Source organism: Haliotis cracherodii, unplaced genomic scaffold (genome assembly GCF_022045235.1).
Source record: "Haliotis cracherodii isolate W230 unplaced genomic scaffold, xgHalCrac1.p SCAF_1, whole genome shotgun sequence".
Classification (NCBI taxonomy): domain Eukaryota; kingdom Metazoa; phylum Mollusca; class Gastropoda; order Lepetellida; family Haliotidae; genus Haliotis; species Haliotis cracherodii.
Window position 1 is genome coordinate 14,789,627 of NW_027266264.1, and position 144,179 is coordinate 14,933,805.

A 144,179-nucleotide genomic window follows, 5' to 3' on the forward strand; every position below is an offset into this window, starting at 1 on the left:
TTGAACATCTTTTCCAAAGGTGTACCTGTAACAGTCAACAACATTTGTGTAGGACTCTCATTCCCTTCGAAACGCGCTGTCCCCGGTGCAATGAATATAGCATTTCATCTTATTATACGGGGTGCTTTTGCAACATTGTAGCTTTTATTTACACTTGACACTACTGCATGCATGACACTATGAATGCTTCATACACAGCATATACGTCAGCCAACTATCACACACCTTACTGAAACATTTATGTACAATAGTGAAACCTCCATGTGCCCTTGTTGAAACATCAATGTAGCTTGCTGAAACGTCCACGCACCTTTCTGCAACTTTACCATACTTTGCTGAAACTTCCACCTGCGTAGCTGGTATAACGATCACACACTTTGCTGAAACAATCGCGTACCATCACGTACTTTGCTGAAACAATCGCGTACCCTTGCAGAAACCATCACGGATTTTGTTGAAACCTTCACGTTAATATTTGAAACATAAACGTAGCTAACTGAAACCATCGCGCATCTTTCGGCAACTTTCATGTACCTTGCTGAACTTTCTCCTACCCTGATTAAACCTTGACCTATCTTGTTGAAACATGACGCATCTTGTTGAAACCGTCAAGTACCTTGCTCAAACAAGCACGTACTTTGTTGAATATTTCACGTACTTTATTGCAGCCTTGATGTATTGTGCTGGCACTATCAAGGTCCTTGTTGAAATCTTTACGTATCCTGCTGCAACTTCTACATACCTAGCTTTACCGATCACGTACTTTGTTGAAACTTACATGTATCCGGCTGAAACCTTCACGTACCTAGCTTTAACGATCACGTACTTTGTTGAAACCTACATGTATCCCGCTGAAACCTTCACGTACCTAGCTTTAACGATCACGTACATTGTTGAAACCTACATGTATCCCGCTGAAACCTTCACTTACCTAGCTTTAACGATCACGTACTTTGTTGAAACCTACATGTATCCCGCTGAAACCTTCACTTAACTAGCTTCAACGATCACGTACTTTGTTGAAACCTTAATGTGCACTACTGAAACCTTCACGTACCTTGCTGAAACCTTAACATCCACCGAAGAATCAGTCAAGAGGGCATATCTGGCTTGGCTTTCGAACTGAACGTTTACTTCAAATTTAGGTAGATCTGACAGTAAGAAAAATATGTAAGGGTCAAATTGGCATGTATAAAATCATATTTCCACAAGAATATCATAAACTATTATATTTATAAATGATTTGTATCTTTGTGCATAAATAATGCTGGTTACTCATCATTGTATTCTACTCACAAAAGTCCATCACTTTTATGTTGGCAGTTGCTACTTTTATCTGCAAATATGAACGCACCATTTTAAACACATCCTTACACCTGTTGACAGAACTACAAAAGCACGATAAACTTCAACATCAAATAAACCTATAAACATAAAGTAGTTTAGTTTTGAATTCAGGTAGAAAAAAACCTTCGTAAATATATTTCTTTGAATCTATTACCCCGTCAGATGAAGTAATGGACCATATTCCGAAAGATGGCTGATCGACAAGTTCAAAGGCCTTCGTGAACACTCCTTCAATTGGGGTTGCTTTGATCCATTCGTTGACCTTCTGTCCTTTAGGATCCTACGAAATGGAACAGCGAAGATATTTTGTCAACTTTAGTGAAACCTCTGGAAGTCTGTAAACCATCATCCCGACAACTCTATTACGTATAATGTATTATTACTAAAAAGAGACAGTTACGGGTCACTGCAACAGTCTACAGCCATGTATGGCTACCCTGTATTTTTGCTTAAATTGGATATGGACATAAGGTATCAAGTCATTTCCAACGGTGCTGACAGACAATTTACAATTGAAGAGGCCTCTAGAACAGTATGTGTAGTTCTAATCTATAGAGAAAAGTCTTGTCGCGGTTATGCAGTAGTGGACCTGTCGCAGTTCTAATCCATTGGAAGATGTTTTTTTGGGTAGGGTCGCGGTGCCACTAGCTATGCAGTAGTGGACTTGTCGCAGTTCTAATCCATTGGAAGGTGTTTTGTCGGGGTAGGGTCGCGGGTCGAAATAGTGGTTTAATAGCGGTTCAGCAGCGTTGAAAAGCAAAATGTAGAAATCCTGTCGCCCTACAAACTGTGGAGATCATGTCTCCGTACAAACTGTGGAGTTCCTGTCTACGTACAAATGGTAGGTGTCCAGTCACAGTACAAATTGTAGGTGTCCAGTCACGGTACAAATGGTAGAGGTCCTGTCATGGTACAAATGGTAGATGCTAAGTCACGGTACTAATGGTGGGTGTCCAGTCACGGTACAAATGGTAGGTGTCAAGTCACGGTACAAATGGTAGGTGTCCAGTAACGGTACAAATGGTGGGTGTCCTGTCACGGTACAAATGGTGGGTGTCCAGTCACGGTACAAATAGTAGGTTTCCAGTCACGTTACAAATTGTAGGTGTCAAGTCACGGTACAAATGGTAGGTGTCCAGACACGGTACAAATGGTAAGTGTCCAGTCACGGTACTAATGGTGGAGGTCCAGTCACGGTACAAATGGTAGGTGTCCAGTCACGGTACAAATGGTAGAGGTCCTGTCACGGTACAAATGGTAGAGGCCAAGTCACGGTACAAACTGTAGGTGTCCAGTCATGGTACAAATTGTAGGTGTCCAGTCACGGTACAAATGGTAGAGGTCCTGTCACGGTACAAATGGTAGAGGCCAAGTCACGGTACTAATAGTAGGTGTCCTGTCACGCTACAAATGGTAGGGGTCCAGTCACGGTACAAATGGTAGAGGTCCTGTCACGGTACAAATGGTAGAGGCCAAGTCACGGTACAAATAGTAGGTGTCCAGTCACGGTACAAATGGTAGAGGTCCTGTCACGGTACAAATGGTAGGCCAAGTCACGGTACAAATAGTAGGTGTCCTGTCACGGTACAAATGGTAGAGGTACAGTCACGGTCAAATGGTTCAGTCCAGTCATGGTACAAATGGTCGAGGTCCAGTCACGGTACAAACGGTAGAGGTCCAGTCACGGTACAAATGGTAGGTGTCCAGGCACGGTACAAATGGTAGAGGTCAAGTCACGGTGCGACTGCGCGTGATGCTGAGTCACCACCTGATACAGTGACTGTTAAGGTGATTTCCATGAGACGTACCTGTATTGTAATGTTAAGACGCGATGTAGATGGGAGCAGGTATTCATTCAGCGAGATTACCCGAAATCGTACTGAAATATGAAGTTGTTACACACAATGTAGATGAATTGAATAATAACGAAAGAGACTTTCAAATAGATATATGAAACAAAAGTTTATTATAGTACATATACACACAAGTTGATGAAAATAGTGTTGTCTTTGAAAACAAATGACTTTGAAGAGCAAACGGGCATGTGCAGACGTAAAACTGGTGCTGACCTTTCGTAACTGACATATCATAAATTCATTGCAGAGTAGGTATATGGATCTTCGATTATCAAGGGTATTATCTTATCATATTATGATAAATACCCTGAACCCATATTCGCTACCATATATGACTAGCTTCAGTTTAAGTGAGTGAGTGAGTATGGTTTTACGCCGCTTTTAGCAATATTCCAGCAATATCACGGCGAGGGACACCAGAAATGGGCTTCACACATTGTACCCATGTCGGGAATCGAACCCGGGTCTTCGGCGTGACGAGCGAACGCTTTAACCACAAGGCTACCCGACAGCCCCTTCAGTTTAAGCTCAAGTCGAAAGGCACGATTAAAAATAGCCGGCCAAACAAATTACTCTCATGAGCTGGAGACATGCTGTGCTATGTAAGCTACAAGAGAGCAAACGACACTCTGTCGATGTATGGGTCCAGGGTATTTAGCAATAAAATATCATTATATATTAATTATACCCTGGATAATCGGGGATGAGCATTTTACCATTTTTACTCGGTGTACACTGCGGAGTGGTCAAAACCGATCTTCCAACATACTTCGAATTCATACCAATATTGTATGACATTCACCCACATGGTATGACATTTACCCACTTGGTTGGACATTTACCTACGTTGTATGACATTTATGCACGTTGTATGACATTTACCTATATGTATGGCATTGTAAACTGTCCAAAGTTCACTAGTAGTATATGGTAAAATCATTTCCCTTTTGTACTTTCAGACGCTTTCTCAAAAACGGTTTTACACTTTATGACAAGGCAATCAAGATGACGTCATCATGATGACGATATATATACAACCATTGTTGTATTATCAAACACAAATACACATTTAGTCCAGTACTTGCATTGATAGCACAACGGACTTTAGTTATGCCTTGACAACACTGAGTTATTTTGGAGTTAAATTTGGACCAGTTACCTGTCTGTCCCCCTTTGTAGATGAATTTGTCTGTCTGGATGAAGAAATACTCATCCTTTCTGAATCTCAGATGTTGTTCAACAAGCGCCATCTTGAACTCCTGTGTTGACGGTCGGCAGGAAAAGGTGTAGTCGGTTGTTTGGGATATGCCTTGTGGTATCTGTTGACATAAATATATAAACAAATATATAATTGCCTTACGATTGAGACGTACATGGAACACTCTTGCCGTTTTCAGTCGCCTGGGTGGCTTCGATATCGTGTTGTTTAAACATTACTGTATAAGTAGCGATATTATATAACAGATAGGCACTTACCTTTATCCGTATATGGGCCACCCCATCTATAAAATTAATATTAATCATAAAAACATATTCATTTTAATTTAACTTAAATATAGGCATTAATTGGCATTAATTGACAAAAGCTGGTAAAACGGGACTGGCACTGCCTTGTAGTAATAGTTAACACTAACAACATGCATATATACATGCACATAGATATTATGAGTGAATGAGTCTGGCTTTGATCATCACTATTTCAGCTTGTTAGCTTGATGTGGAAGGACATCGATTAAATCACAATGATCTGCAAAGCATTGTGCTACAATTTCTTTGCAGCGATTTATCATTGGAGATATAGCTTGATCCCAACTAAGCGATGAGTTCTGTCGAAACCAGTTTGGGTGATATATTGCTGAACATACCCAAATTGCCCCAGAACTTGCCCTAGGAGAAGAAAAAAGCTCACCCGGTGTAACAGTTGTATTTGCAGCTTCAACGGCTCTGCCGTTGCCATCCAGTATTGCTCCGAAAAGAGGTATCTCCCATCTCAAGCCCTTGCTGTGGACCTCCACACTGAAGTTGGACCCTGGCTGGATGAAGGTGGGAACCATGAAGATCAGGTTCCTGAAGGTGGATGTACATTGAATTGTTACAAATATGTAAACGAGATGTGCGCTGTCTACCATCAATACAGTTCTTCCAGTGTCACCTTGCCGTTTCCTTTTGAAACTAACTGAACTACCAAATAAGCCTGGCAAAGATAAATGATGCATGTTGAAGCACAACTACATTGGATCAGGTGGTCAGGTTCGGCGACTTCGTGTCCCGACTGCATGGGTCGTTGTTCATAATATCAATCATCGGTTTGTTCTGGTCCAGACTGGATTTCTTCCAGGCCGCTGTCATGTAACTGACAAATTGCTAAATGTGACGTTAAATAACAAACAGATATGTAAACTGTAACTGAAAATAAATGAATGGTACCACGTTAATAACGAACATCCTTATAACGAACTGACAGATATGACGAACTGCTTTTTTGTCCCGACCATTTGCTGTATCAATGTTGTATATATGCTTTTAACGAACTACGGTTATAACGAACTAAAATTTGAGGTAATTTCGAATTCGTTATAACCGTAGTTTGAAAATAAGTGTAATGATTCATATGCAAGAGCAGTTAGTTTTGTACCACAAGCAAGATTGTGAAAGCTATGAATCAGCTCTGCCATAGTAACACGTGGTTTTCGAAAGCTTCGAATGAATAATCGTGAGTATTTATGCTGTTGGACCAACGGATCTTAGGCTCTTTGAAGCATGGTGCATATTTACTATCCGTCGAAATAGAATTCATTGGGTGTAAAAAGCAACATAGAGGTGAAAATAAAATGAATAGATAACTGAAAATGGGTGAAGACACCAGGTGTTCGCGAAAAGGATGAGCATGTCCAAAAGGCAGACGCTCCAGACTAGATTATTCATTGGCCCCCTCCCCACCCCCCCACCCCCACCCCACCCCCAAAGTGATATACATGTTGGTGAAAAATAACATTTTTAAAACGCAGGCTGTCTCGTAAAACAATATTCACTCACTATCAAACATATAGTAACTAAAGATGAAACAAGCATGTACACTCACTGTTCGGAGGCCACTGTTGTCCCACATATGGTGAGCCATATGAGCAGCAGCATTATGAATATTTAACTTATTTTCCTGAAACTGAAATAACAATGTTGTCCACATTACTTTTGAAAAGATTGTAAACAAAATATTGACAATGTGCAACAATTGATGGAAACAATACCTTGGATTGTACACACATTGAACAAAACATTGCGGTATGAATTCATTTAGAATAACATGATGAGCGTTAATTAGATACTAAACCAACACTATATAAAATGATAAAATAGTAAGACTCATTATTAATACAAATAGTTTGAATAGATATGGAATCAATATTCATTCATGAGCATTAGTATATAAACTAGTATTAAATAAACAAATACAAGAAATTAAGTTCCAGAGAGTCTTTACAGCGATCATTTAACAGCAATCGGGATGGCTGCCCAACTCACCAGAAAGCCCGCATCAGTCGAATAAAGAGTGGAGAACTTTGGTACCTTAAGTAAGGCAACGTGAACACATTTATTTAAATGACAGGATACAAATAAAAAAATATAAATAATAATAAGAAGGTTAATTTGATTTTATGAAAATGTGACATGTTTTTTTCCATAAAAGGTGCATGTGTAATATAGCTTATCTTTTGAACATCAAAGAGAGGACAACTGCATCAATAAGGAGTGTATAGAAAACAAGTACCTGCGTATCCTAGTCGTTAAGAAAGTTTATGAAAGTCATGTCACTCAAAAATAGTAGCACCAGCCGAACCTTCATTTAAAACATAAACAAGAAATTAATCATGGTTAGTTTAATTTTTTTGTCAGTTTCTGGCTTCATGCACCAGGACTTTATTTCACCTGAATGACAACATTTATCATATAATTATATTATGAATGATTGATGACTAATGATTAATTTCTCGTGTCTGTGGTAGCCTCTTATTTAATTCAGTCCAACGCATGTATACAGTTGCTATCATGTCAGTAATTGGTTGAAAGTATAACGTTTGATCAGTTCTTATCATTTGATGTCTTACAGGCTCATTATAATATTTTCAATACAATATTCTGTTTGCCTCACATTTTATCTGAGCGGTGGGGTAGCCTAGTGGTTCAAGCGTTTGCACGTCACACCAAAGACCCGAGTTCGATTCCCGACATGGGTACAATGTGTGAAGCCCATTTCTGGTGTCCCCCGACGATATATTGTTGGAAAATTTCTAAAAGCGGCGTAAAACCATGCTCACTCACTAACTCATTCAATTATATCAAATACGTTATGAGGTGTCATGTGTTGGCCTTGATCGCCTGAAGTATTATGAATGTGATAAGCCACACAGTATTTCCAACAATATCAAGTTGTTAGCCTTGATCGCCTGAGGCGTATTTTGGATGTGCTAGAAAACGTACTTTCCAACGATGTTCATTTGTTAGACTTGATCGCCTAAGGCGTATTTTGGATGTGCTAGGAAACATGTACTTTCCAATGATGTTCATTTGTTAGACTTGATCGCCTAAGGCGTATTTTGGATGTGCTAGGAAACATGTACTTTCCAACGATGTTTACTTGTTAGACTTGATCGCCCAAGGCGTATTTTGGATGTGCTAGGAAACATGTACTTTCCAACGATGTTTACTTGTTAGCCTTGATCGCCCAAGGCGTATTTTGGATGTGCTAGGAAACATGTACTTTCCAACGATGTTTACTTGTTAGACTTGATCGCCCAAGCCGTATTTTGAATGTGCTAGGAAACATGTACTTTCCAACGATGTTTACTTGTTAGACTTGATCGCCCGAGGCGCTTTTTGCCTGTGCTAGGAAATATGTACTTTCCAACGATGTTTACTTGTTAGACTTGATCGCCCAAGGCGTATTTTGGGTGTGATAAGCAACATGTTTTTTTTCCAAACGATGTTCATTTGTTAGACTTGATCGCCCGAGGCGTGTTTCACATGGAGTATCCAACGATGTTCACAGGTTCCCCTTGATCGCCCTGGGCGTATTTTGAAGGGGATATACATTGTTTTTCCAACGATGTTCACTTGTTAGCCCTGATAGTAACAATACGCGCACGTTATGAAATATACTAACTTGATACATGTCACTTGATGTGTGAGTGACACCGAGAGTTGAAAATTGACAGTTGACAATGCTTTTAGAAAACGTTAGGTTTGGTCCCTTTAGGCGCTCAAGAGACATGTAGTCGTGGGTTCGAATCCCAGATTCGTCCTGTCTATGTTTTTAGGTCAGCCGCATCATCGTGGGTTTCACTGCAGTAGTATTGTCTGAACCCTACACCGTGATTCACCTGGAATACTGTTCAAGATGACGTTAACAAAACCTAACTTGCTGTCATGGCACTGTTTCCAGTGAAATCATCCGGATCACAAATTTCATAATAATAAAGTCGTCCGGAAAGCGGGGTGTTCGGATTAACGGGGCTCGGACTAACGGACTACATATCTCAGTATTGTCACACAGAACAAAAACACAACACAATATACAAATACTCCATACATCCACCCGACGCGCTACCAAACATGCCTTACTTCCAATCGAGTTGTTTACGAAAACATAACCCGTTTTATGGCTAAACAACCCGACCGTACTAACAGGTGCTCTAATTCCGCTCTTTACGACCTGCCCACAAACAAACAATGTATGGATGGTGAAGGCTGTATACATTAAACGTGTCACTGAGATGGTCTGTTCAGCCTTTTGGAGGTAACTGTTGCCTAAATACTATGCTTTGGTCATAAAGTCCGAGCGTTATTGGTGATAGCTATAATTACGCTCCAGTAATGGCCTCTTTATGACTGTTGTTGACGGGAAAGACATTGTGATTGTAAACATGTGGAAACATATCACCTAGCCTTTATTGGTGATATGGTTTAATGGGAAATGTCGCAAGCCTGAGAAAAAATGTTTTAAACGAATGTAATGACGGAGCGACTTTTGAGATATGTTCATAGCTATATTTAACACAAAGCCATTCTTGTTGAGTGCATGCAAGGTACACGAACACGCGTTGCTTAAAGACATGTTCAATAGAGATTCTTTTGTGATTGTTGAAGTGGTGTTGGAGTCGGGTGATAGTGGCTGTTGCATTAGTTGTAGTCTTGGTTGTGTAGCAGTTGTGGTCGTGGCAGTGGTAATAGCGACTAAAGTGTTTACAGTTCATGGCAGAGCAAAGTCGGATACTTCTAAGGACGTTCAGTTTTTAGTGAAACCTGAGTAATCTTGACACCTGCCTCCAGATGATCACCGTCTGCACTGACGGTGAATACTCGTAATCCAGGATTCGATAATCCGGCATGACACGCCCTAAACTCTACTTTATACGTCCAATCGTGAATCCGGAAACTCGTTAATCTGGAAATTTGGCGTCCGGATTAACGGGGTTTATTGCGAATGAATGTACGTGTAGCTCCATAGGGTTAGCGATGCCTTTCCTGTGTGTATTTGTTTGTTTGTTTGTTTACGCCGCACTGTGTTTTTAGCTATATATATGACGATGGTCTGTAAATCATCCATTCTGGACAAGACAAGTCAGTAATTGATATGGTCAAAGATCCATGCTGTTTGGGATACGAGCATGCGACCAAGTCTCTTCGCTTGACAAACGTTGCCAAATCTGTAGATATGGAGGACACTGAGATGGGCTTGGGTGGCGCTTGGTGGTGACGAATAGAAATAGATGAATGAGAACTATGTGTAGTAAAACTGTAGCAATGACTGCTGTAGTAGTACTGTCGTACCTAGTACCTGTAACACCTACACGTCCAGCCAGACCACACAAACATAAAACACCTTCCGTCTCGTAAATCTATTTCTGTCAAGTTACCTGAACTATTACAATTCACGAGTATTTCAGCGCATTTCGTGTGCTCTAACCACCATTAAACACCCACTTCAACCAGCGTCCTGTCAGCTTGTTCAAAGACCACGTCACTCCCATAGCTTCAGTTATGACCAACGGAGAGCCACAAGTCACATGTTCAGCACCTGGGTACGATAACCCCTCCGCTAGGTGGCATTGCGCTGGTGAGAATATGACATTGGTGGGTTCCTATGTCCGTTAAAGTCTACTCCACATGGTCATAAACGGAGTCTCTGAGAATGAAACGGTCTGATTTATAATGGGAAGTTAAACGTTGGATTGGGCATTGAAGAATCACGTGTTCATGTCTTCGGTACATCTGATATCACGAAGCTAAACATAGCATAGTCCGAAAGAGTTTTATTGCTATTACATGTGGAACAAATTATTATTTAGTTTGACAAGTTTATTATTTGTTCAATATTATTGTCGATATGACCCATCACGTGGATTATGACACATAAACCTAAAACTACATCGTCTCTAATACAGACTTATATAATTATTTTTTATATTACAGGTTCAGATTTACTGTTTTGCGTTTCCTTAAAGCATTTATTTCATATTCTGATAGAGTGAGTGAGTGAGTGAGTGAGTGGGTTTTACGCCGCGTTTAGCAATATTCCAGCAATATCACGACGGGGGACACCAAAAATGGGCTTCACACATTGTACCCATGTCGGGAATCGAACCCGGGTCTTTGGCGTGACGAACGAACGAATGATGTTGGCGAGGAAAGAAGCGGAAGGATAATATATCTACAGATAGTCAGTCTAAAGTGCTTGACGTAAATCTGCATAATGGAACACAGTTGGGATGAAGATAAGGTGTATCTAGCTTCAGTTGCTTCATTATTTTATACAAATGAAAGAAAGTTTGTCTCACAATGCAGGGGAGTTAACTCTTGTTTATATTCGTACAGTTCAACAGGTAACGGACATAAAATGTTGCTCATTACTTGGTTGGTGCGTGGCAATGTTTATATTGCATTGGCTTGTTTGGAGTTTAACGCCGCACTCAGCATAATTTCAGTTACATGACGGCGACTGTAAATAATCAAGTCTGGACCAGACAATCTTTCATATTGGCGAAATCGTACACCCATAGGTTGGTAGGGGGTGAGAAGCACGGATTCGAGTTTACAGTAGAGAGAAGGGACACAACTCTACATAGCACCTGAGCTCACCCGGCTAATCCTTCAATGAAACAATACTTCAGTATCCAGTTTTACCGTTGACGAAAAATATAAACGAATACTCTACGAAAATAAGCATTTCAGCATTTACCTGAATTATAAGCTTCACCGCAAGATAGTTGAGTGTGATACTTGTAATGTAATCCCTTAAGGGGCGGTCGGGTAGCCTAGTGGTTAAAGCGTTTGTTCGTCACGTCACACCGAAGACCCGGGTTCGACCCCCACCCCTTTGTCGTTGCAAGCGAACACTTTCACAACTAGGCTACCCCACCGTCCATGTATATCCTGAAGTAGTGAATGATTTTACGCTAATTAAAGCAATGGACGTCAGGCATTATTATTTAAGAATCAAACCTGGTTCAATAAAGTGACAAGCGGCCAAATAATCGCCAGCGGAAAATATAAAATAGATTATTTCAGTTCTGAAATTCCAAACGTAGATCATCGTTTAGATGAGTGCATACTATAAGGGGGGAGGAGGGGGAGGAGGGGGAGGAGGGGGAGGAGGGGGGGGGGGATATAGAACGTGAATGCCGGAGAATAATGTCCTGACCTACCACATACACACACACACACACACACACACACACACACACACACACACACACACACACACACACACACACACACACACACACACACAAACACACACACACACACACACACACACACACACTATCAGACAGATACACAAAGAGACAGACGCATTCATGAACGCGCGCACAAAAACGAAAAACGCACACGCACGCAAACCCAGGATGAATCTGACAGATGCACACCTATATACACACACAGAGACAGATACACACACACACACACACACGCACGCACGCACGCACGCACGCACACACGCACGCACGCGCGCGCGACCCGTGAAGATCCGGGGTAGAATAGGTCTTCAGTAACCCATGCTTGCTGTAAAAGGCGACTATGCTTGTCGTAAGAAAAGACTAACGGGATCGGGTAGTCAGGCTCGCTGACATGATTGATGCATTTCATCGATCCCGATTGCTCATGATATCAATCACTGGATTGTCTGGTCCAGACTAGATTATTTACACAGACCGCCGTCATATAGCTGGAATATTGCTGAGTGCGGCGTTAAACAAACAAACAAACAAACAAACACACACACATAAAACGGTAGTGTTATACCCCAAGTCCCTTACCAAACCTGGCTATAATGAAGTACAGTTTCATTCCCACTATCTACAAAATCGACTTCACATTTAAACAAAATCAATGTTAAATCCCGATAAGAATCTATCAAAAATATCATAATCCACAGCCATTCATTAACAATTCATAATCTTGTGACAAAGCTCAACAACCCGTCAATATGCAAATGTCGTCATGCAAGCCTTAACGTCCATGCATTTCAATCACCTTAGCGCCACTTAACCGTTCCACAATAGAGGGACATTAGGCTACTTAGAGTCAACTAACTTGTTGCATGTCGGCTTACATAACGCCATTAATATCAGGATTAAACTCGGGCAGGTGTGCTGGACGTTATAGAGTGTGGTTACAGTGAGTTCACAGTCTTAATGTGGTTCACTCAGGGGTCCTCAGTCCGGAAATATGTATACAGGAGTGTTATGTGTGTTGGTTGTTGTTGGTGAGTAGTTGGTTTCGTGGTGTTTGGTTTGGTGACATTGTTATATTGTTATAATCGACGTAATGTTTTATTGGGTTTTTTTTGCATTGTGAAAATAACTGCAATATGTAAAATGAGGACAATGTATGGAATGTAATATCTTCATTTGTTGCTAAGCGACGAAATGTTTTATTTTCCTTGGTCTTTTCAACTGCCCTCCTTCGTCGGGCAGTTGATGGAAGACATGGGGCTTCTGCAAATGATAATGCCTCGAAAAATAGCGTTACCCTTATATTATGGCATTCCTCCTGTTCTTAACTTAACGTTGTGATATTACAGAGACACTGCCTCGGCCTCGGAGCTAACGTACACAGTTCCTCTCGCGTTCACCTTTTTCGACTAATTAGGGATGGGAATTTTGTTAGAGACAAAACATTTTTTCATTTTCGTGAACACCTGGTGTCATGACTGATTTTCAAGAATCCATTCATATAATTCTAGTATTTTGCCTTTTACGCCCTATGGAATTAGCAGATAATCGAGAGTGATTATTCTCTTACGATGACATATATTTCACACCTACAATTAAAATGGTCAGTGTCTTAAATGCAGTTAAAGAATGCACTCATTTGTGTTATCATGTATATAGCTTCCACCGATATATTGTTATATTTCATATTATAATGTATATTTCAGTTTCTCTCCCCGACGCATGTGTCAGTGTGACCCAGCTGAAAGCCACGCCCAAAGACACGTATTTCTTCTCGCCCAGCTATCCAGTGAAATATGGCGAGTAAGAACTATCCGTTCTCATCATTTGTTTTCGATTTAAGTCGATATAAATTAATTTATCTTTGTATTATTAATAATAGAAAAATAGTTCACATAATGAAACGTTTCGATACATGTGACCTTTTTCTTAAAAAACAACTAATATTATTTACAACACAAATATGATATATGACTGGTGCTGTCTATTACTCTGATTACAGTAACCTGGAAGAGTCGTGGCTTCTCGTTGCCAGCGACCCCAGTCACGTGATCCACATGGAAGTGGTTGACAGTCAGATCGAGGATAGTGCCTCTTGCCTATTTGACTTCGTGCAAGTACACGACGGTAAGAAAGATCTCAATTTATCCTGCTATTTGGCTTAATGTGGGTAGAAAGCCCCAAGTGATACAGGTCTCAGACGTTTACCACTTCGGTGAAACCCACGAGCACGGGTATGGTGCTGACAAACCTAGAAACATTATCGGGGAGAACCAGGATTCGAACCCACAATCATAGGTTTCTGGCGTTCCCAAGGGACGCAACTCTACCCAGCGAATCGCGGCGCCTTAGACGAATGGGCCACCCGTGCCCCCTCTTAACAGAAGGAAACAAATCATTTATCTGTATTATTCATATGTTCACATTTCGTCTTTCAGGCGAGAATGCATCTGCTCCAGTCATCGGTAAATTCTGTGGCATATCTACACCGTCCTACGTCACTTCCGGTGCCTCCATGTACGTGTTGTTCAAGACGGATAGCTCCGGCAGCCATATTGGATTCTACATAAAGTACTTCAGTAAGTGGTGACATGCAATCAAATATGTCATTACTAATAAAAATAATGTCATTGTTCATCCAGTTGGAAAAAGGCAAAACGAATCAACTTCACGGTTTCTCTGTTACCGTGTATGAGTGAGTGAGTGAGTGAGTGAAGAAAAGTCGCGTAAGCAGTAGATATTTAACCCTTTGGTAAACCCACGGGAATGACTATGGTGCTGAAAGATCAACAAATCTTGTCGTGGCACGTATAATTAGGAACGCAACTCTGAACAGCTTTTTGTGCCGATGACCACTCAGCCATCCGCCGACTCAGCGACGCTGTCCCTAACGTCGACGAGATGGATAACATTATATATTATAATATATGTTTTCATTTATTCATACAGGTTCACCTCCAACTATAACAACAACAACATCACCAACAACAACACAAGAGTGCATGACGACAACGACAACCACAGCTCCACCAGATTCCACAACATTAGGCGAATCACGGTTAGGCGCAAGCACGGTTGCCATGTCAACCACATCAATTATCGGCATCCTCGTCGCTGTAGCATTCTGTATAGCGGTTGTCATAATCATAATCGGGTCTGTCTACATGCACAATTCCAACAAGGCTAAGATAGAGCCAAGAAAACGCCCTAACGAAGGCGACGTGTGGAAGAAGATATGTTCCACTCCTACACCGAGACGACCCATACTGAAACACGAGTCCGACTTGAGCAGCAGATCTACGATATCTACAACCGATAGACTAAGCACCAGCATGACGTCAGGTTTCTCTTCCGGCACATCTAGTTCACCCAGGCAGAAGTCGGTCTCTTTTCGGCTCAACCAGGATGACTATGTTATCCACAATCTGGCCCCTGTTCCGGAATCTGGATTGACATGTTACGATGACGTTGATGGTAAAAATTTAAACAATCCTCAATCCCACTACGCGCATTTGGGCATGATGGAATTGTCTCCCCGGAGACTTCAACCTATTCATATTCCGGAAGCCAAACACGCAACAACCTTAACGTCGTACGCCTCCGAAAGGATGAATCAGTTACCGAAGGTTAAATTCACCGATGAAACAAGCGAGAGTGACGTCATGAGCCCCCGAGGCCGAAATCGCTCCACAGGTCTTCCGAATGCCTTGAAAAAAGCACGTGAGGCACGACGAGCACGGAATAAAAACCGCGTGAAGAGCGTTGAAGAGTCTGAGAGGGGTCGCGTGTTTGCCAAAACCAGTGTCAGCAGGATTGATCTCGTCCGGTGTGGTATGTTAGGGGGAGAAAGAACGGGGGTTCCCCGAGTACCAAAATATGACGTCAGGCGGAATGTGGACTATCCTGTGTATGACGTCATCAATGAAAGTGACGATTAAATGATATTGTGCCCTCTCCTGTGACGCGGGAGTACCCTTCATTTTAATAATCATTTTACTGACATTGTGACACTTATTTGCAAGAATTTAACAGTGGCGATTCATTAACGAAGTGTTTGTTTGTTTGTTTGTTTGTTGTTTAACGCCGCAATCAGCAATATTCCAACTATATGACGGCGGTCTGTAAATAATCGAGTCTGGATCAGGCAGTACATTGATTGACAACATGCGCATCGATACACGCAATTTGGATCGATGACATGCATAAAAAAAGTCCCGTAAGTCGCACTCTTACGACAAGCATAGTCGCCTTTTACAGCAAGCATGGGTTGCTGACGACCTATTCTACCCCGGATCTTCACGGGCCGGTTAACGAAGTGACCACGAAACCATGGAGTCAAACTTTATAAATCAATGTAAAGTTTAACAAACGAGGCCTTATAATATCAATACGATTCTGAAAGGTCTCTGCATAGTTTAACTCACACTCCGTCCAAGCTTAAGCATTTAACATTCGGGGTTGGGAATGGGGTACTGGCTTGGACTTTTATAAAGTCTTTGTTCCAGGAATTCACATTAAATAAGTCGTGTAGGAATAAACATACTTTTTAATGACTACTTTTTTCAAATAACTCATATTAATACGACACTAAAGGAATTTTACGATATGTTACCTCATTCTAATTCAGACCATTTAACATTAGGGGAGGGGGGTAGGGTATCAACTTCGACGCTTTTGAAATATGATTTGCTACAGGAGGTACCATTATCTGATATCAGATAATCAGATATTTGAAAATGAATATTCTTAATTTCAAAACTGCTATGTTGGTACACTCCGAGTGATTTGAGAAAAGAAGAAATTTCATTTTAAAATATAATTACCTCATATACATTTACTATTTAGGAGATGATTCTGTTTTCAAATCACTTAAGTATATTATGGTGCTTTTTAAAAAAGAAAGAAACTATCTTTAATTAATATAATTACCTCAATTGTTTTACTATTAAGGAGGCACATATTGTATTTAAACTCAATAACAAACAAATCCTTGTATAATGTTTCACATTTATACGTATGTTGACTTTGTTGACAGACACGCCAATGGTATGAGAATAGATTTAGCATGTGAGATAATAATGTTAAAACAACATCATCACATGGTGATTCATCATTGCATGAATACAGCCCTGGTTGTGCTGGTAATGTAGTGCTCCCAGCAGTCAGTGGTTCAATTCCTCGCATGAAGAAAATATTTCTGGTGCCTCTAGCAGACATGCTGTTAAAAGCGGCGTTAAATCTCACTCACTCATATTGACTCTATTGTATTTCATAATAACGGGAAAATCTGAAATAAATGTCACTGCCATAAAATTATGTTTTTTTAATCTTTCACAATATTTGAAACAGTTTATACACATATTTTATAGCTGTAAAATTGATTATTCAACGTCAATTCAAAGATTAATTTAGGTTTACAAAAATATCCTTTTACCACTCAATCATCACTATCAATTGTGTATGTCTATTTCACAACCACATTTTCCCATGCATGTGGGGTCACTTTGGCCATTAGCGCCTTACGTCTCATGACCCAACATGGAAATATAAGCGGCAAAACCCTTTCCATATTCCTAAGAAATTCTGCTAAATGCAGAGTCGATTGTATGATTCCAACTATATCATGAGCATGTGTTCATGAATCGTTATCAAACAGTGTCGATACCAGGTGTATCATCCTGCTCATCCTGTCCCACCAGTGACACCCGTCACAAACCCGCACCAAGGCCAATTGGTGGTCAGTCGGAATCCGACGTCGTCCTCATTATGACCCCTGCAGAGCTGCGGCCTTTAGGCGTGCCAGGAATCTATGATTGTGTGTTCGAATCCCAGATTAGCCCTGATTATGTCTCCAGGCTTGCCAGCACCAAACCCGTGCTCGTGGGTTTACCCAAACAGGTAAACGTCAAAGCTCTGCATCACTTCAGGCTTTCCTCCCATGTGAAGCTGACACGCCGAGGTATAACTGAAATGTTTTTGTTCTAAGTGATGTAAGGGAGTGAGTATGGTCTTATACTGTTTTCAGCAATATTCCAGGAATATCATGTTGGGATACACAGGGGGCTTCACACATTGTACCCATATGAATGGAACCAGGGTCGTCGGTGTGACAAGCGAACGCTTTAACTACTAGGCTAACCCGCCGCCTCTGTTCTACATGGCATTAAGACCAATTCGTTCATTTCATCCTGTAGTTAGAGTTTAGTTTGGGACATCTCAGAAATACCATGCCACTGCATGTCGTGAAGTAGTAGGATAACTAATATATAAAACGTTCATAAATAAAACATTGGATCGAATCTGGTACAGGTAAACCCCTGTCCGAGGTGGTTGACCAGGTTGCCAGGCAACAAGAGTGAGTGAGTTGGGTTTATCGCCGCTTTTACAGCATTCCAGTTAAATCGCGGCGTGTCAGCTTAATGTGGGAGGAAAGCCCGAAGTGATGCAGGTCACCCCCTCCCCCAGGCAACAAGAAGATTAAACACAAGCAGTAACGCACAATGCCTCAAGTCGTTTCTCCACACGCCACGTAACAGGATCGAACGCTGAGCTCAACTGGTCACCGAAACAAATCCAATGATTATCTGGGCCAGGTATTTGTTCTGATTCAATGAGCACACAGAAGGGGCTAACGAGCCACGCGTGGACACGTGAACACTGTTTCCTTGACCCTAGTGGTGAGACGGCTGTTTGTTATTTCAGATACAACATACGTGGTGATCGACCTTAATATTGTGAGTACCGCTCTGTTCGTTGAATAGAAACAAGATGATTCTGTAACTTATAACGTATTCACTGCAAGTGTATCACTGTTGTAGTCCTACATCTTGCACACATTCCAACTTCCATATAAATGTTTTGTATATATTGGAGGGAACATGGAAGTCGGTTCGTGAATAAGAATCACCGAACCCTGCACAAGTCTACGGATTTGTTCTTTTAACTTTAAAAACATTTCTGATGCCTATGCAGTCCTTAAAAAGACATTGCGGCGTTGACCAAAGCGCGTTAATGTCCCACCTAGGATTCCATAGATTTCCCAATTTCTAAAACTGTGCTAAAACACATCGATTCCATACTTTTAGACTTTGACAAATCTTTTGAACAATAGTATTTTAAAAAGGTCTGACCATGGTTAGGGGAAATATTGAGCTCTTAGGGAAATGTATGTTTACGATAGTGGGTTCGAATCCCGGTTCGCCCCTGTTAAGTTTCTAGGTTGTCAGCATCATACCATTGATCTTGGGTTTCACCAAAGTGATAACCGTCTGTGACCTGCATCACTTCGGCTGTGCCTCCCACCTTAAGCTGTGAAACTATTTTTCATACCCCAAAATGGAATATTGGAAATAAATATTCTAATCAAACCTTGAACATTTAATACAATTTACCATACTAAAAAATTAAACTGCCGAACAAAAGAAAGTATATCACGAAACGTTACTAGGTTGAAAACAGTCGTCGAAGCACTTCAGACAAAACAACATAACTATGATACCCGTATCAAATAAATCAGCATCGAATAACCATTATTTTTGTTTGTTACATCATTTTCCCCGGGAGTTTTGATCTCCAGTCCCCTATGCAAATGAGGATCGGGTGGTCACAATGTGTGACCTTACTAATTGTGTGTCTTCCCGACGTCGTGTATGCTCATTCTATCAGCCACTTGGTTATTTTCAAGGGACCAATTTAGAGGCGGATTCAAGATTAACAAGAGTTTGCCACTAACGTGACTATATCCCCCACCCCTGTTGCAGAATTTATGACACAATTAAATCTAAACAAACCCTAACCTTTTTTTAACTTGTCATGCGAATTGTAAAAACGAGAGAAAAGTTTGGAGCCTAAGTCCATCTTGTTGCCATGGAAAGGTAAAAATATATAATTTCTAAAATTTCTAAATAGCAAAAGGCACCAGTTCAGACCTGCAAACAGACCTGCAAAGTTTCATGAAAAAATATTGAACGGTTTCTGAGGAAACGAAACGTGACGGACGGACGGACGGAGCCCGTTTCTATATCCCCCGCCAACTTTGTTGGGGGGATAAAAAGGGGTTGGATAGGGCAGGGTTGGTTTGGCATAGTTGTGCAACCCCTTTGCAGCCCTATAGATCCACAAGTGCGTTATTTATCTGAAACTTAGCTGAATGCGGCTTAAAAGAATTCCTACTTTTTGTTCCAGATTGCCTTCAACATGAATAGGAAATTAATGCTACATTCACTTCTCTGTTGTGTATGTAAGTATATATGTACTATGTATAAGTATTCACTCAGTGGCCGAGAAGTACGTCTAAGGCCTACAGCATTTTGGTATTTCCTTCCATATAAAGCTGGCACGTCGTGATATGACGAAAATACTGTTCAAAACGTCATTAAACCCCGAACACTTCTGTTTACAACAAATAAATAGGCTTAAGATAGTCCTAGCACTGTACAAATGGGTGAAATTGTATTTTTATGTTTAGTTTGGTCACGGGCCATCGGGGAAATCGTCCTTCAAGTCACAGATCAAGAACAAGAGCTAACGTCTCCTGGTTATCCTGGCAACTACCCCAGGTACCGTTTGCACCAAGATTACATCGAAGTTTACCAAGGTGCACAGTTGTGTCCCCTAGGCGTATCAGGATCTCAGGCATTGTGTGTTAGTTTGTTGTTTAACGCCGCACTCATATCCCAGCTGGATGACAGCGGTGTCTAAATAATCGCGTCTGGACCAGACATTTCAGTGATTGACACCATGAGCATCTACGGAATTATAATGCGATGATATGCATGAACCAAGTCAGAGAGCCTGACCACCCTATTCCGTTAGTCGCCTCTTACGACAACTATTGTCCCCTCTTATTGCATGGGCTGCTGCAGACCCATTCTCTTCCCGAGAAGAATTTCAGGATCATGGATTTGAATCCAAGTGTCGCCCTGATCACGACTCCCCTATTGTCTGCACTTTGCCCATGCCTCGTGGCCACAGTAGTAAACGTAACTGAAATACTGTCCAAAGCGGCGTAAAACCCACTCACTCGCTCACCTGGGGGTACATTCTTTTGCTGGGTTGTGTTGTATTTCGTGGATTTTATCATGAACCCCGCCCCACCACATCCAGAGTCAAGTATTAGGTCTTTTGTTGTAATATCTCATTCCGAGGCAAGGCATATCGAAGATTATCTAAGGCAGAATGGCGTCTTCAGCATTCAAAATGTTTCGTAAGAGCCGGGTAATGATCATCGATTGGCCAACATTTGTTTCCTGACAGACTATAGTCGTTACTCATGCTGTCAAACACGGAAGTGCTTCGTTCAGACTATTTACAACCTATTTATAAGCCGTTTTGGAATAATGCTGACAGCGATGTAAAACAACGTTCCGTCACTCTCTCTCGCCACACTGGATAGATTCACTCAATGTGTCTAGATTAAGGATGTCCATGACATGATGCTTGCACTGCTATTGACCCGTGTTCATAATGCATATGATATTGTTGACTGATGTAAATGATGCGTGCAACATTGTTGACTGCTGTAAATTATGCTTTCACTGTTATTGACCGCCATATAATGATGTGTGCACTATTGCTGACCAGTTTTCATAATACGTGTGCTAATGTGGACCACTTTTCATGATGCGTGTGCTATTTAAGACCACTGCTCATGATGCGTGTGCTAATGTTGACCGTTGTAAATGATGCCTGTACTATTGCCGACCACTGTTCATAATGCGTGAACCATTGCAGACCACAGTTCTTGATGCGTGCACTATTGTAGACCACTGTTCACAATGCGTGAACCATTGTAGACCACAGTTCATAATGCGTGCACTATTGTAGACCACTGTTCACAATGCGAGTACTATTATAGACCACTATTCATAAAGCGAGTACTATTGTAGACCACTGTTCATAATGCGAGTTCTATTGTATACCAGTGTTCATGATGCGCGTACTATTGTAGACCACTGTTCATGATGCGAGTACTATTGTAGACCACTGTTCACATTGCGAGTACTATTGTGGACCACTGTTCACATTGCGAGTACTATTGTAGACCACTGTTCACATTGCGAGTACTATTGTAGACCACTGTTCATGATGCGAGTGCTATTGCTGACCAATCTCCCCACTGTTACAGCGACAGCACGGAGACGTGGCTGCTGACCACCTCGGGCCAGGACAGCTCCAGGGGCACCTGGGTGGTCAACATCAACGTGGAATACTTCCAGATGGAAGACCACAGCTCCTGTGCGTATGACTACCTCGACGTCATTGACGGTGAGCGTCCGCTTTTGTGTTCTGTGTTAAGAATCACAAGTTCATGTATTCACTTGTATGAAAAGGAATAACTATTCACAAGGGAAATCGTAACAAGGAGCATATAATTGATTTGATAACTGATAATCGATTATATAGTATGTGAAGGTCTTTACTATAGTATATGGCTATGTGCATGGCAAACCAATTGTCGAGATAGAAAAGGTGTCCGCTGGGTCAACGGGAAAGACATACCTGAACTATTATGTCTTTTTCAAACTGTTGTATGTCTCTCCTAGGCAATGGGGGCGGTCGGGTAGCCTAGTGGTTAAAGCGTTCGTTCGTCACGACGAAGACCCAGGTTTGATTCCCGACATGGGTACAATGTGTGAAGCGAATTCGTGGTGTTGCCCGCCGTGATATTGGTGGAATATTGCTAAAAGCGGCGTAAAACCTCACTCACTCACTCCAATGCAAAGGCTCCCGTGGATATTCCGAGCGGAGTTGGCCCCCTGTACACGGTGCTAGTCGATGCGAGTTAATGGATCTCGTGGTCATACAGACTTGTTGATTGCGTTTTATCGTACCCCGTGGCTCGTATATCGTGGCTCGTTGCTAATAACTTTTTCCGGTCCAGATTCGATTATCTGGAAGCCTAAGTCAAATCGCTGGATATCGTTAAACAACAAACAAACATTAATAAGTAAAAAACATAAAAAGGTTGCATCATTTAAACTTAATTTATTTATATTTATTCTTATTTCATTTAGCGTATTATAAAGTCTATAGGGTCTATATTCAGTCAAATTAAACATTACTTCATGTTCATCTAAGGTCAACCCAATAAGTTATCTTGGCCATATATACACGAAATGTGTTAGCATCATTATTAAGTTCTTTTAACAGCGTCCTCTCTAAGTTATCTATGCAGTTATATTACGCATAATAAACATCGTCATCTCTCTGCTCATTATACAGTTATATTACGCATCATCAACATCGTCCTCTCTATGCTAAGTACGCATCATAAACATCGTCGTCTCTATGTTAAGTATACAGTTATATTACGCAACATAAACATCGTCCTCTCTATGCTAAGTATACTGTTATATTACGCATCATAAACATCGTCATCTCTCTATGCTCAGTATACAGTTATATTACACAACATAAACATCGTCCTCTCTATGCTATTCACAGTTATATTACGCGTCATAAACATCGTCCTCTCTATGTTAAGTATACAGTTATATTACGCATCATAAACATCGTCCTCTCTATGCTAAGTATACAGTTATATTACGCATAATAAACATCGTCATCTCTATGTTAAGTATACAGTTATATTACGCATCATAAACATCGTCCTCTCTATGCTAAGTATACAGTTATATTACGCGTAATAAACATCGTCCTCTCTATGTTAAGTACATGTAAACAGTTATATTACACATCATAAACATCGTCCTCTCTATGCTAAGTATACAGTTATATTACGCAACATAAACATCGTCCTCTCTATGCTATTCACAGTTATATTACGCGTAATAAACATCGTCCTCTCTATGCTAAGTATACAGTTATATTACGCATCATAAACATCGTCCTCTCTATGCGAAGTATACAGTTATATTACGCAACATAAACATCGTCCTCTCTATGTTAAGTATACAGTTATATTACGCATCATAAACATCGTCCTCTCTATGCTAAGTATACAGTTATATTACGCATAATAAACATCGTCATCTCTATGTTAAGTATACAGTTATATTACGCATCATAAACATCGTCATCTCTATGCTAAGTATACAGTTATATTACGCAACATAAATATCGTCCTCTGTATGCTGAGTATACAGTTATATTATGCATCATAAACATCGCCCTCTCTATGTTAACTTTGTAGTGAAGTTACACAACATAAACATCGTCCTCTCTATGCTAAGTATACAGTTATATTACGCATAATAAACATCGTCATCTCTCTGCTCAGTATACAGTTATATTACACATCATAAACATCGTCCTCTCTATGCTAAGTATACAGTTATATTACACGTAATAAACATCGTCCTCTCTATGTTAAATACATGTATACAGTTATATCAGACATCATAAACATCGTCCTCTCTATGCTATTCACAGTTATATTACGCAACATAAACATCGTCCTCTCTATGCTAAGTGTGCAATTATTTTACGCATAATAAACATCGTCATCTCTCTGCTCATTATACAGTTATATTATGCATCATAAACATCGTCCTCTCTATGCTAAGTATACAGTTATATTACGCATAATAAACATCGTCCTCTCTATGCTAAGTATACAGTTATATTACGCAACATAAACATCGTCTTCTCTATGTTAAGTATACAGTTATATTACGCATCATAAACATCGTCATCTCTATGCTAAGTATACAGTTATATTACGCAACATAAATATCGTCCATTGTATGCTAAGTATACAGTTATATTATGCATCATAAACATCGCCCTCTCTATGTTAACTTTACAGTGAAGTTACGCATCATAAACATCGTCCTCTCTATGCTAAGTATACAGTTATATTACGCAACATAAACATCGTCTTCTCTATGTTAAGTATACAGTTATATTACGCATCATAAACATCGTCATCTCTATGCTAAGTATACAGTTATATTACGCAACATAAATATCGTCCATTGTATGCTTAGTATACAGTTATATTATGCATCATAAACATCGCCCTCTCTATGTTAACTTTACAGTGAAGTTACGCATCATAAACATCGTCCTCTCTATGTTAACTATACAGTGAAGTTACGCAACATCTGTAAACATTTTTGTGAGTAGCCAAATAACCCGAGAGGACCCGAGTGGATCCGAGTGACATTGTATGTTTGTTTTGCAGCTAACTCAAGTTCTCTCGTTGATCGATTATGTGGTGACTTGTCAGCTCCGGACATATCCTTCTCGTCCACAGGACCTGACCTCAAGTTATACTTCAACAGTGACTACAGTGTCACGTACAAGGGATTTGTCATTAAATACTGGGGTATGTAGAGTGCACGACACGCTGTGGAGAACCTGTATGTTCCTGTAGCGCCCAGTTGCACTGGGGGTACGGATGACCCAGTCGTTTGGGCGCTGAAATACGCATTGTGATGCTGCGAGCCAGAAACCTTTGCTTGCATGTTCTGGTAACGTTTCTGGGTTGGTCAGCAACCTACCTGTCCCGTGTTCCCACATTAAATTGTCAAGTCGTGATATGACTGTAACATTGTTCATAGCCCCTGGTTTCGAATTTATTAATTTCTTGTCTCGGTTTAATTGTTGTGATTTATATTATACCGGAAAGGGAACCCTTTCTTCAATTAGGTGCAAACTTGACATTGATATAAAATTCGGATTGGTTACAAGACAAAATGAAAATATATTTACTGCTATGATAAAGGAAATTAACATACTGTAAACTACCTTTATAACAAACACGCTTATAACGAACTGACGGATATAACGAACTGTTTTTGGTCCCGTCCATTTTATTTGATATACGCTGTAAATATGTTGTTTATATGCGCATAACGAACTTCGGTTATAACGAACTAAATTTAGTGGTCGCTCTACGTTCGTTACAACCGTAGTTTACTGTATGTTGAAATGAGACTCGCGATTATCAGAACGATTTGCTAATATAATGTTTTTCGTCCTTCAGCATCTTACAGCAGCTTTGCCGTAGTTACCCAGGCACCAAAATCTGACCGTAAAGAAACCAACAACAACGTGATTGGTTGGGTACTAGGGGCCTTAGGGGTGATGATAATCATCGGCTTGGTTGTCTATATCGTGTGTCGCCGGAAGTACCAGAAGAAGTCCACAGCGAAAAGAATCACCAAGAAAGTATTCATTACAAAGCCCGACGGATCACTGGGACCGGCCTTCAAGACCTCAATAAAAATCAGACCAAGTACTGACCTCAGAGGTAAAGCTGCATCGATGAACCTTCAGTTCCCCAGTGCCTCCTCCATATCAGGAGCTGAACCCAAACCTGGTGTCTCCAGGAAGCGCCCCCCTATCGACTCAGCGTCTGTGGGGGGAGATAATACACCGGCGGCTTTCAGATACGTCGAACCAACGTACCCACCTGGATACGGATCAACTCCGTATTGAGCACAAGTGTTAGACATGCCGACCCAACGTACCCACCTGGATGTGGATCAACTCTGTATTGAGCACCAATGTTAGACATGCCGACCCAACGTACCCACCTGGATGCAGACCACTTCACTATTGAGCACCACAGTTTTTGTCACGTGTTTTAAACTATATATCCTTGGAGACGCTCTTAGTATCGACGTCATGTGCTACTCTTGACACTGAAGTGACTAGAGTGTAACTGGTCGTGAAATATAACGGGTTCATTTTGTGTATATTTCACCCATTTGCCTGTATGTGATGGATTATGAGTACCAATGATGTATACATCACAACAGACATTTCATATTCTTAGTAGATTAAGCAAATAACTTTCAGATATAATTCCATCCATCCAGGGCATACCCCAGATCTTTATTCCAAACACATATGTCATTCAAATATTTACAAATAGTTGGGGAAATGCGTATATAGTGGTAAATGCTCAAGCACTGTGCAGTGTTATTCCCTTTGGCTGTAACTTGGTCTTGATAAACCTGTAAACCACATATAGAACGCAGATCTTCCATTGAGGTGGATCAAACAGCAGGAATGCCGACATTCAACAATCATTTTGCACTTTACCATGGCGGATCTTAAACCTGATCTTTCAAACTTCTCAGCAGTTTCCTTAACTTATGGAGGTTAACTGAAGGGTCGTTTCCGACACCATACTTGTGGCAACCCGATCCGATGTAATTCTTGTTTGTTTTACTTTGATGTTTGGATTTATGTGAAACACAAGTGACAATACAGCAAACTGTTCATGTTATTTATATGCCTTCGTGAGTTTATACTTATTATTATTCTCAAAGCAAGGCTTACTGTGATTATCCTGTTTTGGCGTTCCTTATATTTATTTATTGAATACTACATTGAACCTTTCTGCTACCTTGTATTTGGGTGCTTACATTTCAGTTTATTGTGGCATCTTTCAGGTTACAACTTCCATTGGTAAATAAGTTATCAAGAATTGATTCGTGTCGCCGAACGTTTGTACAGGACCCAAACCATGAACACAGTAAGAAGTGCATGCAATGATTTGCGTACGATTCCAGATATGAACTTACTTTGGGTGCATATTTTCTACACACCTACACATATGAAACATTGAATCATCATCCGTTCTTGTCGTTATTGTCATATATGCTTTGACCGGATGTGCTGAACTTTTCAGAGGTTAATACCTAAGTAAACATTTACTTTTCAAATTTACATTTTTTATTCTCATGGCTTCGAACATTTGGACTATTTTTTTAATGTGCAAGGGTTTGAAATATGGACATTCCCTGTGCTAGGAAACACTTCTGTTTGTATATTTTAAAGTTTTAGTGCCTGCGGTGTTTCGTATATATTTGAATAGTTTTCATATTACCGAATCTAACACAAGATGATCTTATGTTTTCCACCAGCTGACATATTCGGGCTCACATATTGTCTTAATTTTACACATGCTGATTCAGTTGGCATCAATGCTCCAACAATCTCAATAACCTGACAGCGGTAAGGGCCTGACTAAGCAAAACACTGTTATGCAAGCTGACACGTTTCCATCTGGTTAATAGCATATACACTTCCCTTTATCGGGTCGCACGTTCATCAGACACCTCGGCCAAATGATGCATATTTTTCAAGCGTTTGTCAAATGGACCTCGGATCACACCTTCATTTACAAGCGTGAATACTTGTGGGAAATACTGTCCTTTCGTGTGGTGAATAAGCGTTCCATGTCCCCAGTCAATGCGTTTCGAGAATTGTAATTGGTGTACTGACGTCCAAGAAGATTACTTGGAAGCTGCCAAGAAATAACGAATGTGAAAAGTGGTACGCTTTTCTTTTTATTATGACTGGTAGAAGGCGTTTATCGGTTTTGCAGCATTCATTATCAGACTTTTGTATTGCCCTTACATGATCCACGAGTACAGAATAAGGATCACATTAAGGTGTTTGGAATGGATGAATATTCATAAGATACATGACACTTTGCAATGCAATGATTAAATCAGTATCTCAGGACGGATTTGTTACATACTGTATTGGCCATGCATAGAACAAATATGGTTGAAACTGCTCAGTGTCACATATTGATATCTCCTTGTTAACATATACTTCATAGCCAAGCTGGACCTAGGTGCCACATGTCATTTTTACCATTGATTTTCTTGTCCAGACTCGAGTATTCACTGTCCCTTATGGTACAAGTATGCATGTAGATGGGATATTGGTCACTGCAGTGTTGAGCATCACTCACTCACCCACTCTTGTGAAAAGAATTTCTATACTACAGATAAAAGCAAACGTATTTATTTATCATTCTTAAACAAACGTAAAAATTACAATCATGTTCATAGATACAGTCGATAAAAGTAAGCAAGAATCATGTGAACAATAGGAATATATTATTGCTTGAACACATCATTTGAGATGAGATGGTACATCAGACTGGTCTTGTGGCTCAGTTTCTAGCTTTGAAGGCAATGGGTGTTTACATTCGTGACCAACTCGTGTTATTCCGGGACAAGCCGAATATCGACTCGTGCCCTTTTCGTGGCCATTTTTGTGACCGGGTTCCGTCTTAGCGCAAACGGACATACCTAAAACAATTGTCAATTCGTTGCGTAATGGTTCACATATATTTCCCCATATATTATATATATATCAGATGCAATTTAAAGCACGTCGGGACGTGTGTAATTTTACAGTATGATTGAACACATTTAACTGTGTTATGGGTATATTTTTAGGTGCAAGACATATGTAAAATCAAAACTTATTTCTGAGGGATTCTTTGACGAAGTACTTGAAATCATACGCGCATTCTGATTGGTTTGTCGTATTTTCGCACATAACATTCATCGATAGGGGGACGAGTCTTCTCCCAGGTTACCGAAAGGGGCGAGTGGTGACGAATGTGGGTGTTTAGTGAGAATTGCCTAACACATTGATGTACATGTTTATCTCTTTGTACATTTTAGTTTCATGTAAGAATGTAATTAAACCCCTGACAACATGGCTATATAATTAAATTTGTTTTGTTGTTTTAATTTTGGATTGAAAAGCCATCTGTACGTTTCAACCTTTATCTCACTAGAAAAAAAATGATATAAACGAAATTTGGGTAATTTCAAGAACTTGTGCCAAACACCCCTCTCTCCTACAGATCAAAGTTACAGTTGACTGCATGCCAAAGCATCAGTGGAACGAAAATGAAAAGCCCTCATGTGATATGCCCTACATACGTCTTCAGGAAAGATAACAAGGTAACACGCAATAGAAAACAACACACTATTAGACCTTCTGTGACTCAAATGATATCCGAAAGCTTCAAATGTCTGAAACTCCATCCTTGACACACTTGTCCTGCAGTCATGAAGATGTACAGTTTAACTGCATTCCAGTATAGCAAATGAAGACTTTATAAGTCGAAACCTCTGTCACAACCTCTTGTGTGCTCAGCATAATGTTACAGAGGAGAAACAAAACGGTAACAATATGAAAACATAGACCTACCATAACACATGCATGGTAAACTTTCGATATATCAAGTAACTGTGGAGAAGACAATACGAAGGGGAAGATCAATCCAAGCACAACAAACTGCAACCTCAACAATAAACCACAACAACACATTTAAGGAAATGAATGATGAAATGTATCTCCAGGTTTCATTGAAGTGAAATGTAAGAAAGTAGAAAATTTAAAAGGTCAGATCAATTGTGAAACATCTACACTCACATAGATCATGCTCCTACATCTAAACAACCAACTACACAATACGTACAGCACGTTCAAGATTTTGCCAAAACACCTCCAGACCTTCCCGATCATCTGTGTACTCTACGTAGGAGTCTTGACGCATCAGCTCCACAATATCAGGGGGCAGGACCTTCACAGGGATATTCTCTAGGACTACCACCAGCAGTGTGTTTCGTCCAGTGTAGATACTCTCCATTTTGGCCATCTCCACTTCGTACTTACACCAGTAGCTCCTCAAGAAGTTCCTCGACAGGACGATCACCGTCCTCCTGCTGGATTTGACAGCGTTTAGAATGTTGGCAGCAATAGCTTCCCCCACGAGAAAGTCTCGATGATGAATACAGAGCCGAAGGCCTTGCTGTCCCTCCAATATCTGCCTCATGTCCTCAACAACAAACTCACGGTCCTCGTCAGCATAGGAAATGAAGGCATCAAACTCAAACTGTGGCCCACCTTCTTCCTCCCCAGCAGCAAGGTAACCCCTGTGTTTCATCTGTATGAGATAGTAAAGATACCTCAGTTTCCATCTGAACCTGTACACGATACCTGTTATGCACAAACAGAGAACTAGCATCACAAGACAGAGAACCCCGATAGAAATACCTAGGTAGGAGGGACACTTTTTGTCAAGCTCGAAGATGATTTGATGGATGTCTTTCAAGAATAGCCGTCTGTTGCTGTCATCAAGGCAGCTGATGTCATCAAGATTATGTAATTTCGAAGTATGATCTCTCATCCATTTCAATGAAGTCAAAGTTAAGCAATTGCACTTGAGAGGGTTGTCATTAAAGTACAGCTGAAAATCCCTACTTACCATACAACTGACTTGATGGCGCAACAGAAGTGGAACTTCGTCAAAGGTGTTTCTTGATAAATTTATAACTGTCATATAAAAATTGTTTATTTCTGTATTCCATGACATCAAATAATTGGAATCAATTCTTGTGGTTTTAAGCAGACTTCTGTTCTTGAAGATAAGCTTTGGAAGTGAACTTATCTTATTATGTTTTAATGTTTAAATGTTTTAAAGATGGAAAGTATGTAAACACTCCCTCTGCTAGGTATTCACAGAAATTATTAGAGGCATCCAATTTTTCCAGGTGTGTTAGTCCTATTATAGGACCCGTCCACCTGGTAAAATAATTAAATGATATATCTACTTCACGAAGTTTGTTTTCGCCGATTTCGAAACGTACAACTTCATAGGCCATTTTGGAATGACTTACATCAACAAATGTAACATTTGGAGGCACATAAATTGTAACATTGTGACTGGAAGATTTGTTATATCCATACAGCTGCAGAAGGTGACGTGAATGAAGGCTTGCGGTATCAAAGAAGGAAACATACGATGCCCCTTGATAGGAAGCATCGAGCCACTCCAAATTTGTCAGCATGGACAGTTCCATCATGTAAAGACCAAACGAAAGATGATTATCTGTGATAGATATTCTTCTGAGAGATGTTGGAAGGTTAATCATTATACTTCTATCAATTATTTCTATTCTGTTTCCTTCAATGTACAATTCCTCTAATTTCATATTTTTCAGATATTGAGTATCTTTAGCTGTTAACATAGTACTAGGCCCCATTATTCGGCATATTCTGTTCACGTTTAGCACTCTCAGAGAGGAGTTCTGCAATCCATACATAGCTTGTCCCATTTTTGGAATTCCTAGGTATCTGTTATGTGACATTTGGAGGTTACTAAGATTCTTTAACACTTCAAAAGATGCTAGTTCAATGTCAACCAACAGACAGTAAGACACATCCAGATTCTGTAAGTGAGGCACATTCTCAAATGTGTCATTCCTCAAGTAACGCGTGTAACATGTCCTACATTTCCCCCCAAGTGACAGTGACCAGAGCTGCTTAAGACTCTTGCATTTCCTGCCAAAATATAGTTCTTTCGGCCCATCAATGTGTAGTTCTTGTAAAGATACTAAGTCTTCGAATGCACAACCCGGATAAGCATCAGATCCAAATATATTCCCAGTGTGAATGTCTTTCAGCATATAACCGGAATTTGATCTATCTTTGAATACATCTTTTAGATGTTGACGTTCTAATGTTAGGTCTAAACTAGCATCGTAAGGGCGAGATTTATAATTGTTGGTAATAAAGAGCTTTTTAAGTTTTGCCTGATTTGTTAACAGGCCGTCACGATAGATCCCTGGAAATAAATTATTATAGTTAAGGTACAAAATCTTAAGGTTTCTTAGTTGTTGAAAGGCATCAAGTTCAATAACTCTCAGACCATTGGAAGATACAACCAATCTGGTAAGATTTGGATAACTGAGAGACCCATTTTCCAAATGATTGATGTTGTTTCCTGAAAGATTGAGCACAGTTATGTTCGGTAACAGATGTAATGGGACCTTGTCTAGTTTCTGATATGAACAATCAGCTATTATTTTGTCTTCAGAAAAAGAACAGCGACACGGCTTACACAGATCTTGACTCGCATCATTACGTGCAGTATGACTTGCATCTTGACTTGAGTCTTGATTTGCCTCCGGACTTGCACCTTGACTTGCCCCAAGACATGCCTTCTTGCGCCCTGACTCTCGACTCGCATCGTAACTTGTATCTCGACTTGCATCTTGACTTGGCTCATGACTTGCACCTTGACTTGCATCGTAACTTGCATCTCGACTGTCAGCTTTGAATGATGCCATAGCAGTCCCTAAGACTGGGTGTACCAGTAGCAGGAGCAACACCAGAAGGTTCTGGAAAAAGCATGTACGTAATTGTATTGTTTGCAAACATTATTCATACACATAAACGTGAAATGTGTAATTGAGGAAACGGGATGTAAAATTATTTGACCAATTATTGGCTGGTTTGACAATGTGACGAAGTGAGTAAAACAAAAGATTACCCCTTACGTTTTTAGTTTGTATTAACTGTACCATGAAACTATTGCGAGTATGTGTCACTCGCAGTTTTTGCAGTACTTTCCTGATGGGCAAACTTTCCAGATTTAGAGCATATGTTTGGAAGCGCTACCTGAAAAAAGATTTTATCTTGTTACAGGACGCGTTCGAATCCAAAATGTGATACCCATATCTGGTGTCCCAATCCATGATACTGCTGGAATATGTCTAAAAGCGGTGTCTCACTCACTCACTCACTCACTCACTCACTCACTCACTCACTCAAAAGAGCCGTATAAAATTAAATATTACCAAGAATGCATGAGATCCATCTTCATTAACATATTTTGCATAGCGTGAAAAATGGACTCCAATCAATCCTTTTGCTATATATTTTCGAGTGTACAATACCTCTGAACGGGTCCCAGATTTGTTTCTAGCTTTTTCAGAACTATGCCCCTGCTCGAGGGTTTCGCCAAAGTGTGAAACGTCTAAGACTTGTTTCATTTTCTTCCTACTTAAAGCTGACACACCGGCCGTGAGATAACTGAAATATTGTTAAAAGTGACGTTAAGCTCACTCACTCACTCACCTGAACGGGCCACATCGCCAGATCTTGACCTGCTCTATTCAACGTTCTGCATCGTTATGAAATATAAGGAAAACTGACTATCTAACTATTGGTTAATTTGTGACAGTTCACACGACTCTTTCCAAATTATAGATTAGATTGCAGTTGACACTTTCCTGGCCCATCTCATACATAGTCATAAATCATTAAGAGGAAACTAGTTTTGTATAGGATAGTGTAAGCAACATTCTCGCAACCTCGATCTTTCGAATCAAGCTTAAAATGCCAAAAGTTCTAGATCCCTTACAGCATTCCGTAGTTTTGTACACAACACGTACGCTATAATTATATTACACATCAACATAACGATAATTAAGGCAAACTATCGACATAAGTGAGTGAGTTAACACCAATGTGAACATTATTTCAGTTGAATGATGGTGTGTCAGCTTGCTGTGGGTGGTGAGTCATGTGATGCAGTGATGCTGGTTTTAGCCGTTTACCACTTTTGGTTAAACCCAAGATCACAAGGATCTCGCTGACAAGCCAAAAACAGTAATCGGAACCGGAGAGCGGAAGGTGCGGGGTTCAACCCCGGCCGCGTCATACCTAAAGACGTTAAAAGATGGTACTTGTTGTTACCCTGTCTGGCGCTCGGCATTAAGGGGCTAAAACAAGGACTGGTCGGCTCGGAGTCAGTATGCTGTGTCTGGTTATTCGAGTTAAACTGCGGCATGGTATCTCAGTGAGCTAGCACTATAAATCTGCATCAGTCCGGACTAGTACAAGAAGCCATACAAACACACACGTACATGCACGTCGCTACATAAGTGCAATAATCTTGGACGCGACGTTAAACGCCATTTCACCTCACCTCACCTTAAGAAATGTTCAAGTGAAGAGATCATACAAAACTAATGAAGCAACTGTTCTCATGTTAAACTAATGAAGGCGTTTGATCACATGTACATGTATCTGTTGATTGTGTTGGTTCTATTTTTGGTATAGATGAAGTACTTATGAAAGAAAAGGTAACAAGTGATTTAGATTTTTGTGATAAGTTGAAATAAATGGCAAATTACTGAAGCAGCATTGGGACAAAGACATGCCAATGTATGCATATCTGACAGAGCAGAAAATTCGTGGCCAGCTCCGGCGACTAGAGTTGTACATGCGCCGTCAACCGGCCGAGGGTAAGCCAACTGCCAACACTCGTCAGACACCTTTGCATGCAGCCTCAGTTCCAACAGTAGCATACCCGAAATTGTAAATGAACGTTCGCATTATTATCCCTAAATTACCTGATGTAGCTGTCACTGATGACCATCACATGGACATACAAAATAAAATCCCTGATGTCGGCCTAGAAGATATTGAGTTCTCTCACGATTCCGACCCCTCTTCTGTCGATGAGTGAGTGACTGAGTTGGGTTTAACGCTGCTTTTAACAGTATTCCAGTTATATCGCGGCGTTTCAGCTTAATGTGGGAGGAAAGCCCGAAGTGATGCAGGTCTCAGACGTTTACCACTTCGGTGAAACCCACGAGCACGGGTATGGTGCTGACAAACCTAGAAACATAATCGGGGCGAACCAGGATTCGAACCCACAATCATAGGTTTCTGGCGTGCCAAAGAGACGCAACTCTGCACTGCGAATCGCGGCGCCTTAGAAAACTGGCCCACCCGTGCCCCCGTATTTGTAATGAGTTGTGTTATTACTGAAACAACAATCAGAGAAGTAAGGGAGTTCTTACTTTACTTAGAGATCAAGGAGAGCAGGGGTCACCAAGAACAGCACCAATCTGATGATCTGAGTAGTAGACTGGAGTCTGGAATCCGACAGCACTGGCATGATCAGTAAACAACAAGTCCAGTGTAGCAACAAGACAGTGAGTTTGAGAGTGAATGAGTTGAGTCATTTTCCGCACATTAAAGAAATCTTCATGTTTCAGTTTTTCACTCAGATCACAGTTGAAATCCCCAGTAACTAGGACATGTTCACATTCATGCTGCTTGGAAAGGTCCTGAAGTTTCTGCATGAAGTTAGCAAGTGAATGCGACAACCGTGTCCATGACACTTTTGGAGGAACATACACACAAGCAATGCAGAACTTGCCATCAAGAAAGGAAATGTATTCAATACTGCGAGATGGCATTATGTGCCAAGTTTAGTGAATAAATATTGTACGGTTTTCAAGAAACGAGGACTACCGCCATTTTCAGTCAAAGTCAAGGTCGCATTCATAGAAACTCGAAATATTTATTTTTAAATCCCAAACTATCGAAAGGCACCAGTTCACCACTAGACCTATCTATGCGCCAAGTTTGGTGATGAAATATTGTACGGTTTTAAAGATCTGCTCCGGAAACGAGGACTACCGCCATTTTCGGTCTCAGTCAAAGTTGTTGCCATGGTCTATATCCGGCAACTGTAACCTCAAGGAACCATGGGCAGAGGATTACAATGATACTGTACACAACAAAATAAGGTCACCATTGATGTGTTTCATTACACCTGATCATGATTGACTGAAAAATAATAATAATAATGTCCAAATCTAATACGGTGCCAGGGCCTGATGGTATTTGAAACCGGTATTGGAAACTGTGCCCTTGTGTTCAAACACCAATACTTCACTGTTTTCATTCTCTTGTGGATATTGGGGGTGTTCCGCCTCTGTTGTGCAAAGGTCGAAGAATACTTCTCCCAAAGAAAGGTGATTTGACGGATCCCCAAAACTATTACTTGTCTGAACACACAACACAAGATATTTACTGGATTTCTTACAGATCTTGCGCAATCGTACTGCGCTTCCAATGCTATTATTTACATGGAGCAGAAATGAGCCAGAAAGGGATGTTGGGGGTGCAAGCATCAACTGTTGGTTAATAGCTTGATCCTTGAAGAGGCTAAAACTTACCACCGTAACATCTCAATGTGGTGAATAGACTACGGAAAAGCTATATATGATTCTGTACTTCATGAATGGAATCTGAAGTCATTTGAGTGCATTGACCTCCCCGAGCGACTACTTGTTTTTGTCAAGTCTTTGATGAATTGCTGGTCAACTAAACTTGAGATGTATTCGCAGGGGCAGGTGATGACCTCAGAACCAATTTCTATTAGAAGAGGAATGTTCAGGGAGATTCTTTTCGTCCTTTGCTTTTCTGTTTGTCATTAAATCCTTTTTCAGCATTTTGCTTAGCAAAGAGGAAGGTTATCATCCTGGACCCCCACAGCACTGATGCCCAACACTCCTTACTCACCTCCTTCACAGGGATGGCATTGAACTTATTGCCAATATTTAATGGAGAATCCACACTGAAAAAACAGATTCTCCTTTTCGAGTTTCTAATGATATTGGCATGTCCTTTGGGCACGACAAATGCACCATTCTTCATCTGAAACGTGGCTGGGTAGAAGAGAGAGGATTGGTCAGTTTACTTGGGGGAGGAGCTATTGAACCTGAGTAATATATTTAACGTTTGTCACTACATGTGACCCTTTTACGGAATGTTCTAACAGAGCTGGTCTACACCGTTCTTAAAGCACACTTGTCTCTTAAACCGCCAACCAACTGCAATCGGTTACAAACTTAAGTAAAATACGGTGTATCTTATTTACAGGTAAGACAACCTCAAATTTCAAAACATCGTAGGTATATCTCCTGAGAATCTCAAATTTCTTCATAAGCCGTTTTCGTTTGGATTGATGGATCATACCACCGCTGCATGCATATTTCCCTCATGCATGCAGGTGTGTGTGTGGCCGCTTGTACTACTCCGTACTGTTGGTTTAATTGTGCTAGCCTGCTGAAATACCATCCCACAGGTTAACATGGATACCCCAATCAGACACATTACACTGACCCCTTGCCGACCAGTCCTTGTTTTATCCCAGTCATGCCCAGCGCCAGGCAGGGAAGCTTCAAATACCATCTTTAAATATATTTTGGTTTGATGTGTCCAGGGGGTGTAGAGTCATATCAGTCAAATCAAGGTTCGAAAAATAAATGTTGCATGTAGATTCTTACTACTTTGGCTACTCCCACCAACATGGATTCTATAATTATGAACAGTAATGTCAACAAGTACTGTCTCTTCATATGTATCTATTCATCAGACCATGGTCCCCAGTATGGTGATCTACCGTCAGTTGCTGGCGATCTATAGCCCATTTTATAATGTATTGTCCTGTCTAGTGATGTATTTTTATGGTTCCCTGCAAGTTTTAAATAATAATCTGTGATAAGTCTGGTTATTTTACTGTCCCTTGTTGACAGTTTTTTTTGTTTACATGTATTTATTATATATAACTTTTGAAAGTCACGTTATGGCTGAAATATTGCCGATGTGACTTAAAATCTTAACTCACTCACTCACTCACTATTCATCAGAGTTGCAATTAAATGTGTGTATGTGGTCCTGGGCATAGCAAAATGTGAGGTTCAGCAGCGGTGGCGGCAGAGAGATGGGTGACATAGAGGACCCTCAGCTTGACTCCCGAGAATTTGTATGGCGTTGGTCCTTCCGGACGCTGAAACAGGGCAGGTTACTTAATAAGCCTATATTAACCCTGTAGTGAATTGGTACCCGTTTGGATGAGGTTGGGATGTGAAGTTTAAGACCTTCTGGTCCCTAAAGACAGCTTGCCTGGGAGCTTTCTCAATCCATGCCATCGGGGCATCCATCTTTTGTAGTCCTTTTTAAAACATATAGGTTACTGGGGATCATTTCTACCTCTAATGTCCACGCACTGTAGCTTTAAAAAGAAATGATTATGACATTATTCCTTTGTTGAAACCACAGAGAGCCTATAACATCTATTTTCTTTCGTGAAATCATATTCATCAATTTATCCTTCCTCAGAACGATTAAATTTAGATTAATTTAAATAATTTCCCCATGGTCTGTTGTAAACTTCCTCATGATTTACTATCCAAATACAACAACGTAAGGGTTTTCCTTATTGTTAAGATAGGCAACACACTTTAAAGGCGGATAACCATGTGTACATTTGAGAGCAAGGGAAATACTACGCTCATGAAAATTGTGTTCACAAAAGGATGTAGGGAATAATATTTGTTATTGTTTGGAACACAAACTGTTGGGAAAAAGAAAGTATACACCCATGTTTGAGGGTGGCTAAACATGAAACAAACAAGAAATGGTTACGAGGGTGATGTATTTGACACGGGTATCCTAATTTGGGTATCGTGTTTGGGTCCTAATGTCTGCAATGTAAGCGACTGCTTTAAAAGCCCAGCTAAAGTAACGTTTCTGAAAACGTTTGTACTTGTTTTGTCAACTCATTTTGTCAATTTTCAAGTGTATACTTTCTTTTGCGGGACACTTTAGTTTGATAAAGACATCTTTAAGTAAAACAAGTTTGTGTCATAGGCGAATCCATGAGGAACGCCAGCGCGGTCTAGTAGACAGAGTCTGTCCGGAGAGCGAAAGATCGGGGATTAAAAGATGGTACTTGTGCTCATCATTGTGGGGCTAACACAAGTACTGGTCGGCTCGGAGTCAGTCTACTCTGTCTTCGTGGGGTATTCATGTTAAACTGCGGCAACGTTTCCTAGTGTGCCAGCACAATAAAGTCCGGACTAATACAAGCAACAACAACATAATACCAGGAATGATCATCTGCATCAATATTTCAATATGATATGAAATGATTCGGTTGGTTCGGTTCGAAATGGCTCGCCCTCATTCCCTGGATCTATTGCAAAGACGCATCGTTTATTTTGGAAGAGTTAAATATACGAAGTTTTTTTTGTGGAAGATTCGTTGAAATATTAAAAACCTGAAATCAGGGACTGGGTTTCCATACGGAGGAGGAGATAGTCGAGATGATGAACAAGGATATCCAGTATTTCGCGGACTTTATGGACTGAAACATATGCCTTTATCGAGAGTAGTTAAACGTGACATGCAGGACGTATTTCTACTTCGCTCAATATAAACATATTTTTAGGATGAGAATTCCATGAAAGAGGAGCAGTTGAATTTTATTTATCTTATTTTATTTATTGATTTGTTTGCAGTATTCATGATGAATGCCTTGAGTGCCATTACTATTTCCAACAATTCCCTGTAGTTTGATGACTCTCTGGAAATGCTTGAATTGCAGTTGCCCGAGGCCTGGAGACTTCCCCAAATTCCTCTCCAACCGATGTGGGAGGCATATGTGATCATCTGGGAATCGACACTTGCCATTCAACAACTATTCGAATTCAACCTTTTCGTCATCATTATTAAAGGTAGGTATTGATTCCCATAATTCTCTCAATCCCCAAAGGCGATACGCTAAACGCAGGAAAAGCTTAGCAGGCGAAACAGTCCATGACTCTGTTTGTTTGTTTGTTGTTTATCGCCGCACCCAGCAATATTCCAGTGATATGACGGCGGTCTGTAAATACTCGAATCTAGACAGACAGACAATCCAGTGATTGACATCATGAGCATCGATCCACGTAATGGGGATAAGTTGAATTGCATCAACCAAGTCAGCGAGCCTGACCATCCGATCCCGTTAGTCGCCTCTTACGGCAGGCATGGGTTGCTGAAGACCTATTTTCCCCAGCCCTTCGCGGGTCCCATGCTACTGAGATCCACTGATCACATACTCTGGCCAAGACACGTTCAGAGACGCCTCGTTTGGCATTTGACTGCACACTTGATTCAGTATTTACAAACAGCTGTAGTTTGAAAGTAACTTGAGTCTGCAGCTTGCATAGGGTAACCCGATGAATAGTTATTAGAACTCGCAGTTTTCTCGTGAAGTGTGTTCCTTAATTTCCTCTTCTGTTCTACCAACGCGTTATTACAGTAACTCAAAATGCTTATTTTTCATTTCTGTGCCCTGTCACTGACCTCACCTCGTGTACCCCCGTTGCACCGGAGTGACACAGGAGGATACAGTGGTTTGTGTACTTCGCACTCAAATTGGCCTTTATGAAGAGCACCTTCCTCATTTTGTTTGGAGCGTTTTCCCCGTCTCGACGGCCACCTTTCTTAGTGGATACTGAAAAAATACAGCGCATTCTGGGCTTAACTTGGACGTATAAAGAATAAAACTCCGAACCTGGCATCTTTCATCGTCAGGTATTTTGTACATGCGCGGGGTTTGGTTTTCTTCCTTGCCTTTCAGTCCCGTGTGGTTTTTATCCTTTTCTTTATATACAATCTCAACACCCTGTAAACCTCTATCATCTGTGCGAAGGACAAAGCTATAACTTTGAAGGCTCCTCAATCCCTCTCTGCCACGCCTCCCGAAATGAAGTGAAAATGATAACTGATGAAACCACAACTGATGTAGTAGAGACTCGGGCGTTCAGTTGGCCATACTCCGCTGTCATAAGCCTATGAATGTCTGTATCACTAATGGCGGTTAAATTTAGTGTTGTGTAACATCTGCACCCTGCTGCTTTAGTCACCGATTTCTGGGGCAAAAACGGCTTCTCATTTGGCGAAAATGACTACTATTTGTCGGGCGAAAACGGCACCTCTACTTTAAATAATTATATTGTGTTCCACGGTTATTCACATTTGAATATTGTCAATTTCAATGCTTCATCACATCCTTGTTCACAAGACTGGTCCATGAACAACAGAGCATTGTGTCAGCAACTGAGTCAGGGAGAGGTCTCCATCTTTATATCTCTGCCACACGTCGAATATCTCATCCCGACGAGATGTGGAGGACTTTCTCACATAGGCCCGGAGTCGGCCCTCCTGAATCAGCCGTGTCTGTAGTGGTAGGAGATTGGTCTCTTGGAAAAGCTCTGGGATGAGTCTGTAGACACTGGGTCTGATCACCCACCTTGTTGTTTATACGCCTGTGCCAACCTGTAACGAAAGAAAACAGAAGTTTTTTGTGTATAATCAATAAATAAGCATAATTAATACATAAACATTATATGAGTTTATTTTTATTGTGTGTATTTGTATTTGTTATATTTGATTTGATATTAAACAAACCTGTAAGAAAGTTGTTGGTCCTGACAGCAACATTGAACAGACCAGGATCGGTGAGAGAAGGTGGGATGAGCGATCCATTGGGTTTGGAAATAATTTGTTCGTTCCCGAAGTTTTCCCTGGGCGGGGTCACGGTCCGTTATCTGCAGGAACATTCTGGTGATGTTGGCTGCCGGCAGGAAGGGGAGTGCCATGATGTTTCTAACAAGTTTTGGGGATTGCATCGTTCTCCATGTAGGCTACCTATAAGTAAACAAGTATTTTTTGTTATTATAGTTATGTAAGATGTATATAAAATATCCATCAAATTGCTATTTATTTCCTACTTACTAAAATAAATATCAAATATATAGTCCACAATTTCTTGACATTTCCGCCAGACTGCCTGAGTGAGGTGGACAGAAATCCATGGATGCGGGCATATGGAAGGGTTTTACTCAGTGCCTTCCATGCTGCTTGTTCAAAAGCCAAGATAGTGGTCTTTACTTGAGGATGGTTGGGGAGAAACTCTACCTCTTGACATTATCACAAACACAACAGGAATCAACTTGAAGTTACTGCTGGCACGCACAAAAGTATGAATTGTCAGTAGTTGATGAAACGGACGTTTAACCATTTTAAACGTTTCGTCTATAAACCACAGACTACTCTCACTTAAGTGCCGGTCAGTTGCAAGCATGGAATTCGCCTTTGTGAATGATGTCATCATGGACGAAGACTTCAGACAAGAAATCCTTGGCAATCTCTCGTTCAACAACAATTCTGGTTAAAACATTTTATTATATATGTTTTCTTACAACATTGCGGTTTTACTGAGAAGTTATACAACATAACGTAGTTTATTTTGTTTGTAGTAGTAGCAGCAGCAGTACCTCGAAGTCCAATGCCCTCGGCTCTTTTGGGCGCAGCAGTTCCGTCGGGCGGTTCGCCATGCGAACAAGGGTTGAGTGGTTTTGGCGTCCGCCAGGCTGATCAGCTTCTTCATTACACTGGCGTGTGTCTTGTGGCAGTGGCGGTGTTTCCCTTCCTTAAAGGTGTCGTCCAACAGTATGACCGATGCCGGACAGGTGTTGTCGTCTTGTTCCTGACGCTGCAGGTCCATAAAGGTCGGGAATCTGAAGTTTTATACAAATGAAATATGAATACTTACTTAGATTATTCTTATAAGATATAAATATTTTTTTTATATATGTATACAATAAAAAACATTATAAATATATATACCCAACGACGAACGTGAATCTATAAGAACAACTTACCAGACACTTTCCTCTAAAATAAAATTCGCCCAATATATGACGTCATCAAGTTGCGAGCCTATATACGAATCTCAAGAAATGACGTCATGATAGGACAATGGTTTCTCGTGAAATAAACCACGCTTTGATCTTCATTATTCTTTGCGATTTGTCGCGTATCTATCATATATTTGTCAAGAAATGCAGCCTTCTTGTCAGTAAAAGGAAGATTTGTAAATTCAAAAGGTTGAGCTACACTGTCAACAGGTATTCTTATGCCATCATTTATCCAAGTTAAAGTTACAACCACTGGGGAACGCCTATCTTCGTCAATGCTTCTGGATGCAAACAAACCATTGTCAAGGGAAGTAACTCTGTGACAACTGTTCACCATGTTTATCGGTTGTGCTCTCGTCGGCACATTCTGGGTTGATCTATTGTAGAAATTGCTAAATATATTACCTTTTCACCCAGTATTGTCTGCCTCGGCAACCACTGTATCTTGTGGTGGCGGTGTTGTGTGCAGATGAAACGGCTGAGATGGCCGCATTCCGTGACTGTTCTGGAGCCAAAGGGGAATGTTGGTGTGCAAAGCGCTGATGAACCGTGACGCTTTTTGGTCAAACTGATCATGTACTACAACTGATGCATGTTCGTCTTGGATGAATTTGGAACACGGGTGGCCCAGTCGTCTAAGGCGCCGCGATTCCCTGTGCAGATTTGCTTCCCTTAAGCACGCAAAAAAACTTTGAATATGAGTTCGAATCCCAGTTCGCCAGATTATGTTTCTAGGTTTGTCACGCCGCGATATAACTGGAATACTGTTAAAAGCGTCGTAATAATTAAACTCAAGTCACTCACTATTTTTCTATCCGAAGTATCCCACACGAGGGATAGGTCGGGGACGCCATCTTGTGCATCTCCGGCACCTCGTGTTTTCATTCACATCCCTCACTCGTACCTGACGAGGAAGGTTCTATTCTGCTTAAAGTACTGGACAGATTGCTCAATTCAGTATTTTGACTACTTTCCACGTCACCCATGCCACGTCTGTTCGCGAGAATGCACAGAGAGAGAGAGAGAGAGAGAGAGAGAGAGAGAGAGAGAGAGAGAGCGAGAGAGAGACAGAGAGAGAGAGAGACTGCTCTGTGACGTCATATCTAGACATCACAGTTGCATCGTGTAATTTTGTCGTATGACTACAGATTCAGTAAGACTAAGAACCTAAGGACATTTGATAATGTGGTAACTGTGTCTCGTTAAAAATGCCTCACTTTCTTGTCTTTTTGTAGTGTAATCATGACAATCAGGTGAATATCCCTGGGCTGAACGAGGTCTGAGGACCTCATGTTTAATAGGTTGAAAAGCCAACAACTGAGGATTGGGTGTCTCCCGTGTGAGATCTGCATTATCAGCGTATCTCGATTGGAAGGTTCGCTGTTCATGGCGTCGAAAGCTATTTGTCTGGCCCAATCTCGTATAGGCCGCTGCAATACAGCTGGAATATTGCTGACTGCAGCATAGGACAACATTCATTGATTATCTGCATGCTTTGTAGTAATGGGCTATTTATATGAAATTATATTATATTAAACATCACATGTTTACCTGATCACATGACCACCTATCAAGCGTATGGAGATACATACAGACTTGCATGTAAAACTAAGCCATGTATGTGTCCACACCAAGTACAGTTTCTATTTTGATTCAAATGAACTACAAAAAATAAAATTTAAAAACTCATGTGTTGCAACCCGTGGGGAATTCTTGTCAGAATAAAAGTAGGTTCACAGAAACATGTGTTTGTCTTTGAGGCGGATAAATCAAACAGGTTGATTACTGGTTGATTATGCCTCATCGAAGCCCAACGGCGTTGATCATTGCTTACAATATATCACTGGTTTCATCCTGTCGACTCGATTATTTACAGGAATAGTGAGTTGCCCCGTGAGGGTAAAATAATCAGTAATTCATCCTCAGTTGTTTGTTATGAAACTATGGGCCACTACACAAACAGCGAAAACAATGTAGCAATTGGCGTAAACTAGCCAATCAGCATAAAGCAAATTAATAGTGCTCAGAAAGAATAACAACATGGGAGAACGGATATAGGTCATTCTCACTAAGCATTAACAGAACGTACGGTTATGCGGTAGAAATTCATTCCGATTGACGAGTTAAATGAGAAATTTACAGTTTATAACGAAACATTTACAAGAGAATAACAAACGGCATGAAGCGATATTAACTTCATAAATGACCATTTGTCATCATTTTGTCTTGTCAACGTGGAACTAACGTGAAAAGGACGTCAACAGTTTGTCTGAGGGCTAGACACATACGATAAAGGGATGCAATTTCAGGGGACGTAACTCTTGTATGGCAATAGTTCCGTCAAAGTGTTATGTTCACTGCAGTGGAATATCAAGTGTTATATTAACTGCAATGAAAATATCACTTTTCTCAACTTCAGAAAACTCAGTCTTTCATGCTGAAGTATATAATAAATTCTACCGTGAATTTGGACATTACTCGCTTCTGATTGGTCAAACAGAGGCTATTAAATCTCAATAAACCCCCTCTGATTGAAACAGCTGGTTTGACAACCGCCTTACCGTGGAAGCTAATATTCATACCATATTACTTTTTCATTCATTGTCGGTATTTCTATATACGTCTGTGACGTCATATCGTTTGCGTCACAATGAACGATATGACGCCATGATGGTGACGTGCGGCGCAGAACGAAAGCCTTGCAAAGCTTGCTTAGTTTTCTTTGGGGGCCCAACCTCATGTTAGCTTACCAAGATGCCGCGCTTACATGCTGTCAATGCCTGTCATATGTTCGAGTGAAGTATTACAGTGTAAACACACTGCTTGAGCAGAAACAAGGCCATATTTTGTTTACAGTCTGTTGTCGGTGAATCCGTAATTCAGAATTACAACCCACTCAAAACATTGGACTCAACCCATGCCGCATCACTCAATATATCAACTAACACAAAAAAAATCCAAATTCAATTTAACGTGGGTAATTCTACAGGAAACCTAGCTCTACATTGAAAACACAGCATGTTTATCTCCTAATTAATATATTTCAAGTTGTAGGTTTGTTTTTCAAGCGAATGAAAAGAACATGGAAGGTTTTTTTATGCTTAGAAATGCATAGGTCAAAAGGGCTATAATTAAGTGTCACATAATCATATCATCTTGTTGGGATAAGACTTGACTCTCCTATCCCATGGCTATCTTACCACTAAATTGCCTCGTCCAGATTCGATTTATTACAGACCATTAGGTTACAAGTATGCATGTAGTTGGCGACTGCAGCGTGAAGCATCACTCAAACACTCTTGTGAAAAAATAAGTTCTTTACTGCAAATGGAAGCAAACATGTTTATTTACAATTCTTAAATACAGTAATAATTAAACTCATGCTCATATGTACATGTAAAGTGGATACATGCAAAAATGGAAAGCCATATATGTGAGAAAATGAGCATATATTAATACTTGAACATATCAATTAAGATGAGGTGGTACACCAGACTGTTAAAGGTCCCAGCTCTAAATGCAATGTTTTGTACGAATCTAGTGGTATATACAGGATTGAACTTTGTTCATTTTAGTTCCATGTAAGACAGCAACTAAATCCCCGACAGCACGGACACATACTTTACATTCTATTGCTATTGAACAGAGTGATTGGAATGCTATCCATAAGTTCTAACCATATCTCAGGTGGAAAACTAGTACATGTATAAACGGAGTTTTAGTACTATCAGAACTTCTGCAAAACACACCTCTCTCCTACGGTGATCAAGGTTAGCTTTGACCGTTTGGTCATACTTTATTAGAACTACAACGTAAGGTCAAAACTTCTGCCACATCCTCATCTGAATGGCCGAGCATTATTCTACATAGGAAATAAAGCGGTATCACGCAATGGAAAACATACTGAAGAACCTTCTGTGACTGAAATGAAATCCTTTAGCTTCAAGTGTCCTAAACTCCATCTGCTAGACACTGATACCACCATGGACTTTAGGCGAGTATTGGAACTGAGAGACTAAAACGTTTCAACTTTTAAACGACTGAAACTCCATATGCGAGACACACCTGTCCTAGAATCATCAAGATGTACGGTTTAACTGCATTCCAGTACAGCAACCGAAAGCTATGTAAGTCAATACCTCTGTAAACACTTCTGGTTGTGTGCCCAGCATAGTGTTACAGAGGTGAAACAAAGTGGTAAAATATGGAAAAATAAACCTATCATTAGACATGCATGATATACTTCAGATATATCAGGTTATTATGAAGAAGGGATGATCAATCCAAGCACAACTAACAGCAACCTCAACAAAAATACACAACAAAACATTCAAGGAAATGAATGCTAATATATATACTCAACAACAAAAGTTCTCGTGACACCAATATTTTAGTGTATTTTTCAAACAAGTAACTTTTATGCAAGCACACTGCATTTCACTAACCAAGAATTGGTATAAAAAACATGTGCGTTAACGGGATTCAATATGCATTGTTTAGCAACGTGCTGACAACAAACGCTCAGAAAATAAAAATACGCTATTATTCAACATTGCGAAATGCCATGCTGTGGCATTATGGCAAACTACACCATTTGAAAACTTACAGGAGTCATGTATGCTGCAAACCGAAATTGTTTCAGATTTGGTAAAAAACATAACTTTGCATTAAATCTTATTCCATGTTACAGGAACTTTTGTTGTTCAGTATATATCTCTGAGTTTCACTGAAGTAAAATGTAAGAAATTAGAAATTTTATAAAGCCAGATCAATAATGAAACATCTACACTCACATAGATCATGCTCCTACATCTAAACAACCAACTACACAATACGTACAGCACGTTCAAGATTTTGCCAAAACACCTCCAGACCTTCCCGATCATCCGTGTACTCTACGTAGGAGTCTTGACGCATCAGCTCCACAATATCAGGGGGCAGGTCCTTCACAGGGATATTCTCCAGGACTACCACCAGCAGTGTGTTTCGTCCAGTGTAGATACTCTCCATTTTGGCCATCTCGACTTCGTACTTACACCAGTAGCTCCTCAAGAAGTTCCTCGACAGGACGATCACCGTCTTCCTGCTTGATTTGACAGCGTTTAGGATGTTGGCAGCAATAGCTTCCCCCACGAGGAAGTCTCGATGATGGATACATAGCCGAAGGCCTTGCTGTCCCTCCAATATCTGCCTCATGTCCTCAACAACAAACCCACGGTCCTCGTCAGCATAGGAAATGAAGGCATCAAACTCAAACTGTGGCCCACCCTCTTCTTCCTCCACAGCAGCAAGGTAACCCCTGTGTTTCATCCGTATAAGATAGTAAAGATACCTCAGTTTCCATCTGAACCTGTACACGATACCTGTTATGCACAAACAGAGAACTAGCATCACAAGACAGAGAACCCCGATAGAAATACCTAGGTAGGAGGTACACTTTTTGTCAAGCTCGAAGATGGTTTGGTGGATGTCTTTCAAGAATAGTCGTCTGTTGCTGTCATCAAGGCAGCTGATGTCATCAAGATTATGTAATTTCGAAGCATGATCTCTCATCCATTTCAATGAAGTCAAAGTTAAGCAATTGCACTTGAGAGGGTTGTCATTAAAGTACAGCTGAAAATCCCTACTTACCATACAACTGACTTGATGGCGCAGAAGAGATGGAACTTCGTCAAAGGTGTTTCTTGATAAATTTATAACTGTCATATGAAAATTGTTTATTTCTATATTCCACGACATCAAATAATTGGAACTTAGGTTTAGGATTTTAAGCAGATTTGTGTTCTTGAAGATTAGCTTTGGAAGTGAACTTATCTTATTATTTGATAAGTCGAGATATTCTAGCAAAGGTATTTCACCAAATGTGTCATTCGTCAGGGTATAGCCAAGGTAATTGGAACCAATGTCAAAATGTTTTAAAGATGGAAAGTACGTTAACACTCCCTCTGCTAGGTATTCACAGAAATTATTAGAAGCATCTAATTTTTCCAGCTGTGTTAGCCCTATGATGGGACCCGTCCAACTGGTAAAATAATTAAATGATATATCTACTTCACGAAGTTTGTTTGGGCCGATTTCGAAACGAATAACTTCAAAAGCCATTTTAGAATGACTTACATCGAGATATGTAACATTTGGAGGAACATAAAGTGTAATATTGCCAGTGAAAGGTATGTGTCTATTCAGTTGCAGAAGGTGACGTGAATGAAGGCTTGCGGTATCAAAGAAGGAAATATACGATGTACTTTGATGGGAGGCATCCAGCCACTCCAAATTTGTCAGCGTGGACAATACCATCATGTAAAGACCAAACGAAAGGTGATTACCTTTGATAGATATTCCTCTGAGAGATGTTGGAAGGTTAATCATTATATTTCTATCAATTATTTCTATTCTGTTTCCTTGAATGTACAATACCTCTAATTTCGTATTCTTTAGATACTGGATATCTTTAGCTCTCAACATAGTACTAAGCCCCATTATTCGTCCTAATCCGTTTACGGTTAGCACTCTCAGAGACGAGTTCTGCAATCCATACATAGCTTGTCCCATTTTTGGAATTCCCAGATATCTGTTATGTGACATTTCGAGGTTACTTAGATTCTTTAGCACTTCAAAAGATGATAATTCAATGTCAACCAACAGACAGTAAGACAGATCCAGATTCTGTAAGTGAGGCACATTCTCAAATGTGTCATTCCTCAAGTAACGCGTGTAACATGTCCTAAACGGCCCCCCTAGTGATAGTAACCGGAGGTGCTTCAGATTCTTGAATTCCTTGCCAAAATATAGTTCTTCCGGTCCATCAATGTATAATTCTTGTAATGATACTAAATCTTGGAAAGCACAACCTGGGTAAGCATCGTGTCCAAATATATTCCCAATGTGATGAATGTCTTTCAGTATGGAACTGGAATTTGAGCTATATTTGAATACACTTTTTTGGTGTCTACTTTCTAATGTTCGGTCTACGCTAGCATCGTAAGGGCGAGATTTAACATTTTGGTTTATATAGAGCTTCTTAAGTTTTGTCTGATGTTTAAACAGTCTGTGACGAAAGACCTCTGTTATAGATAACTCATTATTATCAAGGTGCAAGATTGCAAGGTTTCTTAGTTGTTGAAAGGCATAAAGTTCAATATGTTTCAGTCTATTGGAAGATATATTACATATGGTAAGATTTGGATAACTGAGAGATCTATTTTCCAAACGATGGATGTTGTTTCCTAAAAGATTGAGCTCAGTTATGTTGGGTAACAGATGTGACGGGACCTTGTCTAGTTTCAGATGCGAACAATCAGCTTTAACCTTCTCTCCACAAAAAGAACAGCGACACGGTTCACACTTATCTTGACTCGCATCTTGACATGTATCTCGCCTTGCATCACTACCTGCATCTCGACTGGGATCTCGACTGGGATCTCGACTGGCATCATGTCTTGCATCTTGACTTGCATCTCGACTTACATCTCGACTTGTATCTTGACTAACATTGCGACTTCCATCTCGACTTGCATCTTTGTTTGCATCTTGACTTGCATCTTGACATGCATCGTGACTTCCATCTCGACTTGCATCTCGACTTGCATCTCGACTGGCATCATCACTGGCATCTTGACTGGCATCTCGACTGGCATCTTGACTAGCATCTTGACTTGTATCTCGACTGGCATCATCACTGGCATCTTGACTGGCATCTCGACTGGCATCACGATTTGCATCACTACTTCCATCTCGACTTGCATCTCGACTGGGATCTCGACTTGCATCTCGACTTGCATCTCGACTTGCATCACTATTTGCATCTCGACTTGCATCTCGACTTGCATCTCGACTTGCATTTCGACTTGTATCTTGACTTCCATCTCGACTTGCATCATGACTTGAATCATGACTTCCATCTCGACTTGCATCTCGACTGGCATCTCGACTTGCATCTCGACTTGCATCTCGACTGGCATCACTATTTGCATCTCGACTTGCATCTCGACTTGCATCTTGACTTGCATCTTGACTTGCATCTCGACTTGCATCTTGACTTGCATCAATACTTGCATCTCGACTTGTATCATGTCTTGCGTCTCGACTTGCATTTTGACTTGCATCTCGACTGGCATCTTGACTAGCATCTTGACTTGCATCTCGACTGGCATCATCACTGGCATCTTGACTTGCATCTCGACTGGCATCTTGACTAGCACCTTGACTTGTATCTCGACTGGCATCATCACTGGCATCTTGACTGGCATTTCGACTGGCATCACGTCTTGCATCACTACTTCCATCTCGACTTGCATCATGACTTGCATCATGACTTCCATCTCGACTTGCATCTCGACTGGGATCTCGACTTGCATCTCGACTTGCATCTCGACTGGCATCATCACTGGCATCTTGACTGGCATTTCGACTTGCATCACGTCTTGCATCACTACTTCCATCTCGACTTGCATCATGACTTGCATCGTGACTTCCATCTCGACTTGCATCTCGACTGGGATCTCGACTTGCATCTCGACTTGCATCTCGACTGGCATCACTATTTGCATCTCGACTTGCTTCGTTGCTTGCATCTCGACTTGCATTTCGACTTGCATCTAGACTGGCATCTCGACTGGGATCTCGACTTGCATCTCGACTTGCATCTCGACTGGCATCACGATTTGCATCTCGACTTGCATCTCCACTTGCATCTTGACTTGTATCTCGACTTGCATCTTGACTTGCATCAATACTTGCATTTCGACTTGCATCAATACTTGCATCATGACTTCCATCTCGACTGGCATCTCGACTGGGATCTCGACTTGCATCTCGACTGGCATCACTATTTGCATCGTTGCTTGCATCGTTGCTTGCATCTCGACTTGCATCTCGACTGGCATCTCGACTTGCATCACTACTTGCATTTCGACTTGCATCGTTACTTGCATCTCGAATCGCAGCTTGGGGGGGTGCCATAGTAGTCTCTAAAACAGGGTGTACTAGCAGCAGGAACAGCACCAGATGTTTCTGGAAAAAGCACAGTAATTGTAAGGTTTGCAAACAGTTTTCATACACATACACGCCATGGGGTTAGGACTAGATTGCCTTGAATTAAAATAGACTGTTCCCGAAAAAACATGATTTGTACTCAGAATTGCTGAAAATGTTGTGGCGTTTTTTCACCATGAAAATACATAACAATAGTATCAAATGCGTTTAAAAAGTTTGCAATATCCTATTGATGAGATTACCAAAGATCAAAGCTTCTTTTGCACGTGTTATTTTGTATGAGTAGGAAGCGGCGTGATGGAAGGATAACCCAGTGTCAGTCAGTGTCCTTTAAACTCTAGATGCATGGCTGTATTGTAGTTGACAAGGGAGGATGAAGATGTGAGTTCGCAGTATGTTTATCTAACTGGCTCAATTATGTCTTGAGTAATAAGTAACTTGACGAGATGTGGCAGGTAATGGGCTTTCTTGATTGGGCACTGTATGAAATTGTGTAATGAAGGATACAGGATGCGAGGGACGCACGAACTCACGCACACACGCACGCACGCACGCACGCACGCACGTACGTACGTACTCAGTTGCAGTTAACACTTTCCTTCCCGTGTTATACACAGTCCTGAATGATTAAGAGGACAAAAAGGTATGTATGGCATCGTGTAACGGGCTATCACTCGACCTTGATCTTTTGAAACAAGCTTCACATGCGAGAAAGTCCCTTTCAGCATCCCATAGTTATGTACACAGTACGTACCCACAAATCACTCTCTCTCACTCCAGATTACATGAGCCGTATAAAATCAAATCTTACCCACAAATCATTTCATACGGTAACATATTTTGCATTGCTATTTTGCAATGAAAAATATAATATGGATTCCATCAATACTTTTGTTATACGTTTTTCGTAATGTGCAGACATGATGATTCGGGACTGTGTATTACGGGAACATTGCTGAAAATGTTGTGGCGTTTTTTCACCATGAAAATACATAACAATAGTATCAAATGCGTTTAAAAAGTTTGCAATATCCTATTGATGAGATTACCAAAGATCAAAGCTTCTTTTGCACGTGTTATTTTGTATGAGTAGGAAGCGGCGTGATGGAAGGATAACCCAGTGTCAGTCAGTGTCCTTTAAACTCTAGATGCATGGCTGTATTGTAGTTGACTAGGGAGGATGAAGATGTGAGTTCGCAGTATGTTTATCTAACTGGCTCAATTATGTCTTGAGTAATAAGTAACTTGACGAGATGTGGCAGGTAATGGGCTTTCTTGATTGGGCACTGTATGAAATTGTGTAATGAAGGATACAGGATGCGAGGGACGAACGAACTCACGCACACACGCACGCACGCACGCACGCACGCACGTACGTACGTACTCAGTTGCAGTTAACACTTTCCTTCCCGTGTTATACACAGTCCTGAATGATTAAGAGGACAAAAAGGTATGTATGGCATCGTGTAACGGGCTATCACTCGACCTTGATCTTTTGAAACAAGCTTCACATGCGAGAAAGTCCCTTTCAGCATCCCATAGTTATGTACACAGTACGTACCCACAAATCACTCTCTCTCACTCCAGATTACATGAGCCGTATAAAATCAAATCTTACCCACAAAACATTTCATACGGTAACATATTTTGCATTGCTATTTTGCAATGAAAAATATAATATGGATTCCATCAATACTTTTGCTATACGTTTTTCGTAATGTGCAGACATGATGATCCCTTAAAACGGGTCCAGATTTGCCCTGATTAACTTTCTAGCGTTTTCAAAACCATGCCCGAGCTAGATGGTTTTTAACCAAAGTGCTAAACATCGAAGATCTGCTTTACTTTCCTTCACTTTTCAAATAAAGCTGACATGCCGTGATGTGACTGAAATATTGTTCAAAGTGGCGTTCAACTAAACTCACTTACCCGAACGTGCTCCATAGCCAAATCGTGACCTGCTCTATTCAACGTTGTGCATCGTTATGAAACGCAATATCAGAAATCTGCATATCTAACCATTGGGAATATGGTAATTTCCTAATTGTAGATTAGATTGCAGTTATCACTTTCCTGTCCCGTAATACACAGTCCCGAATCATTAAGAGGATATAGTCGACAACAGATTACCCCCCGGGCAGGTTTGTCTCCCGAGAATTCCAAGGGATTAGTCCTGCCAGACACTGAACCAAACTTTATGAAAAGAATAAGTCCCCTTAGGCACGTGACTTGTTTCGAAACCCTGCAGTGAATTGGTATCAGTTGAATCAGATGGGAATGTGAATGCAAAACTGTATGGTCCCTCAGGAAAGCGTGCTGAAAACTCCCCTGGGAGCTTTGAATGCATGTTGTTTCCCCGTGTACTGCAGTATTACATAAAAAATTGATGACATGATTCCTTTGTTGAAATTACAGAGAGTCAAATAACTTCCATAATACAGTCAATCACATTCAACAGCTTATCTTTCCATGGCGGGTTGAAATGTAAATGCTGAAAATATTTTCCTCTTGGTCAGTTGTAAACTTCCTCGTGATTTACTGTCCAAATACAGCATGGCAATTTCAACAAAAGAGTTTCAGGACAAGGGAAATGTTTCGGTTCCATGCTGCTCTTAATAACCACTCCCTTCATTTACATTTGGGGGCTCATGCAATTTGATAAGGGCATTGAATACACAAAGGACAATATGTGTCATACTGTTGGCAACATAAACTGTCGGGCAAAAGAAGCTATACCCCCATGTCTGATGGTGGCTATTAACGAAAAGACAATTTGAATCCCTAGCTATGGTTTTGTTTGTTTGTTGGTTGTTTAACGCCGCACACAGCAATAATCCAGCTATATGACGGCGGTCTGTAAATAATCGAGTCTGGACCAGACAATCCAGTGATTTACATCATGAACATCGATCCACGCAATTGGGATCGATGACATGCATTTACCAAGTCAGTGAGCCTGACCACCCGATCCCGTTAGTCGCCTTTTACGACAAGCATAGTCGCCTTTTAAGGCAAGCATGGGTTGTTGAAGACCTATTCTACCCCGGATCTTCACGGGTTCCTAGCTATGGTAACGTTTTGATAACGTTTGTAATTGTTTGATGAAATCCAACTTTCAAGTGTGTACTTTCTTTTGTCAAGCAGTTTAGTTTGATAAAGACATTATCTTGAAGTAAAACAAGTTTGTGTCAGAGTTGAATCCAGGATGTTTGGAAATGGTGTGTAGATGGTGGTGAGAGGGTGTTCTGTTTGTTTGTTTAGGTCTTCAACAACCCATGCTTATCGTAAGAGGTGCCTATGCTCGTCGTAAGAGGCGACTAACGGGATCGGCTGGTCAGACTTCTGACTTGCATGTCATCGATCCCAATTGCGTGGATCGATATATATATATATATATATATATATATATATATATATATATATATATATATATATATATATATTCTAATTGTGTTGAATTTTCGGTTTGCTATACAATTTCTCGCATGTTATGATTATTTTTATATGATTATTTTGCAGTATAACAAAAATATGATCATTTCAAAGTTGAACAATTCAATTTCTTTTTGTGCGAACTATTTTGGAACATGACACATTTAATGCAGGTTGGAGCATTTGTGTCATGTTCTTTTGATGACGACAGATTACAAATGTAAACAAATTGTCAGTAGGCTATCTTAGATATAACGGTTCAAATCATCTTTCATAATCTTTCATAATGATCATGAAAGGTACACAGGTATGCTTTGATCATCACGTAAATGAAATCTTGTTTCAAAGATTTCATCAAATGAACGAAATACTTCTCGTCTGGAAAGGAATAAAATATACTCAGCAACAAAAGTTAGTGTGACACTACTGTTTTACTGCACATTGCATTAACACTACAGTAAACTACGGTTATAACGAACTCAAAGGGACCACTAACTTTTGTTCGTTATGACCGTAGTTCGTTATAAGCATATAAACAGTATAACAATAGCAAATAGCCGGGACAAAAAAATCAGTTCGTTATATCCGTCAGTTCGTTATAAGCGTGTTCGTTATAAACGTACTTTACTGTATATGAATTGGGTTCAAATCTTCTAGGTATGATGGATTAACCTTTCTGCTATACACATACACAGTAGTCGGACATGATATTATTATTAGCAGCATATGCGCGTCTTGTATGAAAATTGTGGAAGTTGGGAGTGTTAAAGCCAACATTTTATAGCAACGGCAAGCCTTGTGCATAATAATGCTATTCAAATCTATTGCATGCCAGAAAAAAACTATTCTTTTTGAGAGATTTAATAAAACATTAAGATGCCACGCATTTCGAAAAATGACCTCAGGAGAGGCTGGAACAGACGCCTTTGACGTCGTGTTATTACTGCCACGCGGCGACCCTTTCTGATATTTTAAACACCTACAGGCGTTCACATGTTCACCGATGTCGCGATGAATGTTGAAGTGCACACGTTACCCATATGAAATTATCTATGGATTTGTCATGACGTTTCAACATAACACCAGACCCAGTGTGACAAGAGGCGTACATCGCCATTGAAAATAAATAACCCGTCCGGTCACTAGACATTTTCCCTGTAGAAATTGAATGACGTCCTCATTGTATTGAACGTTTGCTCGGACCACTGCTCACGCAGGTATTTGGACTGCATTTGTAAAAGAAATCCTCTGAATGTGTTGCCATGGCCCGCCCCCTCAGCAGATCTTTCCTCAATATGGCGGAGGTGGAGTTGGATTTCATGAGGCCCTTGCCTGGCCCTGGACTGACATTCTGCACTTTGACTGCATAGAAGCACACGGTAGGCAAACACGATGCTGACTTGTGACGTGTCATTTCGGGCTTTCACATCATGCTTTGAGAGGCGAGCTAACCCCCTGAATGATGATTTGCCATGCTTTTCTCTTGTGTGCGATTAATCTATTTTTGAAAAATATTGATCGGTCATGTGATCACAATAAATTGTGTTGTTGAATATACTAAGAAGTGACTTTGTTTTGACCCAAATACAAGGTGAAATTGGGTTTAACGTCGCGTCCAATATTATTGCACTTATATAGCGTCGTGCATATGTGTGTGTGTGTGTGTGTGTGTGTGTGTGTGTGTGTTGGTAGAGAGTGTGTGTTGGTAGAGTGTGTGTGTGTGTTGGTAGAGAGTGTCTGTGTTTGTTGGTAGTTTGTGTGTGTGTGTGTTGGTAGAGAGTGTGTGTGTGTTGGTAGAGAGTGTGTGTGTGTGTATTGGTAGAGAGTGTGTGTATGTTGGTAGAGAGAGAGAGTGTCTGTGTGTTGGTAGAGTGTGTGTGTGTTGATAGAGTGTGTGTGTTGGTAGAATGTGTGTGTGTATTGGTAGAGTATGTGTGTTGGTCGAGAGTGTGTGTGTGCTGGTAGAGTGTGTGTGTGTGTGTGTGTGTGTGTGTGTGTGTGTGTGTGTGTGTGTGTGTGTGTGTGTGTGTGTGTCTGCTTGTACTAGTCCGGACTGATTTATAGTGCTAGCTCATTGAGATACCATGCCGCAATCTAACATGACACTCGGACACATGCCCTACTCAGACACAGAATACTGACTCCGAGCCGACCAGTTCTTGTTTTAGCCCCTTAATGCCGAGCGCCAGGGTCACAACAAGTACCATATTTTGACGTCTTTTGTTATGACACGGCCGGGGATCGAACCTCGAACCTTCCGCGCTCCTGGCGGACGCTCTACCACTAGACCACGGATGCGGTCTGACCCAAATACAAATTAAAACATCAAGGTACCATGGTATGTTTTGACAATAGGCCCATGTACCGAGTTAGGACATTACTCAGTCTGTCAAGCCATATGCGCAAATTTTCAATTTCCATTGTTACTTTACCCTTTGTTTTTCATAATATAGGCATTGCCTCACACTACGTATATGTTCACGTTTGTACCAAACACCTGGTAGAGTCACGCACATGTTGGAGCTAAGAAAATTCAGCTGCAAACAATTATTTCGGCTGTGTCACGTCATGTCAGCTCGATGGAGGTCAGTTACGGTGCTGAAAAAGATTCATAATCACCTTTAATGATGTCCTCATGCCCACTGCCAAGGAACTGCCAGTAGAACTGTGACAGCTGACCGAACACAGCGCAGTCAGCCTCACAGGGCTCGTCTCCCATCAGGAACTTCTTCGTCCCTGGAACAACCGCATGTGTCGACTGATGAATATGAACACATCAAACAACAAAGAGTGTACAAGATAGGACATTAGCATAAAATCCTTGCAGCATGAGTAACCAAAACAAACGAATAAGTATTTTGATGCATGCTGTAGTGTCGTCCGTCCTGAATGAAAGAATGGAAACTGGCGAAAGCAGACTCGTTTGAAAGTAGAATAGTATCATTGTTTTCATTTCAGCTTGAATGCTAATGAAGCTTAAAAGCTGAGAGTCAGAAGACATTAAACTTTAGTTTATTCCAGCAACTTGACAAAGACTGCCTCTATAATATGCTGTATCATATTTAGCATTACATGGACATATCAGAAAGTCAATAAACATGGGTCTTCCACAGTTTAAAATGACATGTCAGTTTTGCTGTTCACTGATATTAATCTCTGGGACAGGGAGAAATTTAGATTATCCAGAAATGTCCATACTGTATGTCTCACAATGTACACCAAGCTTGTGTGCATGTTAATATATATATGATTTCCTTTGTAAATGGAGACGAGACCTCATGACAAGCCTGACACTCCGTTCAGTCCACTCCAATATAGAATTTTTCAACTCAAATTTCACTTTTGCACAAGAAATAATATTTAGAGGCCGAGCTATAAAAGTAGTATTTCCGTTATATTATGTCAGCGTAAATGGAAAAAAACTCTCGTGGAAGCCATGACTATAATTCATACATTGTGGGACTTTGAGGAATCCATGTGTCAATCGCCAGTTTGGATTTTGCCTCGTAGATATTGTTCGAACGTTTAATACGGAGGTATAATTTAGAAACACAGGACCATTCCATTTAGTAATAGACGTCAAAGCGTCCTCGTGCTTTAACTATAATCGCCACACTATACTTTTTCACACTACACATGGGGGTAGAGCTTTTTTTCTAAGATGACGAACTTAAGACCAACCTTGTGTCTTAAAGAAGATGGGGTTTAAACAGGAACCTGTAATATGTGGTGACTTTAATTGAAAATCCTCGAACAGGGATAACTAACGCCCCGTTCCATCCACTGGAACACACGAATGCGCACATTTCATCTATATCTATAAATGAATACAATGTATGGGCACAGCTTCTACATACCCATGAAGTCAGACAGGGATATCGATTGTAGATCCTTCTTCCCTCAGCTATCTCCCCTTCTGTGTGTCGCCCCAAGCCATGACTCCAAGCCTTGACTCCAATGCACTTGATAAAAATGATTTGTCGGTGTCAAATCTCCATCGGAAGAGGACGAGAAACCTGAAACGAAAGTGTTAATTCAATCAAAGATTTGAGTGAACTTGGCTCCTGCCTTCCTGAACCCGTAGGCCTGAACGAAATGGTGTTTATTATTGCATGACACATTTTTATGTTTTTCCAACTTCTTGAATACATGGTGGCATGTATGACTTTATGGCATTCACTGGTCCTCGGTATCTGAAGATGTGAGGTGAAATGGAGTTTAACGCCGCTTTCAACATTATTACAGTACAAAGCAACGTGCATGTGTGTGGCTGCTTGTACTAGTCCAGACTAATGCCGATTTAATAGTGTTAGCCCACTGAGATACCATGTCGCACGCAATCTAACATGAATATCTAACTCAGACACAGTATACTGACTCCGAGCTGACCAGTCCTTGTTTTAGCACATTAATGCCGAGCGCTAGGCAGAGTAACAAGTACCATCCTTTAACGTCTTTTGGTATGACGCGGCCGGTACATTTTGTACCACATTCCTTCGCCATTGAAACCCGTTTAAGATTTGAGGTCCATAACCGAATGTATTATAAAGGTATGCAGTTTTGAGTGATGGAATCTGAACAATCGAGTAAACATAATAATGCTATTAAGAAGTATATATCTTACTTTCATTTAATGTGAAATATATACATACAGAGAAGAAGAGATCACATGAAGAGTGATAGTTTATGTTGTGGCCGCATTTAATGAATTGCAGGGAATTATTACATGTTGAATGTACCAAAATGCAACGTTTTCGCGGAAAAAAAGATCATACTTCGAAAACGTCAAAGTTTATATAGACAGCAGCAAGGACCCACAAAGCATTCCGACAAAGTTATTTGAACTGTCAGTGCTGCTAAAAATATTCACATTCGGACTTTTCTCACCAATACAGATGTTCCTCCGCCATGACCTGCATCGCCTGAGCTACACCTCTGTCAGCAGGACTCAGATCCCTGTTGAGGTCCACCCCCAGCTTCTGGTTGAGGAAGTTGATACACAGTGTCGTGTCCGCGGTGTATTTCCAGCCGGAACCTGCCATGCTGATCGTATGCCATGGCTTACTGTGTGTCGTTATAGCCGTGCACGTCGCTCACTCATTCTCTCAGAACACAGCAGTATGAGCCACAAGTACATGCTGTATGTCGATAAAGTAGCTTTGAATTCGTTATTGAAATGAATTTTGCTTGTACTAGCCCAGACTAATGCCGATTTATAGTGCCAGCTCACTGAAATACTATGCCGCAGTTTAACATGAGTACCCCACTCAGACACAGTATACTGACTCCAAGCCGACCAGACTTTGTTTTTAGCCCCTTTATGCCGAGCGCCAGACAGAGTAACAACAAGTACCATCTGTTAACGTCTATTGGTATGATACGGCCCCCGGGCGGACGCTCTACCACCAGACCACGGAGGCGGTCGCCGTCTCTGTAGGATCGGTGGTTACAATCAAGCTGTAAGTGTCATCGAGCAAAGGCGACATGGATGATTTTCATTATGGAGTCTACCCTTTGCTTTCTTGGATTCAAATATTTACAGCCACCATGACATTGCTTTAATACTGTAATAAGACCGCGGCGTGAAGCAACACACACTCATCTACTTGGTAGGGTATCCTGGCCATCCGGAGGTAGGTCTCCAGCTTCACAGTAAATGGCGTCATGCTGTGGGCATAGGGAGCTCTACCGACCTGATGAAGGATCACCGTGTCTCGGGGATAGTCCTTCCTTGTCTTTCTATTAAATAGATCAGTGCATAGCTAGGGGTTGTCTGATACATTGTCAGATCTCATTTTAAGTTGACACTTTAAAACATGCACATTGAACACATCTGTGGTTACTGTTTCAGAGGCCGGTGTGCTTAACACTGTGCTGCCCACAACTTAGCACGATTCGAACATTCATTATACTGATACCAACTGAAATGTTTACTGTATATGCCTGTGTTATGATGTTGTAATCAGACATACAGATCACAATGGTAAGAAAAGAAAAGCTGTCCGAACTATTACTTGTCAGAGGAGCATATCATAAATATCAGCATCTGAACCTGAAGCTATTGATTGACACACCGAATGCAAACTGGTATCCTTAATCATACAATAAATATAGTCTCTAGCAGACTCCAGCATGTGTTTTATGAAACAATCCAATTTCCATCCCCCTTCAGCTTCTCCAGGATTCCCCCTCCCCCAAAATAGAAATAGATAAGAAAATGTTCGCTGGACCGCAAAACAAGAAATTGTTCAGCTCAATCTTCCACAGACATCTTTCCGAGGCAAGAGAGTTAACTGACTATAAAGGTCCAGTTTCCACCCTTGCCGAACTAGGCTGGTATTATGGAGTTACATTTTGGCTGGACTAACGAGTCTATGCATAGTCCAATCCAAATCGCGCACCGAAATCGAAATCTGGTTCGTGAACTGTCGTGCAGATTTCGGTCGAGCGCAGGATTTGCAAAGCATGTGCACCGCCAAATCGTTGTCAGCAGATAGTTTCCAAATCTTTGCATGTTTTTAATCAAGGTGCTCACGATATTTGATGCATTTCGCGATGTAAGACCCGTTTTATCACAATATAGATCTTGATTATCGAGCAGATCGTCCTGACTGGGCGCCACCATTTTGTTTGAAGCAAACGCAAGTGATACCAGAGGTAGTATCTGATTGGTCCATAGAAGCTAAGAAGGGAAATAACTGGTAATAGCCACTGGTGGCGCTACGATCGAACACAGTAATTCCAGCCTAGTTCGGCAAGGGTGGAAACTTGACTTTTAAAGTCAGTTAACTCTTTTGCCTCGGGAAGATGTCCACAGACAAATAGTATGTATTGTGAAGCAGTGGTACCGAATACATATCCTGTCCCTTACAAAAATCCCAGTCCTTATACACTGAATTGATGGCTTGGTGATGTATTTAGTCAGATGTTATTGTTATTAGACAAAAAGCAGTAGCAGATCACACGATTTCGCAGTTGAACACCCCACGAAACCACGTTTGTTTGTTGTTTAACGCCGCACTAAACAATATTCCAGCTATATGACCAGTGATTGACATCATGAGCATCGATCCACGCAGCTGGGATCCGATGATATGCGTCAACAAAGTCAGCGAGCCTGACCACCCTGGTCCTGTTGGTCGCCTCTTAGGACAAACATAGTCACCATTTACACCCCGGATCTTTACGGGTGCTTAACATATCGAAAGGTACTGCATCACTTAAATGAAGATTAATTCCGTTTCTAGTCTAAGGAATAATTAATCATTGATAACCTTTATCAGTCACATCTGATTCATATACTTTGTGTAGAATTATAATTGAATAGGTGTTATGCCAACACAACTACAGCTATAAAAACACCCTGGAACTGAGGTTAATCTGTAATTACTACTTGGTTGCCTCCCTTGTTCTAGCGTGTGTGATGCACCGGTCCCAGTCGGGCCAAAATGTTTCATTCATACGTTCAAAGTAGGTGCCAGTTTGGGATGTTTGTCTGAGAGAGGAAAGCGAAAAGAAAGAGCATGATCAGTTACTTTTACGAAACAAACAATTTAATTGATTTGTATGTACATTAGTGCATAATATTTGTAAACTTCATACATGTAACTATGAACTGTCAACCGATTGAGGGTGAAGTTAAATCATGGCTAGATGCTGAGGTTTCTGAGTCGACTTCCGTTTTACTCATCATTCTACTTGACACGCACACTGATTCTGTGTCCCATGCTCTAAGGCTCTAGAATAGTCCTCTACGTTATTACAAAGAGAGGTGGTCGGGGTAGTCTAGTGGTTATTGGTTAAAGCCTTCGCTCGTCACGCCAAAGTCTCGTGTTCGATTACCGACATGGGTACAATGTGTGAAGCCCGTTTCTGGTGTCCCCCCACCGTGATATTGCTGGAATATTGCTAAAAGCGGCGTAAAACCATACTCACTCACTCACCACAAAGAGCATGCCTGGGGTATGACGACATCGGCTTTAATTGATTTAAATAAAATCAGAAATGAAAATTTATACAAAAACAAATAATTGTTTTAAAGACTTTCGACTATTGCCTACACCTGAACACACTGTGTTAGTGACATATAGTAGTTGAGTGAGTGAACACTATTGTCAACTGAGACGTTTACGACTTTGGTGAAACTAACCAGCACGGTGCTGACAAACCTGGGAACATAATCAGGACGAACCAGGATTCGAACCCACGATCACAGGTTCCTGGCACGTAAAAAGGACGTAACTATGCTCAGCGAATTCCACCGCCTTAGAATGCACGTGTTCTCCAGCCTTAACCCGGCAAACCGTAAATATCGCACGCATAATCGGCGAAACGATACTAAACCGTAAATATCGCACGCATAGTCGGCGAAACGATACCAAACCGTAAATATCGCACGCATAATCGGCGAAACGATACCAAACAATTTTGCATGAAAGATATCTAGTTTGTATGACACTTATTGGTTGCGAAGAGATTCAATAATCTCCTCATGGATTTCTAACACGCCTGAGGGGGGGCAATTCTGCACAGTGTGTATCGGGTGCCTTAAACAAATGACTGAGCTGTCAATGATCAATGCGTATTCGAGACATGGGTTCAATTCCCCACATGGATGATTAAAATGGCTGGAATAATGCTTGAAACGCATAACTTCCAAATGCCGTATATCTAAACAAAATGTAAATAAAATAATTTTGTATTTGAAGCTGAAGATGAGAAAATACATATAGATATACCCCACTTTCAACAAAAACATATATATAATATAACAACAAACACCACATAATTTATATCATATTGTTTTCATTATTTTATAATACCAAACTATAACAATATGAATATTAAAATACATCACATCAGAGAATGAAAGGATTAAAATCCCTAAAGATTTCCAATATACATGATATTGAGATTCACTTCCACTTTCCTCTAATAATAAACTGTTACCATTGGTATCCCCAAGCACCAATAGTCAACATGCTCACTGGGCCATTGTCTACGTGGACACACACGGTGATTGTTAAAATCACACATCCTATCTACACTCAGACAACATGACAGTATATTTTATTACAATACCCCCGTTACCGTGAAGATTCCGGGATCGAATAGGTCTTCAGCAACCCAAACCTTCCGTAAAAGGCCAAAATGCTTGTCGTAAATTGCGACTTACGGGATCGAGTGGTCAGGCTCCCTGACTTGGTTGATACAAGTCATCGATCCCAATTGCGTGGATCGATGCTCAGGATGTCAATCTCTGGATTGTCTGGTCCAGACTCGATTATTTTACAGACCGCCGTCGTATAGCTGGAATATTGCTGAGTGCGGCGTTAAAACAACAAACAAACAATACCCCGTATAATTACTAGTAAAGAGTGAAAAGGGTCCACCACCAAACTTCCTCTTATTAATTCTTACAAAAACAAGAAAAGTTGGGGTATGGGGAAATGTCTCACTTTGAGTGAGGACTTGTGTGTAATTAAATGTAAATATATCGCCGTACTTCAGTAACTCCATATTATTGATCACATCACATGGTTTCATTTTTAGGAAACGAACGATCAGTCACTGTGTTATCTCCCTTTACTTGGTTGCCTCCCTTGTTCCGCCGTGTGTGATGCACTGGTCCCAGTCAGGCCAGAATGCGTCCTTCATACGTTCACAGTAGCTGGCCAAGTTGGGATATTTATCTGGGGGATAATAAGAGGTTATCAAAAACTTTGTTCCACAAAGGCCACCACAGGTTTGTTTTGATGTGAACTTCGAACAGACAATACCAACCAGAGTTTTAAAGCAAAATATAAAACAATCTCAAAAGGTAAACATTCACTGAACATTGTCGAAGGAGCCGCAAGTCGCTGAATTGCATTCCTGGGTCCGGAGCCTGTTTCTCAGCACCCTACCTTCAGGCTTTCCTCTCACAGTAAGCTGACATGCCGTGATATAACTGGAATGATGTTTACAGCGGCGTAAAACACAAATCACTCACCCTTTCCTAAGGGATACATTCGATCACATACTTATATTAATACCATTGTATACCCGTTGTCTGTGTCTTACCTTTTATGAGATTCTCGTATCCAGATCCATTAAACTGCCAGTATGTCTGCGACAGCATACCGAACACCGAGCAGTCTGCTTCACTGGGCTCATCCCCCATCAGGAACCTCTTCCTCCCTGGTGCACAGAATGTTGCCTCAATGAATAATTATCCTGGTACCTTTAGCTACGTGGTATTGTAAGGACTGAACATGTATAAATTATGTAATAAAGGGGAAAAAAATGTTAACCTGGTGGGGATTCCCTTCATGACTTCCACGCACCATCGATGATAAAAGGTCCTTAATATTTCTGGTTACTGTTGCTTACAGAATTTTGTCGCAAACTATTGATGGACAGACCATTTTCACAAACGTGGTCGACGTAGAGTAAAAGTTGGAATACATATTTTTAAGGGATTTCTAAATCAATTGTTAGGGGTGATTGGCAAGTTCATTGCATAAACAAAACATTCCTTTGTTTGTTTGTTGTTTAACGCCGCCCTCTGCAATATTCCAGCTTTATAACTACGATCTGTAAATATCGAGTCTGGACCAGACAATCCAGTGATTGACACCAGGAGCATCGATCTACGCAAATGTGATACGATGACATGCATCAACCAAGTCAGCGAGCGTGACCATCGGATCCCGTTAGTCTCCTCTTACAACAAGCATAGTTGTCTTTTACGGAGAGCATGGGTTGCTGAAGACCCATTCCAACCCGGGTCCAAACATTCCTAAACATGACAATATTCCCTACCACTCTGGGGCCATGAGGGATCAACTCGTCTAAGGCGAAGCAATTTCCTGCCAGAATTACATTACCTAGGAGTGCCAAAAGGTTAGGATCGTTGGTTCGAATCCAAGATTTGCTCAGATAATGTTTCTTGGTTTCTCTGCACCAAACCTGTGCTCATGGGTGTTACCAAAGTGTATCACTTAAGGTTTTCATCTCAAAGGAAAGCAAGCTGACATAGAATTTGTTTTGTTTCTATTTTAAGGCTTAACTCGGCAAAGTTCCAGCTATAGACGGCGGTCTATTAATAATCGAATCTGGACCAGACCATCTAGTGATTGATAGTGTGAGCAATGATCCACGCCGTCGGGGTACGGTGACATACCAAGTCACCGAACTTACCACCAGATTCATTTGGACGCCTCTTACGACCAGCATAGGAGATCTACTTTGGCAGGAATCTATCCACGACAATGTACCCGGTTACTGAAATATTGTTCAAAGAGACGCTTCTAGATTGACCAGTTACTATTTATTGGAAGACACGACGTACCTATAAAGTCGGAGAGAGACTGGATATCCTTGTTCATCATCTCGACTATCTCCTCCTCCGTGTGGCGACCCAGTCCCTGTAGCCACGTGCGTTTTTTAATATGTCTTCGAATCATCCACACAAAAAACTTCGTGAATTTAAACGTTTCCAAAATAAACGATGCGTCTCTGCTATAGATCCAGCGAATGAGAGCAAGGAACCTGGAATGGAATCATTTCAAATCATATTGACATGATTATTTCTGGAACTACTTTGCAATACACACATTCAAAACGTAGTCAGGTGTGGGTGAGTAGGGATGTAACGACGCATCGGCATTATTTCAGCCGACCGGTTTCGAAAGATGCACCCTGTGAAGATCCGGGTTAGAATGAGTCTTCAGCAACCAATGTTTGTCGTGAGAGGTGAATAACGGGAATGGGGGGCCAGGCTCGCTGACTTGGTTCATGCATGTCATTGTAATTTATAGGTAAACGGTGCGATGGCCCTTCAGATCAACCAACTAGCCATCCCCAAGAGGCTTCCCGCCTTCAACCCATTAGTGGCCACAGTACTTCGCCAGTGATCACTAATAAAAAAAAAGAGAGGCACGAGGAGTCGATACTGTGTTTAGAAAACATGATAGATGTCCTAAAGAAAGCAAACGATATCCGAAGACTGGAAGATCTGAAGTAATACGTGACCTTAATACATGGAATGGAATTCACTATCTGCACATGACACCAGTTTTATAAGGTTTGAGGTGTATATAGAAATCATGCGTGATGTCAAAAGAAAGCACTCCTTCGACATTAAGCTGAGACCCCATGAAATAACTGGCATACTGTTCAAAGTGGCGTTACACTCACTTTCTTTCCCCACATGCGTACAATGTGTCCCTAGCAGTGATATGGATGGAATTTGGTTCCTGAGTTGTAAAGTTCTCCTTATTCATTCACTCACTTACTAAAAAGTGTTGACGTACCAGTACAGATGTTCCTCCGTCATGACCTGCATCGCCTGAGCTACCCCTTTGTCAGCGGGACTCAGATGCTTGTTCAGGTCTACCTCAAGCTTCTGGTTGAGGAATTGGATACACAGTGTGGAGTCTCCTATCGGTTGTCCATTGTATTCAATCCAGGGGACCTTGCCCTTAGGTGAAGGTCTCATCCCATGGACGTTCTGTGGAAATGTGACCAGAAATGATGAACTGTGTGGAGATCACACTAGGACTTATCAATGACAGAACATGATACAAGATACAGTAAGTAATAGAATATTTCGTCATTCAATCGGGAGAGCGGAAGGTCGTTGTGCACGTCATTCCAAAAGAATGTGACCCTGCCTGGCGCTTGGCATTGAGGGGCTAAAACAAGGACTGATCGGCTCGAAGTCATTAGACTGTGTATGAGTGTGGTATCCATGTTAAACTGCGACAAGGTATCCCAGGGGGCTAGCACTATACAACCAGCATTAGTCACACAGACATATTATATATGTACATATAAATATTATAAAAGTGCAATAATCTTGAACGTGAATACGATTCATTCGACAAGGTGCTCATCTCAAGATTTCCAGAAAAAAATCCGGAATATAGTTTCTCTACAATGTTCTTTACTGACCTGAGCACCGTTTCACATAGCGATCGTTCCTCCAGAACTAACTTAGGTATGTGATCGCTTTGTGAAACGGGGCACTGGGCAGTGAGTGAATGTTTGCTTTACTCCACATTTGGCAAAAATACAAATGAATCAAGGCGGTAATTAATCCGTCAGCCCAAGTGCTTGATAGTATGAGCAACGACCCAACCACAAGGATACACGTAATCAGCAAGGTCACAATGAAGATTCTCATTAGTTGACAACATTGCATGAGTTACTGTATAACTACGAGTGTTATGTCAGTCGCCCCCAACGTGAGTTCACTGACCTGGTAGGGTATCCTGGCCATCCGGAGGTAGGTCTCCAGCTTCACAGCAAATGGCGTCATACTGGGGGCATAGGGACCTCTACCGATCTGATGAAGGATCACTGTATCTCGAGGATAGTCCTTACGCTTCTCCTCTCTATACAGCGAAACAACATCATTACTGCAAATAACCACCCATTTATACCCAATCCCGTCATCTCCTGAAGATACATTACAAAATCAATTTTACTTGCGGGAAATATACATGTATCTTCCGTTTTGCTTGTGACATAGTTGAGGTTTCCCAACGTGAAAAAGACAATGATAACTTAAATTACAGCGTATTATATTTTCAGCACACTTTAGCGGACAGCCACGCCATTCGTCTCCACGAATGGTTAAAACCCCTTCAATACCCAGTCAGTTGTTATGGGTATCAAATTTATCTCTTCACCGGTTGACTGCGAGTGTATCAACTGCATTAGGTATACTATGAGGGACGAGAACATACTTTAGCGTGAGTTTCCTTATGGCCACGAGCGACACGGCGGTTACTGCAGCACCTCCAAAAACATACAGAATTGTCTGTGATGTTTCGAGGTTTCTGAACGTCTCAAGAAAACTCCCCATTCTTGACGAGCCGGCGATACGTCTACCCTCTCTACGCGTCACGGTTCAATGACAATGTGCATGTAAGGGAGGCAACTCCTGAGAGGCATCAAGCTTGACTGGGAGCGGAATGTGATGCAAGTTACTGTGTGTATTTCACAAACATTTCCGCCGCCCGTCATAAGGAAAGGCAACATTATTTTCGATCATATAATTAATTTATTGATTATAAAATTAGTTATAATTACACATTCTAGACGCAGTTTCTCTGTCACGGCGAGAACACCATCAGTTGTGACCTCATCCCATCCCACATACAGAACAGGAAACGCTCACACGTGTATGCATTCCGTGTGCGACACACACATAAGTCGGAAACACACGTAACATCCCCGACTCATCATCATCATTGCACGTATAATGGGACGCGCACGACATAAGCAAACATGCTTACGGTACCAAACAATTTTTCATGAAATATATCTAGTTTTTAGGATGCTCTTCGATGGCGAACAGATTCCATAATCTCCCCATGAATTGTTTAGGTTTAGATTTCGAACAAGCCTAAAGGAGGCCATTCTGCACAGTGTATTGCGGAACCTTAAACAATGACAAAGCTGTCAATGTTGTCCCCAAGCGTACGTGTGAGAGACCCGGGTTCGATTCCCCACATGGGTGCTTAAAATGGGTAAACACCATGGCTGGAATAATGCTTTAAATGCATAAGTTCCCAATCACTTATATCTAATATACATGTAGATAAAATAGTTTTGTATTCGAAGCTGAAGTTGAGAGTACAATAACCAAAGGTGATAGTTCCCCTCAAGGACATACCCCAATTTAAACACAAAAATGATATATAACAACAAGCACCATATAATCTATATCTTGGTTTCATTTATTATTATATTATACCAAACTATAACGATATGAATCTTAAAATACATCACTTGTTTAGTTCACTAAAATGTCACCAGACAGAAGCTGTCACAGATAAGTCTGATCGTCTTTGACATGGAATGCAAGAACTGGTTGATTGACTTACCCCGTAACGAATTACCAACAGAGAATGAAAGGATTAAAACCCATAGATTTCTATCTACATGATCTTAAGCATTCATTACCAATGTCCTCTAATAATAAACTGTTACCTTTGGTATCTTCAAACTCAGCATGCTCAATGGGCCACTGCATAGATCACAAACCCCCATGTCTACCGGTGATTGTTAGGATTACTTTCCTATCTACATTCAGACAACATGACAGGCTATTAAGAAAAACGTTCAACTTTATGAGTGAGTGAGCTGCATTTAACGCCGCTTAACAGTATTCAAGTCATATCGCGGCGTGTCAGCTTAATGTGGGAGGAAAGCCCGAGGTGATGTAGGTCTCCGACGTTTACCACTTCAATGAAACCCACGAGCGCGGGTATTGTGTTGACACCTAGAAACATAATCGGGGCGAACCGGGATTCAAACCCACAATCATAGGTTTCTGGCGTGCCAAAGGGACACAACTCTGCACAGCGAATCGCTGCGCCTTAGACGACTGGGCCACCCGTGCCCCATCAACTTTATGGATAACCAGAAGTCGTTTATTTTAAATTATTTGCCAAACGTCTAGAATGCCAATCAAACAGTCACGACAGTCTATTGTATTACAATGCCCCTTTATAATTAGTGGTAATTGTTAGAAAAAACATTTCTGAAAAGTGTACACCATCAAACGTCCCCTTATTAATTCTTACAAAAATAAAACAGGAAAAGTTTGGGTGTGGGGAAATTTCTCACTTTGAGTGGGGACTAGTGTGTAATTAAATGTAGATAAATATCCGTGCTTCAGTAACTCCTTAATATGTCCAACAATCATCACATCACATGGTTTCATCATCAGTTAAAGAACGGGCAGTCACTTTGTTATCTCCCTTCACTTGGTTGCCTCCCTTGTTCCGCCGTGTGTGATGCACTGGTCCCAGTCAGGCCAGAATGCGTCCTTCATACGTTCACAGTAGTTGGCCAAGTTGGGATATTTATCTGGGGGATAATAAGAGGTTATCAAAACTGTGGTCCACAAAGACCATCACACGTTTGTTTTGATATAAACGTCGAACAGAAAATACAAACCAGAGTTTTAAAGCAAAATATAAAACAATCTCAAAAGGTAAACATTCACTGGACATCGTCTAGGGAGCAGCAATTCGCTGAATTACATCCCTGGGTCCGGAGCCTGTTTTTCAGCACCCTACCTTCAGGCATTCCTCTCACATTTAGCTGACATGCCGTGATATAACTGGAATGATGTTTACAGCGGCGTAAAACACAACTCACTCACCCTTTCCTAAGGGATACATTCGATCACATACTTATATTAATACCATTGCATACCTGTTGGCTTTGTGATACCTTTTATGAGATTCTCGTATCCAGATCCATGACATCAGACAACATGACAGTATATTTTATTACAATACCCTCGTTACCGTAAAGATTCCGGGATCGAATAGATCTTCAGCAACCCAAACCTTCCGTAAAAGGCCAAAATGCTTGTCGTAAATTGCGACTTACGGGATCGAGTGGTTAGGCTCCCTGACTTGGTTGATACAAGTCATCGATCCCAATTGCGTGGATCGATGCTCAGGATGCCAATCACTGGATTGTCTGGTCCAGACTCGATTATTTTACAGACCGCCGTCGTATAGCTGGAATATTGCTGAGTGCGGCGTTAAAACAACAAACAAACAATACCCCGTATAATTACTAGTAAAGAGTGAAAAGGGTCCACCACCAAACTTCCTCTTATTAATTCTTACAAAAACAAGAAAAGTTGGGGTGTGGGGAAATATCTCAATTTGAGTGGAGACTTGTGTGAGTAAATGTAAATATATCGCCGTACTTCAGTAACTCCATATTATGGATCACATCACATGGTTTCATTTTTAGGAAACGAACGATCAGTCACTGTGTTATCTCCCTTTACTTGGTTGCCTCCCTTGTTCCGCCGTGTGTGATGCACTGGTCCCAGTCAGGCCAGAATGCGTCCTTCATACGTTCACAGTAGCTGGCCAAGTTGGGATATTTATCTGGGGGATAATAAGAGGTTATCAAAAACTTTGTTCCACAAAGGCCACCACAGGTTTGTTTTGATGTGAACTTCGAACAGACAATACCAACCAGAGTTTTAAAGCAAAATATAAAACAATCTCAAAAGGTAAACATTCACTGAACATTGTCGAAGGAGCCGCAAGTCGCTGAATTGCATTCCTGGGTCCGGAGCCTGTTTCTCAGCACCCTACCTTCAGGCTTTCCTCTCACATTAAGCTGACATGCCGTGATATAACTTGAATGATGTTTACAGCGGCGTAAAACACAACTCACTCACCCTTTCCTAAGGGATACATTCGATCACATACTTATATTAATACCATTGTATACCTGTTGACTTTGTGATACCTTTTATGAGATACTCGTATCCAGATCCATTAAACTGCCAGTATGTCTGCGACAGCATACCGAACACCGAGCAGTCTGCTTCACTGGGCTCATCCCCCATCAGGAACCTCTTCCTCCCTGGTGCACAGAATGTTGCCTCAATGAATAACTGTCCTGGTACCTTTAGCTACGTGGTATTGTAAGGACTGAACATGTATAAATTATGTAATAAAGCAAAAAATAAAAATGTTAACCTGGTGGGGATTCCCTTTATGACTTCCAAGCACCATCGATGATAAAAGGCCCTCAATATTTCTGGCTGCTATTGTTTAAGGATTTTTGTCCCAAACTGTTGATGGATTGACCATTTTACACAAACGTGGTGGACGTAGATTAAAAGTTTGAATATATATTTTAAAGGGATTTCTAAATCAATTGCCCATCTGGTTAGGGGTGATTGGCAAGTTCATGGCATAAACAAAACATTCCTTTGTTTGTTTGTTTGTTGTTCAACGCCGCACTCTGCAATATTCCAGCTTATCGAGTCTGGACCAGACAATCCAGTGATGGACACCAGGAGCATCGATCTACGCAAATGTGATACGATGACATGTATCAGCCAAGTCAGTGAGCGTGACCATCGGATCCTGTTAGTCTCCTCTTACAACAAGCAATGTTGCCTTTTACGGAAAGCATGGGTTGCTGCAGACCTATTCTAACCCGGGTCAAAAACATCCTAAACATGACAATATTTCCTACCACTCTTGGGCCATGAGGGATCAACTTGTCCAAGGCGAAACAATTTCCTGCCAGAATTACATCACCTAGGAATGCCAGAAGGTTAGGATTGTTGGTTCGAATCCAAGATTTGCTCAGATAATGTTGCTTGGTTTCACTGCACTATACCCGTAACGGGCTCATGGGTGTTACCAAAGTGTATCACTTAAGGTTTTCATCTCAAAGGAAAGCAAGCTGATATAGAGTTTGTTTTGTTTCTATTTTAAGGCTTAACTTGGAAAGTTCCACCTTTAGACGGCGGTCTATTAATAATCGAATCTGGACCAGACAATCTAGTGATTGATAGTGTGAGCAATGATCCACGCCGTCGGGGTACGGTGACATACTATCAACCAAGTCACCGAACCTGACCACCAGATTCATTTGGACGCCTCTTACGACCAGAATAGGGGACCCATTTTGGCAGGAATCTATCCACGACAATGTACGCGGTTACTGAAATATTGTTCAAAGAGACGCTTCAAGATTGACCAGTGACTATTTATTGGAAGACACGACGTACCTATAAAGTCGGAGAGAGACTGGATATCCTTGTTCATCATTTCGACTATCTCCTCCTCCGTGTGGCGACCCAGTCCCGGATCCCACGTTTGTTTTTTTAATATGTCATCGAATCATTTATAAAAAAACCTTCGTGAATTTAAAGGTTTCCAAAATAAACGATGCGTCTCTGCTATAGATCCAGCGAATGAGAGCAAGGAACCTGGAATGGAATCATTTCAAATCATATTGACGTATGATTATTTCTGGAACTATTTTGCAATACACACATTCAAAACGTAGTCAGGTGTGGGTGAGCAGGGATGTAACGACGTATCGGCATTATTTCAGCCGACTGGCGTTTTTTGAAAGATGCACCCTGTGAAGATCCGGGTTAGAATGAGTCTTCAGCAACCAATGTTTGTCGTGAGAGGCGTATAACGGGAATGGGGGCCAGGCTCGCTGACTTGGTTCATGCATGTCATCTTAATTTATAGGTAAACGGTGCGATGGCCCTTCAGATCAACCAACTAGTCATCCCCAAGAGGCTTCCCGCCTTCAATCCATTAGTGGCCACAGTACTTCACCAGTGATCACTCATAAAGGGGAATAAGTACAGGGAGTCGACACTGTGTTCTGTAAACATGATAGATGTCCTAAAGGAAGCAAACGATATCCGAAGATCTGAAGTAATACGTGACCTTAATACATGGAATGGAATTCACTATCTGCACATGACACCAGTTTTATAAGGATTGAGGTGTATATAGAAATCATGCGTGATGCCAAAAGAAAGCACTCCTTCGACATTAAGCTGAGAACCCATGAAATAACTGGCATACTGTTCAAAGTGGCGTTACACTCACTTTCTTTCCCCACATGCGTACAATGTGTCCCTAGCAGTGATATGGATGGAATTTGGTTCGTGAATTGTAAAGCCCTTCTCATTCATTCACTCATTTACTAAAACGCGTTGACGTACCAGTACAGATGTTCCTCCGTCATGACCTGCATCGCCTGCGCTACCCCTTTGTCAGCGGGACTCAGATGCTTGTTCAGGTCTACCCCAAGCTTCTGGTTGAGGAATTGGATAAACAGTGTTGTGTCCCCTATCGGTTGTCCATTGTATTCAATCCAGGGGACCTTGCCCTTAGGTGAAGGTCTCATCCAATGGACGTTCTGTGGAAATGTGACCAGAAATGATGAACTGTGTGGAGATCACACTAGGACTTATTAATGACAGAACATGATACAAGATACAGTAAGTAATAGAATATTTCGTCATTCAATCGGAAGAGCGGAAGGTCGTTGTGCACGTCATTCCAAAAGAAAGTGAACCTGCCTGGCGCTTGGCATTGAGGGGCTTAAACAAGGACTGATCGGCTCGAAGTCATTGGACTGTGTATGAGTAGGGCTAGCACTATACAACCAGCATTAGTCACACAGACACATACATATTATATCTATACATATAAATATTATAGAAGTGCTATAATCTTGAACGTGAATACGATTCATTCGACAAGGTGATTATCTCAAAATTTCCTAAAGAAAAATCCGGAATATAGTTTCTCTACAATGTTCTTTACTGACCTGAGGCCCGTTTCACATAGCGATCGTTCCTCCAGAACTAACTTAAGTATTTGATCGCTTTGTGAAACGGGGCACTGGGCAGTGAGTGAATGTTTGCTTTACTCCACATTTGGCAAAAATACAAATGGATCACGGCGGTAATTAATCTGTCAGCCCAAGTGCTTGATAGTATGAGCAGCGACCCAACCACAAGGATACACGCAATCAGCAAGGTCACAATGAAGATTCTCATTAGTTGACAACATTGCATGAGTTACTATATAACTACGAGTGTTATGTCAATCGCCCCCAACGTGGGTTCACTGACCTGGCAGGGTATCCTGGCCATCCGGAGGTAGGTCTCCAGCTTCACAGCAAATGGCGTCATACTGGGGGCATAGGGACCTCTACCGATCTGATGAAGGATCACTGTATCTCGAGGATAGTCCTTACGCTTCTCCTCTCTATACAGCGAAACAACATCATTACTGCAAATAACCACCCATTTATACCCAATCCCGTCATCTCCTGAAGATACATTACAAAATCAATTTTACTCGCGGGAAATATATCTTCCGTTTTGCTTGTGACATATTTGAGGTTTCCCAAGGAGAAAAAGACACAATGATAACTTAAATTACAGCGTATTATATTTGCAGCACACTTTAGCGGACAGCCACGCCATTCGTCTCCACGAATGGTTAAAACCTCATCAATACTCAGTCAATTGTCATGGGTATCAAATTTATCTTTTGACCGGTTGACTGGGAGTGTATCAACTTTCTTCAGGTATCTGTGAGGGACGAGAAGATACTTTAACGTGAGTTTCCTTATGGCGGCGACCGACACGGCGGTTACTGCTGCATCTCCAAAAACATACAGAACTTTCTGTGATGTGTCGAGGTTTCTGAACGTCTCAAGAAAACTCTCCATTCTTGACGAGCCGGCGATACGTCTTCCCTCTCTTCGCGTCACAGCTCAATGACAATGTGCATGCAAGGGGGGCAACTCCTTAGGGGCATCAAGCTTGACTGGGTTCGGAATGTGATGCAAGTTACTGTGTGTATTTCACATATATATAAGGAAAGGCAATATTATTTGTTATCATATTATTAATTTACTGATTATAAAATTAATTACAATTACAGATTCTAGACGCAGTTTCTCTGTCACGGCGAGAACACCATCAGTTGTGACCCCCTCCCAAACCACACACAGAACAGCAGTACAGGAAACGCTTACACGTGTATGTATTCCGTGTGCGACACACACATAAGTTGGAAAGCGCACGTAAAATCCCCAACTCATCATCATCATTGCACGTATAATGGGACGCGCACGACATAAGCAAACATGCTTACGGTACCAAACAATTTCTCATGAAATATATCTAGTTTTTAGGATCCTCTTCGGTGGCGAATAGATTTCATAATCTCCCCATGAATCGTTTAGGTTTAGATTTCGAACACGCTCAAGGGAGGCCATTCTGCACAGTGTATTGCGGTACCTTAAACAAATGGCTGAGCTATAAATGATGTCCCCGAGCGTGCGTGTGAGTGAGTTAAGATTTATAGCCATATCGTGACTAAATCAAGTTGTACATTAATAAAACATAAATATAGACATTAAATTTCTGTCGACAAAGGACAGTAAAAACACTAGACTATCACAGATGTAGATTTAAAACTAGCATATCATCATAAAATTTGAACAATTCATTACAGTACACAATAAAAATGGGCTATTGATCACCAATAACCAGAGGTAGGTCACCATACTAGATACCATGGGGACTTACCCAGCAGTTTTTACACCATCGCTCTGGAAAAAATGTAAATAAAATAATTTTGTATTCGAAGCTGAAGTTGAGAGTATAACCAAAGGTGCTAGTTCCCCTCAAGGACATACCCCACTTTAAACCCCCCAAAAATGATATATAACAACAAACACCATAAATCTATATCATGGGTTTAATTTATTATTATATTATACCAAACTATAACAATATGAATATTAAAAAAAATCACATCAGAGAATGAAAGGATTAAAATCCCTAAAGATTTCTAATATACATGATATTGAGATTCACTACCAATTTCCTCTAATAATAAACTGTTACTATTGGTATCCCCAAGCACCAATACTCAACATGCTCACTGGGCCATTGTCCATGTGGTCATACACGGTGATTGTTAACATCACACATCCTATCTGCAATCAGACAACATGACAGTATAGTTTATAACAATACCCCCGTTACCCTTGAAGATTCAGAATTTCAGGATAATGGATTTGAATCCCAGCGTCGCCCTGATCACGACTCTCCTATTGTCAGCAACTTGTCCATGCCTTGTGGCCACAGTAATAAACGTAACTGAAATATTGTCCAAAGCGGCGTAAAACCCAACTCACTCGCTCACCTGGAGGTACATTCTTTTGCTGGGTAGTGTTGTATTTCGTGGATTTTATCATTAACCCCGCCCCACCACATCTAGAGTCAAGTATTAGGTCTTTTGTTGTAATATCTCATTCCAAGGCAAGGCATATCGAAGATTTTCTAAGGCAGAATGGCGTCTTCGGCATTCAAAATGTTTCGCAAGAGCCGGGTAATGATCATCGACTGGCCAACATTTGTTTTCTGACTGACTATAGTCGTTACTCATGCTGTCAACCACGGAACTGCTAGCTTTGTTCAGACTATTTACAACCTATTTATAAGCCGTTTTGGAATATTGCTGACAGCGATGTAAAACAACGTTCCGTCACTCTCTTTCTCGCCACACTGTTCACACTGACCACTGTTCATAATGCGTGAACTATTGTAGGCCACTGTTCTTGATGCGTGCACTATTGTAGACCACTGTTCATGTTGTGATTTTTACCATATCGGAAAGAGAACCCTTTTTTCAATTACGTGCAAACTTGACATTGATATAAAATTCGGATTGGTTACAAGACAAAATAAAAATATATTTACTGCTATGATAAAGGAAATGTACACAATGTAAACTACGTTTATAACAAACACGCTTATAACGAACTGACGGACAAAACGAACTGTTTTTGGTCCCATTCATTTTGCTTTATATACGCTGTATATACATTGTTTATATGTGCATAACGAACTTCGGTTATAACGAACTAAATTTAGTGGTCCCTTTACGTTCGTTACAACCGTAATTAACTGTATGTTGAAATGAGACTCGCGATGATCAGAACGATTTGAAAATATTTTTTGTTGCTAATATAATATTTTTCGTCCTTCAGCATCTTACAGCAGCTTTGCCGTAGTTACCCAGGCACCAAAATCTGACCGTAAAGAAACCAACAACAACGTGATTGGTTGGGTACTAGGGGCCTTAGGGGTGATGGTAATCATCGGCTTGGTTATCTATATCGTGTGTAGCCGGAAGTACCAGAAGAAGTCCACAGCGAAAAGAATCACCAAGAAAGTATTCATTACAAAGCCCGACGGATCACTGGGACCGGCCTTCAAGACCTCCATTAAAATCAGACCAAGTACTGACCTCAGAGGTAAACTGCATCGATGAACCTTCCGTTCCCCAGTGCATCCTCCATATCAGGAGCTGAACCCAAACCTGGTGTCTCCAGGAAGCGCCCCCCCCCCCCCCCCCATCCATCGACTCAGCGTCTGTGGGGGAAGATAATATACCGGCGGCTTTCAGATACGTCGACCCAACGTACCCACCTGGATACAGATCAACTCCGTATTGAGCACCATTGTTAGACATGCCGACCCAACGTACCCACCTGGATGTGGATCAACTCTGTATTGAGCACCAATGTTAGACATGCCGACCCAACGTACCCACCTGGATGCAGACCACTTCACTATTGAGCACCACCGTTTTCTTACATGTTTTAAGCTATATATCCTTGGAGATGCTCTTAGTATCGACGTCATGTGCTACTCCTGACACTGAAATGACTAGAGTGTAACTGGTCATGAAATATAACGTTTTCATTTTGTTTGTATTTTACCCATTTGCCTGTATGTGTTGGATTATGAGTAACAATGATTTATACATCATTACATACATTTCATATTCTTAGTAGATTAAGCAAATAACTTTCAGCGTCAGAAATAATTCCATCCATCTGGGGTAAACACCAGATCTTTATTCCAAACACATATGTCATTCAAATATTTACAAATAGTTGGGGAAATGCGTATATAGTGGTAAATGCTCAAGCACTGTGCAGTGTTATTCCCTTTGGCTGTTAATTGGTCTTGATAAACCTGTAAACCACATATAGAACGCAGATCTTCCATTGAGGTGGATCAAACAGCAGGAATGCCGACATTCAACAATCATTTTGCATTTTACCATGGCGGATCTTAAACCTGATCTTCCAAACTTCTCAGCAGTTTCCTTAACTTATGGAGGTAAACCGGGGGATATTTCCTACACCATACTTGTGGCGTCCAGTTCGATGTAATTCTTGTTTGTTTTACTTTGATGTTTGGATTTATGTGAAGCACAAGTGACAATACAACAAACTGTTCATGTTATTTATATACCTTCGTGTGTTTATACTTAATTATTCTCAAAGCAAGGCTTACTGTGATTATCCTGTTTTGGCGTTCCTTATATTTATTTATTGAAAACTACATTGAACCTTTCTGCTACCTTGTATTTGGGTGCTTACATTTCAGTTTATTGTTGCATCTTTTAGGTTACAACTTCCATTGATAAATAAGTTATAAAGAACGTAATTCGTGTCGCCTAACGTTTGTACAGGACCCAAACCCTGAACGCAGTAAGAAGTGCATGCAATGATTTGCGTACGATTCCAGATATGAACTTACTTTGGGTGTATATTTTCTATACACCTACACATATGAAACATTTGTTCATCATCCGTTATTGTCGTTATTGTCATGTATGCTATGACCGGATGTGCTGAAATATTCAGAGGTTAATACCTAAGTAAACATTTACTTTTCTAATTTCGATTTTTATTCTCATGGCTTCGAACATTTGGACTATTTTTTGAATGTGCAAGGGTTTGAAATATGGGCATTCCCAGTGCTAGGAAACACTTCTGTTTCTAAATTTTCAAATGTTTTAGTGCCTGTGGTGTTTCGCATGTATTTGACTTGTTTTCATATTACCGAATCTAAAACAAGATGATCATATATTTTTCCACCATCTGACACATTCGGGCTCACATTGTCTTAATTTTACACATGCTGATTCAGATGGCATCAATGCTCCAACAATCTCAATAACCTGAAAGCGCTAAGGGCCTGACTAAGCAAAACACTGTTATGCAAGCTGACACGTTTCCATCTGGTCAATAGCATAAACACTTCCCTTTATCCGGTTGCACGTTCATCAGACACCTCGGCCAAATGATGCATATTTTTCAAGCGTTTGTCAAATGGACCTCGGATTACACCTTCATTTCTAAGCATGAATACTTGTGGAAAAAATACTGTCCTTTCGTGTGGTGAATAAGCGTTCCATGTCCCCAGTCAATGCGTTGCGAGAATTGTATTTGGTGTACTGACTTCCAAGAAGATTACTTGGAAGCTGCCAAGAAATAACGAACGTGAAAAGTGGTACGCTTTCCTTTTTATTATGACTGGTAGAAGGCGTTTATCGGTTTTGCAGCATTCATTACCAGGCTGTTGTATTGCCCTTAAATGATCCACGAGTACAGAATAAGGATCACATTCAGGTGTTTGGAATGGATGAAAATTAATAAGATACATGACACTATGCAATGCAATGATTAAATCAGTATCTCTGGACGGATTTGTCACATACTGTATTGGCCATGCATAGAACAAATATGGTTGAAACTGCTCAGTGTCACATATTGATATCACCTTGTTAACATATACTTCATAGCCAAGCTGGACCTAGGTGCTACATGTCATTTTTACCATTGATTTTCTTGTCCAGACTCGAGTATCTACTGTCCCTTATGGTACAAGTATGCATGTAGTTGGGATATTGGTCACTGCAGTGTTGAGCATCACTCACTCACTCTTGTGAAAAGAATTTCTTTACTACAGATGAAAGCAAACATATTTATTTATCATTCTTAAACAAACGTAAAAATTACAATCATATTCATAGGTACAGTCGATAAAAGTAAGCAAGAATCATGTGAAAAATAAGAATATATTATTGCTTGCACACATCATTTGAGATGAAATGGTACATCAGACTGGTCTTGTGGCTCAGTTTCTTGCTTTGAAGGCAATGGGTGTTCAGTGAGAATTGCCTAACACATTGATGCACATGTTTATCTCTTTGTACATTTTAGTTTCATGTAAGAATGTAATTAAACCCCTGACAACATGGATATATAATTAAATTTGTTTTTGTTTTTTAATTTTGGATTGAAAAGCCATCTGTAAGTTTCAACCTTTATCTCACTAGAAAAAATAATATAAACGAAATTTGGGTAATTTCAAAAACTTGTGCTAAACACTCCTCTCTCCTACAGATCAAAGTTACAGTTGACTGCATGCCAAAACATCAGTAGAACGATAATGTCAAGTCAAACACCTCTGCCACACCCTCATGTGATATGCCTTACTTAATTCTACAGGAAAAATAACAAGGTAACACGCAATAGAAAACACACTATTAGACCTTCTGTGACTCAAATGATATCTGAAAGCTTCAAATGTCTGAAACTCCATATCCTTGACACACCTGTCCTGCAGTCATGAAGATGTACAGTTTAACTGATTCCAGTATAGCAACCGAAGACTATGTACATGTAAGTCGAAACCTCTGTCACAACCTCTTGTGTGCTCAGCATAATGTCACAGAGGAGAAACAAAACGGTAACAATATTAAAACATAGACCTACCATAACACATGCATGGTAAACTGTAGATATATCAGGTTATTATGGAGAAGACAATACGAAGGGGAAGATCAATCCAAGCACAACACACTACAACCTCAACAATAAACCACAACAAAACATTTAAGGAAATGAATGATAAAATGTATCTCCAGGTTTCATTGAAGTAAAATGTAAGAAAGTAGAAAATTTAAAAGGTCAGATCAATTGAGAAACATCTACAATCACATAAATCATGCTCCTACATCAAAACAACCAACTACACAATACGTAGAGCACGTTCAAGATTTTGCCAAAACACCTTCTGACCTTCCCGATCATCCGTGTACTCTACGTAGGAGTCTTGACGCATCAGCTCCACAATATCAGGGGGCAGGTCCTTCACAGGAATATTCTCCAGGACTACCACCAGCAGTGTGTTTCGTCCAGTGTAAATACTCTCCATTTTGGCCATCTCCACTTCGTACTTACACCAGTAGCTCCTCAAGAAGTTCCTCGACAGGACGATCACCGTCTTCCTGCTGGATTTGACAGCGTTTAGAATGTTGGCAGCAATAGCTTCCCCCACGAGAAAGTCTCGATGATGGATACAGAGCCGAAGTCCATGCTGTCCCTCCAATATCTGCCTCATGTCCTCAACAACAAACCCACGGTCCTCGTCAGCGTAGGAAATGAAGGCATCAAACTCAAACTGTGGCCCACCCTCTTCTTCCTCCACAGCAGCAAGGTAACCCCTGTGTTTCATCCGTATGAGATAGTAAAGATACCTCAGTTTCCATCTGAACCTGTACACGATACCTGTTATGCACAAACAGAGAACTAGCATCACAAGACAGAGAACCCCGATAGAAATACCTAGGTAGGAGGTACACTTTTTGTCAAGCTCGAAGATGATTTGATGGATGTCTTTCAAGAATAGTCGTCTGTTGCTGTCATCAAGGCAGCTGATGTCATCAAGATTATGTAATTTCGAAGCATGATCTCTCATCCATTTCAATGAATTCAAAGTTAAGCAATTGCACTTGAGAGGGTTGTCATTAAAGTACAGCTGAAAATCACTCCTTACCATACAACTGACTTGATGGCGCAGAAGAGATGGAACTTCGTCAAAGGTGTTTCTTGATAAATTTATAACTGTCATATGAAAATTGTTTATTTCTATATTCCACAACATCAAATAATTGGAACTTAGATTTAGGATTTTAAGCAGATTTGTGTTCTTGAAGATTACCTTTGGAAGTGAACTTATCTTATTATTTGATAAGTCGAGATATTCTAGCAAAGGCATTTCACCAAATGTGTCATTCGTCAGGGTATAGCCAAGGTAATTGGAACTGATGTCAAAATGTTTTAAAGATGGAAAGTACGTTAACACTCCCTCTGCTAGGTATTCACAGAAATTGTTAGAAGCATCTATTTTTTCCAGCTGTGTTAGCCCTATGATGGGACCCGTCCAACTGGTCAAATAATTAAATGATATATCTACTTCACGAAGTTTGTTTGGACCGATTTCGAAACGAATAACTTCAAAAGCCATTTTAGAATGACTTACATCGACAAATGTAACATTTGGAGGAACATAAAGTGTAATATTGCCAGTGAAAGGTTTGTGTCTCTTCAGTTGCAGAAGGTGACGTGAATGAAGGCTTGCGGTATCAAAGAAGGAAATGGACGATGTACTTTGATGGGAGGCATCCAGCCACTCCAAATTTGTCAGCATGGACAATACCATCATGTAAAGACCAAACGAAAGGTGATTATCTTTGATAGATATTCTTCTGAGAGATGTTGGAAGGTTAATCATTATATTTCTATCAATTATTTCTATTCTGTTTCCTTGAATGTACAATTCCTCTAATTTCATATTCTTTAGATACTGGATATCTTTAGCTGTCAACATAGTACTTAGCCCCATTATTCGTTCTAATCCGTTTACGTTTAGCACTCTCAGAGAGGAGTTCTGCAATCCATACATAGCTTGTCCCATTTTTGGAATTCCTAGGTATCTGTTATGTGACATTTGGAGGTTACTAAGATTATTTAACACTTCAAAAGATGATAGTTCAATGTCAACTAACAGACAGTAAGACACATCCAGATTCTGTAAGTGAGGCACATTCTCAAATGTGTCATTCCTCAAGCAACGCGTGTAACATGTCCTAAACTCCCCCCCTAGTGATAGTAACCGGAGGTGCTTCAGATTCTTGAATTCCTTGCCAAAATATAGTTCTTCCGGTCCATCAATGTATAATTCTTGTAATGATACTAAATCTTTGAAAGCACAACCTGGGTAAGAATTGTGTCCAAATGTATTCCCAATATGATGAATGTCTTTCAGTATGAAACTGGAATTTGAGCTATATTTAAATACACTTTTTTGGTGTCTACATTCTAATGTTGGGTTTACGCTAGCATCGTAAGGGCGAGATTTAACATTTTGGTTAATATAGAGCTTCTTAAGTTTTGTCTGATGTTTAAACAGTCTGTGACGAAAGACCTCTGTTATTATCAAATCATTATTATCAAGGTGCAAAATCTCAAGGTTTCTTAGTTGTTGAAAGGCATCAAGTTCAATATGTTTCAGTCTATTTGAAGATATATTACATATGGTAAGATTTGGATAACTGAGAGATCTATTTTCCAAACGATGGATGTTGTTTCCTAAAAGATTGAGCTCAGTTATGTTGGGTAACAGATGTGATGGGACCTTGTCTAGTTTCCGATACGAACAATCAGCTTTAACCTTCTCTCCACAAAAAGAACAGCGACACGGTTCACACTTATCTTGACTCGCATCTTGACATGTATCTCGTCTTGCATCACTACTGGCATCTTGACTTGCATCTCGACTGGCATCTCGGCTCGCATCATGACTTCCATCTCGACTGGCATCTCGACTTGCATCACTAATGGCATTTCGACTTGCATCTCGACTGGCATCTCGACTGGGATCTCGACTTGCATCTCGAATTGCATCTCGACTGGCATCACTACTTGCATCATGACTTCCATCTCGACTGGCATCTCGACTTGCATCACTACTGGCATCTCGACTTGCATCACTACTTGCATCATGACTTCCATCTCGACTGGCATCTCGACTTGCATCACTACTGGCATCTCGACTTGCATCACTACTTGCATCATGACTTCCATCTCGACTGGCATCTCGACTTGCATCACTACTGGCATCTCGACTTGCATCACTACTTGCATCATGACTTCCACCTCGACTGGCATCTCGACTTGCATCACTACTGGCATCTCGACTTGCATCACTACTTGCATCATGACTTCCACCTCGACTGGCATCTCGACTTGCATCACTACTTGCAACTCGACTTGCATGTCGACTTGCATCACTACTTGCATCTCGACTTGCATCACTACTGGCATCTCGACTTGCATCTCGACTGGCATCTCGACTTGCATCTCGACTTGCATCACTAATGGCATCTCGACTTGCATTACTACCGGCATCTCGACTTGCATCACTACTTGCAACTCGACTTGCATCTCGACTTCCATCTCGACTGGCATCTCGACTTGCATCACTACTGGCATCTCGACTTGCATCACTACTTGCATCATGACTTCCATCTCGACTGGCATCTCGACTTGCATCACTACTGGCATCTCGACTTGCATCACTACTTGCATCATGACTTCCATCTCGACTGGCATCTCGACTTGCATCACTACTGGCATCTCGACTTGCATCACTACTTGCATCATGACTTCCACCTCGACTGGCATCTCGACTTGCATCACTACTTGCAACTCGACTTGCATCACTACTTGCATCATGACTTCCATCTCGACTGGCATCTCGACTTGCATCACTACTGGCATCTCGACTTGCATCACTACTTGCATAATGACTTCCACCTCGACTGGCATCTCGACTTGCATCACTACTGGCATCTCGACTTGCATCACTACTTGCATCATGACTTCCACCTCGACTGGCATCTCGACTTGCATCACTACTGGCATCTCGACTTGCATCACTACTTGCAACTCGACTTGCATCACTACTTGCATCATGACTTCCATCTCGACTGGCATCTCGACTTGCATCACTACTTGCAACTCGACTTGCATCACTACTTGCATCATGACTTCCATCTCGACTGGTATCTCGACTTGCATCACTACTGGCATCTCGACTTGCATGTCGACTTGCATCATGACTTCCACCTCGACTGGCATCTCGACTTGCATCACTACTTGCAACTCGACTTGCATGTCGACTTGCATCACTACTTGCATCTCGACTTGCAACTTGACTTGCATTTCGACTCGCATCGTTGCTTGCATCTCGTCTCGCAGCTTGGGAGGATGCCATAGCAGTCTCTAAAACAGGGTGTACCAGCAATAGGAACAGCACCAGATGTTTCTGGAAAAAGCATGTACGTAATTGTAAGGTTTGCAAACAGTTTTCATACACATAAACGCCATGGGGCTAGGACTAGATTGCCTTGAATAAAAATAGACTGTTCCCGAAAAAACATGATTTGTACTCAGATTTGCTGAAAATGTTGTGGCGTTTTTTCACAATGAAAATGCATAACAATAGTATCAACTGCGTCTTCAAAGTTAAGCGATATCGTATTGATGAGATTACCAAAGATCAAAGCTACTTTTGCACGACTTATTTTGTATGAGTAGGAAGCGGCGTGATGAAACGATAACCAAGTGTCAGTCAGTGTCCTTTAAACTCTAGATGCATGGCTGTGTTGTAGTTGACAAGGGAGGATGGAGATGTGTGTTTATCTTGCAGTGTGTATATCAAACTGGCTTAATTATGTCTGGACTAATAAGAACACGTCCCATTTTAATTCTGGAAACCCAAAAGACCAGAAACTCTACGGTCTTTGCCCAGTCTCGGTCAAAGGTATTTACAATATTAAACATGCTGTTTTCGTGGGAACATAACAAGGAAGAAAAAATGAAAAAAGAATTGTTCAAAAACTCAATATTTACACTATGTCGCCCATGACACAAAACGTAACTCATTTTAACTTAATTCAACGATTTTATAGCGATATTGAAATATTTCGCCCATGGGCGGAAAAAATGGTTTGGCCCATGGGCGAGAATATTTTCCTTTGCTCAACAGTTTTAGTTTCGCAAATACATTAAGGGATTATAAGCATGACACATGATTCAACTCATTTTAACTTAATTCAACTAATTTTTGGAGTTATTAAAATATTTCCCCCATGTTTTCGTCATTCCCTTTAAAGAATTAACTAATTGTTTACAAAGTATATTGTATCATGTGAACCATACTTTGTATTATATCATTACATTACTATATACGGTACTCCACACAGAGATTAACGAAGGGCATCTATTTGATCAGGGGTTAGTTAAAGGGGCACTGATCTAACGCAATTCCCCGGGACTGGTTGTTGCCTTTGTTATTGTTTTTTCCCAGTGAGTACCCGGATGTAGAGCAGAAATCTAGACTAGCTCGCGACCTCTGTTGCGCCATTCGTAAGCGCATTAGTCACTTTTATGGATACCGGTAGTAATAAGAGCGTATGGACACATTGATCAACAAAATGAAATACAGTTTTCGAGATAATAAGGAAATGTAGGTATCTTTGTGGGTAGCACCGGTAATGGTGACGAAGTTTTGATAAGTCACTTGCTTGGTAATTTTGCGATTTTCGTTTACACTATTTTGACTTGCAACACAAAGTAAATATTTCATCTGAGCATTGCTTTTTTATAGTGTGTATATTTTTTTACTGTCAAAATGTGTAACATATTTATTAAACGTATAAATATTCAGTTATTTTACAAAGTGACTGAAAAACATTTCCATCTGTATTATTATGATAACGAATTCCAAACATTTTGATGTTTAATGTCATCACCAAGAGACTGAAAATGTTACGTTGAAAAGTACATTTCTATGTTGTTTGGCTTCTGATCCTACATAATAATCTGTTGTGATGTTAGTAGGCCCTTTTGGTCGTCTTAATCAATCTGGACAGATTTTTTAGTCAAAATGACTGAAATATTTACACATTTTATAAATTGCCTGAGAGAATCACATTTTACAAATTGACGGTAATCTATACACGCTTACAAAGGAAATGACCTGTGAAAACAAGGTCTATCGCGCATTGAAGAATTTCCCAACCAAGACGTAGAGAAACAAGAACGAATCGGTTCAAATGAAGGAAAACAAAATGCAAATACCATAATTACAACTTACCAAATTTATGTGTATAAATAGGCAGCTTCCTTGTTCGAGGAATGTATCCGTGAATATCCACACAAAGGAATAATGTCCCACTCATCTGCAGCTATACAAAATAACTTATTCGATGTCACGTGTCTCTGTAACTATCAAATATTCTAAAAGATATATATCGTTTCGGGATATTATAACCAGTGTTCGTTTCTCAACTGATCACTTGGATTGTTTCAGGTGTTTCACATGGGTGTCAAGTCTCAAGGGTTGGCTGAGAAAGGCCACGTGACAACTATTTTCATTACGTCCACGGTTCTTAAAAAATCCACTGAGTTTGATAACAATGAGCAACCAATCAACGTATTATCAGTTAACCCTTTGAACAAAGTATGTTGTTTTTACATCGGCACTTCACGCCATGATATGAGTGTATTCCCTTTGTTTTAGTAAACCTAGACATGTAAACACTCACTTTTGACATATCCACTGTGCAAGATAACAGTGATTAATCAATCAACGTATTTTCTGTTAATCCTTTGATGACTAGGAACGATCCGTTGATTTACCTAAAAAAGTAAATCAACTGATCATTCATCTCTTGCTGGGCTGCCACGTGCATATTACATAACGCGCATTTCACCTCACTTCAAACCTGGATTTAGATTGAATAATTACCCCAGACACAATAAATGCCAAATGAGAACCTTTGTCAGGTAATCTAAGTGGTGCTACCACTAATTGTACCTGTAATAAATTCATTAACTGAGCATCAAGTGAATGACGACAAATACACAAGTGTAGGGTTATACGAGAAAACGTGGATGACAACAAGGTAGTAGTAATCGTATTATCGACGCAATCCGAAATCCGAAAATGCTTTCACTGCATGGATACTTTTTTTTAGTATTAAACTATAACCATCTGGGGTATTTCCAAATGACGACTTCCGATGAGCTCCGCCGTTCTTTTTGTCTGTTTGTTTAGGCTGAAGAAATTAATTAACATGCGCCCTTTGTCGAATCTTTATAGATCACATTTAACCAATCAGTGTTTATTCAAAAATGCGTAAAACAAATATTGCCTCCAGCCTCCAAGTTTATTTAGCTGTCCTTGCAGACGGTAGCCCAGTCTCTGGTCACGCTCAGTTGCGTTGCGTATCATCCGGGTACTCACGGGGGAAAAAACAATAACAAAGGCAACAACCAGTCCGGGGAATGGCGTTAGATCAGTGCCCCTTTAAATATCTATAACAGCTGTGTGTCAGTACATCCAGTTTCTGTCAGTGCAGAAAAAATACCAAGTCGGTCAGCTGTGAACATGGTTCTTCAGCATCGGACATCAGCTGCCCTGCACATTTCAGCGCATTTGAATGGATTTAACAACAAGTAAGGTCATCTTGAGCGGGACGGTTTTCGTAGGCAATAGATGGATTAGCATATGAACTATGATTCTCTTTAGGTAGAAAAAGATCCACGATGTTCGACCTGGTAGAAGTGTGTAATCAAACCGCTCAGCATTGGTTTTTGATTGACTGTGGCGTCAAAACAAACTCATTCATGTACTTGATCTGAAGGTTCAACTTAATTGTTATGGGACACGTGACCAAGATGGCGGCAGCAGGTCGGTTTTCAAACCGAGTGAAAAAACTCTTTCATCAAACGCACTATAAATGGATACCAGGTCCCAAAAATCTCCCAACACCTCCCTGGTATGCAAGCCGAAATGTCTACGCAGCTGATTTCGGAACCTGTGCCTCCGAAAAAGAAATCTAAGCGTAAGAAGAAATCCTCGTCAACAGACTCTGAAGCAGCGAGAGACGACACCCCACTACCACAGCCACGCACAATGAATACAGACGAACTGGTAAGACAGTCGCTAGAAACAGTGTACACTCCTCAAGCTTACCCCCCTATACACCCGATGTATGCTTCGGGTCAGCCCCAATACCCGCCTGCACTTCTGCCATATCAACCACAACACACGCCTCAGCAGTCTACCCCTGCCATGGAGATGGCGGCCATCATGGCTAAACTGGATAAACTTGACACGAAACTGTCTAAGCTAGATGTGATTGAAAAGGATGTGTCAGATATCAAATGCAAAGTGGCTAGACTTGAAATTAAAGTTCAAGAGCTTGACTGCTTAAGATCACGGGTTGATGAAATGGACAAATGCGCTTCATTTCTAAGCGGAACGTTCGATGAATTCAGAAGTGAGAAAATAAAAATGCAAAGTGACATAAAACTACTACAGGACCAGATGTCCAAATGTGCCCCTGTCCTACAAGACATAGAACAAGAAAACATGAAACTAAAAGAAACTGTGATTGATTTGAAATGTCGCTCCATGAGGGACAACCTCATCTTCTCAAATATTCCTGAAACAGAGGCGTCCCCTTCACTTGAAAACTGCGAAAAGGTGCTGAAGGACTTCATACAAACAGAATTAGATATCAATAGTGATAGTCTACACTTCAAACGAGTGGATCGGATCGGCCGACCCAATCGACGCACAGAACACAACAGACCTCGCCCACTTATAGCAAAATTCATCTACACACAAGAGAGGGATACTGTTAAGTCAGCTGGTAAGCGCCTGAAGGATAAACCCTTCTCAATATATGAACAGTTCCCTGATGAGGTAAACCAGTACAGGCGTGATGTATTGGTGCCTGCACTAAAAGATGCCAGGAAACAAAACAAGATGGCGTTCATCAGTGTTGACAAACTGTATGTCAACAAAGTTCTCCAAACATCGGTAGCCCCACCCCCATATCGCCCAACCCAGGGTAAAACACGACCCCGCTGAGGACACGATGGTGGTGAAATGGCGAATGATGGGATTATATTGGGCGGACCTGATCAGGGTGTTAACTCTGATAGCCCTGCTCCTAGTCACAAGACAGTTAATGATGTTGTCGTTACTTCCTCCTGTGTACCTTATGCTACTAAAAGCCATACCTATTCCGATGACAAATATCCGTCTGAATATATTACTCTAAATAACATCAAAGAACTTACTGCTGTCTCAACCTGTGAAAACAATAACGATCTGAAGGTTTCCAATCCTAAGAGCAAATGGGCTTCTTGTTATATTTATGATAATGTCCCATTCGATAATGTTGAACACATAACTGATACTGATGACAGTGATGATGATAGTGATGATGATAGCGATGTTGAAGATGATGTAGATGATAACGATGATGACAGCGACGACGATGACAATGATGATGATGATGATGATGATGATGATGATGATGATGAAGATGATATGGTAAATCCTTTTGACAATTTTTCAGTCTCACAAGGTTTAAACGCGTTTAATCTCCTGAGTTTAAATGTTTGTGGGTTGCGAAAGAGACTATTCTACCCAGAATTTGTTGAACTGCTCCAGGGACAAGATTATGTTTTGTGTAGTCAGTCATGCTTATCTTTATTTATAAACCTGAAAGTTTTAGATCATAACCCTTTGTACTCAGATGTTCATTGTCCCATACAATGTTACCTTAAATCTTCCACAATGAAACACGAAACCCCAGCTAACGATAACCAACATTCGGACCAACTTACAAATGCCCCAAAACGTTATAATACTGACAATAAAGACGATTTCATCCATAATATTGACTTGACGGTAATTGATAAAATAACAAAAAGGGCTGAGTCAGCGCTAAAAGGTCACGGCGACCCGGATAAGAATGTGATGGACAGTCTTGTCAATGACACCGCGCACGGGCTTTGCGAGGCCGCACGCAATACTTTCGGGGTGTAATCTACCCGGCGTGTGAAGGCAATAGACAACATAAACCGTGGTTTGGTTACGAATGCCGAGAAGCGCGCAAACAATATCAGAAATCAAGGAAACTATTTTTAAAGAAAAGAAACCCCCAAAATGAATTCAACAACATGCCAAATCATACAAGAAAATTATCAACAAATCCCGAAATAAACAGAAAACTTCATCAAGTCAGCTGTTACGTGATCGTTCTAAACATTCCCCAAAAGAATATTGGAGTCTGTTAAATGCAAAATCGAACGAAAATACTGAAACACAACCCAATGCAGACGTATTTTATGAATACTTCTCTAACTTGAATTTTGATGTAGATGATACACAAAACGACTTTGAAAATGAAGATAATGATCATTTTAAGAACTACGATATAAGTACGTTGAATAATGAAATAACATTGCAAGAAATTAAATATAGCATTAAAAAACTAAAAAGGAACAAAGCTACAGCTCTTGATTTCGTTGAAAACAACTACCTTATCGATACTATAGATTCTTTGGGTCCTCTCTATGTCTTGATTTTTAATAATGTCCTCAACACAGGCCACATACCAGAGGCATGGTCGAGCGGCATAATAAAACCAATATATAAGAAAAAAAGGAGATCGTTCTGACCCAAACTTTTACCGTCCAATTACTATTCTCAGCTGTTTCGGGAAACTATTTACGAGCGTACTTAATGATAGACTTACTAAATTTATTGAAAACAATAGAATCCTAAGTGAAGCACAAGCCGGATTTCGTAAGGACCACTCAACCATGGATGATATATTCTTTTTACACATGCTGATAAATACACTTAAACAATCAAAGAAAAAGCTATTCTGCGCATTTATCGACTTCTCAAAAGCGTTTGACAAAGTCTGGAGAGTCGGCCTATGGCATAAATTACAAAAACAAGGTGTTAGTGGAAAATGTTTGAATGTTATTAAAAATATGTACCGAAATATTAAATCATGCGTTTGCTCAAAAAACAACTTGTCAGACTATTTTGTAACCGCTTCCGGCGTGCGACAAGGTGAAAACCTATCACCACTTCTATTCTCGCTTTACCTGAACGACTTGGAAAATTACCTATCCGCGGATCATTGTAACGGTGTAAAGCTTGACATACCAGAAGAACGCTTCCATATAATTTTACAATTCCTTATTATCCTGTACGCCGACGACACAGTCTTATTTGCCGACAACGCACCTGAACTTCAAAAGTCCCTTGATTCATTTCACAAATATTGCAAAAAATGGAAATTAGAGGTAAACACCTGCAAAACTAAAATATCAATATTCGTATTAGGCATCAAACTACCCCAGAATTTGAAGTTTTATTTTAACTCCGTTGATTTAGAAATTGTATAATAGTTATATCTATCTTGGTATTTTATTCCATCGAAATCGTCTTTTTGTATGTGCAATTAAAAACCTCGCTGACAGAGCTACAAAAGCCATGTTCTGCTTATTAAAAAGAGCACGGAATTTAAATCTACCTGTTTATTGCCTTCTCAAAGCCTTTGATGTTCTAATCTTGCCTATTCTAACCTATGGTTGTGAAACTTGGGGATACGAAAACCATTCAGTATTGGAAAGAGTACATTTGAAATTCATTAAACTTGCCTTCAATCTTAGAAACTCAACACCCGATTATATGTTGTATGGTGAATTTGGGAGATTTCCAATAAGTGTACTCATATATAAGAGAATGATCTCGTTTTGGCACAACCATATAAGTAATAATCGACATGTTATAAAATTTTCAACCCTAATATTGAAATACATAAATTATATAAATAATATTAATAACAACAGAAGCAACTGGGTGGAGTCCATTAAGAAATTATTAAACAGGTGTTGTCTTTCTGTAGTTTTTAATCAACCGGATTCTGTAAGTCACGGCTGGTTAGTCTCAAAAATTGAAAACATTTTAAAAGATCAATTTATTCAAAAATGGAATGTCGATTTAACTACAAGCTCCAAAGCTTGCAACTATAGAATTTACAAAACAAGTTTCAAACTTGAACAATATCTCCTCTTATCACCAGAAATCTTTACTCCAATTTTAAAATTAAGAACACTAAATATTAATTTACCGATTGAGACAGGCCGCTGGGAGGGCATCCCACGCGAATATCGCACATGTAAGCTTTGTACCTCCCCTGCCATAGCCGACGAGTCCACTACCTCTTTAGATGTGAATATTTTGACCAGCAAAGAAAAACATTATTTGATAGTAGATATCTAAACTGGTCAAACATTATTTCCTTTAAGCATTTGATGTCAAATATGAGAACTTACAATCTTAAACAACTGTCTAAATTGGTAAACATATTACTTTCTGCACTAAAGTAAAGCACTGTTGCCACTTGATCACATTGTATGTTTGTATATATGTATGCTATTATGTTGCTCATATACCACCGGTCGGCGGTTTGAGTTAATAAAGAACTTGAACTTGAACTTGATAGTCACGGAGCCGTGATCCAGAGAACAGGGTATCATTAGAGAGAAGAAGAAGAAGAAGAAGAAGAAGAAGAATATTTTATTATAGTGTCACCCGCTGTACATATAAAATGACAAGGCAAGAATGTAAAAATTCAGCGGCCGGCCAAAATGGCCTACGAGACACTAAAAGACTCATAAAAACACTATTTTATATATGTACACACCACATTTAATAGCAGTTATGAAAATAACATTCATAATATTATCCCCCATACAAACATCCTATATACACACAACCACATCCATTCCCACATCCAGGTCTTCACTCACAGCAGCTTACGCAAACCACGCAAACACACCCGCACATTCAGACACACCCAAACCCTCATTGACATCACTTCAATCACATCCGAACCCTCGCTCGAACCCTCACCGTCACACATCACTCTCACACACACCCTATTTCTTTAACACACCCTCACCTGTATCCGTTCCCGCATCCACACCAACTCCCTCATCCGCACCCATCAACCACGTCCTCACTCGCATCCACATCCCTCCCCGTCTCCACAAAAAAGAAGCACCAACCACGCACAAAGACACCAACAAAGTAACAATCTACCGCCGCATACACACACTCCCTCCCAACGACCCCCCCCCCCCCCCCCCCCCCCACACACACACACACACACCCACCCACACACACACCCGCGACAACATGAAACAAGCACCCATCACAACCCCTCGGGCCAGCCACCCATCACAACCCCTCGGGCCAGCCACCCATCACAACCCCTCGGACCAGCCACCCATCACAACCCACAGCACCCCCACACATCAACCCTACAACACAGCAAAACATGATAGATGATAAGAATTATCACACGCACACAACTACCCAGTTTATTGTTTTATATATTTTCTTCTCCGATACATTGTGAAGATTAATGCAGCAAGTGGTTTAACCAGTTCGTCGCACTGCATTAAGAATACGGTTTGGTCTGCCGGAGACATGGTAATAAACGAGGGGTTAATAAGGGATACTTTCTGCCAAACATTAAGTCTTAGATCTCTATAACAGTCACACGTTACCAAAAAGTGAACTTCATCTTCAACAGTTTGGCCGTTACATAATTTACAGACGCGTTCAGAAACAGGGGTTTTCGGGCGTGTATAACGACCTCTTTCTAATTCTAAGGGTAAAGTTCCACAGCGAAGTTTAGCTAAAGTGCTTCGCCGTGATCTATCCAGAATATGACGTACATAAAATGAAACATTCAGTGTATTTTTAAACAATCTAAACGTTCTAAGCTTATTGCCTGTAGTATGGCCAGTGTCATTCCAAACTCCACGCAACCAGTTTTCTCTGTCAAGTTCTATCAGTTTTGATTTCAAAATTTGGAAATCTATATTACCAATATTATAGAGATCCAAAAATGGTAGATCAAAAGAACCAAACATTCTTACAACTCTGCTGTCCCAGGACTTTCGGTATGACAGAGACCAATTTCTGATACGAGCTATAATTCTCTGCGGGGGAGCTGAATTCAACTTCTTCCAGAAACGCACAACTTCGATTTTATGTTTAGTGATAATCGATGACCAACCCATCTCCCCTCTTACAGCCAAATTAGGAGTAGTTTTTCCTACACCCAAGAAAAAGCGACACGCTCTATTTTGGATGGCATTTATGCAACTAAATTCTCTGGTTCCCCAAATTGCTGCACCATACGTTAAGATAGGTTGTACAAGATTGTCATACAAAGTACTGAAAACATCATAGGTCATTCCTCCAACTAATTTAAATTTACTAATAATTACACTGAGGGCTCTTCCAGCAGATTTAGCAATTTGTTTAGCTGTGAAATTTAAATCTAGGTGTTCCTGGAGCCAAAGTCCCAAATATTTATATGCATTACAAATTTCAATATTCTCTCCTCCACAGTGAAAACTGATACTGGAACGCGTAACAGACTGCTGTCTATAATGGACAATTTTAGTTTTTTTTGTATTAATTTGAAGACGCCATCGTCTGCACCAGTTATCAACGCAATTTAACATTCGTTGTAATGAGTGCTCGTCGCCGGCTATAAGAGCAATATCATCGGCGTATAAGAGTAAACTAAGCATAGAATCATCGCCGAAGTCAACACCACAGTGCAGGTCATTAATTTCCTCAACCAAGTCGTTAATGAACACGGAAAAAAGTGTCGGTGATAACACATTTTAGATAAAAATGAAGTAATAATAGTATTACCAGAAAAACGGGGTATAACACCCAAGCCAATAACCTCCCCTCAGGAACACCAGAGTAAGTCAGTACAAGATTGAAAACTGCCCCATAAGTATGTATGACAGGCTAGTCGGGTATTGCTACTTGTATATGTGAAAACAAATTTATTAAAATTAATAGCAAAACTGATGAAAGTCACCAATATACGTGTATAAGTGTTATATCGTCACTGCAAAAATAATGAGTGTTGTCTTTAGTATTAACATTCAAATACGTGATATCTGTATTAGCGATATTGTCTACGTTCCACCGGTGAGTAAGCGTTACCCTTACTATCTCGTAGTATAAATGTTGCAAGAAATTGTATTTCTGAAGACATCACGGTACAGTTTTTTACGATGCATCAGGTCTGCACCAGCGCTTGATAACAGCCTTGTGTTTGGGTGTTTCAGTAGTTTAAATTGCTGTTCTTGATGTTGTTGAATAACCTTTGATACCATGAACAATATAAGGTTATATGAGAGTATGACTTTAGAATGGTAACATGCGTTAATGTATATCTGATATAAACATATGTATATATATATATATAATAGGATGACATAAATAGAACAATGACGAGTACGTCCAGATTAGTGTATAGGCAACATTTAAAAGTAGATGAAAGAACACAATCGTCCGGAATACAATGTATAATTCTGGTGCACTTCCATGTGACTATATAGCATACAATAAGCTTTCGGGTCCCGTTTGGGTCGGTTTGGGTGGCAGCTTAGATATCCATAGAGTAGGTTCATCTCGGAATCTCCCATATAACTGGGGCTCCTCTTCAATTTAAATGGAGTTACTTGTTTCTTTCAAAACTATACAGTTTTAGAGACTAAGCATTAGTCTGAATAGATATCACCAGTTTGGAATTTGAAACTAATCTATTTACAGTAACAGAACACTGTTTAAGTGTCATGTACAAATGAGAAAGAGGAATACCGTCAATTAGGCGGACGAACCTTAAAACTATTAATAAACATTAAAATAAACAATATCCGGAAAATGTATATGCATATACTATCTGGCAATAAACACCAAGATCACCTTCTAGAAAAATAAGTTTTAAAAGCCGGTTGATATTCTTTTGCGTATTTGACGAGTATATAACTGTCGATAGTATAAATAACACATCCCATTTTAATTCTGGAAACCCAAAAGTCCAGAAACTCTACGGTCTTTTCCCAGTCTCGGTCAAAGGTATTTACAAAAATAAGCATGCTGTTTTCATTGGAACATACTAAGGAAGAAAAAATGAAAAAAAAAAGTTTAAAAACTCAATATTTAGACCATCTCGCCCATGGGCACAAGTTTATGTGTTTGTTTCGCAAATATATTTTAATGCATTCCTTTACGTATCATGACAAAAAATTTAACTCATTTTAACTTAATTCAACGATTTTAAAGCGATATTGAAATATTTCGCCCTTAGGCGAGAAGAAGGCTTGGCCCATGGGCAGGCCCATGGGCGAGAATATTTTCCTTTACACAAAACTCATGTTTTTGTTTTGCAAATAGTTAACTTGTATTCCATCAAGTATCATGACACAAAATTTAACTCATTTTAACTTAATTCAACGATTTTATAGCGATATTGAAATATTTCGCCCATGGGCGAGAAAAAGGCTTGGCCCATGGGCGAGAATATTTTCCTTTACACAAAACTCATGTTTTTGTTTCGCAAATACTAAACTTGTATTCCATCAAGTATCATGACACAAAATTTAACTCATTTCAACGATTTAATTCAACGATTTTATAGTGATATTGAAATATTTCGCCCTTGGGCGAGAAAATGGTTCGGCCCATGGGAGCATATTTCCCTTTGCACAACAGTTTTAGTTTCGCAAATACATTAAGGGATTATAAGCATGACACATGATTCAACTCATTTTAACTTAATTTAACTAATTTTTGGCGTTATTAAAATATTTCGCCCATGTTTTCGTCAGTCCCTTTAAAGAATTAACTAATTGTTTACAAAGTATATTGTATCATGTGAAACACTCTTTGTATCATTACATTACTATTTTAAAAGGGCCTTTGGTTGGATGTTTCCCCTGCAGAAGTTTTACAAATTTCACCTTTTTAACATATTGCAACGATCTTTAATGAACCCGGCCTTATCTCTCAAAACATTCTGACAGTTTATCATACAAATTCATATGCGCGTGTACACCAATTTATTGGCATTATTTTTCAACAAATTAAAGTTTAGTTTGTTTCTTTTTCACAACCCATTTTATGTCTCGTTAGTACATCACATTGGGAAATTAAGTGACAATAGATATGCAATATACAGGTACACGTGCGCGTATTTTAATGGGGAAAAACCCGAGTCGTCTTTCATTGCATAACGTCTAGCTGAATATCTCACATTCTAACTAAATCTCGAAATAATTATTTCATTATATGCGGTGCGATGTTTACAGGCGATTGAGTGAATATTATGACACTAAAACAACTTATAAATGCATTGTCACTTTTGGTATGAAAATGGTAACAGTTCAGAAAAAACAGCCTTCTTATGATAATTCTCATATTCTCATTAGTACGTTGTATCTAATTACAGTGTCGGCATTATTTACAGGTGATTCTACAATACCTGCTCTCGGTCAGTTACGATCTACCACACCACGCGCGAATAAACAGTTATGCAGGTGTTGCTGTGGGCAAATACCTAGCCTGTATATGTATATTTTTTTTGTCGATACATGTATTACATATTTTCGTTGATATGTGGATATATTAAGCACAAGGACAAAAAAACGGTTTATGAAAGATGAATTAGTGCCTTGATATATTCAACGAGATGTGTATCATCGTTTAAGGGGTCATTCAATAAAAGTATGTTTGGAGGAGATATCAAAGGAGCCGCCCAATATACACAGTGTCGTCCGGTGTACTACCACCCCACCCTGTCCGTAAGAGTTATGTAATCGGTACACAAATATATTTGATGCGGTGTCAGTGTGGAAGGAGTTTGAATTACGTCCGCCACTGGCCACAGAGGTAATCCTTGATAAAAAAAGTAATTACGTCAACTGGGAATTCAACTGGATGTTACCTTCCTTATATCAGGTAACAGTCCTGTTTGTGAAAATATGTGCTAGACATAAGATTTATAGACTAATAAAATCAATTGTAAGACCGCATGGACCATAAAACCGAATTAAATATGTCTTGGTATCATCTCTTGTGTATTAGATGATGGTAATGACCTGAAATGTTTTAGCGTTAGATTAGGAAGGAGAGACATTAAAGAGTTTTATAATACTTGGGAACATGAGCAATAAGATGTAGCAACATAAACATGCATTGAATGGAATAGGGAAAATGGTGAAAACAAATTGAAAAGGAATTTAATACGAAATTTTTGAATTAAATAACTTGCCTGAACACAAGGGGTACCCAAACTTGTTTGGCAGTTATTCGGGTGTTGTAGACTGTCGAATGGGACTCATGTGTGTACGTAGTGTACACATATCTATTGCAAGTTTTAGTACTCATACACTTTCTCTTTTTGTGTTGATATGATTTCTATTTTCGTACATGATATGATTTTCATTTTTATCTTTGGCTGCTCTGTTTATATATGTTGGAGTAGTTGTCTGTCCCTCATAAATTGACATTGCTGCCTCGGCATTGCATCTATTGACTACAGGAGATCTACAACATGTAGAGGATCTAACTGCAATTCTTGTTTTAACCAAGTCCGGGTTTGACATTCCAGTAACTGGATTCAGGTTGATTGCAAGATATGCATACCTCGTCATAGTGATTGTTGTGAATTCCTCAAAGTTGTGTTTGTTTGTTAGTTGTTTAACGCCGCACTTAGCAATATTTCAGCTATATGATGGCGGTCTGTAAATAATCGAGTTTGGGCCAGACAATCCAGTGATTGACATCATGTGCATCGATCCACGCAATTGAGATACGGTGACATGCATCAACCAGGTCAGCGAACCTGACCACCCGATCACGATAGTCGCCTCTTACGACAAGCAGTGTCGCCCTTTTACGCCAAGAATGTTTTTTTGAAGATCTGTTCTATCCCGGATCTTCACGGGTCCATTGACGCAGGGATTTGTGTAAAGTCATTCCGACAGCATACAATGCCTACTCATTGTCTCCTCAAAGTAATATAGTATGGTACTTAGAGTACATGTGAGATTATACTCAGGTTAGGGAGATGTTTAATCTATATAACGTGTTATTATTCTACCTAACAATGCATTTAATGAAATGAATGCAAAACAAACTCAACGGTTGAAAGGTTTCATTGAAAAATCTACCCCTGGTCTTGCCTAATAAAACAACTGCAACCCGACACAGATCAAACGCAACTTACAAACACAATCATAATCTGGTTAATCTCTATCACTCAACGAGTTGGAGCAGCTCATTCTGCCCACAGTATGACAGTATTGGGCAGCTCAGTAATTAGGAGGTAAGACCAGGCAGGTACACTGGTCACACTTGACTGGTCTGTCGGATGATTAGGTGCTGGAAGACAAGTTTTACATGTACATCCCATATCGTGACTGTTTTTCGCTATTGATATTCTAAATTCATTCATAATACCACAACATTTAAGTACGCCTTGAAACTTTACAATCACTTCAATATGTACAATAGATTAAACGAGAACAAATGATATATTGCAGATTATTAAGTCATTGTCTCTTTTATCAGCCGCTACGTTTCTATCGTTTGCATTGTACAAAGAAATATTTTGCAGATTTAGCCCCAGAATGTTCTCATTCGAATTAGGAATGAACTGCTTATCATGAGTATATATGATACAGTTAAAAGTTACTTGTACACTGTAGATGTATTCACTTTAAAGTCGTATACGACCTTTGCGAGCGAGTTATATGATCCAGGTTAATTGGAACGAAGTCTAGAAAGGGTTATAAAGTTTGGTATTTGGTAATGTGTAGGTTTGTTAAATATGATTTGTTTAATCACTTTCATTCAAATTGTAAAAAAATAATTATGCGCTGAAAAATAGAACTGACTTGATGGGAGATATGGCGTTAGCCACCTGAGATTGTCTGGTGGACACGGTTTAACCTTACTGTGCCCTCACCCTGGTTGTTGTTGTCGTTGTTATAAGGGATTGGGAGCTACAGCTCATTGTATTTTTGGTTACAGTCTGTCTCACTAATGTACAGGTGAACTCTGTTCAATTAGTATATGGAATGCCAGGTCATTACCAATATCTAATACACAAGAGATGATACCAAGACATAATTAATTCGGTTTATGGTCCATGCTGTCTTACAATTGATTTTATTAGTGTATAAATCTTATGTCTAGTACATATTTTCACAATCAGGGCTGTCAGCTGATATAAGGAAGGTAACACCCAGTTGAATTCCCCGTTGACGTATTTACTTTGTTTATATCAAATATGAGGACTGTATACGACATACGTTAATCTCTCAACGACGTTTTTACAATTATTATTTTGAATAAGCCGTTGATATGCCAGTTGTGACAGGGATGATGGTATGGTAGCCGTAGCAGACAGATTGACAGTCGTTGTTACGTGCGTCACTGGGTAATTAGTACGGCATTGATCTTGTTTATTGTTACATGACTTTGATTATTACCTCTGTGGCCAGTGGCGGACGTAATTCAAACTCCTTCCACACTGACACCGCATCAAATATATTTGTGTACCGATTACATAACTCTTACGGACAGGGTGGGGTGGTAGTACACCGGACGACACTGTGTTTATTGGGCGGCTCCTTTGATATCTCCTCCAAACATACTTTTATTGAATGACCCCTTAAACGATGATACACATCTCGTTGAATATATCAAGGCACTAATTCATCTTTCATAAACCGTTTTTTGTCTTTGTGCTTAATATATCCACATATCAACGAAAATATGTAATACATGTATCGACAAAAAAAATATATATATACAGGCTAGGTATTTGCCCACAGCAACACCTGCATAACTGTTTATTCGCGCGTGGTGTGGTAGATCGTAATTGACCGAGAGCAGGTATTGTAGAATCACCTGTGAATAATGCCGACACTGTAATTAGATACAACGTACTAATGAAAATATGAGAATTAATGAAGGCTGTTTTTTTTCTGAACTGTTACCATTTTCATACCAAAAGTGACAATGCATTTATAAGTTGTTTTAGTGTCATAATATTCACTCAATCGCCTGTAAACATCGCACCGCATATAATGAAATAATTATTTCGAGATTTAGTTAGAATGTGAGATATTCAGCTAGACGTTATGCAATGAAAGACGACTCGGGTTTTTCCCCATTAAAATACGCGCATGTGTACCTGTATATTGCATATCTATTGTCACTTAATTTCCCAATGTGATGTACCAACGAGACATAAAATGGGTTGTGAAAAAGAAACAAACTAAACTTTAATTTGTTGAAAAATAATGCCAATAAATTGGTGTACACGCGCATATGAATTTGTATGATAAACTGTCAGAATGTTTTGAGAGATAAGGCCGGGTTCATTAAAGATCGTTGCAATATGTAAAAAGGTGAAATTTGTAAAACTTCTGCAGGGGAAACATCCAACCAAAGGCCCTTTTAAAATAGTAATGTAATGATATAATACAAAGTGTGTTTCACATGATACAATATACTTTGTAAACAATTAGTTAATTCTTTAAAGGGACTGACGAAAACATGGGCGAAATATTTTAATAACGCCAAAAATTAGTTGAATTAAGTTAAAATGAGTTGAATCATGTGTCATGCTTATAATCCCTTAATGTACTTGCGAAACTAAAACTGTTGAGCAAAGGGAAATATGCTCGCCCATGGGCCAAACCTTTTTCTCACGAAATATTTCAATATCACTATAAAATCGTTGAATTAAATCGTTGAAATGAGTTAAATTTTGTGTCATGATACTTGATGGAATACAAGTTAAGTATTTGCGAAACAAAAACATGAGTTTTGTGTAAAGGAAAATATTCTCGCCCATGGGCCAAGCCTTTTTCTCGCCCATGGGCGAAATATTTCAATATCGCTTTAAAATCGTTGAATTAAGTTAAAATGAGTTAAATTTTGTGTCATGATACGTAAAGGAGTGCATTAAAATATATTTGCGAAACAAACACATAAGTTTTGTGTAATGGAAAATATACTCGCCCATGGGCCAAACCTTTTTCTCGCCCATGGGCGAACTATTTCAATATCTCTATAAAATCATTGAATTAAGTTAAATGAGTTAGATTTTGTGTCATGATACTTGATGGAATACAAGTTAAGTATTTGCGAAACAAAAACATGTGTTTTGTGTAAATGAAAATATTCTCGCCCATGGGCGAGATGGTCTAAATATTGAGTTTTTAAACTTTTTTTTCTCATTTTTTTCTTCCTTAGTATGTTCCCATGAAAACAGCAAGCTTATTTTTGTAAATACCTTTGACTGAGACTGGGAAAAGACCGTAGAGTTTCTGGACTTTTGGGTTTCCAGAATTAAAATGGGACGTGTTAAATCCTTTTCCCAATCTCAGATGTTCCTGAGCCTTGCGCTTTCCTAATTATTTTGACTAAAATTATTACCGTTATCATTGTATTTGTTAATGGGAAATACGCGCCGATCAAGTACGTGCCATAAATTAAAGCGATATTGTACGATTCCGAACTCATCACGAGACTGTGTTTATGAATCACTGTCAAATAGTGGTGACATATAGTGGAAACAATACGCGAAATCGCGCATGCACAGAACGGAAAATTTGGAAAAGGCATTAAGCAATCCGCATGCGCAGAACGATTGATTTCAGTACTTCCGCTAAGCGCTTCGAGTACAGCGTCAAACTCGGGCCTGTGATCTAACACACGAGAACTGACCAATGAAATCTGGGAAGTAGGAATACCGGTAGACGTTGTTGCTTGATTGACAATGCCAATCAAGAAAGAGAGGAGCTTGATGATATCGTTCTCTCCCAGTAAATTCCGATGTCAAATAACGACGTTATTTGGACGGAAAAACGATGGTTTGAAAGCGTCCAAATAACGTCGTTTTTCCGTCCAATAACCACATACGGAAAAAAACGACGTTTTCGTGTTTGCAGTGGCGTGGACGTTATGAAAATAGTTGTCACGTGGGCTGTCTCAGCCGACCCTTGAGACTTGACACCTATGCGAAACACCTGAAACAATCTAAGTGATCAGTTGAGAAACGAACACGGGTTATAATATCCCGAAACGATATATATCTTTAAAAATATTTGATTGTTACAGAGACACGTAGCACTGAACCGATTTGTTCTTGTTCCTCTACGTCTTGGTTGGGAAATTCTTCAGATTGACTAAAATTGATTAAGACGATCAAAAGGGCCTAAAAACATCACAACAGATTATTATGTAGGATTAGAAGCCAAACAACATAGAAATGTACTTTTCAACGTAACATTTTCAGTCTCTTGGTGATAACATTAAACATCAAAATGTTTGGAATTCGTTATCATAATAATACAGATGGAAATGTTTTTCAGTCACTTTGTAACATAACTGAATATTTAGATACCTACATTTCCTTATTATCTCGAAAACTGTATTTCATTTTGTTGATCAGTGTGACCATACGCCCTTATTACTACCCATAAAAGTGACTAATGCGCTTACGAATGGCGCAGCAGAGGTCGCGAACTAGTCTACATTTCTGCTATACATCCGCTTTCTCACTGGGAAAAAACAATAACAAAGGCAACAACCAGTCCCGGTGAACTGCGTTAGATCAGTGCCCCTTTAAGTTAAAATGAGTTAAATTTTGTGTCATGATACTTGAAAGAAATACACTTATGTATTTGCGAAACAAAAACATGGGTTTTTGAGTAAATGAAAATATTCTCGCCCATGGGCCAAACCCTTTTCTTGCCCATGGGAGAAATATTTCAATATCGCTATAAAATCGTAGAATTAAGTTAAAATGAGTTACGTTTATGTCATGATACTTGAAAGATATACATATATGTATTTGCGAAACAAGAACATGGGTTTTGAGTAAAGGAAAATATTCTCGCCCATGGGCCAAACCCTTTTTTCGCCTTTGGGCGAAATATTTCAATATCGCTATAAAATCGTTGAATTAAGTTAGAATGAGTTAAATTTTGTGTCATGATACTTGAAATAAATATACTTATGTATTTGCGAAACAAAAACATGGGTTTTGAGTAACGGAAAATATTCTCGCCCATGGGCGAAATATTTCAATATCTCTATAAAATCGTTGAATTAAGTTAAAATGAGTTAAATTTTGTGTCATGGGCGACATAGTGTAAATATTGAGTTTTTGAACAATTTTTTTTCATTTTTTCTTCCTTGGTATGTTCCCATGAAAACAGCATGTTTAATTTTGTAAATACCTTTGGCCGAGACTGGGCAAAAACCGTAGAGTTTCTGGACTTTTGGGTTTCCAGAATTAAAATGGGACGTGTTTAAGTAACTTGACGAGATGTGGCAGGTAATGGACCTTCTTGATTGGGCACTGTATGAAATTGTGTAATTAAGGATACAGGATGCGAGAGTCGCACGCACGCACACAGTTGCAGTTAACACTTTCCTGTCCCGTGTTATACACAGTCCAAAAACAATAAATTATTGTTGTTTTGCGTATACATGTATGTTGCTTCACCACTGTATAAGAAACAGATTTCAGTTGGAACTATATTGACTACTGTCAGTGTCCGACTGACACATCACTTCCCTGTGACGTAATAAATATTTATGCGCGCATTCCCGGAAAACTTGCAATGTTTCGGTAATGTTTGTGAGAGAGGGAAAGCACAGAGATTTTGAAGCACAGAATTAAAGAATGACATTATATGATAAAAAGGTTATCACGCTATATTTTACCCACAAAACATTTCATACGGTAACATAGTTTGCATTGATATTTTGCAATGAAAAATATAATATGGATTCCATCAATACTTTTGCCATACGTTTTCGTAATGTGCAGACATAATGATCCCTGTGAACGAGTCCAGATTAGCCCTCATTATCTTTCTATCTATTTCAAAACCATGCCCGAGCTAGAAGGTTTTTAACCAAAGTTCTACACATCTACGACCTGCTTTACTTTCCTTCACTTTTCAGTTAAAGCTGACATGCCGTAATGTAACTTAAACATTGTTCAAAGTGACGTTCAACTTAACTCACTTACCCGAACGTGCTCCATAGCCAAATCGTGACCAGCTCTATTGAACGTTGTGCATCGTTATGAAATTTAATATGAGGAAACTGCATATCTAACCATCACAGAGAGTCAAATATCCTCAATAATACAGTCAATCACATTCAACAGCTTATCTTTCTGTGGCGGGTTGAAATGTGAATGCTGTAATTAATTTCCTCTTGGTCTGTTTTAAACTTTCTCGTGATTTTCTGTCCAAATCCAGCATGGCAACTTCAACAACATTTTCAGGACAAGGGCACTGTTTCGGTTCCATGCTGCTCTTAATAACCACTCCCTTCATTTACATTTGGGAGCCAGGATAATACGCTCATGCAATTTGATAAGGGCATTGTATACACACAAGGACACTATGTGTCATACTGTTGGCAACATAAACTGTCGGGCAAAAGAAGCTATACCCCCATGTTTGATGGTGGCTATTAATGAAAAGACAATTTGTATCCCTAGCTATGGTTTTGTTTGTTTGTTTGTTGTTTAACGCCGCACCCAGCAATATTCCAGCTATATGACGGCGGTCTGTAAATAATCGAGTCTGGACCAGACAATCCAGTGATTTACATCATGAACATCGATCCACGCAATTGGGATCGATGACATGCATTAACCAAGTCAGCGAGCCTGACCACCCGATCCCGTTAGTCGCCTTTTACGACAAGCATAGTCGCCTTTTCCGGCATTTGTGTATTGAAAAGTAATACCAGCGATAATCATCCGCATTGTTTGTCAATAAACTTTCAACTGATTCCAGGTTGCTTGCACTCATTCGCTAGATCTATAGTTAAGACGAATCTTATATTTTTAAAACGTTCAAATTGACGAAGTATATTTTGAGGATTATTCGACGAACATTGAAAAGCAAACAATCCTGGAATCAGGCACTGGTTCTCCAAACGGAGGAGGAGATAGTCTCTAACTTCATAAATAACTAGAGAATCTACTTTTGAACATTATTGAACATACATTCAGTTACCGCGTGCGTTGTCCTTGGAGAATCCTGGCTGGAATAGGTCCCCTACGCTGGCCGTAACAGGCGACCAAATTGATCGGGCGGTCAGGTTCGGTGACTTGTTTGATTGTGTGTCATCGTACCCCGACGGGGTTACTCACACTATCAGTCACTGGATTGTCTAGTGCAAACTCGATTATTTACACACCGCCGTCTTACAGCTGGAATGCGGTGTGCGGTGTTAAACATCAAACGAAAAAAACACAGTGTCAGCTTTCTTCATATAGGAAGAAAACACGGAGTCTTGTGATTCGTTTTCCACTTTTGTGATACTAATGAGCACGGGCATGGTGCAGAGAAACCAAGCAGCATAATTAGAGCAAATCTAGGATTCGAACCCATCATCATAGACATCTGCAATTCTACACAGCACATTATACTGCGCCTTAGGGTTGTACAGTCAATCTTACAGAGTTTTACAGTCTGTCTTGCAGGGTTGTACAGTCAATCCAAAGGAGTTGTACAGTTAGTCTTACTGTACATGTGGTGTACAGTTAGTCTTACAGTGATGTACACTCAGTCTTAAAGGGTTGTACAGTCAGTCTTACAGTGGTGTACACTTAGTCTTACAGTGATGTACAATCAGTCTTACAGGGTTGCACAGTCAATCTTACAGTGGTGTACAGTTAGTCTTACAGTGATGTACACTCAGTCTTAAAGGGTGTACAGTCAGTCTTACAAGGTTGTACAGTCAGTCTTACAGTGGTGTACACTTAGTCTTACAGGGTTGTACAATCAGTCTTACATGGGTAGACAGTCAATCTTACAGGGGTGTACCGTCACTCTAAAGGGTTGTACAGTTAGTCTTACAGGATTGTACATTCAGTCTTACAGTGGTGTACACTTAGTCTTACAGGGTTGTACAGTCAGTCTTACAGTGGTGTACACTTAGTCTTACAGGGTTGTACAGTCAGTCTTACAGGATTGTACATTCAGTCTTACAGTGGTGTACACTTAGTCTTACAGGGTTGTACATTCAGTCTTACAGTGGTGTACACTTAGTCTTACAGAGTTGTACAGTCAGTCTTACAGTGGTGTACACTTAGTCTTACAGGGTTGTGCACTCAGTCTTACAGTTGTGTACACTTAGTCTTACAGGGTTGTACAGTTAGTCTTACAGGGTTGTACAATCAGTCTTACAGGGTTGTGCACTCAGTCTTACAGTGGTGTACACTTAGTCTTACAGGGTTGTACAGTCAGTCTTACAGTGGTGTACACTTAGTCTTACAGGGTTGTACAGTCAGTCTTACAGTGGTGTACAGGTAGTCTTACAGGGTTGTACAATCAGTCTTACATGGGTAGACAGTCAATCTTACAGGGGTGTACAGTCACTCTTAAGGGTTGTACAATCAGTTTTGCAGGGTTGTGCACTCAGTCTTACAGTGGTGTACAGGTAGTCTTACAGGGTTGTACAGTCAATCTTACAGTGGTGTACACTTAGTCTTACAGAGTTGTACAGTCAGTCTTACAGTGGTGTACACTTAGTCTTACAGGGTTGTGCACTCAGTCTTACAGTTGTGTACACTTAGTCTTACAGGGTTGTACAGTTAGTCTTACAGGGTTGTACAAGCAGTCTTACAGGGTTGTGCACTCAGTCTTACAGTGGTGTACACTTAGTCTTACAGGGTTGTACAGTCAGTCTTACAGTGGTGTACACTTAGTCTTACAGGGTTGTACAGTCAGTCTTACAGTGGTGTACAGGTAGTCTTACAGGGTTGTACAATCAGTCTTACATGGGTAGACAGTCAATCTTACAGGGGTGTACAGTCACTCTAAAGGGTTGTACAATCAGTTTTACAGGGTTGTGCACTCAGTCTTACAGTGGTGTACAGGTAGTCTTACAGGGTTGTACAGTCAATCTTACAGTGGTGTACACTTAGTCTTACAGGGTTGTACAGTCAGTCTTACAGCGGTGTACAGGTAGTCTTACAGGGTTGTACAATCAGTCTTACATGGGTAGACAGTCAATCTTACAGGGGTGTACAGTCACTCTAAAGGGTTGTACAGCTAGTCTTACAGGGTTGTACAATCAGTCTTACAGGGTTATACAGTCAATCTTACAGTGGTATACACTTAGTCTTACAGGGATGTACACTCAGTCTTACAGTGGTGTACAGTCAGTCTTACAGGGTTTTACACTTAGACTTACAGTGGTGTACAGTCACTCTTACAGAGTTGTACAGTCAGTCTTACGGGGTTGTAAAATCATTCTTAAGGACAGTACAGTCAGTCTAATAGAGTTTTACAGTCTGCCTTACAGGGCTGTACAGTCAATCTTAAGAACTTGTATAGTCAGTCTTACAGAGGTGCACAATCAGTCTTACAGTGGTGTACAGTCAGTCTTACAGGGTTGTACACTCAGTCTTGCACATGAGTGTACATTCAGTCTTACAGAGTTGTGCAGTGAGTCTTAAGGGGTGTACAGTCAGTTGATGTAAGTTAGTTCAACCGTACAAGGTTACCCACAGTACTACCCGAGCGCACTGTCGGTCGTACATCAGTGATCAATCAGTTTTATAATTATGTTGAAATCAATATGGATGTACAGTCAGCCTTACATGGGTGTACTTTCAGCCTTACAGGGATGTACAGTCAGTCTAACATGAGTGTACAGTCAGTCTTACAGAGTTGCACAGACAGTCTTGCATGGGTGTACAGTCAGTCTTACATGGATGTACAGTCAACCTTATATGGTGTTCAGTCAGTCTTAAGGGGTGCACAGTCAGTCTTACAGAGTTGTACAGTCAGCCTTAAAGGACTCAGTCTTACTGACGTTCTGATTGATTTAATGAGATAGGGCACGAATTGGTTCATGGAAGCCATCGAGAGGGGTGCCCTCAATCGACATTGCCATACGTACTTCCTAAATGATAATTTAATGCCCTATCTCATTAAATCAAATCTTAGTTTTCGCTACTGATTGGCAAAGCTCTGAGGACATCCCAGTTACGGCCACGTCGGAACGACCTTTCATCCGACCAATCAGAACGTCAGTAAGACTGTGTGTACACCTCTGTAAGACTGACTGTACACCCCTGTAAGACAGACATATATCCTTTAAGGCTGACTGTACAACTCTGTAAGACTGACTGTGCACCCCTTAACCCTTAACCCTTGTCCAGCTTGTTTCCAGTTTGTTTTCCAACGGCCCTTTTCAGGGTCACCCATCTCTCCCGAAAGAACTCTTTTCATCCTTTGCTTTGACGACCCAGACAAAGAACCCACACCATCCCCAGTCCTCATGGAGGTACACGCCTATGCGTGACACCATGTTTCAAAATATGTTTGTATGTATGGTGGTGCACACGAGTGGCATCACATGAGCCTGGAGACAGGAATCAAACACCACGTATGTCTATCGATCAGTACCCAGCTAACACACGACGTTGTCACAACGTTGTGGAAAGGTTGTGGATTGGTAACGTCGTGATATAACGTTGTCACAACATTATTATAACGTCAACGTGCAACGTTATTTCACAACGTTATAACAACGTTGCACATTCACGTTGTGAAAACGTTGTGCATCGGACATCACACAACGTTTTGTAACTACGTTTCTGAAACGTCGGTGAAACGTTATAGAGTTTGCTTCTCGATAGTCATAAAGGAATAGAACTGCTTTATCAAAATCAACATGAACTTGTCAGAATACCAAGGCAGTAATGCATTACCTTTCTTTATATTCGGCATTTGAATTTGCATACTAAAATTTCCAGAACGTAATTGCGTATCTCTATGACAACGTTAGTATCACGTTACATTGTAACGTTATTCCACAACGTAACAACAACGTTGCAAATTAAAGTTGTGATAACGTTGTGCTTTGGACATTACAACACTTTTTGTAAATGATGTTTAGGAAACCACTTGTAGATCTACCATCTCTACTAAATGTTGTCACAAGCAATATTACAGTTAAAACAATTGGCGCGCATTTTTTGCGTTTTGTGGCCGTCATATTTGTTCGGGTTTTGATCGTAAGCGTATAGGTCTGTAAACTAGGCCTAACTTATGCATCGCCTATTGACCACTGACAGTTATCGCCATTTATTCCTTGTTATTTCTGAAATCATTTCTTTTAAAAGTTAAAATGTACTAATCATCTGACTTTGATTTTTGTGAAACAATGTGGCTCATTCAGGCCATGGGAAAGGTTGATTAGACTTCTATTATACAGCGAAGAGAGGGAATCAAAACAATGGAAGTATTTTCAGATCGACTCTCTGTAGGCTGCTAGTTACAATGTATAGCCCTAGTCTAAGCGCTCAATGATGTTATGAAAAATTGTATTTTCGGGAAGAGACAGAAACATATTTGTTGTTTCCGAAAAGGCCTAATTAGCACTGACTGAAGTAGCCTAAATGTGGATCATCTGGTTGTTGGTGCTGTCTATTGACCTTTTTCACACTTTCGCCATCTTGAATCGAAAACGAGGCTTGGAGAGCATAGCTCCATGCAGTGAGAGTCGCATCAGCTCATAGGGAACAGACAGCGTGTTGTGCATTTCACTGATGGACATTTTAAACAAACAAAAAAATGGTATCCTCTGTATCTAATATAATATACTGCAGTTGACCCAAGATAAAATATATGTATCGGTACAAATTATGTTGATGGAACAATCTGGATTTCTCATATTTAACAAAGAAAAACAAACCAAAATTTTCATATCTTTATTTCTCACAATATAAGTTTTCAAAACCTAACATGGACTGGGTGTCTTTGTCAGTCAAAAGCACCTAATTAAATTCCAGGAGAAAATAATTTTCTTGCCTGTAAACAAATGTGCTTTTTCAGTGTCCGATAGATATTGGCCATGTTGATTTGTGAGTGAATAAGGCTTTTTACTTCCTCGTCCTATTTAATTGAAATATTGCTTATTTAGAAAACAACATTCTTCTGAAATAGAGAAGTTTAAAAAAATTTAATCACAGTGTGTAACATTACATGCTACTGAAGAACAATCTTGAAGGCATCAATTCATCTGATATTTCGAAAACTCAAACAGTATATTCTTTGTAAACAGTAAACTCAACAGATGCATCATGTTAATGACAGTGTACTAAAGCTCTTTATATCAATGTCACACAGAAATTGTTTTAATGAAACACGTTTTGATATTTGCATTACCGGTATGTATTTAATCATGAAATACTTTGTTTAGTCTAACCATGTTGAAAACATACTTTCGCGAGAGTGAAAATCAGGTGAAATATCACGTTTTGTCACACCTACAGTCAGTCTGCCTCATTGACACTATGGTTTTCTGAGTAAGGTCATGAAGATCACAAATAAAATATAAGACTTGAATTTATTTTGTCAAATGCAATGTTTATCCCTTCATGTGGTTTACTAAAGTTGATATCTTGACTTGAAAATATTAACTTTGTCAGATCACAAGATGAAATATTATTAAACATATTTTATTGTCCAAAAAGACAAAGGGCAGCACTTATTACAGCCTTCTCCCTATATACAGTTATACATAATATTGCATAATGAAAATGAACAATTTACAGTTGAAGCTTCCCATTCTGGAAACATAGTGCGCAATATATATACAGTGCTCATATGAAGGATATGTACAATGTGCTGGAAAGTGAAAACAGTGTGCATCTCATACATATCCTAATATTATACATTTTAGTGTTGAATATAGATTTAACAATATTAATGAATAACAGTTTGGAAACAATAATATGCTAGCTACTGAATCTGTTAGTCGTTTCTATAAATTTGTGTACAGACAAGAATATTTTTGTATTCAGGAAAACATCTAAGTTTGGATCACCAAAAAGAATACTATGTAGAGTTTTTTGTCCTCCAAGATTATCGATAGCTGTCAGTAATGTCTCCCTAAAATCATCATATAAGGTACATTCGACGAAGAAATGAGATGAATTTTCACAAGGAGCATGCATACATGGAGCATGAGATAAATTCATGCTATCATCGTTATTTGACAAGGAAAACAAATTTCTTCTATGTTTTTATATTTTTTTATTTTTCTCGTTTTGATTGAATTATAAAAAAATATCAAAATGATCACACCACTTGACTTGATTGAAATAAACTAAAGTTCTAAAGATTGTGAACAATAGTAAAATATTACATCATAACAATATAATTATTGCAAAATGACACAGTAAGCACAACAATATTCTTATATATAAATTGATATGATTAATAATCAATAATACATGGCAATCGCTTGCACACAAAAAAATCTTTTTGTTTTAAAAGTTTCAAAACATGTTTGTTGACATAAAACCAGATGGGTTTCACAATTAAACAAAGGGAATTAATGAGTTATGATTGCAATACGCATGGGAATCAAAAATAGTTCTTTTTATACTTTAAGTTTTTAGTAATGTCAATATCAATTTATGCATTTGAAATATTTGAATACAAACTGTTAAAGAGTTATCTGTTTCTGTAAATTATATAAAGATCAAATGTAGATTGAACATTTACTGGACATTAATTAGTTGGGGCTTTGTTCATTTCATGACATGATTAAATTGGTACAGTAAAGTAAATATCATTTTGGTAGAAATATTAATTGTTACCAAAATTGCAGATCAAACTGTACTTTACTTTAAATATTTACACACCCTTTATGTAATAATTCAGTTGAAATATTACACCTCATGCTATCTAATCTGTCAACATTGACAATCAAAATAACAACTGTTCACAATCACAACAGTACAAGTAGATCGAGAGGTCTAATATTTTATTGGAATGCATTTGAGTCCATTACAATTTACATCAAATACGCAACTGATGCAAACTTTTGATTTGTTACGATTGTAAATTCTCAGTAGGTTACAATTTGATACATTATATCAACATATCAATTTAGTTAGTTTCTGACATATATCTAGATATGGTCAAAAGGTCTATATTTCGACTTCAAATACAACCCGCAAAGTTATTTAAACGCACAATAAATAGTTTGGCTTAATGGTGTGTAAACAATGAATTATTCTTTACAAGATTTCAGTAGCATTTGTATTCAGTCTGTTCAGCTACCATAAACCTCACTGGGAGTTACCAGGTGGTCATGAATATTTTAAATTGAAATCACAACAGAACGGCCAGATTCAAACTTATATCGGTAAGGACACCAGATAACAGTAGAATAGTTTGTCAATAAGAATAATGTTCAATACTTAAGATAAATGTACCGGGATGGTTAAATTGTCACAGTTTGTCCGGATTGCGTGCCTTGTTGACATCTCCATGTGTTTCATGTGCTATCCAGCCTTCACCTTCTGCTCTCCAAGCCTTGCTTTCAAACCGGAAGTAGCGAAGTGTGAAAAAGGTCAATAAAGGCTACAAAATCGTACTGTAGCTAGATCTATATAAACAGCTGCGATGAAGATGTGAGTCGTAATAAACTACACTGCCAGTCTAATATATCTGTTCTCGTTTGGATTCCGGTTTAGAAAAGGTCCCCAACAAACCATGTTTGTACTAACATGATTGTGTGTCGACTCCTCCGACTCATTGTTCTCTGACAGAGATTGTGAGACGTGGCTCACTATAACAATCACTGGTTTGCCCGACCGGTTTATCAGAACGGTGTATATGGAAACCAAACTACATCAGGTGTTTTTTTATGATGGTACTCATAATTTTGTTGCTTAGATCTATATCTGTAGCCTGATATATTTTCGATCGGACGTTATACATGGGGACTTTAGATTTACAGTTTTTCCTAAATTTTAAGCAATTAAACAATGAATGTTATCTTTTTGGATAGACTATAGATCTAAATGTATGCTTATTAAATATAGTTCTAGTTTTGACTTTTTTTCTTATGTTTTCGTTGCAGCAAGAGTGGAAATGTTACACGACCATTCCAGGAGATAAAATCAAGAATGTTGAATCATTTAGGAACACACCAAATAAACCCTGGGCTGTGAATTATGTTAACGTAAGTACAGTTGTTAACAGTTACATTCTATTGTCTATATCCGTGTTAATTGGTTTGTTTGGTTTTTTGCTTTAAATGAATGCTAAAAATGTAGATCTATTTATATAAATGTATGCTCTACCACGTTTCGCATTCAACCTGATTCTTGATGTCACTGAATGAATGTTAAAATTTGTTTCCATCAGACACTTGCATTATACATTATTGTTTGAATATTGATAAAGCCTTATCTCTAAATGAATGTTTCTCGTCATATAGTATCTTTCAAATACCTGCTCGAGATTTATTAAAATGTTTGTATTTCAGGGAAGTGTAAGTGAACACCAAAGAAAGAAGGTTCTGAAAAGTGTATACATTTTCAATTATCTACAAAAAAATTAAAATGTCAACACAAATAAGTCTTGGAGTTCTTTATTGAATGGTGTTTTGTTTGTTTGTTGTTTAACGTTGCAATATTCAAGCTATATGACGGCGGCCTGTAAAATAATCGAGTCTGGACCAGACAATCCAGTGATTGACATCATGAGGATCGATCCAAGCAATTGGGATCGATGACATGTATCAACCGAGTCAGCGAGCCTGGCCTGTTGAATGGTGACGTCGCATGACTGAAATTTGAAGTATACTGTATGGACTTGATTAGAGAGCGACCATTTAATATTCAAGGAGGTGGGGACCTGGAACTTTTCTATGGAGATTACATATGTTTGTCAAGAATTTTCGATAAAATTCCAGGACCCGACCCTCCCCAGAAAATATCATATTGTGAACCCCTTACAATGTCTGCCTTTCTTATTTTGTTTCCTGCAGTACAAGACTGAAGGGTAATGGTGTCTGACTTTGTTATAATCATATGTATCTAGTTAACAGTTTTACATTTTGAACATTGTCAGCAAAACACAATCTAACTGTTAAATGGGCTATTCGACTCCCTGGTTTTAAAACATTGGTAAAAGGTATCTCGAATCATACACATTCACGTGACTAAAGCATATTCTAAAACATTTCCGGAACATGTTTTTGGGTTGTTTTTACAACATTTTAGTGGGGAATGGTCACAACGTTTTTCATCCTTGTAACACAAAGTTATTTCACGTCGTTGTGACAACGTCCATGGTAGTACACAGAATAACGTTGTAGGGACGCATTATTATAACATTGCCACAACGTAAAATACAACATTACCACAACGTCAAATACAACGTTCCCTCAACTTTAAAAGACAACGTTCCCACAACGTAAAATACAACGTCATCACAACGTTGGTACGACGTGAATATGGGTCACCCATCTCTCCCGAAAGAACTCTTTTCATCCTTTGCTTTGACGACCCTCAAACCCAAACAAAGAACCCACACCCTCCCCAGTCCTCATGGAGGTACACGCCTATGCGTGACACCATGTTTCAAAATATGTTTGTATGTATGGTGGTGTACACGAGTGGCATCACATGTGCCTGGAGACAGGAATCAAACACCACGTATGTCTATCGATCAGTAACGTCTGTTTGAAGACACGCATGACACCACGTTTGCATGGAGACACGCGTGACACTACGTTCGCATCACGACACGAAGTACATCACGTTTGCAAACGTCACGCATGTGTATCGATCTATACTTCTATAATAACGTGTGTTTGTAGTCAAGCGTGGCACAGCGTTTTGCATGGAGACACGTATGACACCACGTTTGCATGGAGACACGAAGTACATCACGTTTAATGGAGACACGCGTGACAGTACACATGTAGACATACACGAGTACCAACTCCTCAGCAGGGATGAGTGAGTGACAACGTCATCATCCTAGCTTTGGATAAATGTTTGAAGACACGCGTGGCACCACGTTTACATGGAGAGACTTGGTACATCACGTTTGCATGGAGACACGTAGTACAGCATGTGTGTTTGAAGACATGAAGTACACCACGTCTGTTTGAAGACACGCGTGACAGCTAGTACACATGCAAACATACACGAGTGCCAACTCCTCGGTATAAATAATAATCCTATGGATAAACGTCTGTTTGTAGTCACGCATGGCATCACGTTTGCATGGAAACACGTAGTACATGACGTTTGCATGGAAACACAAATGGTAGCAGGCATGTAGACATATCGAGTGCCAACTCCTCGGCGTGGATGAACGAATGACAACGTCATCATCCTATGGATAAACATGTGTTTGTAGTCACGCGTGACACCACGTTTGCATGGCAACACGAAGTACATGACGTTTGCATGGAGACACACGTGACAGTACGCATGTAAACATACACGAGTGCCAGCACCTCGGTATAAATGAACGAGTGACAACGTCATCAACCCATGGATAAACGTGTGTTTGTCGTCACGCGTGGCACCATGCTTGCATGGAGACACGAATGACAGTACGTGTACATGAAGACACGCGTGACAGTACACATGTCAACATACACGAGTGCCAGCACCTCGGTATAAATAAACGAGTGACAACGTCATCATCCTATGGATCAATGTCTCTTTGAAGACACACATATGACACAACGTTTTGCATGAAGACATGAAGTACATCACGTTTACATGGAGAGACGTAGTACACCATGTGTGTTTGAAGGCATGAAGTACATCACGCGTGACAGTACGCATGTCAACATACACGAGTGTCAGCACCTCGGTATTAATGAACGAGTGACAACGTCATCATCCTGTGGATAAACGTGTGTTTGTAGTCACGCGTGGCACCATGTTTGCATGGAGACTCGAATGACAGTACGTACGCATATACCTAGATATCTACATCACGTTCATGATGTCTGTGCCTGTCGATTCACCTCTAGAATTCAGCCAACACCTTTAGAATTCCACACCATGATCGTAGCGCTAAGGTGATCGCCACTCACCGACTTTTAACTTAGACGAACGACTGCCATTTTTGGCTACAATACACGATCGCCTTGTGGAACGAAACCTTACACCTCAAAGTTTACAATCACATCACCATACCCGATGACATGATTTGTGGAATGTTGTTGCAAGATCCTTCGCCGATATGACGACAACCTAGCAACAAAGTAGCAGAGTCGTCGACTGTGTATGATAAGCTCGTCTCAGTGAGCTATCATCTCCACATGCCATCGCCACACACCCACCAAAACAAAACAAAACAAAACAAAGAACCCGACTTTCCGCCTTCCTCCCTCCCTGAATCCCTCCTCCTCCTTCTCCCCCCCCCAGGAGCCATCTTGGAGGCGCGCGCCACCGGAAACGGATGTGACGTCATCTTGGAGTGACGTCACATAGGTCACGTGACCCTCTCGACCAATCAGAAGCCAGGAGTGGTCCCAAACCGCTGCACACAACTACTCCTATCATCATAAAATTGTAACAATTCATAACAGTACACAATAGAAATGGGCTATTGATCACCATTAACCAAAGGTAGGTCACCATACCAGGTACCATGGGGACTTACGATACTTCTGCTACCAACATGGTAACCCAGCAGGTTTTACACCATCGCTCTGGCAGAAATGTAAATAAAATTTTGTATTCGAAGCTGATGTTGAAAGTATAACCAAAGGTGCTAGTTCCTCTCAAGGACATACCCCACTTTAAACCATAAAAATGATATATAACAACAAACACCATATTATCTATATCATGGGTTTTATCTATTATTATATTATACCAAACTATAACAATATGAATATTAAAATACATCACATCAGAGAATGAAAGGATTAAAACCCCTAAAGATTTCCAATTTACATAATATTGAGATTCACTTCCACTTTCCTCTAATAATAAACTGTTACCATTGGTATCCCCAAGCACCAATACTCAACATGCTCACTGGGCCATTGTCCATGTGGTCATACACGGTGATTGTTAACATCACACATCCTATCTACAATCAGACAACATGACGGTATAGTTTATTACAATACCCCCGTTATTATAATATTCTGAGGTAGAATAGGTCTTCAGCAACCCAAATTTGCCATAAGAGGCCACTATGCTTGTCGTGAAAGCGACTTACGGGATCGGGTGGTCAGGCTCCCTGACTTGGTTGATACATGTCATCGATCCCAATTGCGTGTATCGATGCTCATGATGTCATGATCACTGGATTGTCTGGTCCAGACTCGATTATTTTACAGACCGCCGTCGTACAGCTGGAATATTGCTGAGTGCGGCGTTAAAACAACAAACAAACAAACAATACCCCGTATAATTACTGGTAAGGAGTGAAAAGGGTCCACCACCAAACTTCCTCTTATTTATTCTTACATAAACAAGAAAAGTTGGGGTGTGGGGAAATGTCTCACTTTGAGTGGGGACTTGTGTGTAATTAAATGTAAATATATCGCCGTGCTTCAGTAACTCCATATTATGGATCACATCACATGGTTTCATTTTTAGGAAACGAACGATCAGTCACTGTGTTATCTCCCTTTACTTGGTTGCCTCCCTTGTCCCGCCGTGTGTGATGCACTGGCCCCAGTCAGGCCAGAATGCGTCCTTCATACGTTCACAGTAGCTGGCCAAGTTGGGATATTCATCTGGGGGATAATAAGAGGTTATCAAAACTTTGTTCCACAGAGACCATCACACGTTTGTTTTGATGTGAACTTCGAACAGACAATACCAACCAGAGTTTTAAAGCAAAATTTAAAACTATATCAAAAGGTAAACATTCACTGAACATCGTCTAAGGAGCCGCAAGTCGCTGAATTGCATTCCTGAATTGTGCCATGATCCCATAACCTGGGTACGGAGCCTGTTTCTCAGCAAATTACCTTCAGGCTTTCCTCTCACATTAAGCTGACATGTCGTGTTATAACTGGAATGATGTTTACAGCGGCGTAAAACACAACTCACTCACCCTTTCCTTAGGGATACATTCGATCACATACTTATATTAATACCATTGTATACCCGTTGTCTGTGTGTTACCTTTTATGAGATTCTCGTATCCAGATCCATTAAACTGCCAGTATGTCTGCGACAGCATACCGAACACCGAGCAGTCTGCTTCACTGGGCTCATCCCCCATCAGGAACCTCTTCCTCCCTGTTGAACAGAATGTTGCCTCAATGAATAACTGTCCTGGTACCTTTAGCTACGTGATATTGTAAGGGCTGGACATGTATAAATTATGTATAATAAAGGAAAAAATAAAAATGTTAACCTGGTGGTGATTCCCTTCATGACTTCCACGCACCATCGATGACAAAAGGTCCACAATATTTCTGGCCACTGTTGCTTACAGATTTTTGTCGCAAACTGTTGATGGATTGACCATTTTCACAAACGTGGTCGACGTAGAGTAAAAGTTGGAATATATAATTTTAAGGGATTTCTAAATCAGTTGTCCATCCGGTTAGGGGTGATTGGCAAGTTCATGGCATAAACAAAACATTCCTTTGTTTGTTTGTTTGTTTGTTGTTTAACGCCGCCCTCTGCAATATTCCAGCTTTATAACTACGATCAGTAAATAGCGAGTCTGGACCAGACAATCCAGTGATTGACACCAGGAGCATCGATCTACGCAAATGTGATACGATGACATGCATCAACCAAGTCAGTGATAAAGACCATCCGATCCCGTTAGTCGCCTCTTACAACAAGCAATGTTGCCTTTTACGGAAAGCATGGGTTGCTGCAGACCTATTCTAACCAGGGTCAAAAACACCCTAAACATGACAATATCTCACCCATGAGAATCCCTACCATCCTGGGCCCATGAGCGATTAACTCGCCGAAGGCGAAGCAATTTCCTGCCAGAATTACGTCAACTAGGAGTGCTCGGAGGCTATGATCGTGGGTTCGAATCCAAGATTTGCTCAGATAATGTTGCTTGGTTTCTCTGCACTATACCCGTAACGGGCTCATGGGTGTTACCAAAGTGTATCACTTAAGGTTTTCCTCCCAAAGGAAAGCAAGCTGACATAGAGTTTGTTTTGTTTCTATTTTAAGGCTTAACTCGGCAAAGTTTCAGCTATAGACGGCGGTCTATGAATAATCCAATCTGGACCAGACAATCTAGTGGTTGATAGTGTGAGCAATTATCCACGCCGTCGGGGTACGGTGACATACTATCAACCAAGTCACCGAACCTGACCACCAGATTCATTTGGACGCCTCTTGCGACCTGCATACAAGACCTATATTGGCAGGAATCTATCCACGACAATGTACGCGGTTACTGAAATATTGTTCAAAGAGACGCTTCAAGATTGACCAGTGACTATTTATTGGAAGACACGACGTACCTATAAAGTCGGAGAGAGACTGGATATCCTTGTTCATCATCTCGACTATCTCCTCCTCCGTGTGGCGACCCAGTCCCTGATCCCACGTTTGTTTTTTAATATGTCGTCGAATCGTCCACAAAAAAAACTTCGTGAATTTAAACGTTTCCAAAATAAACGATGCGTCTCTGCTATAGATCCAGCGAATGAGAGCAAGCAGCCTGGAATGGAATCATATCAAATCATATTGACGTATGATTATTTTGGAACTACTTTGCAATATACACATTAAAAACGTAGTCAGGTGTTGGTGAGTATGGATGTAACGACGCATCAGCATTATTTCAGCCGACTGGCGTTTTTTGAAAGATGCACCCCGTGAAGATCCGGGTTAGAATGAGTCTTCAGCAACCAAAGTTTGTCGTGAGAGGCGAATAACGGGAATGGGGGCCAGGCTAGCTGACTTGTTTGATGCATGTCATCTTAATTTATAGATAAACGGTGCGATGACCCTTCAGATCAACCAACTCGTCATCCTCAAGAGGCTTCCCGCCTTCAACCCATTAGTGGCCACAGTACTTCGCCAGTGATCACTAACAAAAAAGAGAGGCACGAGGAGTCGATACTGTGTTTAGAAAACATCATAGATGTCCTAAAGAAAGCAAACGATATCCGAAGACTGGAAGATCTGAAGTAATACGTGACCTTAATACATGGAATGGAATTCACTATCTGCACATGACACCAGTTTTATAAGGATTGAGGTGTTTAGAAATCATGCGTGATGCCAAAAGAAAGCACTCATTCGACATTAAGCTGAGCCGCCGTGAAATAACTGGCATACTGTTCAAAGTGGCGTTACACTCACTTTCTTTCCCCACATGCGTACAATGTGTCCCTAGCAGTGATATGGATGGAATTTGGTTCGTGAGTTGTAAAGCCCTCCTCATTCATTCACTCATTTACTTAAACGCGTTGACATACCAGTACAGATGTTCCTCCGTCATGACCTGCATCGCCTGCGCTACCCCTTTGTCAGCGGGACTCAGATGCTTGTTAAGGTCTACCCCAAGCTTCTGGTTGAGGAACTGGATACACAGTGTTGTGTCCCCTATCGGCTGTCCATTGTATTCAATCCAGGGGACCTTGCCCTTAGGTGAAGGTCTCATCCCATGGACGTTCTGTGAAAATGTGACCAGAAATGAGGAACTGTTTATAATTATAATATAGGATACTGTAAGTAATAGTATATTTCGTCATTCAATCGGGAGAGCGGAAGGTCGTTGTGCGCGTCATTCCAAAAGAAAGTGAACCTGCCTGGCGCTCGGCATTGAGGGGCTAAAACAAGGACTGATCGGCTCGAAGTCATTATACTGTGTATGAGTGTGGTTTCCATGTTAAACTGCGACAAGGTATCCCAGAGGGCTAGCACTATACAACCAGCATTAGTCACACAGACACATACATATTATATATGTACATATAAATATTATAAAAGTGCAATAATCTTGAACGTGAGTACGATTCATTCGACAAGGTGATTATCTCAAGATTTCCTAAAGAAAAATCCGGATTATAGTTTCTCTACAATGTTCTTTACTGACCTGAGGCCCGTTTCAAAAAGTGATCGTTCTTCCAGAACTAACTTAAGTATGTGATCGCTTTGTGAAACGGGGCACTGGGCAGTGAGTAAATGCTTGATTTACTCCACATTTGGCTAAAAACTACAAATGGATCACGGCGGTAATTAATCTGTCAGCCCAAGTGGTTGATAGTATGAGCAACGACCCGACCACAAGGATACACGCAATCAGCCAGGTCACAATGAAGATTCTCATTAGTTGACAACATTGCATGAATTACTGTATAACTACGAGTGTTATGTCAATCGCCCCCTACGTGAGTTCACTGACCTGGTAGGGTATCCTGGCCATCCGGAGGTAGGTCTCCAGCTTCACAGCAAATGGCGTCATACTGGGGGCATAGGGGCCTCTACCGATCTGATGAAGGATCACTGTATCTCGAGGATAGTCCTTACGCTTCTCCTCTCTATACAGCGAAACAACATCATTACTGTAAATAACCACCCATTTACACCCAATCCCGTCATCTCCTGAAGACACATTACAAAATCAATTTTACTTGCGGGAAATATATCTTCCGTTTTGCTTGTGACATAGTTGAGGTTTCCCAACGAGAAAAAAACACAATGATAACTTAAATTACAGCGTATTATATTTTCAGCACACTTTAGCGGACAGCCACGCCATTCGTCTCTACGAATGGTGAAAACCTCAACAATACCCAGTCAATTGTCATGGGTATCAAATTTATCTCTTCACCGGTTGATTGCGAGTGTATCAACTTTCATCAGGTATCTGTGAGGGACGAGAACCTACTTTAACGTGAGTTTCCTTATGGCGGCGAGCGACACGGCGGTTACTGCAGCACCTCCAAAAACATACAGAATTTTCTGTGATGTGTCGAGGTTTCTAAACGTCTCAAGAAAACTCTCCATTCTTGACGAGCCGACGATACGTCTTCCCTCTCTTCGCGTCACAGCTCAATGACAATGTGCATGCAAGGGAGGCAACTCCTTAGGGGCGCACGCTTGACTGGGTGCGGAATGTGATGCAAGTTCCTGTGTGTATTTCACATATATATAAGGAAAGGCAATATTATTTGTTATCATATTATTAATTTACTGATTATAAAATTAATTACAATTACAGATTCTAGACGCAGTTTCTCTGTCACGGCGAGAACACCATCAGTTGTGACCCCCTCCCAAACCACACACAGAACAGCAGTACAGGAAACGCTTACACGTGTATGTATTCCGTGTGCGACACACACATAAGTTTCAAAGCGCACGTAAAATCCCCAACTCATCATCATCATTGCACGTATAATGGGACGCGCACGACATGAGCAAACATGCTTACGGTACCAAACAATTTTTCATGAAATATATCTAGTTTTTAGGATGTTCTTCGGTGGCGAATAGATTTCATAATCTCCCCATGAAGCGTTTAGGTTTAGATTTCGAACACGCCTAAGGGAGGCCATTCTGCACAGTGTATTGCGGTACCTTAAACAAATGACTGAGCAATAAATGTTGCCCCCGAGCGTGCGTGTGAGACATCCGGGTTCAATTCCCCACACGGGTGCTTTAAATGGGTAAACACCATGGCTGGAATAATGCTTAAAACGCATAAGTTCCCAATCACTTATATCTAATAAAAATGTAAATAGTGAGTGAGTTAAGATTTATAGTCACATCGCCAATATTTCAGCCATATCGTGACTAAATCAAGTTGTACATTAATAAAACATAAATATAGACATTAAAATCTGTCGACAAAGGACAGTAAAAACACTAGACTATCACAGATGTAGATTTAAAACTAGCATATCATCATAAAATTTTAACAATTCATAACAGTACACAATAAAAATGGGCTATTGATCACCAATAACCAAAGGTAGGTCACCATACTAGGTACCATGGGGACTTACGATACTTCTGCTATAGCTACCAACATGGTAACCCAGCAGGTTTTATAGTATAACCAAAGGTGCTAGTTCCCCTCAAGGACATACCCCACTTTAAACCATAAAAATGATATATAACAACAAACACCATATAATCTATATCATGGGTTTTATTTATTATTATATTATACCAAACTATAACAATATGAATATTAAACTACATCACATCTGAGAATGAAAGGATTAAAACCCCTAAAGATTTCCAATTTACATGATATTGAGATTCACGGGATCGGGTGGTCAGGCTCCCTGACTTGGTTGATACATGTCATCGATCCCAATTGCGTGGGTCGATGCTCATGATGTCAATCACTGTATTGTCTGGTCCAGACCGCCGTCGTATAGCTGGAATATTGCTGAGTGCGGAGTTAAACAACAAACAAACAAACAAACAAACAATACCCCGTATAATTAGTAGTAAAGAGTGAAAAGTGTCCACCACCAAACTTCCTCTTATTGATTCTTACAAAAACAAGAAAAGTGGGTGTGGGGAAATGTCTCACTTTGAGTGGGGACTTGTATGAGTAAATGTAAATACATGGCCGTACTTCAGTAACTCCATATTATGGATAACATCACATGGTTTCATTTTTAGGAAACGAACGATCAGTCACTGTGTTATCTCCCTTTACTTGGTTGCCTCCCTTGTTCCGCCGTGTGTGATGCACTGGTCCCAGTCAGGCCAGAATGCGTCCTTCATACGTTCACAGTAGGTGGCCAAGTTGGGATATTTATCTGGGGGATAATAAGAGGTTATCAAAACTTTGTTCCACAAAGAGTTTTAAAGCAAAATATAAAACAATATGAAAAGGTAAACATTCACTGAACATCGTCCAAGGAGCCGCAAGTCGCTGAATTTCATTCCTCAGTTGTGCCATGATTCCATAACCTGGGTCCGGAGCCTGTTTCTCAGCACCCTACCTTCAGGCTTTCCTCTCACATTACGCTGACATGTCGTGATATAACTGGAATGATGTTTACAGCGGCGTAAAACACAACTCACTGAGCCTTTCCTTAGGGATACATTCGATCACATACTTATATTAATACCATTGTATACCCGTTGTCTGTGTGTTACCTTTTATGAGATTCTCGTATCCAGATCCATTAAACTGCCAGTATGTCTGCGACAGCACACCGAACACCGAGCAGTCTGCTTCACTGGGCTCATCCCCCATCAGGAACCTCTTCCTCCCTGGTGAACAGAATGTTGCCTCAATGAATAATTGTCCTGGTACGTTTAGCTACGTGAGATTGTACACCAACACAAATACGTATAAACCATGGCAAATCATGTTATAATGTGAAGGGAAATACATATAATAGAAACGTTAGCTTAATGAGGATTCCGTTTACGATCTCTGATACGTGACGTTGTTTGGGCAGAACATGTATAAACCGTGGCAAATTATATAGAAAGGAAAACAATGTAAATGTCAACGTCGTGGGGATTCCCTTTATGACTTCCAAGCACCATCGTTGGTTTACATATTCTTTTCCCAAACTGTTGATTGACTGACCATTTTCACAAACGTGGTTGACATAGAGTAAAAGTTAAAATATGTATTTCCAAGGGATTAAAAAAGACATTCTCCATCCGGTTTGAGGTGATTGGCAAGTTCAAGGCATTAACTTAACTGCTTATTTTGTTTATATATTTTAAGTACAAAACATTCTATTCTTTGTTTGTTTGTTGTTTAACGCCGCACTCTGAAATTTTCCAGCTATATGACGGCGATGCATAAATAATCGAGTCTGGACCAGACAATCCAGTGATTGCATGACACCAGGAGCATTGATCTTCACAATTGGGATACGATGACATGCATCAACCAAGTCAGCGAGCCTGACCAACCGATCCCATTAGTCGCTTCTTACAACAATAAATGTTGCCTTTTACGAAAAGCATGGGTTACTGATGACCTATTCTAACCCAGATTTTCACGGGTAAAACAATCCTAAACATGATAATATTTCTTCCAGAATCTTTCCCTCCCATTCTGGGGCCATGAGAGATCCAGTCGTCTAAGGCAAAACAATTTCCTGTCTAGAATTACGTCCCTTAGGAGTGCCAGGAGGCTGTGATCGTGGGTTCGATTCTACGATTTGCTCAGATAATGTTGCTTGGTTTCTCTGCACCACACCCATGCTCATGGGTGTCACCAAAGTGGTTAACGTGTATCAAAGGAAAGTAAAGCTTTCGAAGCAAGCTGAGTTTGTTTTGCTTCTATTTTAAGCCTAACTCGGCAGAATTCCTGCTATAGGCGGCGGTCTGTGAATAATGTCATCTAGACCAGACAATCTAGTAGTGATTAATAGTATAAGCAGTGATCCACGCCGTCGGGTTACGGTGACATACTATCAACCAAGTCACCGAACCTGACCACCCGATCCATTTCGCCGCCTCTTACGACCAGCATAGGGGACCTATTCTAGCCAGGAATCTACCCACGACAATGTACGCGGTTACTGAAATATTGTTCAAAGGGACGCTTCTAGATCATCTTCCCGAGGCAAGAGAGTTACCTGACTTTAAAAGTCCAGTTTCCACCCTTGCCGAACTAGCCTGGAATTCCTGGGCTCGATCGTAGCGCCACTAGTGGCTATTACCAGTTACCAATCAGATTCCACCTCTCGTATCACTTTCATTTGCTTCAAACCAAAAAGGCGGCGCCAAGTCAGGACGATCTGCTCGATAATCAAGATCTATATTGTGATAAGACTGGTCTTACATCGCGAAATGCATCAAATCACGTCAGCACCTTGATTAAAAACATGCAAAGATTTTGAAAATATCTGTTGACAACGAGTAGGCGGTGCACATGCTTTGCAAATCTTGCTGTCGACAGATTACGAACCGGATTTCGATTTCGTTGCGCGATTTTGATTGGACTATGCATAGACTCGTTAGTCCAGCCAAATTGTAACTCCATAATACCAGTCTAGTTCGGCAAGTGTAGAAACTGGACTTTCATAGTCAGTTAACTCACTTGCCTCAGGAAGATGCTTCTAGATTGACAAGTAACTATTTATTGGAAGGCACGACGTACCTATAAAGTCGGAGAGAGACTGGATATCCTTGTTCATCATCTCGACAATCTCCTCCTCCGTATGGCGACCCAGTCCCTGATTCCACGCTTGTTTTTTAACATTTCGTCGAACCATCCACACAATAAACTTCCTTAATTTGAACTTTTCCAAAATAAACTCTGCGTTTCTGCTATAGACCCAGCGAATGAGAGCAAGGAACCTGGAATTGACAGACAGACAACTTTATTCGGTACTTCAGGCCACCGACCCAAAATACAATGGAAATATACTGAATATATATTTGCTTCCTAAGTAGATTTAATAATGATTTACCGTTCCACACTGTGTTTCCCTTCGATGATCATGACTTGGGAGAGAAATTTACCTAAGCCTTTTATAATTTGTTCGTTTTCAGCTGACATAAGTCTTATAAAATTCTCAATAGAGGGAGGGGTAACGAGACGCTTGAGAAAAGAGTTTCTTCTTGCTCTAGAATACTGGTCACAAATCATAAGAACATGGAATTCATCTTCAACATGGTTATGTCCCTTTGGGAAACAGATAGAGCAGACACGTTCATTTTATGGAATGTTGTTGTGACGCCCCAGTTCAAGAGCAAGTCTGAAATTATTACACAGGAACATGGCTATAAGTCTACGTTGGTAAGAAGATATATCACAAGTAATATATGATTCCACATTTAGTAGTAATTGCATTTCTTTGATGATGTCAGGGAAAAGTGCGAATGTTTAGTGAGGCAATCTGTCATGAAATGTTGAATATTATCAATGTCTTGGCTTAGCCAAACAAAACCAAATCCAAACTTGAATGAAATCATTCTAATATGTGACGCCCATGTAATTTTTCCTATATCATCAAGAGATTTTAGTATATAATAAGCTTGGATGGGTAGCCTGTGTTATTCCATCTGAATTAGTCTGCACCAGTACTTGACTGCTCTTGACATGTAGTTACCACAGTCTCCTAGAACCATGTTGTTGTTGGTGAACTTATTTACTTCCAAAAAGGATTTGCAGAATCTGTTATAGACACTCTCAATAATGTTACAGTAGCTGGTTCCCCAGATCTCTGATCCATAACATAGGATTGGTGAAATCATAGCATCAAAAGTATTAAAAAGATCATGGTGATTAATGTATCCAAATTGTTTTTGATATTTATATATTGATAGAAGTGCTTTTCTTGCCTGGGCTGCTAGACATGCTTGGGCCTTGGTCCAAGATAACTTTGGTGAGAAAATAAGTCCTAAATATCTGTACATGTTGACAACTTCTATCTGTTGACCATTCAAAAACCACTTTTCATAACTGCGAGGAGGACCTCCATTCCGAAATACTATTATTTTAGTCTTATTCAGATTGACTTTCATGCCAGTATCATCACAGAATTTCTCCATGGTCTTTATTTTCTTTTGAACCTGGAATGGAATCATTTCAAATCATATTGACGGATGGTTATTTCTGGAATGACTTTGCAATACACATATTCAAAACTCGCCATTATTTTAGCCAAATTGTGTTGTTTGAAAAATGAACCCCGTGAAGATCCAGGTTAAAAAGAGTTCAGTAACCAATGTATGCCATGAGAGGCGGGTGGTCAGGCTCGCTGACTTGGTTGATGCAGATCATCGTAATTTGTAGGTAAACGGAGCGATGACCCTTCACATCAACGAACTTGCCATCCTTTAGAGGCTACCCACCTTCAACAGTACTTCACCAGTGATCGCTCACAAAAGGGATAAGTACGTGGCTGGAATTGAGCTGCATGGGGTGTTGAGCTCTCACTCATTCACTCATTTACTAAAAGGTGTTGACGTACCAGCACAGATGTTCCTCCGTCATGACCTGCATCGCCTGCGCTACCCCTTTGTCAGCGGGACTCAGATGCTTGTTCAGGTCTACCTCAAGCTTCTGGTTGAGGAATTGGATACACAGTGTGGAGTCCCCTATCGGTTGTCCATTGTACTCAATCCAGGGGAATTTGCCCTTAGGTGAATGCTTCATCCCAAAGACGTTCTGTGGAAATGTGACAAGAAATGAGCAACTGTGTGGAGATCAAACTGGGACGAATTTTAATATATGTGAATTACGGAACATGGTACATGATACTCTAAGTAACAGTATGTTTCTTCATTCAATCGGGAGAGCGGAGGATCGTTAACGTTGTGTACGTCCCTCCAAAAGAAGTTAAAAGATGGTACCTGTTGTTACCCTGTCTGGCGCTCGGCATTAAGGGGCTAAAACAAGGACTGGTCGGCTCGAAGGTTTTAGAGTGTGTATGAGTGTGGTATCCATGTTAAACTGCGACAAGGTATCCCAGAGGGATAGCACTATACAACCAGAATCAGTCACACAGACACAGACATATGTAAATTTACATATTAATATGATAAAAATGCAATAATCTTGAACGTGAATACGATTCATTCGACACACACACACAAACAACCAGGTCACAAGTACAATGAAGATTCTCATTAGTTGACAACATTGCATGAGTTACTATATAACTACGACTGCTATGTCAATCGCCCCCTACGTGAGTTCACTGACCTGGTAGGGTATCCTGGCCATCCGGAGGTAGGTCTCCAGCTTCACAACAAATGGGCTCACGCTGGGGGCATAGGGACCTCTACTAGGCTGATGAAGGATCACTGTATCTCGGGGATAGTCCTCACGCTTCTCTCTATACAGCGAAACAACAACATTACTGCAAATGTCCACCCCTTTACACCCAATTTCCTGAACGCACATTACAAAATCAATTTTACTCGCGGGAAATATATCTTTCGTCTTGCATGTGACATAGTTAAGGACTCCCAGCGTGAAAAAGACACAATGAGAACTTAAATTACAGCGTATTATATTTTCAGCACACTTTAGCGGACAACCACGCCATTCGTCTCCACGAATGGTTAAAACCTCCTCAATACCCAGTCAATTATCATGGGTATCAAATTGATCTCTTCACCGGTTGATTGCGAGTGTATCAACTGCATCAGGTATACTATGAGGGACGAGAACATACTTAAGCGTGAGTTTCCTAATGGCGACGAGCGACACGACAGTAACTGCTGCACCGCCGACACCATACAGAATTTTCTGTGATGTGTCGAGGTTTCTAAACGTCTCAAGAAAACTCTCCATTCTTGACGAGCCGGCGATAGGTCTTCCCTCTCTTAGCGTCACAGCTCAATGACAATGTGCATGAAGGGAGGCAACTCCTGAGAGGCATCAAGCTTGACTGGGTGCGGAATGATAGATAGATAGATCGATAGATCATCTTTATTTCCTCCAGTTGATGAAGATACATTGATATGAGATATAAATGTATACATATATAACAGCTGATATATTGTATGTACAGACAGTTTCACATCGTTATCAAATGATGTTTCTTAGTAGGTTTTTCCACATTTTAACAGTTTTACAAACACGAAGCATTATATTTGCCCATAGATTGTATTCAATTGCCATAGTACTTTCTGTTGGCAAACCGCCAAGTAAAAAGGACAGAAAGGTATCGTCATCATCGTTCCAGATACTAGAAAAAGTTGTCACATCTAGTAAATCAATAATAGACTCAACAAGAATATTTCTTTGTTGTTCAGTCTTTTTACAATACATAAACACATGTTTGATAATATCAAAAGCAAATGTGCCGCTTAAACATTCATCAGATTGTATACTGTAGGTGCTAAGGCATAATAAATATGCTAAATCATAGAAGTGTTCCGGTCTTTCAATTGTTAGTAACCAAAGTCTGTGTACCTTAGGTGATCGTATAAGAGAGTATCGTTTTAGGTTTTCTCTTGAATGAATCTCTGCATGAATTATGATATGGTCACATACGCTTATTTGTTCTTTAACTCGACTCGCCCATGCATGTTTGGAGGGGAAATGAGAATAAATGGTATATGTGTTTATGTCATTATTGAGTTCATACTTGTTTACAAGTGAAAGCATGTGGTATACGGGTGACATTTTACATTTATCATCTTTTTCTTTAATTGTATCGAGTTCATACTGAACAAGTCTGTGCTGAAATAGTCTTTTAAAGGCAAAGTTAATGTCACTATTACATAGTCTTCCCAGAAATAAGAGAGCTCGTTGATCAATGTACGCCTGGAGAGAAATTAAACCCAGACAATCTCTGGTGACGACGGAAGGAGTGCGTCTAGACAGTCCTTGAATCTTTTTACAAAAATAACGTTGAATAATTTCAAGCATTTCGTATTCCTTTGGTGACAGTTTACCCCATACACTACAAGCAAATAGTCCACATGGTAAAATTACCCTTTCCCATATACGAACAGCTGGGATAGGATTTAAGCCACCAAAGTATAGTCCATGATTATAATTTATATTGACTAACATTCTGAGTTTTTCACATATTAGATGGGTACGTTCTAAGGTTTTCTTTGATGTACTTAGAAGCAATCCAGCATAAGTTACATTTTCCTTTTTAGGAAGTACTTGTGAACCAATGTAGACACATTGACAGACAGATTTGCGAATATTCCCAAACAGTAGAAATGCACTTTTACTGGCATTATATTTCAAAAAATTATTAGCATAGGTGTATATATTATTCAGTAGACATTGCAGTCCGTCAGGGGAGCTGCTCAACAGCGTAGTATCGTCTGCTAATAGGATGCCAGGTGTATTACCCCATGGAAGACACAAGCCACGCCCTAGATCATCAAGTGAATACAACAAGTCGTTAATATATAGAGTAAAAAACCATGCCGATAAAACGCAACCTTGACCAACACCTTGCTTAACATGAAACACATTTGAGGTAAAACCTCCAATGCTTACACATGATTGCATTGAGGTATATATTGTGCGTAAAAGTCGCCATAATTTTCCATTAATACCAAAGTTATACAGTTTGAAGAAAAGACCATTAAGCCAGACTCTGTCAAAAGCTTTTTCGTTGTCGAGAAAAGCGCAGTAAACTGGAGACTGTCTTTCGTTATAATAAGCTATGCTTTCCATTAATGTAAACAGGGCAGTTTCTGCCCCAGCCCCTCTCCTAAATCCAAATTGAAAGGGATGGGGGAAGCCTTTAGATTTGTTTGCCCACTCTTCAATTCTATTCAGCAGAAGTCTTTCGAACAGTTTACTTAATACTGGAGTGAGGGTAATACCTCTGTAGTTAGTGGGGTCGTCTTTACGTTTACCATGGCCTTTATGGATAGGTAAAATCTTTCCAACGTTAAACATTTTAGGTACATATTCATGAGAAACAATTTTATTATAGAATATAACAAGGTGATGGATAATAGATCTACCAGAGTATTTGATATGTTCATTAACTATGCCATCGGGACCAGGCGATTTTCCACTTTTTAGACGTTTTATAGTTGCCAATAACTCATCAGATGTGAAAGGACAAATCAACGTGGAACTAACGTCACTGTTCCCTTGGTCATTATACGAATCATTTTCAATCTGTTCCATGCGAATATTCACATAATCAGTAAAATCTGAGTCAAAATTGATATGATGATTTGGCATTGATAAATCCTTGAAATATTTGGAAAACAGATTACAAATTCCTTCCTGTGTATTACAGGATTCTTCATTATACACAAGCGTCTGGGTTTGTTCCTTCTTTCTTTTATATTTCTTGGTTACTCTAAAGTACTCTGTTACATCGACCTCAGCTGCTTCATATATTTCCTGAAACTTTTCGTCTTTCAGTTTTTGTTTGGAACGGCGATGCTGCTTCCTAAAGATACGTTTTGCTCTTTTATACTCAATGTAATTTGCATCCTCTTTATCATGAGATTTACCATTATAGATCCATTCACTACGGCGTTGTCGCATTGTACGATGCAACATATTTAAATTATCCTTTTTCCAGTATGGTTTTAAATGAGATTGGAATTTTGAAGATGGTATACTTAGTTTAGCTGCAGCCTGTAACGCTTGTAGGATATAGTCGTGATAACATTCAATGTATTCATGAGGAGATGCGTACTGAGTTTCGTCAAACTGAGCACATCTAAAATAGTTTTCAGTTTCATATCGGTATAACATAAAGTCTACGTCATTAGCTTTACGCCAGTTAAGATGTTCACCGCCATAGTGGCGTGGCTGGGAATCAGTACTCAGACACAGGAATATCGGACTATGGTCTGATACTGAGTATTGAACACCAGTATCTAGAGTATAACCAACAACGTTACTAACATGTTGGAGATTAATGAACACATAATCTATCATACTTCTTATAGTTTTACATTTACTTGTGAAGGTAAAAAAGGCATTATCGTCAAGGGGTACGACAGAGATTAGATTCCGTTCAGTGAGCACTCTTTGCAGATATTTCGCTCTGCGTTTCAATATAATTCCATGCCGCAGGTCTGCATTAAAATCGCCCAGAAGAATTGTCTCCCCTTGATGAGAACATCTATCATAGATCTCCAGTACATTATTAAGTTCTTCTATGTATACACTATCTAATACGTTAGATGAGGGAAGGCGAGCACCAATTATATACATAGGGCATTTATTAATGAAGAGTTTAGCCCCAATGATATGCTCGCTTGAAGGTATACTAATTGCTGACGACCTCCGACATGTACTCTTACGAATAAATATGGCTATACCCCCTGCGCCTCTTTGAGATAAGTGGTCATGCTGACATTTAACATAGACGTTAAAGTCATCATCCAAGTCATAGAGTAGATATCCACGTGTGTCGTCCAGCCAGTGTTCGGTAATAACCAAAATGTCACAGCTCATTAGTTTTGAGCGAATTTCATCTAAGCAATTCAGTGCCCCACGCACATTCCACGTAATCATGCGAAGGATTGCCATTAGAACAAGTATATATGTCGCAAGTCTAAAATTGTTCATCAACATTATTAATGTTCAGCCTTATCGTCATTGTACCACACATTATTCGGTAGCCACTCACGACAGTTAACGTTTTCGGGCCAGAAGCAGTCATCATCCAAGATGATATCTGCACATTGCTGTGGGACAGTTATTCGAATGGTGAAGGTAGGATTGCGTCGCCCTTCCCAGTGTTTCATGAGTCTCACATTTGTGATAGTTACATCTCGATTCTTAGCATAGTCACATATAGCATCTTTTACAACGTCAAATGGTTCGTCAGCTCTGACATAGCTTAGGACCAGTCTTTTGTTTCTATTTCTATAGACACCGGCAAAAGACTTTTCCCACTGATTGTTGAATGTAACATTTCTTGACTCCTTTACATTGTTTACAGGTTTAGTTTGCTTTTGTCTGACGACGCCATCATGCTTGACAATGAGCGGCTCGGGGGAAGTGTCTTCAGAGCTTGGGTCTTTACTGCCTGCATTGTCATGAGTCTGAGGTCTGAATGGTAGGCTTGGGAATTGACGAGAGTCTATACTCGTGTAATTGGTCCTTTGAATGGGTGGGGAAAGAGGTCTGTTGGAATTTGGGCTTCCCTTCGTAACAGTCTCTGAATATAAAAGTTTGTTTCTCGTGTTCATGCAATCTATTTTTCCATCGACAACGCGCACATTCTTGTCAATAGATATAATTGTTTCTTTAACATTTCCTCTCAGTTCAAGTAACTCAGTCTCTTTCTGTTTGAGTTGATTACGTAATTGAATTAAGTCCGTCTTCATTGACTGTTCATTTGAACGAAGTGTCTGAATCACAATCGTACACCTTTTCACTTCATCGCTCTTTTCATCATATGCACTGATTAGCTGTAACATATCTCTGTCATATTTGTCTTGAAATTGATCTAGTTGTCTGCGCACACTGTCAAACTTCTTGTTCACATCTTCATGCAAGAACATTAGTTTCGCCAATACACTTGACAATATGTCCTTGTCCTTTTCCATAGCTACATCAGTAGCAGGCTTCATACAGGCTTGCTTTGGTCTACTTAAAACATCAGTCTGAATCACATGAGCTGGAATAGCACCTTTAACAAACTTATAGAGCAGATACACATCAGATGCATATTTTTCTGCTACGCTTTTAGTTTGACCACTTCTATTGACTCTCTTAATCAAAATGCCCTCTGGAAAGTCTCCACACTCTGCTTTGGCTACATCATAGACAGATTCTCTGATATGATTGAGCCCTGTATCATCATTATCATAGGCGTCAACCAATTTCTGCTCACAAGTCTTTCTATCATTTTCGCCAATTATCTCTTCAAGCTGCTTCAATATACTGTAGTCCAGTTCATCTGGCAGTTGTGTTGAGTACGCTTGAGCACTTTGACTCATTGTCAATATAAAGGTATAAAGAAGGATTGTTTTACCTTACATTGAGATGTCCAGTGGTCAATCACAAAATAGTCCTACTGTCTCAGGGTAATGCATCACGTATCTCCAGTAATTCACAATTATTATCGTCCACTTTCTCACAAGGCTGTAGTATGCATCATACTGTTGATGACCCTTCACATCAACGAACTTGCCATCCTTTAGAGGCTACCCACCTTCAACAGTACTTCACCAGTGATCGCTCACAAAAGGGATAAGTACGTGGCTGGAATTGAGCTGCATGGGGTGTTGAGCTCTCACTCATTCACTCATTTACTAAAAGGTGTTGACGTACCAGCACAGATGTTCCTCCGTCATGACCTGCATCGCCTGCGCTACCCCTTTGTCAGCGGGACTCAGATGCTTGTTCAGGTCTACCTCAAGCTTCTGGTTGAGGAATTGGATACACAGTGTGGAGTCCCCTATCGGTTGTCCATTGTACTCAATCCAGGGGAATTTGCCCTTAGGTGAATGCTTCATCCCAAAGACGTTCTGTGGAAATGTGACAAGAAATGAGCAACTGTGTGGAGATCAAACTGGGACGAATTTTAATATATGTGAATTACGGAACATGGTACATGATACTCTAAGTAACAGTATGTTTCTTCATTCAATCGGGAGAGCGGAGGATCGTTAACGTTGTGTACGTCCCTCCAAAAGAAGTTAAAAGATGGTACCTGTTGTTACCCTGTCTGGCGCTCGGCATTAAGGGGCTAAAACAAGGACTGGTCGGCTCGAAGGTTTTAGAGTGTGTATGAGTGTGGTATCCATGTTAAACTGCGACAAGGTATCCCAGAGGGATAGCACTATACAACCAGAATCAGTCACACAGACACAGACATATGTAAATTTACATATTAATATGATAAAAATGCAATAATCTTGAACGTGAATACGATTCATTCGACACACACACACAAACAACCAGGTCACAAGTACAATGAAGATTCTCATTAGTTGACAACATTGCATGAGTTACTATATAACTACGACTGCTATGTCAATCGCCCCCTACGTGAGTTCACTGACCTGGTAGGGTATCCTGGCCATCCGGAGGTAGGTCTCCAGCTTCACAACAAATGGGCTCACGCTGGGGGCATAGGGACCTCTACTAGGCTGATGAAGGATCACTGTATCTCGGGGATAGTCCTCACGCTTCTCTCTATACAGCGAAACAACAACATTACTGCAAATGTCCACCCCTTTACACCCAATTTCCTGAACGCACATTACAAAATCAATTTTACTCGCGGGAAATATATCTTTCGTCTTGCATGTGACATAGTTAAGGACTCCCAGCGTGAAAAAGACACAATGAGAACTTTAATTACAGCGTATTATATTTTCAGCACACTTTAGCGGACAACCACGCCATTCGTCTCCACGAATGGTTAAAACCTCCTCAATACCCAGTCAATTATCATGGGTATCAAATTGATCTCTTCACCGGTTGATTGCGAGTGTATCAACTGCATCAGGTATACTATGAGGGACGAGAACATACTTAAGCGTGAGTTTCCTAATGGCGACGAGCGACACGACAGTAACTGCTGCACCGCCGACACCATACAGAATTTTCTGTGATGTGTCGAGGTTTCTAAACGTCTCAAGAAAACTCTCCATTCTTGACGAGCCGGCGATAGGTCTTCCCTCTCTTAGCGTCACAGCTCAATGACAATGTGCATGAAGGGAGGCAACTCCTGAGAGGCATCAAGCTTGACTGGGTGCGGAATGTGTTCAAGTTCCTGTGTGTATTGCACACATATTTCCTCACCCCGTCATATGGAAAGTCAATATTATTTGTGATCTTATTATTGATTTATTGATTATAAATAAAATGAATTGTAATTACAGATTCTAGACGCAGTTCCTCTGTCTTGCTGGGGACAACATCATGATCCCCTCCTTTTCAAAGTTTGAACAAAGGTTTCAGCTCCTCTTTACTACTCAGGGACAAAATATGACGAATTACTGACCACATCCATATCACAAAAACTTAAAGATTCAAAATGTACTTTGTATGTGACGTATCACTTTCACATACCATTCAGGAAAACGCATACACGTGTTATGAGACGCGCACAACATAAGCAAGCATGTAAACAATATATGATGGCATGTACTTTGTGTGAATGGATGGTATTATTGTTGCAGTCATCAATAGAATTACACGTGTTGACACTTAGTCCGGACACTCAGTAATCCAACTTGTACTGTTTAAACACACACTCCACACATACTAATATAGGTATTCAACGACTATAAGACGAATCATTTTGTGACAATATGTATGTTTTATTATTGTACAAAACGAAGGAGCTACAACCTATGCACTATTAATGCATTCGTAAATGCAATCTGTAAAACGATCCTTATCAGGAATATATAGTAGTCGGTTAATTCACGAATCTTAAAGATGTCGATACATGAGTCGGTTGATTCACCTTATTGACACACCCCACCCCACCCCCCCCACCCCCCCCCCACCCCCACACACACACAACACACACCCATACCCCACCCCATCTGGCCGCCTCACCATGACCTCATTCTCGCTCGTGAACCGTTACTGCAAGTCATCATATCCTTTTATACCATAAAAAAGCGATCAAGTTCATGGCTGTTCACAAAACTGTTAGCGTTTGAAATAATACAGTTAAAAAAAGATACCATTTCATATAAAAATAGCCTTAGGCAAGCAGCCCTAACAATTCGTTACAATAACCATGGAGGGGGGAGGGTCCCCCTGAGAGAGGATCCGCCCTTGATAACTATGACTGTATATGCGACAGTTTTTCTAGGGGTATCAAATTCCTCGTTCACCGGTTATAAGTGCAGGTGTTCTGAATGCTATTTTTAAAGGTTATCACATACTTGAATAGCAGCTTCCTGAGGACGACGGCCGTTACGACAGCTGCTACTACACCTCCGACTATATATACAATTTTCTGTGTTACGTCCAAATCCCCAAACGTCTCAACAAGTCTCTCCATCGTTGCTGAATCGGCGATGGGTCTGTTCATGCAGCCGACAGTGTACGTGTGTAAACACAACGGCCTGAATAACTCCGACCATGCTCTTTCTGATAAGCCCGTGTCGACATTCGTAGCGCCGAGAAGGGAAGTAACTGTTGATCAAATCATTTCTCTCAGATAGAAAACAGTATTCAAGTTGGTTGGTTGGTTTGTTGTTTAACGCCGCACTCAGCATTACTCAGCATTATTCAAGCTATATGACGGCGGTCTGTAAATAATCGAGTCTGAACCAGACTACCCAGTGATTAATATCATGAACATCGATCCCCGCAATTGGGACAGTATTCAAATATTGTCATTAGTGAGGTGAAATGGGGTTTAACGTCGCGTCCAAGATTATTGCACTTATATAGCGAAGTGTATGCACGTATGTGTGTGGCTGCTTGTACTAGTCCGGACTGATGCCGATTATTACTGCTAGCTCACTGAGATACCATGCCGCAGTTTAACATGAATATCCCACTCAGACACAGTATACTGACTCCTAGCCGACCAGTCCTTGTTTTAGCCCTTTAATGCCGAGCGCCAGACAGGGTAACAACAAGTATCATTTTTTAACGTCTTTTGGTATGACGCAGTCGGGGATCGAACGGGCGGACGCTCTACCACTCGACCACGGAGGCGGTCAGTATTGTCATGTGTCAGTTCTATGTAATTCATTTAAATTTATTTTTTCTCTATAAACCACCCACGCGTACGGTGGTACAAGAGTTTACAAGATTACAAGATTATGCAGAAAATACAGACATGTAATGAAGATAGTGCTTGTGTGACGGCTATTGATTAGTGGATTGTATAATAATTGTGACAAATTTTGCGAAAGTTTACAGTATAAAAGAATAAACGTTTAATACCGGAGGTATTGTTCCATATTAGATATTTTGTTGGAATATATAACGTGAAAAGGCCTGGCAACGCGAGATGAAATATAATGAAATTCTTTGGCAACAGAGGGTGAGTTGCACTGGTTACACAATCTTTTCTTTGTTCGGATGTTAAGCCGGATACCGGTCTCGACGTAAGTTATGGATGCTTGTTCTGTATATTAAATAGGACACAATATGTTGATTTTGGTAGGTGCAGTTATTTTTCGAATGATGGTAATATTTTAAATGATGATTAGTCGTTTTTCGAGATGTTTGTTATCAATCCAAATAAAATCATATCTTAGTTATAGCTGCCGCTAAGCAAAGATCTGAGGACATCCCATTACGGGTCACGTCAGACCGACCTTTCGCGAACTCTGACCGACCAATGGAATTACTGACAAGAAGGCGACATTAGCCAATCAGAATGCAGCTTTCTCGTGCTTTACGGCACTTATTTCAAATTGGCGACAACGCTTCGAAACATATTTAGACAAATTCTCGCTTATAAATTTGAAACCTGAACTAAAGAACATTCTCGAAATGCTAATATATGGTCTAGATTGTATAGATTCAGTCGTTAAGTCCGTAACTATCGTTCGGAATACCCCGTTTTAAAGTTTTCGAGGCTGCATGATGATGAATATCACATTCCGACTGTCACTTTCATGATCTCGTAAGCGACGCTCTGATTGGTTGGATGAAAGGTCGTTCTAACGTTACTCCTAATGGGATGTCCTCAGATGTCCGCATAAATTTAATATATTTTCAATACTGAACACTCTGCGGGTTACTATTACTCTCAGAAGTTCATAGTGCATATAACGGATGGGAAAGTAGGTGTTCGTGCGTGTGTTCGTTATTTAACGCCGCACTCTGCTTTATTCCAGCTCTATGACGGCGGCCTGTTCATAATATGAGTCTGAACTCAAGTTATTGTCATGAGGAGCAACGATCCACGCGGTCGGTGCACCCTGACACGCTGTTAATCAAGACACCGAGCCTGACCACAGGATCCATCTAGCCTCACGACCAGCAGAGTTTGCTGGAGAATACTTCAATTCTAACCCGGAATCCCCACGTCGATGGTATGGTCCCATAATACCAAGTTTCATAATCAGAGCAAACTTTGATTCGTACCTCGGCCAGGGGATCCTATTATGGCTCAGGAACTGCCTGATCACCTGCACCACCTCTAGACATAGAATAAATTTAAGCCTACTCTCATTAAATTGAATTACCAATAAAATGCCACATGTACACGTAAATCACATCGACGTTATTGTCAGTTGTTAGTGCGGTATTGTTATGTGTGGTAGCTTTGTGATACGGTAATGTGTGAAAGTTATCAGAATATCAGTCTGATTCGTGGACGCGCATGAATAATAATATGATTGTTTATTCGAAGTAGCGAGTTCCATATCAATTTTTGAATGGTTAATTGGCCCACTATGCTTTTTCATGGTTGAGAGGCGCATCTCACTAGTTGATGTTTCACAGGCCCACCTCACTCTATGAATGGTTGATAGGCCCACCTCACTCTATGAATGGTTGATAGGCCCACCTCACTCCATGAATGGTTGATAGGCCCACCTCACTCCATGAATGGTTGATAGGCCCACCTCACTCTATGAATGGTTGATAGGCCCACCTCACTCCATGAATGGTTGATAGGCCCACCTCACTCCATGAATGGTTGATAGGCCAACCTCACTCTATGAATGGTTGATAGGCCAACCTCACTCTATGAATGGTTGATAGGCCCACCTCACTCCATGAAAGGTTGATAGGCCAACCTCACTCTATGAATGGTTGATAGGGCCACCTTACTCGTTGATGTTTCACAGGCCCACCTTACTCGTTGAGTGGTTAATAGGCCCACCTTACTCGCTGTAGGCGTATCGCACTCTACAAGTGGCTCTAGAAATATAATATTATGGTTGATGATAACATTAAATGGATAGTCAACTTCTTTATTACAATTACAACGACTTTTGGTTTTTAACACCGTCATCAAGAAAGTGATGTAATATTTGTAGCGACGTTTGGTGTAGATTCTAACAGTGTGTACAACCGGTAGCTTGTACTTTCATTGCCAAAGAATATTCCTGACTGGATTGTTCACTCACTCACTCACTCAGCTTCAGGGCTAATGGCGACAAGCTGGGAGCATAGGAACCTCTACCGATCTGATGAAGGATTACTGTATCCTCGGAGAGGATCGGCGGAAAGTAAAAGGTCATTTTGTATGACGTGCCGTTATCATTTCCTTCTTCTCCAATTTCTGCTTCTCCCAATTCCCGTACGGTCCCCGTTGTCGTCCCCTTCGCCCTCTCCATTCCTGGGTTGGTTTCGTATCTGGGCAATCCTGTAAAGGTCATTGTCGAATTGTTGCCCTTACAAAGTCATAATGTTGACTCCGGGGCGCTCCGTCTTACTTGTTGACCTAACCAACACACCCCTCCCACAACTATCTCACTCCAAGCCCCCCTCTTACTACTCCCACCAAGACCTTTATTATCAGCCGTGAACCTATATACTGACTCATTAGTGAGTGAGTGAGTGAGTGAGTGAGTGAGTGAGTGAGTATGGGCTTCACACATTGTACCCATGTCGGGAATCGAACCCGGGTCTTCGGCGTGACGAGCGAACGCTTTAACCACTAGGCTACCCGACCGCCCCTCTGACTCATTAGGATAGACAATGCGATCGAGTTCATGTCTGTGCACAAAGCTGTTATCATTTGAATCAGTACAGTTAAATATAGATACCGCTACACGCTACATGGGCCATCGAGTCAGAATTCATCAGTGATCTTGACATTGGATATGTTAGACACACTTTTATGGATAACAACTTCTTTAATACTGTACAATTTCAGGCGTCAACTTCCAAGTAATGCCTATCAAACAATGTATTGGCTATTTTGTATCAAAATAACCATTTCCATTGTAACGTTATTAATAACTAAAAATAAAAATAAAGCTATTACATGAACATGTGCCAGCTCCTTTTCCGAGTATAGGAAG

The 144,179-nt window shown here is 40.2% G+C and overlaps 9 protein-coding genes and 5 pseudogenes across 9 annotated transcripts; 3 read left to right on the top strand and 11 right to left on the bottom strand.

Moving 5' to 3' along the window:
• Positions 1-1,288: 1,288 nt before the first annotated feature.
• Positions 1,289-6,338, bottom strand: LOC139460411 (CD109 antigen-like). The gene is made up of 7 exons (XM_071241907.1): positions 6,286-6,338; positions 5,113-5,270; positions 4,680-4,705; positions 4,363-4,522; positions 3,156-3,226; positions 1,502-1,627; positions 1,289-1,336 (listed from the first exon to the last, which is right to left on the bottom strand). Exons 1-7 carry the CDS (start codon positions 6,336-6,338, stop codon positions 1,289-1,291), a joined length of 642 nt encoding a protein of 213 aa, XP_071098008.1.
• Positions 6,339-12,929: 6,591 nt separating this feature from the next.
• On the top strand, positions 12,930-15,873 carry LOC139460420 (uncharacterized). Its single transcript, XM_071241917.1, has 5 exons — positions 12,930-12,966; positions 13,642-13,738; positions 13,938-14,062; positions 14,374-14,514; positions 14,885-15,873. Exons 1-5 carry the CDS (start codon positions 12,930-12,932, stop codon positions 15,871-15,873), a joined length of 1,389 nt encoding a protein of 462 aa, XP_071098018.1.
• A 4,258-nt stretch (positions 15,874-20,131) lies between these two features.
• Positions 20,132-26,341, top strand: LOC139460431 (adhesion G-protein coupled receptor G6-like). The gene is made up of 5 exons (XM_071241926.1): positions 20,132-20,174; positions 20,403-20,493; positions 22,062-22,201; positions 25,083-25,226; positions 25,887-26,341. The coding sequence occupies exons 1-5, from the start codon at positions 20,132-20,134 to the stop codon at positions 26,339-26,341; spliced, it is 873 nt and encodes a 290-aa protein (XP_071098027.1).
• A 3,790-nt stretch (positions 26,342-30,131) lies between these two features.
• Positions 30,132-32,799, bottom strand: LOC139454340 (toll-like receptor 4; annotated as a pseudogene).
• An 8,362-nt stretch (positions 32,800-41,161) lies between these two features.
• On the bottom strand, positions 41,162-42,230 carry LOC139460442 (uncharacterized; annotated as a pseudogene).
• A 4,046-nt stretch (positions 42,231-46,276) lies between these two features.
• LOC139460453 (toll-like receptor 4) lies at positions 46,277-53,806 on the bottom strand. The gene is made up of 3 exons (XM_071241942.1): positions 53,770-53,806; positions 51,126-51,858; positions 46,277-50,903 (listed from the first exon to the last, which is right to left on the bottom strand). Exons 1-3 carry the CDS (start codon positions 53,782-53,784, stop codon positions 47,671-47,673), a joined length of 3,981 nt encoding a protein of 1,326 aa, XP_071098043.1. The 5' UTR covers positions 53,785-53,806; the 3' UTR covers positions 46,277-47,670.
• Positions 53,807-56,449: 2,643 nt separating this feature from the next.
• On the bottom strand, positions 56,450-63,227 carry LOC139454346 (failed axon connections homolog; annotated as a pseudogene).
• A 901-nt stretch (positions 63,228-64,128) lies between these two features.
• LOC139460463 (failed axon connections homolog) lies at positions 64,129-69,307 on the bottom strand. Its single transcript, XM_071241947.1, has 6 exons — positions 69,006-69,307; positions 68,516-68,651; positions 67,569-67,765; positions 66,605-66,804; positions 65,335-65,451; positions 64,129-64,964 (listed from the first exon to the last, which is right to left on the bottom strand). The coding sequence occupies exons 1-6, from the start codon at positions 69,122-69,124 to the stop codon at positions 64,858-64,860; spliced, it is 876 nt and encodes a 291-aa protein (XP_071098048.1). The 5' UTR covers positions 69,125-69,307; the 3' UTR covers positions 64,129-64,857.
• A 2,212-nt stretch (positions 69,308-71,519) lies between these two features.
• Positions 71,520-76,335, bottom strand: LOC139460473 (failed axon connections homolog; annotated as a pseudogene).
• Positions 76,336-78,188: 1,853 nt separating this feature from the next.
• On the top strand, positions 78,189-79,116 carry LOC139454353 (uncharacterized; annotated as a pseudogene).
• A 3,376-nt stretch (positions 79,117-82,492) lies between these two features.
• Positions 82,493-89,783, bottom strand: LOC139454361 (toll-like receptor 4). The gene is made up of 3 exons (XM_071236010.1): positions 89,742-89,783; positions 86,476-86,632; positions 82,493-85,737 (listed from the first exon to the last, which is right to left on the bottom strand). Exons 1-3 carry the CDS (start codon positions 89,781-89,783, stop codon positions 82,493-82,495), a joined length of 3,444 nt encoding a protein of 1,147 aa, XP_071092111.1.
• A 29,985-nt stretch (positions 89,784-119,768) lies between these two features.
• On the bottom strand, positions 119,769-125,031 carry LOC139460484 (failed axon connections homolog). Its single transcript, XM_071241965.1, has 6 exons — positions 124,756-125,031; positions 124,270-124,405; positions 123,341-123,537; positions 122,378-122,577; positions 121,059-121,175; positions 119,769-120,664 (listed from the first exon to the last, which is right to left on the bottom strand). The coding sequence occupies exons 1-6, from the start codon at positions 124,872-124,874 to the stop codon at positions 120,558-120,560; spliced, it is 876 nt and encodes a 291-aa protein (XP_071098066.1). The 5' UTR covers positions 124,875-125,031; the 3' UTR covers positions 119,769-120,557.
• Positions 125,032-126,004: 973 nt separating this feature from the next.
• LOC139473456 (failed axon connections homolog) lies at positions 126,005-132,134 on the bottom strand. Its single transcript, XM_071256043.1, has 6 exons — positions 131,990-132,134; positions 131,515-131,647; positions 130,781-130,977; positions 128,962-129,161; positions 126,990-127,106; positions 126,005-126,646 (listed from the first exon to the last, which is right to left on the bottom strand). The coding sequence occupies exons 1-6, from the start codon at positions 132,106-132,108 to the stop codon at positions 126,540-126,542; spliced, it is 873 nt and encodes a 290-aa protein (XP_071112144.1). The 5' UTR covers positions 132,109-132,134; the 3' UTR covers positions 126,005-126,539.
• Positions 132,135-137,525: 5,391 nt separating this feature from the next.
• On the bottom strand, positions 137,526-140,242 carry LOC139454368 (failed axon connections homolog). Its single transcript, XM_071236024.1, has 3 exons — positions 140,124-140,242; positions 138,279-138,411; positions 137,526-137,741 (listed from the first exon to the last, which is right to left on the bottom strand). Exons 1-3 carry the CDS (start codon positions 140,240-140,242, stop codon positions 137,526-137,528), a joined length of 468 nt encoding a protein of 155 aa, XP_071092125.1.
• Between the last annotated feature and the right edge of the window lie 3,937 nt (positions 140,243-144,179).

Excerpts from the sequence above, each read along its gene's own strand:
- LOC139460411 (XM_071241907.1), bottom strand. The coding sequence starts at position 6,338 with ATGCTGCTGCTCATATGGCTCACCATATGTGGGACAACAGTGGCCTCC. Across the intron at positions 4,523-4,679 it reads TGGCCCATATACGGATAAAG|ATACCACAAGGCATATCCCA; the intron begins GTAAGTGCCTAT and ends TTATGTCAACAG. Across the intron at positions 1,337-1,501 it reads CCATTACTTCATCTGACGGG|ATAAAAGTAGCAACTGCCAA; the intron begins GTAATAGATTCA and ends TCATATTTGCAG.
- LOC139460420 (XM_071241917.1), top strand. The coding sequence starts at position 12,930 with ATGTATACAGGAGTGTTATGTGTGTTGGTTGTTGTTG. Across the intron at positions 12,967-13,641 it reads ATGTGTGTTGGTTGTTGTTG|TTTCTCTCCCCGACGCATGT; the intron begins GTGAGTAGTTGG and ends TGTATATTTCAG. Across the intron at positions 14,515-14,884 it reads ATTCTACATAAAGTACTTCA|GTTCACCTCCAACTATAACA; the intron begins GTAAGTGGTGAC and ends TTATTCATACAG.
- LOC139460431 (XM_071241926.1), top strand. The coding sequence starts at position 20,132 with ATGAATAGGAAATTAATGCTACATTCACTTCTCTGTTGTGTAT. Across the intron at positions 20,494-22,061 it reads TATCCTGGCAACTACCCCAG|CGACAGCACGGAGACGTGGC; the intron begins GTACCGTTTGCA and ends CCACTGTTACAG. Across the intron at positions 22,202-25,082 it reads CTACCTCGACGTCATTGACG|CTAACTCAAGTTCTCTCGTT; the intron begins GTGAGCGTCCGC and ends TTTGTTTTGCAG.
- LOC139460453 (XM_071241942.1), bottom strand. Across the intron at positions 50,904-51,125 it reads TGATGCAAGTCGAGATGGAA|ATGCAAGTATTGATGCAAGT; the intron begins GTAGTGATGCAA and ends ATACAAGTCGAG.
- LOC139460463 (XM_071241947.1), bottom strand. The coding sequence starts at position 69,124 with ATGGGGAGTTTTCTTGAGACGTTCAGAAACCTCGAAACATCACAGACA. Across the intron at positions 66,805-67,568 it reads ACGGAGGAACATCTGTACTG|GTTCCTTGCTCTCATTCGCT; the intron begins GTACGTCAACAC and ends ATTCCATTCCAG. Across the intron at positions 64,965-65,334 it reads ATACGAGAATCTCATAAAAG|ATAAATATCCCAACTTGGCC; the intron begins GTAAGACACAGA and ends ATTATCCCCCAG.
- LOC139454361 (XM_071236010.1), bottom strand. The coding sequence starts at position 89,783 with ATGTCCGATGCTGAAGAACCATGTTCACAGCTGACCGACTTG. Across the intron at positions 86,633-89,741 it reads GTTCACAGCTGACCGACTTG|AAACATCTGGTGCTGTTCCT; the intron begins GTATTTTTTCTG and ends TGCTTTTTCCAG. Across the intron at positions 85,738-86,475 it reads TGATGCAAGTCGACATGCAA|TTGCAAGTAGTGATGCAAGT; the intron begins GTCGAGTTGCAA and ends ATGCAAGTCGAG.
- LOC139460484 (XM_071241965.1), bottom strand. The coding sequence starts at position 124,874 with ATGGAGAGTTTTCTTGAGACGTTTAGAAACCTCGACACATCACAGAAA. Across the intron at positions 124,406-124,755 it reads ATAAGGAAACTCACGTTAAA|AGAGGAGAAGCGTAAGGACT; the intron begins GTAGGTTCTCGT and ends TTCGCTGTATAG. Across the intron at positions 120,665-121,058 it reads ATACGAGAATCTCATAAAAG|ATGAATATCCCAACTTGGCC; the intron begins GTAACACACAGA and ends ATTATCCCCCAG.
- LOC139473456 (XM_071256043.1), bottom strand. The coding sequence starts at position 132,108 with ATGGAGAGTTTTCTTGAGACGTTTAGAAACCTCGACACATCACAGAAA. Across the intron at positions 131,648-131,989 it reads ATTAGGAAACTCACGCTTAA|AGAGAAGCGTGAGGACTATC; the intron begins GTATGTTCTCGT and ends TTCGCTGTATAG. Across the intron at positions 130,978-131,514 it reads TGGCCAGGATACCCTACCAG|AACGTCTTTGGGATGAAGCA; the intron begins GTCAGTGAACTC and ends ACATTTCCACAG.
- LOC139454368 (XM_071236024.1), bottom strand. The coding sequence starts at position 140,242 with ATGGAGAGACTTGTTGAGACGTTTGGGGATTTGGACGTAACACAGAAA. Across the intron at positions 138,412-140,123 it reads CTCAGGAAGCTGCTATTCAA|AGAGAAGCGTGAGGACTATC; the intron begins GTATGTGATAAC and ends TTCGCTGTATAG. Across the intron at positions 137,742-138,278 it reads TGGCCAGGATACCCTACCAG|AACGTCTTTGGGATGAAGCA; the intron begins GTCAGTGAACTC and ends ACATTTCCACAG.